This window comes from Callithrix jacchus, chromosome 6 (assembly GCF_049354715.1).
Source record: "Callithrix jacchus isolate 240 chromosome 6, calJac240_pri, whole genome shotgun sequence".
Classification (NCBI taxonomy): Eukaryota; Metazoa; Chordata; class Mammalia; order Primates; family Cebidae; genus Callithrix; species Callithrix jacchus.
Genome location: NC_133507.1, coordinates 155,437,443 through 155,581,621, shown reverse-complemented (window position 1 = coordinate 155,581,621; position 144,179 = coordinate 155,437,443). Strand labels below are relative to the sequence as shown.

The window sequence follows — 144,179 nt, the reverse complement described above, 5'->3', positions numbered from 1 at the left end:
TGGATTTTTAAAAATTATCCAATTAGGTACATCCAAATGCAGCAGTTATGCATATGAAAATTAATTTGCAAAGTGAAATTTTACTGGGACATAACCTAAGAATTTGGGAACAGCCAGTCAGGAGAAATCTGACCAAATTTAGCAATCAACTATTTGTAAGTCCAAAATCAAAACTATCTAAACTCCCAAACCAGAAGGCTGAAAGGATTTATTAAATCCTTGACTGGACAAAGGAGAGTGATCACTAAAACCTGTCTAGTCTTGCCAGCTTTAATCCCGAATCCTGGGCTGTTTCTCCAGCTGTAACTGAATAGCATCTGTTTGACAAACACGTAACCATCTAACTCTGACACCATTATGTGCATAGAAAGGCTGCTTATTTATTTAAGAGAAACTAGTCATTAAATATCCACATCATTGGCAAAGCCCATCTCTACTAAAAGTACAAAAGTTAGCCAGGCATGGTGGTGGATGCCTGTAATCCTAGCTACTCAGGAGGCTGAGGCAGGAGAATCGTTTGAACCTGGGAGGCAGAGGTTGCAGTGAGCTGAGATTGCGCCCCTGCACTCCAGTTTGTCGACAGAGCGAGACTCCATCTCAAAAAAAAAAAAAATCTACACTATTTCCCCAGCTCACCAAGCTCTTACTGCAATCCCAAATGTGCAACCTGTGTCACATAGTGACAGGCTACATTTCATATATATATGTGTATATACAGTATTAGGTACAAACGGCAGTTAACAGTCCCTAACAAAATTCAGTTTCAGTTGAGACTATGGCTCCTATGCTTTAAAATGGTTTCGGACTTGAACACTGAAAAATACTGCTAAAATCTCACTTCCTTAACACAAAATTTGATATATATTCAGTTTAAGCTTCTTAGTCTAAAAATGGCTATAATGTAAGTATTAAAAGGCCAGCCATCCAGCTCCAAAGGCTTAACACCATGAATGAGCACACATCGGTGCCCAGACCATGTTTGCTGAAGGAACAAATGACCCAGAAGAGCTTTTCAGACTCCATCCCTGATTGGGGGAGCTAGGGAGACTTTGAACAGAAAACCAGATTAGGGTGCCTCTTACTTGGTTTGAGCAGGTGTAACCAGTCGGCAATCCTGGAATCAGCCTCCTCAGACCCAGGTCACAACCAGGGAAAATGCAAGATCGGTCATCTAAGCAGATGAGATAAAATCCAAAACAGAAAGATAAATGAAATGTAGGCTTACCAGAATGTGCAAAGCAATGCTTTGTGCCTATGGCTCCTTTTTAAATAATTTTTATTTTTAATTAAACTGTTTTTGAGATCATTGTTGATTCATATGGCGTCCTAAGAAATACAATGAGATCCTATGCACCTCTTACTCAGTTTTCCCCATTGAAACTCTTGCAAAGCTACAGTACAATATCACGGTCAGGATATTGACACTGATACAGTATCTTCAGATCCTGTGTTCTGGCACCTCACCTGCCTGTCTGGTTCTGGCCCTGGAGATCACTCTTCAAATAGACATCTGGAAGGTACCCATTTCTAGACTAGGTTAATTGGGAGCCATGAATTTCAAGCTAGGGAGTTTTAGGATTTTTAATAAGGAGATATTTAGGTGGTTTATTCCCAGGCTATGAGCAGCTGTGCCCATGATGAGGGTGAGGACAGAGCAATGGTGCCTAGTAACAGGATCTACTGGAAGAAGGGCGTGGAGGTACTGGGTGCATTCACCTCCACCAGCCAGCCTGGTGCTTGCATAAAGGAGCCAGGAGGAGGGGCCCAGATCCCAGCACACACTGGCCCTACTCAGTCCTGGGGTGCTTGGATGGAGTAAGATTTGAAATAGTGAGCATAAACTAGACCATCTGTCTTCCTGAATAGAGATTCAGGGGCTGTAAAATGAGAGGTGAAAGGTGCCAGGGAGGCGAGGGAGGTTCGTTTGTGAGTAGCTTTGTAGCAAAGCCAGATGGCAGTGGGAGGGAGGTCAGTCATGTACAGCCTGGATGAGTCCCTGGAAGGAAAGACGTGGTCCCTGTTGTGTGCACCTCTCCCCAGTGCCACCTCCTCATCACATGACAGCTGCCTCTGCAGAATACACAATAATGTACCAGTCCCCAAAAACCACAGGCATTAGAGAAACCAGCCTCCGGGCGGCCTGATTTCTGCAAGGATGAGCTTCGTAGAGACATCCAATGTACTACTCTTGCAGACCTGGGCTGGGCCCACCCAAGGACATGGGTGCTTCACTGACTTCACTCTTGTGTGTGGTTTGTGTTGTTGTTATTGTTTGTTTGCTTTCTGAGACGGAATCTTGCTGTATCACCCAGGCTGGGGTGCAGTGGCACAATCTTGGCTCGCTGCAACCTCTGAGTCCAGGGTTCAAGAGGTTCTCCTGCCTCAGCCTCCTGAGTAGCTGGGATTATAGGAGCCCGCCACCACGCCTGGCTAATTTTTATATTTTTAGTTGAGACGGGGTTTCACCATCTTGTCCAAGCTGGTCTCGAACTCCTGACCTCAAGTGATCTGCTTGCCTCAGCCTCCCAAAGTGCTGAGATTACAGGTGTGAGTGAGCCACCACACCCAGCCCACTCTTGCATTTATAAGAAAAAATTTTGAATAAAACCACCCACAATTGTTTAAAGTTCTCTTTCCAAGTGAAATGAGATTCAGCTGAAGCACTGGGGCTAAATTCTGTCCCCTCTAACACCTTCCAGCAGGAGGGAGGTTAAAAGCCAGGACCCAAAGCAGTGTTGCAGGAGCTGTGGACTGCATCCAAACGCTGGGAAACCCAGGGGGCAGGAGCTGTCACCCCCAACAGAAGGTGGCTGTGCAGGAGATGTGCTGGTTTTGTGCCTGGGGAAGGGATTCTGGCTCCCAGCCTTCAGGGCTTCTGACCCCATGGGGCCTATGCAGCCACAGGGAGTGACCCTTGCCCAGCTTCTAGCACCATAAAGAATCAAATAACTTGGCAGGCAAAGAAAATGTGCTTTTGAGGGAAAAGGAGCATAAGAAAGGAAAACGAAGGTGCATGAGAGGTTTATGATCTAAATCCAAATATGGTGTCAGCCGAGAAGCCCCGGCCGGGCTCTGCTGAGAGCTACGGCTTGTCCTTCCCTGGCCCAGGCCTCTGTTGCTATGGCTGTTAGGCAATTTCGACTTCTTCAGAACCATGATTGCCTGACTTCAGAGGAAAAGAGAGGGAGGGTCAAAGAACCATCGAGAAAGAAAATCCACATGCACGGTTGGCAGGACATCGTGAGCCAGAAATTCTGCCAAGAAGTTGTGTGCATGAGTGTGCATTCGGGTACATGTGTGTATACATCAGCACGATAGTCTGTGTTTGAGAGTGTGCGTTTATGTTTATCTGAGCGTGTATATGTGTATGTGTGTGCATGTGTCTGCACCTGAGCATGTCTGCAGGTGTGTGACTATGTACACACATGTACATGTCTATGGGTTTTCCTGTGTGACTCTCTGACTTTGTGCCTGTGTACATGTAACTGGGTGCATGTGTATGTCTGAGGGGGGTGGGTGTACGGGTGTGCAGAATGGAGCAGAAGCAAAAAGAGAACCAGAGCAGACCGCTAAGCAGAGGGCTGATGCAGAAGTAGATGTTAAGGCACTATGCTCTCAGGAGAAAGGGGCCAAAGTCCAAAATCAAAATGCCCCCATTTTCTTGCTGTGACACTTGCTGGGAAGCAGAGCCCAAGGCCAGCATCCGGTGGACAGCTCGGTCCTTTCTCTCTGGCAGACATGAGGAGGTGCAGTCCTTCAGCCTAAATGCCATGAGCACAGGGTCCTCCGCTTCTGAAAGGGACCCAGCCCCCAGACCTTCCCTTTTTCCACATCGCCACATCTTTGTGATGTAAGAGTTTCCCGTCTCTGGCCGCAGCAAGCGAAAAGCTGCTGCACTTCTGCTTTGCTGGCACGGGGCTCTCAGGTTTTAAAGGAGGCACTGGGAACCTTTCGAAGTTGCCAGCCAAGTTGCCCTCCTTGCCTTTCTGTTAGGGTAATTGTGTGTGTGTGTGTGTGTGTGTGTGTGTGTGTGTGTGTGTGTGTGTGTAGAAGGAGAAGCTGAGAGACAAATGATATAAACCTTCAAGGGACAGGCAGAGGGACAAAGAAACCACCACCATCCCTCACCTTCGTGTTTCTAAAAATCCTCCTGCTGCTGTTCACCAGCTTCACGTCTAGGTCAAGCGATTTAGGGCCAGGCCTCTCTGCCCTTCCCTAAGTCTAGCAGGAGATACTGGAGGCTCTTGGGGATTCGTTTTAGATTTGTCTACCTGCCCCGGTCTTGCTGCTGACTCTCTGCGGATTTGGTTGTTTCTGTCTCAGTGTGGGCACGATTCAACAGGCAATGGGTTAAACACCAAAGCCTCGGTCCTTACTGACCAGGTCTGTGAGGACTCCACCCCCTGAGATTTGCACACCATTCCCTCCCAGGCAGTGTCGGTGTGACTCAGGGGGTTGCCCCCATGTGAACAGCAGCCACAGTGTGGACCGTCTCTTCCCCATGTGTGGCTGTGCCTGGTTGTAGCGAAGGGTGGAGACCTAGCCTCTCCTTAGGATACTAGTTTGAATAATTTGTTCATTAAAATTGGAAGTTTGGGTTTAGTTAAACTGCCCTTTGGGGTGACAGAGTGGGATGGGGTGTGAGTCTAGGTACAGGACTGCCAGCTTAAGCCATGAGCCCCTGTTTGGAAATGAACACGCTTTCCTGCCTTGAATGCCAGTGGCTCGTCTGAGTGCGTAAACCAATGCTCCAAACTCCACATGTTGGAGCAAAGTGGGTGCATCAGTTTGAGTCCTCTGAAAAGCAGAAGCCAACATTGGAATGAGATGCACATGAGATTTATTAGACAAGATGTCAGTGGAGGAGAGGGGCAGATGGGAGGAGGCAGAGAGAGCCTTCAGATCTTGAGACAAGCCTGACTCCTTTGAAAGGTGAGAGAGCAGGAAAGAGTGGGTAGAAAAAGCCTCAGACCACAGTCTTGGCTGGTCGGGGGATCCCAGGCAAGGGCTGCTCATTTGAAGAGTCGTGGTTGCACAGAATGCCCCAGCTCTGGTTCCCACACTGTGTTACATCATTGGCTAGGAGCAACCTGGGGATACTGGGGCAAATACTCTCTGGAGCATCCAAAGGGCAGCAGCCAGAGGAATCAGCCTGTGCAACACGCAAATTCTACCTGTGTGCTTGCCTGTGACACGTTCTCTGGAAGGGAGAACCGAGCAGCTCCACTGGGGACTTACATGTTATCTCAGCAGGCAGATATTCCTGCTGCCACTAGAATAGACACCTTTCCCATCCTGATGGAAGGGGACCTTGTGCCAGAAACACACTGAGCAATTCTGGGAGCAGATGGTCATCTTGTATCTTACCTCTTCAGTGACCCAAGAACTCAGGGCCCTCCCTGGAACTGACCTTCTACCTTATAGATCTGGAAATGTGAGCTGCTGCCCTGTCCTGAGTGCATTACATTCGTGGCTGGATTTTATGTAGGACATGGGCATGATCTGCACCCCCCAGCACACTGGTAGGGCGTTTGAAGCCCAGGGATAGGGAGTAACATTCCCGAAGTGCACAGGTAGGAAGGGGGAGCTGGGGTCAAACCCAAGTTCTCAGTCCTCAGAGCCTCCACCATAAAGGTGCATTCACATTTGTTCAATGAGTGAAAACTGCTTGAAGAATTGCAAACTCCTGAGTGTGAAGCAAAATGCTGAGCTACAAATGCAAAGATGGAGGCTGGGGTGAGAGAGACCACTGCAAGACCCAAAGAGGCAGGTGGAGACTGGAAACCAGGGTCAGATGAGAGTCAACACAATCCAGTTGAATGTGAAATTCACTCACTCACAAAACACACTTTAATCAGCTCCCCTTGTTTCAGGCAGTGTGGTGGCCACTGGGTGCTACAGTCTCTGCCGCCCGAGCTCACAGTCCGACCAGAGCTGAGCATAAGCCTTGTGTCGAGGCATGAAAACAGAAGAGGAAGCTATTCCTGCTGCCTCCAGAGACCAGGGAACACTCCCTGTTTGAGGTGACTCATGGGCAGAATCGACCTGGAGACACAGGTGCTGGCCCATTGGGCCAGGGAGGAAGAGACATTCCACACAGAGTGGGCAGCAGACACCAAGGCTGGGAGACACATTCCGGGGAATGTCCCCTGGAGACAACAGCAGCATTGGTGGTTGAATGCAGGACAGCGGAAGAACATGAGGCTAGAGAAAGGCAAGGGTCAGACCAACCTGGCCTTAGCCTGCAGAAGACTGTAGGGAGAGGATTGGAAGCTGGGATGGTTTATTGCCCCCCCCCGCCCCCCGCTTTATGGAGGCAGGCACTTGGTGATGAGTCTATTCACAGCAATCGTAGTCTGCAGCCAGTGTGTGTGTTATAGAGCAGGGGGTAGGAGAGGTGGAGGGACTGGTGTTCAACAGATAAACTTGTGAGGAAGGGCCATTAAGGTAATGATCAGGTGGCTTGAAGCGATGTGTGGGTAACAGGTGATCCCTCTGGCAGTTACCTGGAGGATGGAAGGGAAGGTTGTGGCTGGAGGCAGGAAGGGGCTGCATCAGTTCAGGAGGGAAAGGGATCAGAATGAAATTGCTTCCAGTGAGCACAGAGAGGAGGAGGCAGGCTGGAGAGCATGAAGGGAGGTGGAGGATGGCTTGACATGGAGCTGAAAGAGGGAACAGAGACAGGAATCAGGAGCAAGGCGTTTTCCCAGTGGCAGCCTCCCAGACAGCTCTCTACCTCGTGATGATGGCCAAGGATGCTGGGGCTCCACTTGGGCAGAGAATGGGGAGGCAAGGGACAGGACTGGCCCATGACTGCATCATGGAGAGTATGGAGGAGCCAAGCAGCAAGAAGAGACCCCCAGAAGAGAGAAGCAGCAGAACCAGATCGGGGGGTGCAGCTGGGATGCCAAGGGATGCTTTTTGCCTCAGAAAGGAGTCCCCAAAAGGCCCGGGGAAGGAGCACTGTTGCAGTGAAAGCCCGGGTGGACAGCCACGCGGCTCCTCAGGCCACAATCCTGTGGATGCACTTTAAAAGGTGTGTGTTTAATGATTTAAATCAACAAATCTATGGCTTTCAAAACATTTCCCAAGTCCCATGCATAAGAGTGTCTGATCCAACACCACTGCCGACACGGTCCTCAATGCGTTTTTTTGGTTTTGGTTTTAAGTAAAAGCTTCTTTGGTTTTTGTTTTTCTGAAGCACGACATTGGGTATGTTTCCTACAGCTGACATAGCAAATCACCACAAACTTGATGGCATGAAGCAACAGATATTAATTCTCTCACAGTTCTGGAGACCAGAAGCCTGAAATCAAGGTGTCTGCCGGGCCAAGCTCCCTCTGAAGGCTCTGGAGAGGATGCTTCCCTGCCTCTTTTAGCTTTAGGTGGAGGATGCTTCCCTGCATCTTTTAGCTTCAGGTGGAGGATGCTTCCCTGCCTCTGTCTAGCCTCAGGTGGAGGATGCTTCCCTGCCTCTGTCTAGCATCAGGTGGAGGATGCTTCCCTGCCTCTGTCTAGCATCGGGTGGAGGATGCTTCCCTGCCTCTGTCTAGCATCAGGTGGAGGATGCTTCCCTGCCTCTGTCTAGCCTCAGGTGGAGGATGCTTCCCTGCCTCTGTCTAGCCTCGGGTGGAGGATGCTTCCCTGCCTCTGTCTAGCATCGGGTGGAGGATGCTTCCCTGCCTCTGTCTAGCCTCGGGTGGAGGATGCTTCCCTGCCTCTGCTAGCCTCGGGTGGAGGATGCTTCCCTGCCTCTGTCTAGCCTCGGGTGGAGGATGCTTCCCTGCCTCTGTCTAGCCTCTGGTGGAGGATGCTTCCATGCCTCTGTCTAACCTCGGGTGGAGGATGCTTCCCTGCCTCTGCTAGCCTCGGGTGGAGGATGCTTCCCTGCCTCTGTCTAGCCTCGGGTGGAGGATGCTTCCCTGCCTCTGTCTAGCCTCGGGTGGAGGATGCTTCCCTGCCTCTGTCTAACCTCGGGTGGAGGATGCTTCCCTGCCTCTGTCTAGCCTCGGGTGGAGGATGCTTCCCTGCCTCTGTCTAGCCTCGGGTGGAGGATGCTTCCCTGCCTCTGTCTAGCCTCGGGTGGAGGATGGAAGTTTTTAGAGTTCCTTGGTGGGCGGATGCATCACTCCCAACTCTGTCTCCATCTTCACATTCCCTTCCCTTCCGTGTGTCTGTTTTTCTTCCTTTTTATAAGGACACGAGCCTTTGGATTAAGGGCCTGCTCTAATCCAGAACGATCTCATATCTAGACTTTTAACTTAGTTATATCTCCAAAGACTCCTCTTCCAAATAAGATTGCATGTACAGGTACCGGAGGTTAGGACTCAGACATACCTCCTTCAGGGCCACTGTTCACCCCGCTACAGACGTACATGTGGAACAGTCCACAGATCCCGAAAGGAGAGTCTGATGAGCTCATAAACACTGAATGCATCCATATAATAATGTAACCGTCACTGAGAGCACAAACAGAACTGCAGGTACATCATAAATGCTTCTTCCCCTCCCCAAAGCCACCTCCTTCTACCCAAAGTCAGCCTTCATCCTGGACGCCGTCATGACCCACTGGGTTAGAACTTCACATAAATGACAGCTGTAGGCCTGGTAACTGGGGTAACAGGCTCTCTGCCCACAGTTTCCTCCAGAAGCGTGTCTAGAAACTCAAGCATTTCCACCTAATAGTGAATTAAGAGAGGCTAACAAAGTAAGCAGATTCACTATGAATACACACGAGTAAATACAATTCTGTTGAGCAGCATTTCATCTGTTAAAAAATATAATGGGCCGGGCACGGTGGCTCACACCTGTAATCCTAGTACTTTGGGAGGCCAAGGTGGATGGATCACAAGGTCAGGAGTTCGAGACAGGCCTGGTCATCATGGTGAACCCCTGTCTCTACTAAAAATACAAAAATGAGCCAGGTGTGGGGCACACACCTATAGTCCCAGCTCCTCAGGAGACTGAGGCAGGAGAATTGCTTGAACCTGGGAGGTAGAGGTTACAGCGAGCCAAGATCAGGCCATGGCACTCCAGCCTGGGTGATAGAGTGAGACTCTCTCAAAAAAAAATATATATATATATATATATTTTCATAATATATATATATATATTTTTTTCATAATATATATATATATTTTTTTCATAATATATATATATAATTTTAAAAGTCCCCATTTATAATAGCACCCACAAAATAGCTGAGAATATCCCTAATAATATATATAAAGGGCCAAATAGAACTAAAATTTAAGCTGAAAAATATTTTTTTCAAATAGCATCTTTATGTTGAAATGTAAAATTATAAATTTTAAAGTGAATAATTTTCCCAAATTACTCTGGAAGAGCAAGTAAGTGGCAAAACCAAAGAAAACTTTCTACAAGAAGAGAAATGAAGGAGAACTTGCTCTACCAGATTCCACAGCGTGGTAAATCTCAAACAAGTGATTCTGAATGCCACTGTACAAGAAGCTAATCAATGAGCAGTGAACTGCTCAGTAAAAACTGCTCAGTATCTAACACGTGTCAGAAGAGGTGTCATTAATGAATGCAGAAAGGAAAGATTTCTCCATCAAGGCTGACGAGCAAGGTTTTGAGGCGATGTATCCACATCCACCTCTACCACACACCAAAACAAACTGTAGACTGAATAGGGCTCAGTTATTTTTTAAAATAGAGAAAATAAGAGAGAATACCTTTTTGGTCTCTGGATGGAGTAAAGATTTTCTGAGCTTAGCAGTAGAAGGCATTAAAAAGAAAAAGATGAATAGGTTTGAGTACACACAAAAATTATACATCAAGCATTACAAAATAAATGAAAGGCAAATTATGAGCTTTAAAAAAACCCACTCTTTCCCCAGTAAATAAGATTGAGAAAGGACTTAAAATGTTAGCAAATAAATCATTCACATGAATCGATGAGAAAAGCAAGAGTATTCCATTAAGTAAACTGGCGAAGGAAAAGTTTAGGAAGCTCGGAAAGATGAAATATAAATACCTTATAAAGAAATGACAATTTAGCCAACCTTCCAAAGACTCAAAGAAATAACAGGGTGAAGAAAATATACCAGATTTTGCCTCTTCAACTGGTAATTAATACTAGTTATTATGGGCCAGGAGTGGTGGCTCACACCTGTAATCCCAGCACTTTGGAAGGATGAGACAGGCAGACCACGATGTCAGGAGATCGAAACCATCCTGGCTAAGATGGTGAAACCCTGTCTCTACTAAAAATACAAAAAATTAGCTGGGCATGATGACACGTGCCAGTAATCCCAGCTGCTTGGGAGGCTGAGGCAAGAGAATCGCTTGAACTTGGGAGGCAGAGGCTGCGGTGAGCTGAGGGCACGCCACTGCACTCCAGCCTAGGTGACAGAGGGAGACTCCATCTCAAAAAAAAAATAAAATAAAATACCAGCTATTATGAAGATGTGGTAGGAAAGTCATATATTTTCATATCTGATGATTTGGGAAAATAATGTTTTACAATCCATTTGAAAATCAATTTGGCAGCTTGTGTCAAAAGCTTAAAACATTTAAGTGGAAAAAAGCCACAAGTGTTTAAATTGTATATGTAATCAATGTAAATAAAAGTACTGAGGAAAATGAAGGAAATATTAATATGCCACAACCTTGCACTATTACACCTAATTTTCAAATTTTTTACAATGATTTATTTTCAGCAAAAGAGATTTATAAAACACAGTGCTAAGTGGGTTCTAGCATCACTCCAAAGAAATCACCGTTGCTACTTTGTAACAGCTGAAACAAACAAACATACCACTTTGCTCATAATAGAATGACTGCACATCAATCCAATCAATAGGTAAGATTATTTGGCAATCTCCACGCAATCTCCCACTAAATGGAATTTTCTGTATTTTATTCAACAGATGAGGTCATGTTTAGACTAAAAGGTTAATGAGCAGGGCTTCTTCAGGCAGAGAAGCAAGAGGAACCCCCCCCCCAACCCAGCCCCCAACCCATCCCCTGGCTAAGGAGAGCCATGCACCTGGACAGGAAGCCTGGGACAGCTGTGTGGGCAGAGAAGGTAGATGAAAGAGGAGGTGCCTAGGAAGGTAGGGACTGGACCACTAAGAGCCACCGAGAAGTTGGGAACTGCCCCCTGCCACAGCTGAGGGTGTGAGTCATAGAAACTCGGGAAGGATTTTGACCCTAAACCTGCCATCATCAGCTGTATCTGTTGAGGAAGGATCAGTGGTGCAGAGAGTAAACAGGAGGAGAAAACATTGTACGGAGGGTGATTCCTCTGGAAGATGATGAAATTCTAAACAAGGGCAATTCTAGTTGAGACAAAATCAATAATGGATTAGAATGTCTGTTCCACAGAGGGCTTTTTTGTGGGGCCATTCCTGTTGTCCCCTAGAAAAATAGTTGACCAATAGTAATTTATTGAATGAATGAATCAGTAAAAGATACATCATATTTCTTTTTTTTTTTTTTTTTTTTTGAGATAGAGTTTTGCTCTTGTTGCTCAGGCTGGAGTGCAGTGGAGCAATCTCAGCTCACTGCAACAACCTCAGCCTCTCTGGTTTAAGCAATTATCCTACCTCAGCCTCCTGAGTAGCTGGGATTACAGGCATGTGCCACCCTGCCTGGCTCTTTTTTTTTTTTTTTTTTGTATTTTTAGAAGAGATGGCGTTTCACCCTGTTGGTCAGGCTGGTCTCAAACTCCTGACCTCAGGTGATCCAACCACCTCGGCCTCCCAATGTGCTAGAATTACAGGAGTGATACATTGTATTTCTTATAATGTAATGCTGGAAGGGCCTGATGAGTTCTTGAATGTAAAGGGTAGTGAGGATTTCAGAAAGACCACGATCAAACAATAATTCCTCAAAACAATGCAATCACTCTCTCAGTAAGTAAATTCATTCAATGTTGCCGCATACATTTCTTTAAATATTACTGCATTGCAGTGATTCTGGTTATAATTCTATAGGCTATGAAAATATTTTCAAAGGCCACTTAATGTTATTCTTTTAAATGTGAACATACTCATGGTACAGAATAAACTCCTTGCAAGGATTAGTACAAAAGCTTTTTTTTTTTTCCTGTTTGGTTTTCTTGTAATTTCATTTTAACTGTGTGGGTTTTTTTTTTTTTTAATACTGAAGTGTTACATTTTTATCCAAACATGACAAGGTATATCTTTGATATCTGATACTTTCTCAAAACTGAACCATTGTTTCAATGTCAACTTCCTCATGCAAAGAGTTACCATTGGGGGAAACTGGGTGAAGGGTACCCAGAATCTAATATTTCTTACAACTGCAGGTAAATCTAAAATATCTCGAAATGAAAAGCTATTTTAAAAGTCTGAGTGATTTATCTTCCTCACTGAGGATCTTTCACATCATTATATCAAAAGCAAATCTTGGATTTACATACAGCCCCTGGGAAACGGTACATTGTCTGGTCATTTCTTTAGAGATGAGCCCAGGGGAGACTGCTGCTATGCTGTTGTCATTGCAGCCTTTCTTTTTTTCAGGTGCATTTCCAACGTAAGCATCTCTCTTATATGTAGCCTCCAAATTGCAAGATTGTCACCGTGGTTTTTCTTGCTGCTCCTCTGGCTTCATCACTTCCTCTCCGGATGTGGTTTGTTCTGCCTGTGGATTTGCCTTCACCTAAAAGGAGCAAAAAGTGAACCATTTCAGAGTGCTCTGTGCAACAACACAGCACGATGTTGTCTACCTTTATTCGATTCAGCCCAAACTACGTGGAAAGATTCCTGGTTTAATTGACATGGCCCCCTGATTGTTGTTGTCAACTACAGATAAGCAGTCCTAGCCAGGTGAATGGCAAACGCAGCCCCAAGTGTACGTGTCATCTGGGGTGGCGTCTGGGTGATGAAAAGGGGGAATTGGTTGTACAGACAAAAGTTTTGCCTAAGTCTCTTCCTCTCCTTTGCTCTCCTCTTACTGATTCTGCAAGGATGTATGTCTCTGGCCTCCAGGCATCCTGTGGCTCATATGGTTATCTGTGGCCCTCCAGATTTCTATCACCCCCAGGCTCACTCCAGAGGCCACAGTGCCAGGGGTTAAAGGGGGCTGCATCTGGCCGGTAGGAGGTAAGATGCTTTTGGCTGGGTGTGTCTGGTTGCTCCAACGCCCTATCATCTGTTGCCCTGTTTGTGTGTTTTCTGTCACCATTGCAGCCACATCCTTCCTGGGAACTGTAGCACAGCCTCCCAGCTGGTGTCCCTGAGTCCCCTCTGGCCCTTCTCCAATCCATTCTCCACAGGCAGCTGGAGCAATCACTTTAAAACACACAGTTGATTACATCACACTCTTGCTTACTGCCTTTAGCCACTCCCAAATACCTCAGAATAAATTGAACAATGGCACGTGCTCCCCTATCCCCTCCACCATACATGCCTGCCAGCTAATGGTCCCGTCTCTGCGGGCAACCCTCCAGCTGGTTGAGGCACAGGCAGGCCAGGGCCCCCTTCAGGACCACCATGCAGTAGCTATAGGTGCACCGTGCAGCCCAGGGATTCAGAAACAGGGAGGAGTCAAGCTTGGTGTCCTTGCCAGTGTCCTGTGAGTTAAGGAGTGTGATATTGTGAAATATATATTTGATCTTAGACTCCATTTCCTGACATACAACTCCTAAAATCCTTAGAATATCCAAAGTGATGAACTTTTGAATGCTGATGAGTTGGCAGACGGCTGGCAGTCCCTAGGTAGCTTCAGAGTGGGGCTGGTCATTGGAAAGACCAAGGCAGGATTACAGGGTTGAGACTTTCCGCCCCATCCCCAACTCCTGGGAGGGGAGAGAAGCTGAAGGTCAAGTTGACCACCAATGGCCAATCCTGCCTATGTCATGAAGCTTCTATGAAAACCCAAAAGGACAAAGTTCTGAGTTTTTAGGTAGCTGAACACATGGAGGTTTCCGGAGAGAGTCACACTCAGGGAAAGCATGGGAGCTCCGCGCCCCTTCTCTTACACCTTACCTATGCATCTCTTCTTCTGTAGCCTTTGTAACATCCTTTGCAGTAAACCTGAGTTCTGCGAGCCACTCCAGCAAATTAATAAATTTATTAATTTATAGCTGGTTTTCCGAAGTTCCAGAGGCCTGTCAGGGGTGGTCTTAGGGACTGAGCCCTCAGCCCCTGGAATCTGATGCTACCTCCACGTAGAGAATGTCGGAACTGAACTGGAAGACACCCAGTTCACCCCGGTGTCCATGTCCAGATAGTTTGCTCAGTGGTGGGGGGAAATCCCCACACATTTGGTCATAGAAGCCTTCTGTGTTGATTGCTTTTGAATGGTGTGAGAACGGAAGAAGAACTGTTAGAGTTTTTCCACCCTCAGAGGGTGTTCTCACTTCTGACTCTACTTCCTCCTATGGTGTCTGGGGCATGAGGTCTGCTGGATGGCAGTGTACCTGGCTTCAGAGTTGATCTATGTGCCCCCGCTGGGGTGAGATGGGGGAGGCAGACTCATGTATGTGATTGTAGGGTCCCAAAAGACCACCCGCCCAACAGATCTTCACCCACTGTGCTACCAAACCTGAAGTCACCTTAGCAAAAGCAAAGGTGGCCACTCTAGGGTCCCGACCTGGATTCCTAGCAGGACCAGCCACTGGTTCTCTCCATTAGTCTCTGATGCAGGTTGGTCTCTCTGCAACCTCCCAACCATGCCCATGCCCTCCTGCTCCTCTCTATCTGGGCATGGGCTGTGCCCACCTCTAGGAGGTCCACTGTGAAGGCATGAGCCCAGTAATATGGAAATGCCTGTTATCAGGGCCTTTAGGGTGTCCTGTGATGGTGGGAAGGGGTTGCTAGCACGAGGCCAAGAACAGCAGCGGGTTTGAGGCTGCCTTGGAGAAGGACAGAGCTGGGCTCTTGAATCTTAAGGTTCTCAGCCCAGGCCTGAATCAGGTGACAGCAGGACATTCTCCAGAGCCCATTGGTACAGGCAGATTAGGTCAGATTTGAAAGATTCTGGAATCAGGTAGATGATACAGTTTGGCATGTCTAGCTAATTGAGCCTAGAAATCAACCAATCCAGCCCCTCACTTTACAGTTGAGGAAACAGAAGTTCAGAGAGATTCTGAGATCTTCCCCATCTTACATCTGGAAGAGACCAGGCCAGGGCTCAGATCCAGGGCCTTTCATGGAGCAGCCAGGGCCACACGTCTGGATCACAGCTGGAAAGCTGTGCCCTAGTAGGGCTGCTGTTTGCAGCTGTTCAGGCCTTGCCTTGCTTTTTATAGACTGAAGCACGAGCAGCACTGCCTGGGGGTGTGCAGTCCACAAACTACACAACTGTGCAGGGAGGCTCTGAGTCAGTCAGGGCAAACGCCTGAGAGGTCCCATCAGACAGAGAGGTCCCATCGCTCATGCTGGGCACGTGGTGAAAATGAAGGCAGGAGATTGACTCAGAACCTGGACAGCAGGTGATGGGCCCTCATCCATGGACGCTGGAATTTAGGGTGGAAGGTTGGTACCTGGAAAGGCAGGTAAGAACAGACCTCTGCCCTGGAGGAAATTTGGGCCTGGGTATAAAAAGCACAGAGTGGTAAGATGAGGACCGCTCCCCAGAGTCGAGGGTTCATTTGATCATGAGGGTTCATGAAGGAGGCCCTCGTTACTGCGCCTGGAGCTCAAAGTGCTGCTCACTGAGCCCATGAGCACCTGGGCCCCGGGACACAAAGTCTTTTCTTCCAGGCCGTGGGCCACATCAGAGCCCAAACGGCTGGTTAAACCGAGTCTGGAGCAGAGTCCAGCAGGATTTTAGAGCAGCCAGACTCTGGGGCTCAAAGGGCAGGAGCAGGGCATGGACAGGGGCCACAGTCCCTGCAGGCAGGCAGACGCCAAGACCTCTCTGGGAGGGGAAACTCAGGTAAAGTGAGCCATCCATCACCTGACAGTTCAACACTGAATAAAGTATTGACAGAAGTATTGACTCCCTCGGAGTCATGGGAGTTCAGCTTGCAAGCCATCTGTGTCACTGCTGTATTTGACTTCACAAGAACCCCGTGATGAGGTGTTGTCACACGCCCGTTAGCCACGTGGACTTCACAGGTTACAGGAATGGACAAAATGGGAATTTGAACCTAAGTCCTGGCAGTCTTGGGACACCCATCCTGCACCACCGCGCCCTCTTCTGGTCGTAGAGGGAACTTTTGATGTTAGGCTCAGCTTGTCAGTGGACCCCAATGTAAGGAATGGAGAAGTGTGGGCACCGGACTCAGGTGATGGTGGAAAGGGGGGTTGTAATTAGGTCACAGGTGAAGCAGGAGCTTCTAGTAGAGATTCTGACCATGGAGAGAGCATCACGTGTCTGAATCTGTAAGCAACATTTTGCCACAACAGGGGTGGGAGGACAATTCTCCCAGGCAGCTGTTGCCCACACCATATCTCTGTGTGTCCCCAACAGGCCACTTCTGCTGGGATACTTTTCCCCTTTCCTCCAGGTGAACCTTTTGGTGTTCAGATGCCCTTCCTCTGGCAGGCCAAGGAATAAGCCAAGGCCTGCAACTCTATCTTCTGTGTGCCTACAGGCCTTAGTTCATGTTAATTGTAGACTGTTTTATGATTTTTCTTTCTTTAAAAGTAACACGGACCGGGTGCGGTGGCTCCCAGCACTTTGGGAGGCCAAGGTGGCTGGATCACCTGAGATCAAGAGTTCGAGACTAGCCTGGCCAACCTTATCTATACTAAAAATACAAAAAATACCTGGGCGTGGTGGTAAGTGCCTATAATCCCAGCTACTCAGGAGGCTGAGGCAGGAGAATCACTAGAACCCAGGAGGCAGAGGTTGCAGTGAGCCAAGATTGCACCATTGCACTCTGGCCTCGGCGACAGAGTAAGACTCCATCCACCCCCTCAAAAACAACAACAACAAACAAACAAAATAGCATGTTCTCCTTGCAGGTAATGTGGAAAATGTGAAAAAAAAATACAGAAGTAAAAGAAAAATCACTCTCAATCCAGCTCTCAAGATATAAATCCTATGAGAGTTTGCATGCGTCTTCTTCCAAACCTTAAGTGATACATACTTTACTAATTGTGCTACATTCTATTTCGTTGATTAGCATTCCTTACGGAAGCACCATGAAACGTTTTATAAGCCGTGCTTCTCACAGCCTCACCATGTTTCGTGCTGTGGCTGGCCCGTCATTTACGTAGCCATCCTCCCTTTGTTCGGTCATTTCTGTTGTCTTTAATGTTACTCTTATGAACCACGCTGTAAGGAAAAGGTGGTTTGTGAATCTTGGTTGCTGGGGTGGAGTCATCATGTGGTCAAAGGATCCAAACAGTTTTCAAGCTCCCTGTGGTCATGGCCCCACTGCCTCCCAGATGAGCAGCAGCGGTTCCCCCACAGTCAGGTGTGAAACGTACCCATTTCTCCTTCTCCACTCTGAACAGCAAGGCAGGCGGGCACAGCCTCTCACTTTATTTTTTATTTTATTTTATTTCGCTTATTTCATTTGAGACAGAGTATTGCTCTTGTTGCCCAGGCTGGAGTGTAGTGGCACAAGCTTAGCTCACTGCAGCCTCCATCTCCCAGGTTCAAGTGACTCTCTTGCCTCAGCTTGCTGAGTAGCTGGGATTACAAGGGCACGCCACCATGCTTGGCTAATTTTTTCTGTAGTTTTAGTAGAAACAGGGTTTCACCCTGTTGGCCAGGCTGGTGTCGAACTCCTGACCTCAGGTGATCCACCCACCTCGGCCTCCCAATGTGCTGGGATTACAGACCTGAGCCTCTGTGCCTGGCCCTTACTTAGGTTTTAATGTGCACTTATTTAAGTGTCAGTCCAGTTATATTATGAATTCAGCAACACCCCGCCTCTCCATCCCAGGCCGACCTGGCTGGACTGACAGCTGGACAGAGAGCTGGTTGGGCCTTCCTGGGCGTGGGAACTGCCTGGGAGTCTCGGCATAAAGGAGCAGAGGAGGGTCACTCGTGCAGGCATGTGGTTCCCCAAAGAGAACAGGGGACAAGTGAGCTGAGAACCCAGACTCTACTTTTCTGAAATGGACTGGCCAGAATTACCTACTTCTCTTAGGGGACAGTTAAGGAACAGGCTGCAAAGACGTGGTAGGTTTGGGGACATTTTCCCAGTAAGGATGTTTGAAGAGTGAGGAGGAAGCATTTCTCTACAGCTTTAATCAACCAACTGTATGCTTCTTCTATTAGGGTTATTTTGCCTACTGTCTACTGGGATGGACATGTGCTTTGTTAAAGGTCTTTAAAAATGTTTCTCATGTCTTTTTCTCATATAAAGTGTTTTTGAATTATGAAAGTTTTCAATTATTATTTATTTGGCCACGTCTGCCATTGCTGGCATGCCATGCAGTCCTGCACATCAGCCACCGCCACCATCGTCTTCATCGTATTTCACTGAGTTCTCTGTGCCGAGCAACCTGCGAAGACTTGCACACGTATCTTGTCAGTACATCCTCACAGCAGTCCCTGTGAAGATGGAATGAGTGCCCAAGACGAGGTTTTATCACCAAATAACACAGCAGAGGTTGTGTCGGCGGGTCTGACTCACCGCTACCCCAGAGGCCACGTCACCCTGGAGTCAAGAACTGTGTCTTGGAGCTCACATGCCAGGCCCAAGCGTTTGGGAAACAAAAACATTCATTTATTTGGGTTTCTAATTATTATGCCAGGAAGCGAGCATGTTATTGCTGATAGTTTTTTGTAAGAATGATAAGGATTCCAATTTAGGAAAGATAAAAAGCTGTGAGAGAGGCTGTGACTCACTTTAATGCTCTGTTTTGAGAAACATCAAAAGCTGCCACAGATTTATCCATCTGCCTAGGAGCTCAGCTTTCCCCAGAAGTTTTCTCATGCTTGATACTGTTGGTGGTCCCTACCCCACATTTTATTCGTTTTTTTTTTTTTTTTTTCAGTTACGAAAGTAAATGGTAATCATTGAAAAAGTTTGAAAACTATAGTAATGTATTTAAGAAATAATTAATAGCCAGCTATCCCCCTCTCATTAACCTATTAAAATACTAATATTTAAATAATAGCAATTCCTGAAATAATAACTTGAATAATATTATTTAATTAATACTTAACTAATAATAAGTACCACCATTCTATACAGCACTTACAAGGTACTGGGAACATAGCTTAGCTCATTTAATCCTCAAAATACTACTCTGAGGTCAGCACTATTCTTATTCTTGTTTCACAGGTGAGGAAACTGAGGCACAGAGAAGTTGATCAGCTGCCTAGATTCTGCAGTCATTGCGTGCCACTGTCAGAATTCCAACACAAAGGCCCAGCTGCAGAGCCCATGATCCTAACTGCTCTGCTAATCCTTGTGGGCAAAATTTTTGCATATGTTCGTGCTCTTTGCTTAAATACAGCTGTGGATGAACATGTAGGTCAGGCTACCACCATTTCCCCCTTTCCTCTTGCTTTTTCTTTCTTTACAGAAAAACGACTTGGTTTATTTCACAATATATTTGGATGCCTTCTGAGCTACAAACGTAGAGAATTAAGTGATCCTTGACAACAGTCTCCTCATAATCTGGTAGAATATGCTATATTTAGCCATTTCACTACTCACAGGCATTTAGGTTCTTTCCATTTGTTTTCTCTCAAAATCAGCACTAGAATAAATATCCCTATGCACAAAACTTTACATTTTTGCTTTTACCATAAATACAACAGGCTGCTAATATTGAGATTTCATATTTAATTTTTTTTTGACAGAGTCTTGCTCTGTTGTCCAGTCTGGAGAGCAGTGGTATGATCTTGGCTCACTGCAACCTCCATCTCCCAGGTTCAAGCTATTCTCGTTCCTCAGCCTCCTGAGTAGCTGGAACTACAGGTGTGTGCCATCATGCCTGGCTAATTTTTGTATTTTTAGTACAGATGGAGTTTCACCATGTTGGCCAGGCTGGTCTTGAATTCCTGACCTCATGTGATCTGCCCACCCCTGCTTCCTAAAGTGTTGGGATTACAGGCTTGAGCCACCGCACCCAGCCTGCATATTTAAAGTTTAATAGATTAGTCCCATGTGGTCATAAACTAATTCTACCAAACTTTTAAGAAACACATTTTAATTCATGCAAACTCAGATAATGGAAAAAGAGGCATTGCTTCCAAATTCCTTCGATAAAGTCATCATAAACTTGATACCAATACAATTCAAAGATAGGAAGGAATATCTGGACCTATTTAATTCATGTATATAGATACAGAATATTGGAAAATGGAAAAAGATAAGAGATGATGCAGCATAATTAATTTGCATGTATCCCTGTTATGTGAGGTGGTTCAATATTATAATAGTAAGTCATAAATATATTTTCTTACATTAATCAGTCAAAAGATTAAAAAATCAAATATGGAAAATCAAAGTGAGCAGTGCTTCAGTTGGACTAGCCATGACCCTAATAAGTGACAACTGCCACCGGGGACCTGGTGGACGTCTGCATGGTAAGAGGCAGGCTGACTTGCTGCTCCGGCTGAGAGTCTAGAAGTCTCTGCAGTGGGACTGATTTTCATGCTTCAGTTTCATAGGAATGGAGACTCTGTCAGTGTTTCTCTGGATCTGGGGTGGACTCAGTTGACCGTGAGTGAGAACCAGCACAACTTCTGTGTAACAGGGTTAACTACAGGGTGAAGGGACCATCGCATCAGGAAACCAGAGGGGATACCCACTTCCCAGAGTTAGGTCACCACCTGTAGGAGAGGAACAGATGCCTCGGGCAAGGGAAATGGAGATGAGCTCAGGAAAGACAAGCCTGCTTTAAATATCTCACAGGCACAGAGAGGACAGAGCCAGCCTACAGCAGTGACAGATCGGGCACAGGTTTTCTTTTTTTTTTTTTAATTTTTTATTGCATTTTAGATTTTGGGGTACATGTGCAGAACATTCAAGACAGTTGCATAGGTACACACATGGCTGTGTGTTTTGCTTCCTTTCTCCCCTTCACCCACATTTGGCATTTTTCCCCAGGCTATCCCTCCCCACCTCCCCCTCCCACTGGCCCTCCCCCTTTCCCCCCAATAGACCCCAGTGTTTAGTACTCCCCTCCCTGTGTCCACGTGTTCTCATTTTTCATCACCCGCCTATGAGTGAGAATATGCGGTGTTTCATTTTCTGTTCTTGTGTCAGTTTGCTGAGAATGATGTTCTCCAGATTCATCCATGTCCCTACAAACGACACGAACTCATCATTTCTGATTGCTGCATAATATTCCATGGTGTATATGTGCCACATTTTCCCAATCCAGTCTATCATCAATGGGCATTTGGGTTGATTCCAGGTCTTTGCTATTGTAAACAGTGCTGCAATGAACACTCGTGTGCATGTGTCCTTATAGTAGAACGATTTATAGTCCTTTGGATATATACCCAGCAATGGGATTGCTGGGTCAAATGGAATTTCTATTTCTAAGGCCTTGAGGAATCGCCACACTGTCTTCCACAATGGTTGAACTAATTTACACTTATCTGACATCTTCTCTCCTCAGCACACTCCAGCTCCTGACAGCTTGAAGCCACACACTGGAGGAGGAGAAACAGGCAGAATAAGAAAAAGTGTCCCCTGCCCCCAGGTAGCAGGAGACCCATGGGAAATGCACCCTGGCTAGGGGAGGGAAGATTAAGTCCAGTCAGTGATATGGCTATTACAGGTGACTCATTATTGTAAATTCTGAATTAAGACAATGCTCTGTGACTGTCGAAGTTTGTTCTGTGCTGCTATATCAGGATCCCACAGACGCAGTAATTTGTAAACAATAAAAGTTTATTTGCTCATAGTTTTAGGGGCTTGGAAATCAAAGACTGATGGGCTGCCTATGGTGAGGACCTTCTTCATGCATCTAATGTGGCTGCAAGCAGCACATAGACAAGACAGCTCAAGAAGGACTGTATTCAATTTGATGACAAACCCACTCAGTGATTGTCAGCCCACTCCCACAATTATTATGTTAATTCATTCATGATGAATTCACCACCTCTTAAAGGTCCCACCTCTCAACACTGTTGCTTTGGGGATTAAGTTCCCAGCACGTGAACTTTGGGGGACACATTTGAACAACTGCAGTGATGGGAGGTGGTCACGGGATTGTCTTCATGGGGGAATGAGTCTGTGATTCACACACTTTCACTCAGAGGCAGCGGCAATGCTTCCCTCGCTAAATGGATATTAGACGGCAGGGAAGACGAGAATGAAGACGTACTGTGATTACAGCACCTACATGTGCTCGTTTAAAATAATGCTCCTAAGCACAAAAGTCAATAGCTCATTACTGAGCTCAAAATCCAGACAGAAAATATTAAGAAGATAATTCTATTCATAGAAGCTACAGAAGCAGAATAGTTAGACATAAGATAAATAAGAAGTGAACATGACTTACATGAAGAAAACTATGTATAAACTTGCTGATGGGTAGTAAAAGAAAAACAACAGAAGTTTATATTGATTTGGAAGGCAACATTATAAAAAAATGTTAGCCTGGACACAGTGGCCCATGCCTGTAATCCTGGCACTTTGGGAGACCAAGGAAGGTAGATCACCTGAGATCAGGAGTTCAAGACCAGCCTGCCAACATGATGTCTCTACTAAAAATACAAAAAATTAGCCAGGTGTGACAGTAGGTGCCTGTAATCCCAGCTACATGGGAAGTGGAGGCAGGAGAATTGCTTGAACCTGGGAGGTGGTGGTTGCAGGGAGGTGGTGGTTGCAGTGAGCTGAGATCGTGCCACTACACTCCAGCCTGGGCAACAAGAGAGAAACTCTATCTCAAAAAAAAAAAAAAAGAGTCAGTAACTCTCGTACTTATCTGTATATTAAATGTAATCCAATCAGCAGCCCAATGGGATTTTTAAAACTTGACCATGTAATTCTAGGTTTTATTTGTAAGAAAAATGCTTATAGAGGCTGGGTGAGGTGGTTAATGCCTGTAATCTCGGCACTTTGGGAGGCCAAGGTGGGCTGATCTCCTGAGGTCAGGAGTTCGAGACCAGCCTGACCAACATGGAGAAACCCTGTCTCTACTAAAAATACAAAATTAGCCAGGCATGGTGGCAGGAGAATCGCTTGAACCTGGGAGGCAGAAGTTGCAGTGAGCTGAGGTCGTACCACTGCACTCCAGCCTGGATAAGAATAGTGAAACTCTCTCTCTCTCTCTCTCATATATATATTTGTAGACTACTCCAGACATTTCTGAAAAAGAAAAATTACACAAAATGTGTATATTAGTCCATTCTCATGCTGCTAACAAAGATACACCCAAGACTGGGTAATTTATAAAGGAAAGAGGTTTAAAGGACTCCCAGTTCCACATGGCTGGGGAGGCCTCACAATTATGGTGGAAGGTGAAGGAGGAGCAAGGCAAGTCTTACATGGCAGCAGGCGAGACAGCTTGTGCAGGGGAACTCCCATTTATAAAACCATCAGCTCTCATGAGACTTACTCATTACAGTGAGAACACTATGGGAGAACCTGCCCCCAGGATTCAATGATCTCCACCTGGCCCTCCCCTTAACATGTAGGGATCATTACAATTCAAGGCAAGATTTGGGTGGGGACCCAGCCAAATCCTATCAGTGTCTCTGTGTTACATACTAAATATTAATGTTACGTATAAAATATTAATGTTAATTATAAAGCTCAAAATCATGCATTCTATCCACGAAGTACACTGAACGTCTTTTGTGAGGGAGATGCTGTTTCAGATCTGAGTAACCTGCAGGCAGAAGCAGGAGACACCCAGGAGTGGGTCTGCATCCTCCCTCCTTCCCTGAAGTGGGCACCAGAGAGGCCCATGCCTGAGGAGGCAGCTTTAGTTCTCAGAAGCACTGAGATTTGTGGTTATCACCACACCGTAATCTAACTTACCCTGACTACTACATATGTCAGTACTAGAAATAGGTGCTACTGTCACCAACAGCCCCGAAGGACCCGGCATTAGTGTTAGGTTGGGAGAAGGACCTGGCATTAGTGTTGGGTTGGCAGCGGGCATCAAGGAGACAGACACCAGAGGCTCCTATCATGGTTCAAGAGGCAGATGGGCACCTAATAATTTTTTAGTTGTTGGTGGGAAAAGCATGGAAAACGGAACACTAGAAATTACCTGTATTTTACCATGTGTTACAAGAAAGAAGAGCTCACGGAAGAACTGGCTAGTTTGTGAACACAAATGCAAGGGAATAGGAAGAACTCAAAAGTTCAAGGTCTTGCTGGGTTGGATTAGCCAAAGGCCTCTTCAGCAGAAGCACAAAAGATAAACAAGAAGACCTTGGAGGAATAGCACGCAGCAAATTTTTTCCAGTTGGGTAAAAATCCAGACGAATCTGAAGAAAGCCTCCGAGAAGGCAGCCTAAGTGTGTGGGTTTCCCAACCACGTGAATGTGGCCCATTCACTTAGGAGAGATAGATACCGATGTGAGAAAGAACCCATCTGAGAGTGTGGGAACAGAACTGCAGATGTGAGGACAGGCTCCCAGAGACCAGTTGGAATTAAATAGATAAGAAGCCTTTAGGCTGGGTGTGGTGGCACACACCTGTAATCCCAGAAGTCAGGAGTTTGAGACCAGCCTGAGAAACATGATGAAACCCCGTCTCTGCTACAAATGCAAAAATCAGCTGGGTGTGGTGGTGCATGCCTCTAGTCCCAGCTGCTCAGGAGGCTGAGGTGGAGGCAGAGGTTGCAGTGAGTGGAGATTGTACCACTGCACTCCAGCCTGGATGACAGAGCAAGACTCTGTCTCAAAAAAAAAAAAAAAAGAAGCCTCAGGCTGTTAAGAAAGTTGTGCATTAAGGCAGCCACGGGCTTATACTAACAAGATGCATCTATTCCCAAACCCTTGAACTCTATACTTGTCTCAGGCAGAAAGGTGCTGAGGACCCTGGAGACTCCAAAGGGAGTCAACTCACTTCAGATGCAATGTGAGGAGGAGAATGGAAAAGGAACGGCCTCTTGGAGGGCAGTGCCAAGGAACTGTGGGCAAGGCAGCTCCCTCAGAGGACGGCACCTGAACCTAATCAAGAAGCATTCCTGACCCCCAAGAGCTCTGAAGAGTAGGGAGCCTCACCTGTTCTGCTTAATCCAGAGCTGGAATTCAGAAATCAGTGATGCCTGTGTCTCCCATTCTTCCCTTTCTAAACGGGAGCATGTTTGGTTCTTATCCTGTCATACTCCTCCACCCACTTTAGATGTCTGTAGTTCCTAGGTCTCCTGGTCAAAAGGAGACGACGGCTGAACTTCAGATGCTGTCAGCAAGCAGCTTCCTCCTCCGCTGGGCTTGCTAAGCTGAGAGAATGCACGATGGATGCTGGCAGACGTCCTTCCAACCAGGTAGGAAGCACCTACCTAGAAAGTGAAGCCAAGTCCATGTCAGAAATCAGAAAGCAAGGGAGTCCTGATGGTTCTGAGCACAGCTCTCCCCCAAGGATCCAGTTGTCACAGTTTTGCTTTCAACTCCATGAAGTGACAGGATTACCCAGCAACTGAAGCTAACGCTTTTCTGCTTGCTTCAACTTTTTTGTCCCATATTTCTACCACTTGCAGCCAAAGTCCCAACTAAAATAAGGAAACCAGAATTGAGCTGATCTGTTGTCCTGATCTTGTAGTTTACGGGAAGATGAGCAGCTTCCACTTGAACCATGTGCTTGGGAGACGGCTGTCTTGCTTAGCTACTGGTTCATAGCCAAACTCCTGGTAAAGCCAGCATCACATCAACACCTCTCACGGTTCCTATTGATTGGGATTCAGGAAGGGCTCCGCTAGGGGGTTCTGGCTTATCATCTCTCATGGGCTGTGGATGGTAGATGGAGCAGGAACAGCGGGGGCTGCCACAGCTGAGGGTGAGCTGGGTAGTTCCCTCTCTCTGGGATCTTCCAACTTCTTCATGTACCTCTCCAAAGGGGACAGTTTGCTCATCCTCATAGTATGGCAGCCTCGGGAAGGTTGGACTATGGACAGGATGCCTGCAGCCACTGGACAAAGTCTGATGGCTAAGGATCCTAGTCCGGCCGGGCACAGTGACTCATGCCTGTAATCCCAACACTTTGGGTGGCCAAGGTGGGCAGATCACGACACCAGCCGGGCCAACATGGTGAAACCCCATCGCTACTAAAAACACAAACATTAGCCAGATGTGGTGGCAGGTGCCTGTAATCCCAGCTACTTGGGAGACGGAGGCAGAAGAATCTCTTGAACCTGGGAGGCAGAGATTGCAGTGAGTGGAGACCATGCTATTGCATTCCATCCTGTGTCTCAAAAAAACAATCCTAGATCCTCAACTAACCCCTCTGAACCCTGAACCCGTTAATATCACTGTCTGGGGAGCATAGGTCTAATTTAGATTATTTTAAAATTTCAGGCTTTAAATTGTTTTCTCTCCCGTACTCCTGGTGCTGGTGGGCCCTGAAGAATCAAGGATTATGATCAAGGTAAAAATCTGCCCCATGTGTGGAACAGTCTCATATTTTGAAGCAATTCCCCATTATTGGATCCTTAAAATGAGCTAATAAAGGAAGCAAGACCGAAATATCCATGGACTCCTGCCAGGTGGTTTTTCCAGGACTTCTCACCCGCTCGGCTCAAAAGGTAGAATGAGAGATCACCTCCTGACTCCAGGCTGGGTGCTCATATGGCTAAGAGGCTAAACAAACATAGAGGAGCCCTGTTTCTCCAGCTGATGTGCTACAGTCCGTTTGATCGCCGATGGCAGTGCTTGGAGCCCATGATTCTAGGAGCTTACACACTCCTTTCATTACCAACATCCCAGACAGAAAAAGTTTGGAAATGAACTAGAACAGTCCAGAAATGAACAAGACCTATTGCTGCCTGGTGTGAGGATTCATGGTCCCATGCAGCCCTGCATCAATATGGCAACTGCTTCAAGTTCCTGACCTCTTCCCTGCAGCCTGGGTTCCCTAAGCAGGGTGGGGCAGAGAGAGCTCACCTTCCAGGCACCGGAATCCTTAGTGATTCTGGACACACACTTCGTACCCAAGGGTTACTCACCAACCACCTCTTGCTTCCTCTACATCGGCTGGCCCTGTCCATTAAAGCCAAGTAAATCAAGATGGGTGTTTTACGCCATTAGGAAAGACATACTCACTTCAGCATTAAGCAATGCCAGCCCCAGGCTCCCAGATCTGAGCAGTAAAAAGAGTCTTTAGGGCAGCATCTGGGCACACGTAGGGTTAAGATTCCATAGAAGCTCCTGTGGCAGAGCTTTGTGGTCTTTCCACAGATCCTTCCTTTGTGTCCCTGTGACATGTGTTTGCTACAGGAAGAAAATCAGCTATGTCCAATTCAGCCTCCTCAGTGCCTGTTGTGCTTACCACTATCATGGCTTCTTCCTCTGTTTTCTTCCTTCAGCCTTCACTATACTTAATGGGAAAACCAAATTGGGGGTTGGGGAGAAGAAAAAGCAGAAAAGAGGGAAAATTACCTTTTTTTTCTTTTTCTTTCTTTCTTTCTTTTTTTTTTTTTTTTTTTTTTTTTTTGACAGGGTCTCACTCTGTTGCCCAGGCTGGAGTGCAGTGGTACAATCTCGGCTCACCACAACCTCTGCCTCCCAGGCTCAAATGATCCTCCTGCCTTAGCTTCCTGGGTGGCTGGGACCACAGGTGTGCACTACCACACCTGGCTAATTTTTATATTTTTAGTAGAGACAGGGTTTCACCATGTTGTTTAGTCTGGTCTTGAACTCCTAGGCTAAAGTGATCTAACTGCCCTGGCCTCTCAAAGTGCTGGGTTTACAGGTGTGCACCACTGCACCCAGTCTGAAAATCACATTTTGGATCAAAATAAGCACAGGAAAGCATAACGTGGGAGAGAAAGCATGGGGAACAAAGGTGGGGTAAGCCTCATGCCCCTGCAACTCTTCCAGCTCCTGCAGAATGGAATAAAAGTACAAGTTTTATCAAGTAAGGCAGTTTTGACAGGGAAATCAATAGAGCCGCACAGGTGACTGCAGGCAGATGATGAGGCAGAACAAGAGCAGAAATGATGGGAAAAGAAATCACCCAGGCCTCCCTCACCTTCAGGCAAAGCAACTTTGACTGAGCTCCAGTCTCTAGTCTTATTTCTTTTTTCTTTCTTTTTCTCTTTCTTTCTTTCTCTCTCTTTCTTTCTTTCTTTCTTTCTTTCTTTTTCTTTCTTTTGCCTGTCTTTATCCACATAAGAATACAGTGAGACTTCTTTTCTTAAGTGTGTCCTCCACAGCAGCCTGGCTCTTTATATCATAGGTATGGAGAATAACTTGGGTCTGAATCTCCAGGGACCCAAAAGAGATGCTTGACTGAGACCTAAACCCCAGCAATTAGGCTTGAGATTCAGGATTTAGGAATATGGGGCATTAGTTCTTCCCTGCAGTCTCCTCTAAAAAGCAACCATTAAGGAGGAGCATGAGAACTCGCTGGCATCCCAAGGACAGGTCACCTGTCCAGAGCTCTGCTCCCAGCTCCCAGCCCCCAGCCACGGCCCCTCAGGCAGACCCTAGGAAGAATGAGTAGGCAGCAGACAGGTTTGGCCTGAATACAGTTTTAAAAAGATTTTTCTGAGTCTTTCTTTCCCTCTTTCTCTTATTTCTCCAGGGTTCCTTTTAAGTAAGGCAACACTTATATGGCAGCTATGACGAGAAACTCAAAGTATTGAACAAAATGGAACGGACTCATGCATCCTCTGCTCTCTCTCCCAGCTGCAGAATCAGTCTCTTTAACTCCTTCCAGCCTTAAAATCATTCTCAGTCCTTTCCTCTTAGCAAATTCAATTCCTCAATCTTCTACTTTTCTTTCATTAAAAAAAGGACGTCTGTAAAGAAAAGTTGGCATTCCTCTTCTTGGTCTCCCATTCTTAACTCCTTGCAATCTGCCTTTGATTTTCAACCCTGTAGAAACTCTCTTTCTTGGCCAGGCGCAGTGGCTCATGCCTATAATCCCAGCACTTTGGGAGGCCGAGGCGGGTGGATCATGAGGTCAAGAGATGGAAACCATCCTGGTCAACAAGGTGAAACCCCGTCTCTACTAAAAATACAAAAATTAGCTGGGCATGGTGGTGCATGCCTGTAGTCCCAGCTACGGGAGGCTGAGGCAGGAGAATTGCTTGAACCCAGAAGGCGGAGGTTGCGGTTAGCCGAGATCGTGCCATTGCACTCCAGTCTGGGTAACAACAGAGAAACTCCATCTCAAAAAAAAAAAAAAAGAAACTCTTTCTTTCGCAGCAAGAACAGCAGTGGTTCAGGTGTGTCACAGTGCTACTTCTCCTTAAATTCTTACATCCTTGGCCTAATGCAGGCATCTCTATTTTGGGGCAAGAGAGAGAAGAAAGGAACCCTTGAGCTCCCTCTCCATTTGTCTCTCAGGCACACTTAAGCATCCCTTTGCCTTGCTGGAATAGTTATCTATGGCAATTGCTCTACCTCCTAAGCTGCAGCAAAGGCAAGCACGAGGCTCCCGGCCCTTTTCTTCCCCAGTCTTTAGGGAGGGGGATAGTAGCCCAGCTCTCATCTTCCTCAGGAGGAAGCATAGGAACAGAAGCCATTCTTCCAGAATCAGCTCCCAGGAGGCCCATCCTCCTCCTCACTTACTGCTCACCTTATTGTAGTTGATTGCATTGGACTTCAGAAGGTTGGTTGTCAGGCTCCAGGGGTTGGCAACTCACTTTAGGATGTAGACTCCTTGGAAACTCCTGTTTCCAGCTGTGCAGTGCCTCTTCCTGGGGAACAGGATACATTTCACTCAAGGTGATACTTACATGGGAATCATTCGTGTAGTTATTCTATGATCTTTTGATAACAACAGCTTCTTGAGAGGATAAACTGCACCTTAGCACACTTAGTACCTTACATGTCCCCTATAATGCTATCCTGCATGAAGAAAATGCATGGTGAGCTCCTAGGAGAGGCAGCATGGATCCCAGCAGATCAGATCCACTCTGGATTATGCTGGCTTCAGTTCATGACTCACATGTAATATAATGATCATGGCAAGAAAAATGATCATGAGCACCAGGAAGCTGAATCTCTGAAGGATATCAGGCAAAGGTTTTATTATCATCATTATTATTGTTATTATTAAGCTTTTAATCTTGGAATAATTGTGGATTTACATGCAGTTGAAAGAAATATCCTACCATGGTAACGTTCTATGAAACTCTACTGTGATTTTGTTTTGTTTTGTTTGAGACAGTGTCTTGCTCTGTTGCCCAGGCTGGTGTGCAATGGCGTCATCTCAGCTCACTGCAACCTTTACCTCCAGGTTCAAGCAATTCTTCTGCCTCAGCCTCCCAAGTAGCTGGGATTACAGGCACGTGCCATTTATGCCGGCTAATTTTTGTACTTTTAGTAGAGTTGGGGTTTTGCCATGTTGGTCAGGCTGGTCTCGATCTCCTGATCTCATGATCCGCCCTCCTCAGCCTCTCAAAGTGCTGGTATTACAGACGTGAGCCACCGCACCTGGCCTTTACTGTGATATTTTGATCAGGACATTAACAACACAATGTAAAGATCCAGAATATTCCATCACCACAAGGATCCCTCCTGTTGTCTTTTTAGAACCTCACCCACTCTTTTCCTCTCCCACCTAATTCCTAACCCCTGGCAAACACCGCTCTGTTCTCGATGTTTATAATTTTATCACTTTAGGAATGTCATATAAATGGAACCATGTAGTATAGCCTTTTACTCGTGGCTTTTCTTACTCAGTGTAATTATCTGGAGATTCATGCAGGCTTTATGGTACCTATGGTTCCTTCTTTTTCATTGCTGAGTAGTATTCCATGATGGAAGCACTGAGTACCTTTAGCCATTCACACATTGAAGGACATCAGTTGTCCCCAATGACGTACTATTATGAATAAAGCGGTTATAAACATTATTGTACAGGTTTGAGTGTGCGTATGAACATAAATCTTCATTTCCCTGAGATAAGGGCAAAAGGGTTTTCACCTTCAGTGTAGCCATTGGGGACAGAGATGTTTTATAGTGCCTGAAACTAAGAAAAATAACTTCTGAGAAAAGGAAGAAAGAACAGGAAACAATGTGTCAACCTCCTCATGTTGTGGTGGTGCAAAAAAAAAACCCACAGAAACCATATTGCTGAGTTCATTTGTATTTCACAGTCTACATCTCAGTATTCTCTTCATCTATGCAGACACAAACAGGAATAAAAATAGCTACGAAGCAGAAATACAATCTGTGAAACTTCTACTTTAAGATTAATTTTAAGACACACAACTGAGAACTCTGCAATTACCGAATCACTTGTGATAACAGTAATGACAATAGGATGGGAATGTCTGGTCATGCCACTACAAGGAGTGCCTCTGGGTATTAATAAGGAGAGTGATGGCCGGGCACGGGGGCTCACGCCTGTAATCCCAGCACTTTGGGAGGCCAAGGCGGGTGGATTACGAGGTCAAGAGATAGACCATCCTGGTTAACATGGTGAAACCCCATCTCTACTAAGAATACAAAAACATTAGCTGGGCGTGGTGGCGCGTGCCTGTAATTCCAGCTACTCAGGAGGCTGAGGCAGGAGAATTGCCTGAACCCACGAGGCGGAGGTTGCGGTGAGCCGAGATCGCGCCGTTGCACTCCAGCCTGGGTAACAAGAGCGAAACTCCGTCTCAAAAGGAAAAAAAAAGGTGGGGGGGGGAGTGATTTACATCAGGGACCTGCTATAAAAGCTGACTCATTTATATGGTTTGGATCTGTGTCCCCACCCAAATCTCATGTTCTGTTGTAATCCCCAAAGATGGAAGTGGGGTCTGGTGGAAGGTAATTGAATCATGGGAGTGGATCCTTCATAAATGGTTTAGCACCATCCCTTTGGTGCTACTCTCCTGAGAGAGTTATCGTAAGATCCGGTTGTTTAAAAGTGTCTGACACCTCCCTGTCCTCTCTCCCTCCTGCTCTGGCCATATAAGATGGGCTAGCTCCTGCTTTGCCTTCCACCATGATTCTAAGTTTCCTGAGGCCTCCCCAGAAGCCAGGCAGTTGCCAGCATCATGCTTCTTGTACAGCCTATGGAACTGTGAGCCAATTAAACCTCTTTTCTTTATAAATTATTCAGTCTCAGGTATTTCTTTATAGCAGTGGAAAAACAGACTAATGTACTCATAGTGATTATGCAGCAGGTATTAAACTCTCAAAGAAAGGACACCTTCTGAATACAAATTCATTTCATTTATTGAAAAATAAAATTTTAAGAAAATTTTACTTTTCTATTAATTATATAGTATGATGCCTCTAAAAAGATAAGCAAAGGGCCCGCATGTCAATCAAAAGCATAAAAGCACAATCAAAACTTACAGTGAAGGCAATGAGCAGAGATTTGTTCCCGACATTAAACCAAATTTGTTCTTGTGGAGAAAAAACTTGAGAAACAGCCTCAAAACACAGAAGAAAGGATAAAGAAGTAAAAAGATAACAGATAATATGTGGAATAATTTTAACAGAAAGCCTAACCATGTTCCCAAAGAGGAAAGAAAACGAACAAAGCAGAAACAGTAACTGAATAAAGAATTTTTAAAAACAGCTTTTCGTATCTAGTAAGACGTGAATGCAAAAAGCAATATTGCCAATCAAACTCAACAAATTTAACTGAAAGGTGGCAACATCCAGACTTACCTGACTACACTTTTAAACAGCAAAATCCTAGAACAGAATTTTACAGATATTTATGGGAAAAAACCCAAATGTGTAATCTGTCAATAAATACAACCACAGAATCCTTTGCAATTTCAAACTGAAGAGAATTAACTTGTCTTGAAAAATAAAAACAATAATATATAGCCTTTAATAATTTCTATCCAGAAAATTCATAATTGCTATTACAAATATAACTTATATTGCGAATCCTGAAAGCAGGAGTCTGAAAAGTAATACAATATCATATTGCACTTTTTAAAATTATAACTTGTGTTTTTAAGATTCCAGACACAGAATCATATTTAAGAAAGAGGAAGCTTTGTTAAAGAATGTTGGATACGTGATGAGGGTTAATATCAGATAACATATAGAAAATAATAATTCCTTCAAATTTTTCACATGAATTTGAAATCATACTTAAATCATAGTGATAAGGTGTGGTTACAATCTCAGATAAAGTTACAGAAGATCAGGTGATGCTGGAGTAGTAAGTCAAAGCTTTAAAATTCTCATTTCCATAAAAAAGAAAAACACGCTTGGTTATTCTTTAAGAATGGTTTTTAATTGTAAACACAGTTTCAACTGTTTTTTTTTGGTAAAAGCTATAAAGTAAATACTGGTAAAACTAAAAAAAAGATTTTTAATTCCAAGTCCCTAAAGAAGATTGTGGAGCAGGAGATGACTGGGATTTAAAAGGACCTTCAGTCACCTCAGAATTTGGTGGCTATTTTTGCAGCAGGTCCAGAGGCTTCCTAAAGCTTCTATGCTAGTGTAATTATCACCAACTTAACTACTTTACATAATCAATCAGTGCCCAATAGGGTCACTGTATGTTTGACATTGGGGTGAAAATGTGTTTTTTTAATTTATATCTAAACAACTCAGTTGGTCTGGGAGAATTGGAGATCCATTTTTGGGGGGCGTGGAGAGTAAAGAAATTGTCTTTTTTTCTTAAAGTACACAACATAATATATGGATGCATTCTTATTGAAAAAGAGTCAAGGATACATAAATACACTGAGCAACAGTCAACTTTCATTTCTCTGCCTAATTCTATTCATTATCTTATACTTACCCACTGGCAATATCATGACTTAACATCTTTCCAAGTTGTTTTCTAGACACATACACACAATTTTATAAAAAGAAAAAAACCGGCTGGGTGCAGTGGCTCACATCTGTAATCCCAGCACTTTGGGAGGCTGAGGTTGGCGGATCACAATGTCAGGAGTTTGAGATCAGCCTGGCCATCATAGTGAAACCCTGTCTCTACTAAAAATACAAAAATTAGCTGGGCATGGTGGTGTGTGCTAGTCCCAGCTACTCAGGAAGCTGGGGCAGAACCACTTGAACCTAGAAGGCAGAGGTGGTGGTGAGCCAAGATCACCCCACTGCACTCCAGCCTAGGCAGCAGAGTGAGACCTTGTCAAAAAAAAAAGTTATTTTTAGGTAACTGTATAATTGTAGGTGTACATGCAGTTGTAATAAACAAAGCACAGAGACGGTGGTTGTTCCCCCGATGGTGACGTCTTTCAATTTTTTGTCTTTTTTTTTTTTTGAGATGGAGTCTCATTCTGTCACTTGGGTGCACAATCTTGGCTCACTGCAACCTCCACCTCCAAGGTTCAAGGGATTCTCCTGCCTCAGCCTCCAGAGTAGGTGGGATTACAGGCCCCCACTACCATGCCTGGCTAATTTTTTTGTGGTTTTAGTAGACAGGTTTTGCCATGTTGGCCAGGCTGGGCCTGAACTCCTGACCTCAGGTGATCCACCCACCTTAGCTAGGACCCACGCACCCATCCAATCCCAAAGTGCTGGGATCACAGGAGTGAGCCGCCTTCCCTGGCCTGGCATCTTGCATAATTTTAATACAGCATAAGAACCATGAAATTGACAATGACAGTGATGGGACTCAGGACATATCACCCCAAGATATGCCTCTTTGGCATAAGGATTATTTTGAGCTGATTATTTTGGGAAAAGGCTGGCAAAGGAAAAGCTTTGAAAACAGAGTTCCTTTTGTAACGGAAATTGATGTCTATAAAGGAAATCTCTATTTGTAAAGGTGTCTCCCTCTGTGCACCAGGAAGAGGAGAATGACTAATTCACTAAAGGCTCTAATCAATGGAGAAGACATAAATTTGATCACAAACCTTACCTTGGCTTTATGGTGCTCTTCCTGGCCGTCTCACCTTAACCAGAACTTTGCCCACATCCTCCTATGTTTCAGTGAGTGACAGTATTTAAGCCTGAAGACAACCCTTTGAGATCTACTCTGATTTATTCACCTCTCTGGGTATCTCTTATGTATACAGGAGGTATCTGTAAACTTGTAACCATCCGGTGGGTCCACCTTGCCTGCTGCCCAGACAGAGCTGATTTATCAAGAGGGGAATTGCAATAAAGAAAGAGTAATTCATGCAGAGGTGGCTGTGTGGGAGACGGGAGTTTTATTATCACTCAGATCCGTCTCCTGGAGCATTCAGGGAGTCAAAGTATTTAAGGACAACTTGGTGGGTGAGGGGAAGCCAGTGAGCCAGGAGTGAAATCATGGGAAGTTGAAGCTGTCCTTTGCACTGAGTCAGTTCCTAGGTGGGGGCCAAGATCAGGTGAGCCAGTTTATCAATCTGGGTGGTGCCAGCTGATTCACCAAGGGAAGGGTCTGCAAAATATCGCAAGCACTTATCTTAGGAGCAGTTTCAGGGCAGTCAGAATCTTGTAGCCTGAAGCTGCATGAATCCTAAACCATAATTTCTAATCTTGTGGCTAATGTGAGTCCTACAAAGTTGGTCTAGTCCCCAGGCAAGAAGGAGGCTTGTTTTAGGAAAGGACTGTTTTTGTCTTTGTTTTGAACTATAAACTATAAACTAAGTTCCTCCCAAAGTTCAGCCTACTCCCAGGAAGGAACAAGGGCAGCTTAAAGGTTAGAAGCAAGAGGGACTCAGGTTAGATCTCTTTCATTGTCTCAGTTATAATTTTGCAAAGATAGTTTCATACTTGTTTTTCTGTTGTTAATCTGTCTTTTGTTACAAGGAGTTCTGGCTAAGAACTCACGAAGAATGGAGGAAAAAGTTATTTTTCTCCCTTACAGTCCAATGTACTCAGATTTCTCCAGTTTTATGTGCTCTCTTTTGTGTGTGTAGGTATTTAGTTCCATGCAACCTTATCACATATGTAGATTTGTTTGACCACCACCAAAGTCAAGGTACACAGCAGTTCCACACACACTGCTTTTTATCAAAGTGTGTCGACCTAAAATAACAACAGACAAAGTGGCTCTTTTTTTTTTTTTTTTTTTTTTGAGATGGAGTTTCGCTCTTGTTACCCAGGCTGGAGTGCAATGGCGCGATCTCGGCTCACCGCAACCTCTGCCTCCTGGGTTCAGGCAATTCTCCTGCCTCAGCCTCCCGAGTAGCTGGGATTACAGGCACATGCCACCGTGCCCAGCTAATTTTTTGTATTTTTAGTAGAGACGGGGTTTCACCATGTTGAACAGGATGGTCTTGATCTCTTGACCTTGTGATCCACCCGCCTCGGCCTCCCAAAGTGCTGGGATTACAGGCTTGACAAAGTGGTTCTTTAAAGAAATGAGTTTACTCAGAAATAGCAGAGGAATTATAATTCGGAATACATGTGCTATGGCAAACTATAAGTGCATCTGGGGAAGTTGAGGCTAGGGAAACTTAAAGGCAAAGAGGAGAAGTATATGCAGGTTGTTTTGAAACACAAGTTCATTGTCTACAGAGGCTTATCACAGGCAGTGATGCGTGTACTGGCCATTTTTAGGAAAGGGTCTTCATAGTAGTGACCCTGGCTTCAAGGTTGTGATTTAATAAGACCACTTAAAGGGTTTCAATTAAGACTGGCCATTAGGGCCGGGCACGGTGGCTCAAGCCTTTAATCCCAGCTACTCAGGAGGCTGAGGCAGGAGAATTGCCTGAACCAAGGAGGTGGAGGTTGCGGTGAGCCGAGATCGCGCCATTGCACTCCAGCCTGGGTAACAAGAGCGAAACTCCGTCTCAAAAAAAAAAAAAAAAAAAAAGACTGGCTGTTACTGGAAAGATGTTCTCATAGGAGTGACCTTAACTGCAAAGTGTGGTTTGGCGGATTCTCTGATCATTCTTGCTATCAGACAAATACGCATGAGGACCCTCCCTTCAAGGCCTCCCAATTCCATTTTATTAGGATTTGATGTGTCTTCCCAAGAGTATTAACGTGATTTTCATCAGTGATTTATTTATGAAGATCCTAGTTCTAAAGTAATATTAGGAGAGCCACCCTATGACTTGAGCTCTACCAGAAGGAAGAATTTATATTGGTAAAATCCTTCTCAAACTCCTTTGACCTAATCTTCTTTTGATTTACAGCACATTTTGGCTAGATCAGATAGAGTTATAACTGGTAGCCTTATATCAGTCCTACTTTTGTGTGCATACAAACACACACAAATTTCACTTAAGTGACTCACGTTAGGCACCATTTTATGATTCTAGCCTAATAACTAAAAATACAGGGAGAAGGGAGGAAAGATAGGAAGGAGAAGCAGAGAGAGAGTGAGCAACAGAGACAGAGAGCGATGGAACCATTTTCTCAACATATTTCTCAAACATTTCTTTAGCTACATCTGTTATTCAGAAACTGCAAGGATGAATTAAAACTTTTACACATAAACTTACAGTTTCGATGAACTATAAACAATTTAAATAAATTATCAGAGAAAAATGTTACCGTTAGCAGATTCTGTTACCAAAATGTTACCATTCTGATTCTGAGAATTTTTGCAAGTATAATATACATTTAGAAAAGCACCCATATCTTAAGTGGACAAATAGATACATTTTCACAAATGGAAATTCACCATGTAACCAACAAAGAGATTAAGAAACAAGTACCTGCAGAAGACGTTTCCATGCTCCCACCAGTCACTGTTAAGGGTAACCGCAATCCTCTATAGAGTGTAACAGCACTGAGTAAAGTTTTGCCATTTCTTAAAGTAAACATGGAATTGTGATATATTCTCTTTTCAATCAGCATTGGCTTCCTTCTGTGAAAGTAAAATAGATCTTGGGACCCCAAACTCGCCAAGCCAAAGGGAAAAGTCAGGCTGGGAACTGGGTCATGCACACCTGCCTCCCATCTTGGTTCTTAAGTAAGATGGTGACAAAGATGAAAAGCTGCATACCTCCCTCACATTTTGCCCACCAGGAAATTCATTTTGGGCCCCGATATTCTTACCCTAAAGAGTTTCTGTTAAAGTTCACCATGGCAATGTAAATTGATAGCTTATCTTCACAGGTATGAGGACATAGGACAGAACTCAAAGTCATCCCTCTGCCCACCTGAGACAACTGCATGTCGGATTGTTTCTTCTGTCTTATTGTCTGTGTTATGTATAAATGCAGATTCACCGAGCCAGACAGAGGCATGAATGCCTATTTTCCCCTAACCCCTCTCACAGGAAAATCCAACCCTTTTCCCTTTAAATATTGAAGCCCTCAAAATCGTCTTCAGAGAAAGGCACAGACCTGTCTCATTGGCATGTCCTTAGCGTTGGCAAATAAACCTCCTAAAATGATTAAGACTTCCCTTGTCATTTGCCTTGATTGACACTTCAAATATGACTTCTTTCATTCAACGTTATGTTTGTGAATTTTAATGATATTCTTGCATGGAGCTGTGGATTATTCATTCAGTAACTGTGTGGTATTCTACTCTGTGAATACACTACAGTTTATTGATCCATTCTACTGTTGCTGAGCCTGTGGACAAGTTCCAATTTGGAGCTACTTTGAATAGGGCTGCTATGAATATTTTAATAAATGTATTTTGGTAAATACGTGTGCACATTTCTGCTGAGTATGTACCGAGGAGTGTGGTTTCTGGGTAATGAGGTGTATGTATTCAGCTTATTAAATACTGCTATCAGTTTTCCATTGCCAGTGTTCACCCTCGCCAGCAGCATATAGGCGTTCCAAGTTGTTTGTTTGCCTGCCACTCAGTATTTCAGTCTTTTTTATTTTCCCCATTCTGTTGTTCACACAGTAGTATCTCTTTGTGATTTCACTTTTTGTTTCCTTGCTAACAGCTGCACAGTTTTTTATATATGTGGGTGCCAATCGAATACTCTCATTTACAAAGTATCTATTCAAGTCTTTCAGCGATTTTTCTATTGAATTGTCCCTTTAACTTATTGATCTGTAGGTGCTATTTATTGCTGATACCAGTCCTTTGTTGAGTATAATGTAATGCCAGCATCTTCTCCAAGTCTCCATACCATCTTTTCACTCTTCTAATGAGGCATTAGTTATGAAAGATTCTTAATTTTAATATAGCTCAATATTGATTACTTTTGGCTGTAGGTTAATGCTGTCCTTATGCTATTTAAGAAATCTTTGCCTATTCTACTCATAAAGATCTAGTCTTTTGTTTTTTTCCGAAAGTGTTATGTATTGCCTTTCTCGTGTAGATTTGAAGCGTGTCTGGAATTGATATTTTTGTGTACGGTGTGAGACAGGTGTCAAGATACATTTCCTTCCATATGGAAAGCCAATCCATCCAGCAACACGGCTTGAAAAGTTTATCCACCTCTTAATTCCCAAACTTGTCATATCACTTTTATCATAAATCAAACGGCTTCATATGTGTGGTTTGTTTCGGGACCTTATCCTGTGCTGGCAGTCCACTGTCCATTGGTTCATATGTCAATATTGCATCCCCTTCAGGATTTCAGCGTAGCAGGTTTTGAGAGATGTAGTTCAAGTCTCCTCGTTTTTCTCTTCATGACTGCCTTACATGTCTGTTCTCACACTACTATAAAAATATCTGTGGCTGAGTTGTTTATGAAAAAAAAGAGGTTTAATTGGCTTACAGTTGTGCCAGGTATACAGGGAGGCCTCAGGAAACTTACAATTGTGTTGGAAGGTGAAGGAGAAGCAGGCACGCCTTCACACGGTACAGTGGGAGAGAGAAGGAAGCGGGAGGTGCTACACACATTTAAACAACCAGCTCCAGTGAGTACTCTATTGTAAGAACAGCAACGGGGCTGCCCACCCCCACGATTCAATCACCTCCCACCAGGCCCCTCCTTCAACACTGGGAATTATAGTTTGACATGAGATTTGGGTGAGGACACAGAGCCAAACCATATCACCTTGGCTCTTGTTGATGAGGACCAGGCCTGGCAGGGCTGGAGCAGGGTGTGAAGGCCTTAGTGGACATTAAGGAAGAGTATCTGAGGGCAGATTAAAATTTTAAAAATTTGGCTTTGGTCACAGTGCAGGGTATGTGGGGTGGTTAGACCAGGTGAGGAGTCTGTGAAGGCTGCAATAGTCATAGAGTCCATGCCTCCTCTCCGGACACTGAGCCCCTGCTCTCTGCTCAGCGTCACTGGCTTTTCTTAGCCCCTCATCTGTCCATATGCTCCTTCCTACCTCTGGGCCTTTGCCCTTGTGGTTACATTTGCCTGAAACTCCACGTATCACTTTTGGCCTCATTCCTGCCCCTCACCCTTTAGATTTCAGCTCAGATGACTTTTCCACAGGAAGCCTTTCCTGGTAAGTGTGATGTAATGACAATGATAACAACCACTGCATTAAAAGTCATGCACATTTTTATCAATGGCTACCAAGTACCAGATCTGCTCTAGATGCTAGGGAAATAGTAATAAATAAAACGGATAAAGTTCTTGCTGATAGGGGTTAGAGAGAGAGAGAGAGAACAAAAGAATGTGCAATATGTTGAATATTGATCAGTCCAAAAAGAAAACTTGGTCATGCTTTCACTGTTTCTGCACCTTTAAGCAAATTACTTAACTTTTCTGAAATAAAGTCACCTTTCCTGCACATTTGACAAACTCATGTTGGGGATAAAAATTAACAGCATATGCTTAGGTGTTTAAAGAGTGACCAAGTGCTGGCTGGGTGGATCACGAGGTCAGGAGTTCAAGACTAGCCTGGCCAACATGGTGAAAAATATAAAAATTACCTGGGCATGGTGGCACATGCCTGTAATCCCAGCTACTTAGGAGGCTGAGGCAGGAGAATTGCTTGAACCCAGAAGGTGGAGGTTGCAGTGAGGCGAGATTGTGTCACTGCACTCCAGCCTGGTTGACAGAGCAAGACCCCATCTCAGAAAACAATATCACAAAACAAAGAGTGACTAAGTGCTGTGTTCAGGGTACCATTAGCTAAGTGTCAGTGCTCCTAAACTCTGGATTCCACTTGCTAAACCCTCTCTAACTGAAGAGCCTTAGGATCACACATCAATCCAGAATTCTGGAGGACAGTGCTATGCTAGACAAACACACCCTACCCTTGCAGCACTCCCTGCTTACAAATCAGCCACTAGCTATGATTCCTACAGAAGTGAGGGGTTCTCGCCTGCAATGACCATGCAGGACACCTCCCATCTGAGCTGAGCTGGGGAAGAAGCAGCTTATATGCTCTCTTATCTTCATTTACTGCCTGTCTCTTACAGGGGATAGAAAAGCTAAATTGCTGAGCATGCAGGTTTATTTTTCTGTTTTTCCCTGCTATGAGATATTTTAAGATATTCGTTGAGAGGAAAAATAATTCCAAGAACAAACCTTCTGGTGTTGCAAACTGGGATTTTCATGAGAAAATGGCATGATATGGCATGAAAGCAAAAAGAAAAAAGTATCTTTTAAAAAATGTTCAATGTTTTTAAGTTTGTCCAAGAGAAGTCCATTAGCATGTATAGTTTTAGGGATGGAGTCGCCGGTGCCCACTGACAATCAGTAGGCTGCCTCTGCTGACGGTCCAAGATTCTTGAAAACTTATTACAAGGAGAAGCTGGAAGGAGCCTTCGAGATAATGGAGGACAGGGGCCTCTGTGTCCAGTGCAGGGAGGGAGCAAGCCCTGTTTCAGGTCCCCCTTCCCTCATGCCACTACCTCAGTGTGGTTTCCTCCCCCTCTCTGGTGACAGGTTTAGGCCCTCCTGAACTTGGCCTTGACTGAGCATCTGTAGTGTGTCAACTTCCTGGTCCACTTCAGAAACCAGACCCGATTCCTGAGAGCCCAGGTTGGGGGTTGTTGGCTGCACCCTGCTGAGGTGGGGCCAGGGCCAAGGTGGTCTTGTGGCTTTCAAGTGGCTTCATAGCGCCTGCCCTGTCCACCCAGCTGGACCTGTCTCCAACTATGCACAAGTAAAACAAGCTGCTTTTCACATGGAGCAATTCTCCAGGGGATGCCCACTGGGTGTGTTATGCTTTCATTCAATTCTGACACTATCTCCTGGAGTTTAGAGTCAGAGCCTACAGGTGAAGAACTCAGTCCATAACACTGTCCCCAACTTCAGACATCAGTTGCAGTGGAAGTTTATCATCTGTACTTCTGACTGGCTAGCTGCAAATCTGGGTTCCCCCCAACTTGAGTCCAGCAGGTTTGCTAGGATGAAGCACAGAACTCAGGGAAGCACTCACTTGTGCTAACCAGTTTCTTATGAATGATACTAAAAGATACAGATGAACAGCCAGATGACGAGATGGATGGGAAGTGGGGCTTCCCGGCCCTCCCTGGGCAAGCCGCCCCCACCCAGTACCTCCAGCAACCCACAAGTTCATCAAGTTTTGTTGTTCAAGAATTTTCACAGCCCTTGAACTCCAGCCCACCTGCAGGTTTCCAGAGGTTGGTGAGTGGGGCTGAAACTTCCAACCTTCGAATATTATTCGAAGGTGGCCAGTTCCATCCTGAGGCTATCTGGGTGCTCCACCCTAAGTCACCTCGAAACAACATTCCTATAGTTTCATGACATGAACTGGGGGCAAAGACCAAATATATTTTACATCATATCACAATCTACTTATGTCTTGTTCTTTTGTTTTGGAGATCACACATCATATCTATTTTGAATTTCAAATTTTTGAATTCTTCAAAAAAAGAAGAATCACTTACCCCTTCTAATCTGTTGCTTCATACGTAGCTGCTCTTCATAGTTAATGGGTAGTCTTCCTGAGTCTGCTCTGAGTCCATTCAGATCCATTTATACTCATAGGCAGACACATTTGTATACAGCAAAATCATTATTTATATTTGTGCATGTGGTGTGTGTGTACATATATAATTTCTTAAAATTTATATGTTAACATATTTCCACATAAGTAGATCGATCTCACTTTTAATGGTTTCATAGTGTCTTCTATTCATCTGTCTAGTAACGTACCCCCGATTGTTTTCTCCTAGTTTTTTCTATTTTATGTTTTAGTAATACCAGCAATACTGAACATCCTAAAATGTATTTGTGCTATTGCTTCTATAGAAGAGATTCTTGGAGAGCCATCATTATTGGGTCAAGGACATAGTATTTTAGGGGTGGAAGGAAAGTTTCCTTTACATTCTCTCTGATGCTTTGCTGGAATAAACTGACAACAGAGAGATTACTAGGAGAAAAGGTGGACAAGTTGTAAAATGTGACTAAGTAAAGGAGCCATATAAAATATGAGACTCAAAGAAAGACTAGATAGTTGAAGCTTATGTATCTTCTTCATTGGGGAGAGGGAAATGGGAGAAATGTAGCCAATTGTGAGGGGCAGTAAATGATTTTTCAGGGAAAATGAATGAGTCCGAGGAACAATGGCCTTTGATGAAGAGTTCCTGTGGGCTCTGGAAGAGGTGGTGTGAGAAGGTGAGAGGTAAAACTTCACGGTGAACAAAGGTCTTATGCAGATAATGTTTCCCAGGTGATATCTTAGAGCTGTCTCCAGAAAAATAGATGAAAAGTCTATCTAGAGGTGATGACAAGTTTTAGTCTCTTCTCTTCTGTGGTTAATCTTGCCTGGTTATTTGTTCAGATTCCTACAAAGTTTTAAGACAATTGCGTTTCTTCTAGAAGAATTTCTCTTAATTAGATAAGGGAACTTCAGAGAAAGCCACTCTAGTGCTTTGGAGAAAAAAGGATCAGAGAAGTGGAAAGGAGGAGAAGGTCAGAGAGAGACCTTGGTTCTGAGGATTATTTCGGAGGCCTTCCTGTTTCCTTTAATTCAAAGCACTCAGCATGCCAAGGCACCATGCTTTGGGATCTTGTTCTCTGTGCCCCAACAGTAATAAGTTATTCTATTCAAAAGAGTGTGGCAATACCTCAAGAACAGGCAGTAAGTGGAAGACAATATGGAAACAAATCTAGAGCACAGTAATTTAACATGGTGAAAGTGTGGTGATATGGTTTGGCTCTGTGTCCCTTTCCAAATCTCAACATTGTAATCCCCACATGTGGACGGAGGGACCTGGTGGGAGGTGATTGGGTCATGGGGGCAGTTTCCCCCATGCTGTTCTTTCTCATGACAGTGAGTTCTCACAAGATCAGACGGTTTAAAAGTGTGGCACTTCCCTTCTTTCTCTCTCTCTCCTACCATAGGGTAAGATGTGTCTTTCCTCCCCTTCACCTTCCACCATTGTTGTAAGTTTCCTGACGCCTCGTCAGCTATCTGGAACTGTGACTCACTTAAACCTTTTTCTGCATTGATTACCCAGTCTCAGGTAGTCCTACATAGCAGTGTGAAAATGGACTAATACATGTGGTGTTTTTAAACATTGAAGGGAAGATAAGTTATCAAATATCTATCATTTTTATAATTACCTATCTACTTGAATAGAAATAGTAAGATACCCTCCTCAGGAGATATCCAAAGCAATTTCCACGAGTATTAGAGATCCAAATTCCATAGCAACTGTAAAGGAAACAGATCAACTTTCCTAACCAAGGAGGGGAACGGGGCAGGGTGGGGATGGGAAGCCAATCTTTACAAAGAGCAAGCTTATAACGAACACTTTCGATTACATGCAAGTTAGGGTTGTGCAAATTGCTATATTTATACACTTTTGACTGAAGTTTAAATTGGTGTACTTTATAAAATAATCGTGAAGGATCTATTTAAATTTCACATGTGCTAACTTCCTCTTGATAAAGTGATTTTCCCTTGGATTCTAGCCACAGTGTAGGTCCAAAAAGCTGGACTACATGTGCTGTATGTAGCTACCTGTACCAATGCAGCTGATGGATACCAATGTCACTGATGCCATGGAGGCAGGCACCTGTCACAGGCCAGCTAACCCTGTGCTCACCCTATTCAAGAAAACTGTCCTCGTCTGAGACAACTCCTGTGGAGTTGGAGGTGCCCATTTGCCTGTAATCCCTTGTTTTTTGAGCTGCAACTATATTCCAGGCACTATTCTCAGCACTTGTATACAATTAAGAAATAAATCAATGAGTTAATAAACTATTTAAAACAGCATTCTGCTCTCGGTTTAGAAGCATCCATTGAAGATCTGATTTGTATTTTCTAGAAGAGTTAAAAGTGACAAGAAAGCGCAGTGATCACCAGGTATTCACTTTACAATTATTCTTGGTTAGAGTCAATAGTGGTTTTTCTATTTTATTAATTTTTTTTAAAACTGCCACTTGGATTTATTCACCAATTAAATTGCTTTTTCATTTTCTCTGTTAATTTCTCTTTTGTTTTTCCTTTTTTCCCTCACTTCTTGAGTTTAACGTTTAGCTTTTAATGCATTTTTAAGTTAATGAACATGTTGAAGGCTATGAATTCATCTCTAGGGGCAACTTTGGCTGAACTGCATCTGTTTAGACATGAGGCATTTTTATTGCTATTTTATAAATACTTTGCACTGAAATTGTGATTTGCCTTTGATACAAGCAGGCTTTTTCTTGCTCCAGTTTGTGCATTTTTATTGTTGGTACTTGTGTTAGTCCATTTGCATTGCTGTCAAGGAATACCTGAGACTGAGTAATTTATAAAGAAAAGAGGTTTCATTGCTTCATGACTCTGCAGGCTGTACAGGAAGCGTGGTGCTGACATTTGTTCAACTTCTATTGAGTCTTCAGGGAGCTTTTACTCATGGAAGAAGGTGAAGCAGAAGCAGGAATCTTCACATGGTGAGAGAGGGAGCAGGAATGGAGAGGAGCCACACTCTTAAACAACCATAACTTGTGTGAACTACCAGAGGGAGAACTCACTCAATACCAAGGATTTGGCACTTAGCCACTTATGAGGGATCCACTCCCATGATCCAACTCCCACTGAGCCCCACCTCCAACACTGCATATTATAGTTCAACATAAGATTTTGAGGGGACAAGCATTCAAACTATATCAGTACTTTTTTGGTACCGTTTATTTTCTTTTTCACTGTAGTTAGGCAATGCAGATTGTTTTTATAATTTGAAATTCATTGAGGTTTTTCATGCATATATAATATTTAAGAAAGTAATGGAACAATCAATAAAATGAAAATGAATTATAGATTCCAATAAATTTGCAAATTGAATATAAGACAAAGGTACTAGTTCAAGCCCATCTGAAAAGCAATCATTGCTCAATATGTGGTGCTTGCTATCTATCTAGAAAACCAAAATTGGATCCCTCCCTTCCTGATAGCATAGTCGTGTGGGCCAAGGGGAACAAGGAAATGGCGGTATAAATGGAGCTCAAGGATAAGGAGGTATTTAACAGTAGAAGGGATGGGAGAGACAGAAAGGCACAGTCACCGAGAGGAGAGGATTGGGCCACATTTCTCTATTTGCTTGAGGAAAAACTGTTCAGGGGCCACATTGTAAGTATCAAAAAGGGAAGAGATCTCTGTAGATAAGGTGGCCACACATCCCAGTCCTGAATTAGTCCTCACATGTACCTGCTGTGCCAGCATCCAGTTGAGTTGGTGCCCTGTTTTATTTTCCAAACTCTTGGTGAAGACAACAAATTGTGTAGTCACCCTTCCTATGGAACATCTCCCTGGAGAGGGTGTGGTCCAAATTACAGGCAAAGGCAATGACCTGAAACAGTAAGGGAGCATCTTGTCTTCCAAGATATGAAGGAAAAAAATGGCAGGCATTGATGCTGGAGTCTTCAGTATAGGATGCCCAAGACTCCACAGTCAGCATTAGCTCCTTGTTCAGTGGGAAGAGAACAGGCTGAGGCAGGCCGTACCTGTAACATTCTTCAGAGCATGTCAAGAGCTCCCACAGTGTAAAACTTCTACCCTTTCCCCTCGGGATTTTGGGGAGGCAACTGAAGGAAGTATGCTATTATTGTGCTCTCTGAGCACCTATCTTGATACAGAACAAGGATCAAAGGTAATTTTCTGAAATAGGAAATGTTAGTCATTGTACCAGGTAGATTAATCCCAAATCAAGAGACATGTGGCTTGATAAGGAGGCAAAAGGAAGAATTAAAGATAACAGGGAAAGGCATGGCTTATAATTCATCCCAGGACTCAGGAAATGGAATACCAAATCTGTTTCTTTTTTTTAAACAGCTCCTTTAGTGAGAATGCCCGAGATCCTGACCCTTCAGCAATATTTTGCTGTTAATATTACAGACTCATTAATTCATACAAACAAAATGTTGCAAAAATCAGTGAGGGGATATAGCTGGTGTTGTAAGGGGTAGAACTGGAAAAAGTGGCTCTGTGGTAATGGAAGTAAAAGTCGCATGTAATGAGGATGGTATGTAAGGAAGCGAAGGTTGCAAGGGTACACAACTCGTTCAAGACCAACAGGAAAGAATGTGATAGAAAGTGGATGGACAGGAGGGTGCAGTCAAGAGAGAAATTTCTTTTAGATTAGAGAGAACTAAGTACATTTAAATGTGAGTTGAAAAGAGCCAGTGAGAGGAAATGGTGATGGCACAGAAGTGGGAGGGGATTCAGCAGAACAAGGTACCCAGGCTGAAAGGTGAAGGGAACCTGAGCACTCATTCAGGCCTCCTTTCAACCCAGCAGTCGCTCTGCCCATGTTCCTCAGGCTGCTTCTGGAGACACTGCAGATCCTCCACCCACCTCTCAGCTCATTGATTCTGTGTCTGCTCATCCCCGCCACCCTGCTGAAGCTTGCCAGGTTTCTGTGTTCTGGATTCACTAGGTGCTACAGCAGGAAACTAGACAATGCTGTATCCCAGCATGCAGTCCTCCCGTGTACCTGGGACTACAGGCACACACCATTATGCATGGCGCATGCCTGTAGTCCCAGGTACATGGGAGGCTGAGGCAGGAGAATCACTTGAACCTGGAAAGCAGAGGTTGCAGTGAGCTGAGATCACACCACTGCACTCCAGCCTGGGAGACAGAGCTAGACTCCATCTAAAAAAAAAAAAAAGGCTGAAAATAAAAAAGAAAGAAAAAGCTATCCTCATTAGATCTGACTTTTTTGAGGGAAGATCAGCTCCAGGGTCTTGGTGCAGACCTACAAGGCCTCTGTCTTGGCACTGGCAGCTCCACTGGGGACATCCGAGCCAGCTGGCAGCAGCAGGAATGATGCTGGAAGAAGGAAGACAGTGACTGTGGATCAGCATGAGCTGAAAGGAGGATCTTCTGGCTCACCCATCTGGGAAGGGCGAAGATGAAGTTGACCTCTGGAAAAGCCGGATCCCAGGATCCAAATGATATCTTCAGGTACAGCTTTCCCTCTTTTCTACTCTTCCTCTGGCTTGAGTTCTTTCCCTGCAACTGCAGTAAGCTTTCCTTCGTGTAGCAGGAGATGTGGCTGTTGGAGGCTCCAGCTATTCTCATCCTAGCTTGGTGATCTAACAGTTTTAGTCTATGTAAGGCTGGGATTGGCTTGGCAAGGGTCTCTCTGTGCCCACCTGGGGACTGGGGACTGATCAAAGAGGCCAAAGGGATGAGGGATGCAAATTGATGGTCACACCAGAATGACCTGGTTATAATGAGTGGGGGGAAACAGTTTCCTATAGAAAATGAGGATGCTGATACAAGACAGTGAGAGTAGGAGGGTGTTTACAGGTCAAAATTACAGATTTTCTCTATCACGATGTCTTCTGTGGGTGAGGGGGACAGAGCTGCCACAGGAACCTTGGCAGAGAGCTCTTCAGAGAGGAGGACTGTGGTGAATCCCAAGGAGGAGACCGGGGAATAGTTTCCTGAGCACCTCAGTAGAACCGTCAGGAGACTCCCAGAGCTCCAGGGAGGCAGCAGCTAAGGCTGAGACTGAGAGCTCACCAAGCAGAGCTCTGGTGATGCTTCTTTCTCTCCTGAAAAGTTTTACCCCCAGTGGCCAAGGCCTGAGTAAAAGCATGATACCTCTTTGCACTATAGATATTTGTATGTGAGTTTACATTCCTTACTAAATTATCACTTCTCTGGCAGCAGGAGCTGTTTCTGATCCAGCTTTGGATTTCTCAGAGAACATAGCACAGCACCTCTTATAAAATAAGTGCAAAAGATGTAAATGTTGGTCAAATGAACGAATTTTTATTCTGGTCAGAAGGTCTAACTTTACCTTCTTATCCAACACGCTGTTATTATTTGGCATGTGTTCATCTTTAACCCCAAGTCAGCAATGGTGCTTGGGTGCTTAGTGCCTGGTACATGGTGCATAGCGCTGGGTGTGTGGTACGTGGATCTTTTTGTGGTCTCATGTGAACTGTGCTGTCAGTGGATACTGTACAAATTTGACTAGAAAGAAATTTTCATCCTCATATTGTGTTCTGTGGCTTGCAAAGAACCTCATTCAACAGATTCTCATGGTATTTCCAGGTGGGGCATGGGTGGCTCAGGAATCTACCAACAAGCAGCAATGGCAGCCCTGGCACCTAGGTGTTCTTACCCACAGCTCGGAGCCTGTTTCCACACATCTCACTGCCTGCAGGAAAGATGATTCAAGGCGAATTACTCCTTTTTGAAGTGATTAAAGTTTTTGCCCGCAGCGCCTTTGCTTTTGCTGTAAACTACAGCTTTTCTAGCGTGCAACCGTGTTTTACCATTAGCTTACTCAAAGGCTCAGACCAGTCACTACAAACCACAAATGGCAAATTGAAACATGGATCATGAGCTAAATTTTCATCTTGTTGTCTTTGGATTTCTACAAAGGACCCAGCGCTTCATGAGCTCTAGGGAAATATACTTGGTAGACAATCCATTTTATTGCAAAATTGCCTCTATAGTTTAAAAATGAGAAGAAAGAAGGCGTCCCCTCCTCTCCTCTGCTGCAGCCTCTGGAGTGCCTCGCCCTCTCCCTACCCTCCACCTCCTCACTGTCTCATGTCCTATGACTCACAGGACATGTGCTCCGAGTCACAAAATCCCACAGTGAATGTGTTTGGCAGTTGCCCGGTCTCCCCATCAAGAGGCTCCACACATGCTCCCTGAAGCATGCTGCAGCAAACTGTGGTGAAAAATACACTTTCTCATCGCTTGACTTGGAGAGAGTCCTGTGTTTGAAGACTTAACAGATGCCATGGAACCCTCAGAAATGCTCTCCCCGGGGCTCAGCTCCCTCTTCCAGCAAGGGTGGCATTTTCGCGTCCACCATCTCAGGAGTTTCCTAAAGATGAACAGCCCTGTTTGGTTACAGGTGGATTGTTGTTAGGACACGGACCACACCCTTCCTGGCCTTCCCATTCTTGGCAGGGTCCTAGAATGCTGCTTCCGCTTTTCCAGATTCAGTGGTGAGAAATTTGGTTGTGATCACTAAGAAAAACAACGCTAGCTATTTCTGACATAACCAAAGTTGCTTGGTTAGGGCTTGTGTCAGGGTTAGGGCTAGGGTTGGGGGTGTGTTAGTCCATTTTCACTCTGCTGATAAAGACGTACCCAAGACTGGGTAATTTATAGAGGAAAGAGGTTTAATTGACTTACCGTTCCACATGGCTAAGGAGGCCTCACAATCATGGAAGAAAACAAAAAAGAAGCAAAGGAATATCTTACATGGGGACCGGCAAAGAGAATGAGAGGCAAGCGAAAGGGATTTCCCCTTAAAAACCATCAGATCTGTGAGACTTGCTCACTACCATCAAACAGTATTGGGGAAACCACAACCATAATTCAGTTAATCTCCCTCCAGCCTCCTCCCACAACATGTGGGAATTATGGGAGTTAAAATACAAGATAAGATTTGGGTGGGAACAGACAAATCATGTCGGGGGGATTTGCAAAAGTCACTCCTATCATCATGCCTAAGTGTTTGTACTGCTACATGAATTAAATTTTCTTTTTTCTTTTCCTCCCTCCCTCCCTTCCTTTCTTTCTTTGTCAAAATGTAAGTTTCATGAGAGTAGGGACACTGACTGTTTTACCCAACTCCTGGAATTTTTGTCTGATACCTAATAAGAACTCGGTATATATTTGTTTTGTTGAATGACATTTCAAAATTGATATTGACATGTACTGAGATCTAAAAGGTAATGGAACTTCTCTGTTGCTTTTCCTCATCCTAAGTCACCCACACACTCTATGCTGATAAAATGATACTTTTTGCTTCTTACCATGTCAGACCCAGTGTTACACATTTACATTGGATTATCTCATTCAGCCCATATAAAATTCTATGACATTGTCATTGTTATTGTCTGCATCTTTATAGACAATGAGACAAAGATTTTTAGACTAAGTAATTTTTCCAGGTCTCTTACCTGTAAATGGATGAGTACGGATTTGAACCCAGGTCCTCCTGACTTCCGAGTCCAGATCTATCCCTACGTATCTGTCAATAGGTGAAATCTACCACCCCACATGATGACCTGAGAGACGTGGCTTTTCATTAGAATTTTAGCAGGGATGAATACAGGGGTATCACACCAAGGTTCTCAGGACTTTGATGGCCAATAGCAAAGAAACTCGTGAGGGTGGCCAACTCAAGGCAGGAAACATCCACCATCTCTTAGAGACACCCATAATGTCTTGAGTGGACAGGACCAGGACCAGGACTTCATGGGGAAATAACCAGTTATTTCAGGAATGCTCATCTGGTAGCATCAACAAAGCTGAATCACATGAGGACAGAATTATCCTCACCTTGTCAAGAATGCAGGCTTGCCCCTTCCCTCTCTGGTTATAACAGCTATCTAAGGACTCATCTAATTCCTCCATCCCCCCCCCCCACAGCTTCACTGGGTGAGGAATAGGTGTGCCCTGTACCCCTGCCCTAAGCAAACACCCCAGTCTCTTAGTATGGGCAGTCTCTTTGTCTGTTAGTTCCACTTAGACAAGAAGGACATTTTAAAAATAAATTTTATTAAAGATGAAACACACACAGAATACTACACACACACACACACACACACACACACACACCTACTGAACTCAGAGTTCTTTGCCCAATACAACTAAAGACCGTTGGCATTCACCCATAGTTTGACCATGCTTAGGAACAAACGCCAGCTGCTTAGACCATAATTATTCTTCTTCAACCCTGACCTGGTTGAAATCCTGACTTGCTTGAAGTAAGGACAGGTCCATGGCTGATGGGCTTGGGGCACTCGTTCCAGGAATATTTGTTTAGCTTTTGGAATGTCTGCACCTCAGTGAAATACTTCATGGATTGCTCCGGTGTTTTCCAAATGATTTGGTTTAGAAAGAAGTTTCTGTTTGGTTTTGTAAGAGCCTCTCCTCGTGTTGACCTGGTTTGCCACTTTGACCTGCTGGGATGACTAGGCTGGGCCATTCTATCCAAGCACCTGGTATTGCTAATGGAAGTCATATTTATGCTTACATTTTGAATGAGTGACTCTGACTTTTTTCATCCATATAAGTCTGTATTTCAAATACCAATAATTATGTAGTTGCAAAATTGATAGGTCTAATACTTTCTTATAAAAAGTGTTAACATGGCCAGGCGCAGTGGCTCACGCCTGTAATCCCAGCACTTTGGAAGGCCAAGGTGGGCAGATCACAAAGTCAAGAGATTGAGAGCATCCTGGCTAACATAGTGAAACCCTGTCTCTACTAAAAATGCAAAAAATTTGCCAAGCGTGGTGGCATGTGCCTGCGGTCCCAGCTAGTTGGGAGGCTGAGGCAGGAAAATCGCTTGAACTTAGGAGGTAGAGGTTGCAGTGAGCCAAGATTGTGCCACTGCACTCCAGCCTGGGTGACAAAATGAGACTCCATCTTGGAAAAAAAAGGGTATTAACATTGAACAAGGAAGACTGTTCTGGTTTATGTATATTTCTCATCCTATCGCACAGATTCTAGAAAATCCAATCACTTTGATTTTTGAAGCTAATATTTCTTTCACTGGGTGTAGCTTTGAAGGTTCAGGAAAAACATTTTTGGTCTCACATATATTTCTACTTAGCCCCAAACAGAAACAAATCCTGATTGTGCTCCAAGCCAAAATTCTGATATAAAGATAAATCACTTCTTTGTTGATACTTACTTTAGTGTCTTAAAAAAAATCTTCTTCCTTCACTAAAATACCAGAAAGCAGCAACTGGCATGCAGCAAGCATGTACTAAGCAGGCTTCTTTTGCGTGGTTGAAGCACGATGCCATCTGTACCCCCTTTTGTTTAGCCAAAGTATCTCAGTTTCCTTCCATCAATAACAATATACAATGAAACCTCTTCTGCTTAGCGGATGGCAAGCATGGACTTCGAATTCAATTACGTGTTACACTTATTAATCATCTGATTCATTGGCTGAGGAATAATGTTGCCTAGAGCAATGTACATTGTTTTAACCAAACAGCATTTGCTTCATCAGGTTTTCCACCTCCGCTAATGGAAAAATACAGAAAGATGTAGAAGGCTTTCCACTGGGCATTTCTAGGGGGGCATAAGATAAGTAAAACATGACCAGCGCTTGAGGATCTTACAGTCTGGTTGAGGGTCTGAGATGTGGGGTTTCTGAGACAGGTAGAGGGATCTCAAGGGAGCGTGGGGTCTCTTCTCCCTCCCCATTGTTCTCATTTAAACAACCACAGCATAAACCACCTCAAATGGTTTTCAACATGACTATCCATCTGTATGTCTGCATTTGCCTCTATGTTCATAGACACATGTAGATCCAAAACATAAAATCGAAAACATGTGCAGCTTGATTGCAAAGTGAAACCAGAAATCAACCGCATCCCAGCATCCATGAGGGATTTTTGCAGATGCAATGTAGACAGGACTACACAGAACACACCACGGATTGCTGGGAAATGCTTCACATTCAGAGAAAAATATGCCCAGAAAGGAAGTTTGGCTGGGTCACACAATAGCCCACTAACATCCTTCCATTCAAAAGCATGGGCTCACCAGGCATGGTGGTGCACACTTGTAATTCTCAGCCACTCAGGAGGCTGAGATGGGAGGATTGCTTAAGCCCAGGAGATCAAGACCAGCCTGGGCAATAAAGCAAGACCCCATCTCAAAAAATTAGCTGAGCATGGGGGCACATGGTTGTAGTCCCACATGGTTGAATCTGAGTGGGAGGTTCTCTTAAGCCTGGAAGTTTGAGGCTTCAGAGAGCTATGATCACACCCATTGCACTCCAGCCTGGGCAACAGAATGAGACCCCATCTTTAACAAAAATAAAATAAAATAAAAGCGTAGGCTCGTAGGAGATGGGGTCTACAGGCTGCCTGGAGTGCCCTAAAGCCCCCTTAGTTGACTTTGCTTCCCATCTGCACAGCAGAGGCACTAAACTTCACCAGGGCATGCAACTTGCTCCTGATGAGTTGGACACATTCTAGGCATGTGTAAATGGGAAGTGTGTGTGTGTGTGTGTGTGTGTGTGTGTGTTCACGTACGTGCACATAGGAATGCATGCTGAGAGCACAAACAAGTCTCCTGGAGTCCCATCAGCCTCTCTTCTAGGAAGCCAGACTGGGGGCAAAATGAGATAAAGCTCCAGGCTGCTTCTACCAACCTGCCTTTCTGGACTGACCTCCATCTCTCATCCCCAGGTTACCCCAACCCCAGATTCCTGGATCCCCAAGCTAGTAATCCACTTCCAAAGCTAGGCTGACAAATCAAATACAAGATGCCCAGTTAAATTTGAATTTCAGATAAACAACACAAATTTTTAAGAAAAATTATATCCCAAATATCCCAAGGGACATGTTTATACTAAAAAATATTGTTATTTATGTAAAATTCAAATTTTACTGGGCATCCTGCTTCGGTTTGTTTGTTGCTTTCTTAAAGCCCCATCCCTCAATGATTGATACGGCATATACACCAATCTCAGCAAGAGAGCAACTAACAACAGCACAGGGCCTTGGAACACCCTGCCTGGTTTCTAGCCCTAACTCCACCACTTGCAGGCCACGGAACCCTGGGCAATTCACTTAACCTTGCTGGGCCTCAGCTTTCTCATCTGTAAAATAGGGATAATACTGAATGCCCCTAATATTTTTATTTTTTTTATTATTATTTTTTGAGACACAGTCTCACTCTGTCGTCTGGAGTACAAGCAGCGAGATCTCTGCTCACTGCAACCTCTGTCACCCAGGTTCAAGTGATTCTCCTGCCTCGGCCTCCCAAATAGCTGGGATTACAGGCACCTGCCACCACACACAGCTAATTTTTGTGTTTTTAGTAGACACGGGGTTTCACCATCTTGGCCAGGCTGGTTTTGAACTCCTGACATCATGATCCACCCACCTTGGCCTCCCAAAGTGCTGGGATTACAGGCGTGAGCCACCATGCCCGACCATATTTTTATGTATTCAAATACTGAGAGCCAGAGAGGAGGACGACTGTCAGGCTGGGCGAGGCTGGTGCTTATTCTGGGGCAGAATGATGCAAGCAGATCTGAACTGGAGAGCAAAATAGTCGTTGACTTTACCATCAGCCCTTCCTAATGCAGATGAACTTTCAAAAGAATGCCAAGGTAATGTAACCAAGAGAGGTCCTTCTGTTTCTTTCTTTTTATGTATTTTTTTTCCTTTTTGAACACACACACACACACAAAACAATTCACACATTATAAACAGATAAAATCTTCCGACAAGTTGGCAGAACTGTAGCCCCCAGACAGCAACATGTTAATGAGAAAACGGCAGGTATGCGTTTCCCATGTCAGTTTCCACACCGGCTCCTGCTGGTGGTGACTTGGCAGTCACCCTGGTCGTGAAAATGACTGACACATCTATTTTCACATGTTTGTATGCCAAGAATAAGACTGGAAGCCTTGACTGAAGCAATCGGCTTTTCTCAGGGCAGGGCGCCGTTGTCCGGCGCACAGAGGGGATGGAAGCTAGGAGGAGGTGGTGGTGCCCTCGTCTTAGTCGCTGCCGCATTGACAGGCCCCTCTCCTTTTCCAGACTGGACCCTCCCTTGGGGATATGAATTGTGTTGTTAGCTCTCTTCCGACCTATAAACACATGTTTGTAAATTCTGCTGCCTCATTCGTTTCTCCTTCACCATTCAGATGGGTATTGAAAAGCCAATTTTAGTGGATGTCAAGGGCAATGTGATTTGGAAAGAGGGTTGTCACACCACTCGAGTGATGCTCACGGACAAGCCATGGGCAGAAGTGACATTCAGTTTGCTCATTCACGATTTCCTAATCGAGCTTCTGCTATGTCCAGATAATACTCCACTGGGGCAACATAGAGTGAACTAGACAGACAAGTCCCTGCCCTCGGGAGCTCACAGTCTAGCTGATTAGAAAGGAAACAGACAAGGGAAGAACCGACTGAAATAATGTAGCTGCATATTTGCATGTTTCTGAGAGAGCCACTTGTTGAGTGGTGGGGCCTAGGAGACAATGTGCTGCATTTCAGAAAAACTCTAGACAAGTTTCCTTGCTCACTGGGGTCAGAGCTCAGAGTTCTCAGTTCTCCACACAGGATCACCTTCTAAAAAGGAAGAGATCTGCAGACTACGTGTTACGGTAACGTAACCAGATCGTAAACCGTCACCTGCAGCTCATGAAAGCAGCCTCGAGATTGTGCATCACGGAGGGAGGAAGTCCAGGTTCACATTCCAGACTGACCACTGATGCTTTGTGTTCAAGACTGGGCTTCCCATCTCACACCAGCTTTCCTTGTTTCACATTTTGGCATTCGAGAGAGGTTTCTTTGAATTAACTGTACGTTTGCTTCAATCTTGTTGAGAACGTGAATCACACAGTTTCTCAAAGGTTATTCTTTTTTAGAAGAAAAGTCATTTCATAGGAAGGCAGGCCCTCTTCTAGATGCCTGGGGTCTCTTTTGCTGGCACAGAGCTGTATTGTCATGGCTTGAGGATTTTCATTTCTTACTCAGTTTATTGGAGCAAGCCCTAAGCTTGACCTGCAATGGCACACAGATAGGCGGGTGTTCAGCTGGGACCCTGCAGAGATGACTGTAGATTCCGCCAATGTCTTTCACAGAAGGAACTCCAGGTCCAGTCCCAGGAAGGCAGGGAGAGGCGGAAAAGAAAAGGCAGGGAAGTTGTCAGTCAGCTCAGGACAAGGAAACTGGAGCCGAGGGGAGGAGCTGGAGTCAGAGCTTAAGGGGGACCTTCATCCTCAGCTCTTGATAGGGTCAGGAGTCTAAGGAAAGCTGTTTTGCCACATGCCCACCTCTCGGCATGGTGTGGATGGTTGTGTCAGGCGTGCACACCAGCTGGAGGATTCTGAAGCTGACTGTCATGGGGAGTGGTGCGTGCAGTAGGGTGTAACCTGGTGGGCTTCCTGCTGAGCTGCTGGGCATCATATACTTAGCCTGCAGCAGGGCAGCTCTCATTGCTCCGGGAGAATTTAGGGCTGTTCGCTGGGCTACTTCCAGGATCTCTGGGAGAATTTAGGGCTGTTCGCTGGGCTACTTCCAGGATCTCTGGTTCTTCCTCTTTTCTGTTCCATTCAATTGCTGATCTTTACTTTGGCTTAAGGCTCTGAAGTGAAATTGGAGTTTAGGTGAATCTTGTCACAAACTGAATTAAGACCACACCTTCATCCTTTTGGACAAATGTTGCAGTTCTACAGCTGTGGGGATTTCGAAGCATTCCAAGACATTCTGCTACTTGCTTGGGAATGGATGATGCATTGGCACAAAAATCGATAGCAGTGACCTGGAATCATTCTTCACCCTTTTGATTTTCTCCTTTTAAGAAAACATTGTATTTTGGGGCCGGGCGCAGTGGCTCACGCCTCTAATCCCAGCACTTTGGGAGGCCGAGGCAGGCAGATCACGAGGTCAGGAGATCGAGAGCATTCTGGCCAACATGGTGAAACCCTGTCTCTACTAAAATACCAAAAATTAGCTGGGCATGGTGGTGCACGCCTGTAGTCCCAGCTACTCATGAGGCTGAGGCAAGGGAATCACTTGAACCCAGGAGGCACAGGGTACAGTGAGCCGAGATTGCACCATTGCACTCCAGCCTGGCAACAGAGTGAGATTCCATCTCAAAAAAAAAAAAAAAAAACAGGAGAGATTATATTTTAATTGTATTGTATATACTCTGTCAAATATAGCTGAATTTTTAAAATCACATATAAATGACCACCTAGAGCTAACCACACAAGATTTTGCTACATAGCATTTTCTAACATCCATCTATCTGTATTTTTTTGTATGCAAACATATTTTATAAATATAATTGTAAAAGATTTTTGTGCAACAATGAATTATACTTTATTTATTGTTTTGTGACTATATACTAAGAGTTGCCAAGGATTGCCTCTAGCAGCGAGTTAATTAGTTCTTCCCCAGTTTTCCTGGCTACGGACATACCACACTCAGTCGTAGATCAGATGATGGATCTTAGGAAGGCTTTGAGGCAAGGAGGTAAAGTGGGTTAGAGGAAAAGGGTCACGGCTCCCCCAAGAGATTGGCCACCCTGCAGTGAGCTATTTGGTTTTGCGAATATCTCTGAGATCCTAGGATCTCATAGAGTCTTCTCATTTCCTACTTATATGTCTTTGTGGAAACCACACCGTGTATAGCATTTCCAGGACGATCAACTCTTCCAGGAGACAGGTATGGAGGTAACTGAATATACTCGTATTTCCCGCCTCTCTTGTTTAATGCTGAGGACATAACAACAAAATCTATTGATTTTGTATATGCTGATATCAGTCGATTGAAGTTAGCCAGTGACCCTAATCCGTACTGTAATGCGATTCTTTGTTAGTCCTTTCCCTGTCTCAAGTGTATTTTACTTGTGAACAAGCCTCAGAAAACATTATGTTTAAGGAGGTCAGCCTTGGCAGGCTTGTAGATCCAAAGTCAGGCCCTTGGTGGGTTCTGGTCAACTTTCTGCATCAGAATAACGCACCTGAAAAGTAAGAGTTAGGGTTGGCATAGAGGGATAAAAAGTGACCTAAGTGAATAACAAGGTCAAAACAGACTTCCAAGGCTTCCAGAACCAATCAGCCTCGGGGTTCCAGTAAAGTGATTCACATTCCCTTCCCTGTTGCTATAAATGTTTCTAATTGTTGAATACCTTTGACTTGTTAGGACTGAGCCTTTTTCTCTAAATAGCTGAGAGATGAGTTGTCAGTTGAAAAGAATCTTTAATGAGTGAAAGTACTGTTGCCTGGCTTCACATTATTAAATTATGATGGTATCTCCTGTCTCTAGTCAGGACAAAAAGAAGGATAATCTTGGAAAATTTCTGGGCAGGGGAATAAAGGACATGGCACACAGGTGCTCTTGTTGTGTTAAGTCGGAGTTCTTCTGCAAATGCTCCGAGACCGAATCCGCTCTGCAATAAACCTTTTTCCCTAGCTGTCACTACTACATGTCACATCCACTCTACGCTGTTGTCTGCTGTGCATTTGTGTTGAATGGCTTTCTAGATGTGGTCCCAGGAAGAACGGTGCAAGCATCCCCATGCCCTCTGCTCTGATGGGTGATAAATGAAATAGCCAGCATATGTCCCAGAGAGGGAGGAAAAAGTCCATTGCAGGAGACTCTTTCTTAGAGTAATTGACCAAGAACTTGGTACCAGGGTGGAGAGCTTTACTGATTCCAGAGTCAGAAGACATGGATGGATGATCTATTTACATATTCTTGAACATTTTAAGTTATTTTCAATAATTTGGTAAGAGTTTTGTAATAAATGTATTTATGCATAAGCTTTATGATAAGGATTATTTCTTTGGAAAAAGTCCCAAGAAGGGTCATATACTAGAAAGTATTTTGAGATGACTTATTTACACTACCAGGAGGATACTGATTAATTCCTAGCCATTACGTCTTACTATAAATAAAACATGACCCAATGGCTCCTCAAAATCTTCAGGGATCCAGGCTACATTTCTTTTTCTGTTTTGCCATCTTTGTCACTGTTAACTTGCACCTTTCCGTCTCATGACCACAAGCTGGCTACTGTGCCTTCCAGGGCATGGTATCTTCATTCCAGATGGGGTGAAAGGTAGGGTTGACAGCAAAGCTCTATTTATTACACCAGGAAAACCCCCTCCAAGGTCTTTTGCTTATATGCTGTATTAGTCCATTCTTGCACTACTATAAAGATGTACTTGACACTATGTAATTTATAAAGAAAAGAGGTTTAGGCCGGGTGCGGTGGCTCACACCTGTCATCCCAGGACTTTCGGAGGCTCAGGAAGGTGGATCACAAGGTCAGGAGATGGAGACCTTCTTGGCTAACATGGTGAAACCACATCTCTACAAAAAAAAAAAAAATACAAAAACTTAGCCATGCATGGTGGCATGTACCTATAGTCCCAGCTACACAGGAGGCTGAGGCAGGAGAATCACTTTAACCTGGGAGGTAGAGTTTGCAGTGAGCCAAGATTGCGTCACTGCACTCCAGCCTGGGTGACAGAGCAAAAAAAGGAGGTTTAATTGACTCATGGCTCTGCAGGATATACAGGCTTCTGTTTCTGGGAGGCATCAGGAAACTTACAATCGAGGCAGAAGGATGAAGGAGAAGCAGGCATGTCTTATGTGGTGGGAGCAGGAGGAGGAGAGTGAAGAGGAAGGTGCCACACACTTTTAAGCAACCAGATCTCATGAGAACTCTATCATGGGACAGCACTAGAGGGACGGTGCTAACCTGTTAGAAAGTACCCCCATGATTCAATCACATCCCATCGGGCCCCACCTCCAGCATTGGAGATTACAGGTCAACATGAGGCTTAGGTTGGGATTCAGAGGCAAACCATATATCATGCCCCATGGCCAGAACTGAGTCACACAGACACTCTTGGTTGCAAAAGAGGGGAAGGAGACAAACAAACACATTGCCTTTCTGAATAAAATCTATTGGAATGGAACAAGAGACAAACCTGTGTTGGGTAGACACCAATACTACCTGCCACATGTATAACTGTGCTGTGTTAAAATTGTTAATATTTGTTCCAAAGCCAGTTTAAAGAAATGCTAAGTTTTTGTAGATGTTTTGAATGATTGATCTAATAACATGTGTAGTCATTGATAGGAAGAAGGCAGCTTTGAGTAAATCAAATAGCAAGAATTTCCGGAGTCAGGGGGAGACTTACTAAAAAAACAGAAAGAGAAAATATTGTGAGAACACAGAGAGAGCAATGCAAATGCCAAACGTAAAAAACATAAACTTGTTGCTTCTGAGACCTCTGTTCTGTTCCATTGGTCTATGTCTCTGTTTTGGTACCAGCACCATGCTGTTTTGATTACTGTGGCCTTGTAATATAGTTTGAAGCCAGGCACTGTGGTGCCTCCCACTTTGTTCTTTTTGCTTAGAATTGACTTGGCTATGCGGGCTCTCTTTTGGTTCCATATGAAGTTTGAAGTGGTTTTTTCCAGTTCTGTGAAGAAGGTCATTGGTAGCTTGATGGGGATAATGTTGAATCTATAAATTACTTTGGGCAGTATGGCCATTTTCACGATGTCCATTCTTCCCGACCATGAGCATGGAATGTTTTTTCATCTGTTTGGGTCCTCTCTTATTTCACTGAGCAGTGGTTTGTAGAAGAAAACCTAGGTAAAACCATTCAGGACACAGGCATAGGCAAGGACTTCATGACTAAAACACCAAAAGCAATGGCAACAAAAGCCCAAATAGACAAATGGAATCAAATTAAACTCCAGAGCTTCTGTACAGCAAAGGAAAAAATCATTGAGTGAACCAGCAACCCAACAAAATGGGGAAAAATTTTTGCAATCTTCCCATCTGACAAAGGGCTAAATTCCAGAATCTAGAAAGAACTAAAACAGATTTACAAGAAACAAACAAACAAGCCTGTTTAAAAGTGGGTGAAGGGGCTGGGCGCGGTGGCTCAAGCCTGTAATCCCAGCACTTTGGGAGGCTGAGGCGGGTGGATCATGAGGTCAAGAGATCGAGACCATCCTGGTCAACATGGTGAAACCCCGTCCCTACTAAAAATACAAAAACTAGCTGGGCATGGTGGCATGTGCCTGTAGTCCCAGCTACTCGGGAGGCTGAGGTAGGAGAATTGCCTGAACCCAGGAGGCGGAGGTTGTGGTGGGCCGAGATCGTGCCATTGCACTCCAGCCTGGGTAACAAAAGTGAAACTCCGTCTCAAAAAAATAAATAAATAAAATAAAATAAAAGTGGGCGAAGGATATGAACACACACTTTTCAAAAGAAGACATATATGAGGCCAACAAACATGAAAAAATGCTCATCGTCACTGGTCATTAGAGAAAGGCAAATCAAAACTACATTGAGATAGCATCTCACACCAGTTAGAATGGCGATCATTAAAAAATCTGGAGACAACAGATGCTAAAGAGGATGTGGAGAAATAGGAACACTTTTACACTGTTGGTGGGAGTGCAAATTAGTGCAACCATTGTGGAAGACAGTGTGGTGATTCCTCAAGGACCTAGAAATAGAAATACCATTTGACCCAGCAATCCCATTACTGGGTATATATCCAAAGGACTATAAATCATTCTACTATAAGGATACATGCACACATATGTCTTCATTATGGCACTGTTTACAATAGCAAAGACCTGGAACCAACCCAAATGTCTGTCAACAATAGACTGGATAAAGAAAATGTGGCACATATACACCATGGAATACTACACAGCCATAAGAAAACAATGAGTTCATGTCCTTCATAGGGACATAGATGAATCTGAAAACCATAATTCCCAGCAAACTGACACAAGAACAGAAAATGAAACACCACATGTTATCACTCACAGGTGGGTGTTGAACAATTAGAACACATGGACACAGGTAGGGGAGCATCACATACTGTGGTCAGTTGTGGGGGGCTAGGGGAGGGGCAGTAGGTGGTGGGGAGGGTGGGGAGGGACAATGGGGGAGAAATACCAAATATAGGTGATGGAGGGAGGAAGGCAGCAAACCACCTTGCCACACATGTTCCTATGCAGCAATCCTGCATGATCTGCACATGCACCCCAGAACCTAAAGTACAATTAAAACAAAAACTAAAACAAAACATAAACCTGGAGACAAAGCCTGTCCCCGTAGGGTTCCCATCACCTCTCTTTGTCACTCACTTTCTGTTTTCTCTGGATAAGTGTTGTTTATAAAATCCCCCTTCTATTTGTTGTTTTTCATTCATTTTCTCCAGAACAAAGTTTCTCAAACAGTTCTGAAATGTCGTATCACCATATTTAGGCATCTAATAGAGTTCTAAACCATGTGTCTCCAAAGGCGCTATGCATCTCATCCTTAAATATGTTGTCACAGAGTTTTTTAAGCTGTATTTTTCTATAAATTGAAGACAGTTGCGTTATGGACATTAAGATTGGAATTTTTTTGCGTATTTATCATGTTCATCAACAATTATTAATTGGGATGAGGGTCCCTCCTATGACGCCACCTAAAGCCAACTTTTTAAATTTATTCCTTCCTTTCTTCTCTCTTTCCTTTTAAACAAAAAAAAATTCCATCTCTATGACTTGGTTAATAACCAGCTGAAGAACTTCAGGCAGGCCTTCAAGGAGCCCTCACTCACCAACACCCTTCCAGGTCTAGATTTTGTTAGGTATGAAAGGGAAAGCTTTGGATCAATCTTTCATGCCCCTTATATTGCAATGATCAATGGAATTTTGTATTTACCATAAAAATCTTGAAATTCTAGTGCTGGGAGAAGTCCTAGAGAGACTCTCTTCATATGTGAATGCACATGGACCCAGAGAAGTGACTTCCCCAAGCTCTGCTAGAAATCTGTGGCAGAGCTGAGGTGACAACACGGGTCTTGACCAGCCAACACAGATAACTTATTTTGCCAATACTATGTCCTGGGCTTTACTCATTAAGAAACTCACACTTGACTTTGGGAGGCTGAGGTGGGTAGATCATGAGGTCCGGAGTTCAAGACCAGCCTGGCCAACATGGTGAAACCCCATCTCTTCTAAAACTACAAAAATTAGCTGGAGATAGTGGCACATGCCTGTAATCTCAGCTACTCTGGAGGCTGAGGCAGGAAAATTGCTTGAACTGGAACCTGGAAGGTGGAGTTTGCAGTGAGCCGAGATTGCACCACTCCAGCCTCAGCTACAGAACGAGACAGACGAAAGAAGGAAGGAAGGAAGAAAAGAAAGAGAGAAAGAAAGAGAGAGAGAGAAGGAAGGAAGGAAGGAAGGAAGGAAGGAAGGAAGGAAGGAAGGAAGGAAGGAAGGAGGGAAGGAAGGAAGGAGGGAAGGAGGGAAGGAGGGAAGGAGGGAAGGAGGGAAGGAGGGAAGGAGGGAAGGAGGGAGGGAGGGAGGGAGGGAGGAAGGAAGGAAGGAAGGAAGGAAGGAAGGAAGGAAGGAAGGAAGGAAGGAAGGAAGGAAAAAGAAAAGAATAGAAAAGAAAAAAGAAAAGAAACACTTGATTTTAACAATAACTAAAAAAATAAGGTTATTAAAATTTTTCTTTTCTACTATTGATAGCATCCATTATTCCAATAGAAGTAAAAGATCCTTTTTCATCCAGCCACTCAGTGTACACAGATTACATGAGGTTATTCCATTTCTTGTCATATTGTTAGATCTAATATTAGTAGTTTAAATATTCATCGGGCGCAGTATTTTCTCCTCGATTAAAATAATTTGTGATAAGTTTTGAGAATCTCTTGAGTGGTTAGATAATGTTAATTTGAACGTTATAAAAAAATCAACCCTTGAAACTCTTGAGACTTTCCACTGGCTATTGGCTTCTTTCAGTTATGCTGCTGGAGAAAAGTAGTTGGTGAGTCATCCCATTCATATGCCATCATGCATAAAGAATGCTGCTGTGTGTATTGTTTCACCATACAGACGTGATTTTTTTTTTCTTTTTGGCCTCATCCTGCAAGTGTGGCTTTCTCAGGAAATCGGTAATGCACGCTTCATGCTGCCTTAGCCAAGACTCAAAGTCATCCTGAGCACCAGGGTCTTGGAAAACCCATGAATAAGCAATGAATACTCTGAGGAAATTTGTTCCAAGACCAGCTGTGTCTTTTTTCCCCATGTTCTCAGCTTCTCTTCAGCGAAACGCATTCTTCAAGGTAGGGGAAAAGAAGCTTGCTGTGAACCTGGAACCTGGGGAGCCAACGGGGCAGGCCTAGATTGGTGAATACCCTGGCTCCCTGCAGAAGCAAATCTTCTGTGGATAAAAGCATCCTCAGCAGACAGCCTTGGGATTGCCTAGTATTACATGATGATTAACAGGAATTCAACATTAATTACAAAACATGCAAAGAAATAGGCTGTTATGAGTGAGAGTCAGCAGCAAACAACAGAATTCCCTTTTCTTAATGACTGGAATTACATATGGACTAAAAAATAACCATTTTTATTTGAAGAAATGAAAGCTAGAATAAAAATAACCAGAAACAGAGGGTGGAGGAGATGAGGCACGAGGTGGATTTTGGTCAAATGGTACAAACTTTCAGTTCTGCGTTGAATAAATTCCAGAGATCTAATGTACAACACGGTAACTGTAGTTAATAATAGTGTATTGTATCCTTGAGGTTTGCTAACAGAGTAGATCTGATGCTGTTCTCACCACACACACACACAAAGGTAAAATAATGGATAGGTTCATTGTGATAATCATTTCACAATGTATATGTATACGAAAACATCACATTTTACACCTTAAATATATAATTTTTATTTTCAAAAATAAAAATAAATAATTTTTTAAATGACCAGAAAATAAGAGACGGCCAGAAATTTCAGGAATATCTTTAAGACAATTGTCAAGTTTTACAAATGAAAATTATCATTAATAAAATTAAAAACTCTGTAGATGAGTCATAAGTAGATGATTAAATACAGTTGAAGGAAGAACCAAAAAAGCAGATGTGAAGAAATAGCACAGAGAAATAGGAAGAGAAAATATGGAAGAGAAGTGGAGAAATACAAAGTAGAGAGTTAAAAAGCATAGTGTGCATCTAATCAATCCGAGAAAATGAAAGAGGAGAAATATTTGAAAAGATCATGGTCCAAAACTTTCAAGAACTGGTAAGAACATGAATCTCCAGTTAAGAAAACACAATGGGCCGGGCACGGTGGCTCAAGCCTGTAATCCCAGCACTTTGGGAGGCCGAGGCGGGTGGATCACGAGGTCAAGAGATCGAGATCATCCTGGTCAACATGGTGAAACCCCATCTCTACTAAAAATACAAAAAATTAGCTGGGCACGGTGGCACGTGCTGTAATCCCAGCTACTCAGGAGGCTGAGGCAGGAGAATTGCCTGAACCCAGGAGGCGGAGGTTGCGGTGAGCCGAGATCGTGCCATTGCACTCCAGTCTGGGTAACAAGAGCGAAACTCCGTCTAAAAAAAAAACCACAATGAATCCCAAACTGCTTAAGTTTCTTTTAATGCACATGTTAGATTATGGTGAAATTACAGGAAATCCAGCAAAAATGAAAAGATCTTAAAAACAGCCAAAGGGAAGAAATAGATCACCTGCAAGTGAAAATAGATTTGAAGTAGGCTTGTTATTAGCTGCAATGAAAGCCAGAGAGAATAAAACAATATCTTAAAGGGCTAATTTAGGATTGTGAACCCAACAACCTAAGGTTTAAAAGCAATGGCAAACTGAAGACAATTTGATAAACAAAAAAAGGGACGTTAGTTAACCGAAAGGACTACTAGGTATGTTTCCCAGAAAGAGGAAACAATCTTAGAAAGAAGGAAGTCTGATTTTGAAGACATAAGGCATCAAGTAACTTTCAAATAAGTGCATACATTTTTAAAAGTCCGTGTAAAATAATAATAACGATTTTGACAAAGAGCAAATGCTGGGACGCATGAGCAGGTAGGTCTGGAGGTTGAACCGTTGTTCAGGGGTGCTCAGGATATTGATTAACTTTGGAGATGAGGTTCAGTAAGCCTGAATTCCAGATGTAACTGTCAAAAATAAATAAATGGGTATCATTTTCAAACTGAGGCAGAAAATAGGGCCTGGAGGCAGGGAACCTAAGAACTTCCTAGAACTAAGTTAAACAGAAAAAGTAAAAACCTTCTCAGCCCAAGTAAATAACTTTTTAACTCTACTCCAGCAACGACAGAAAACATCCTCTTCATTGACATGGGGTGTACACCAAGTCAATTACTTTGTGTCTTCACTTCATCTACTTTATTTGCATAGGGCATACACCAAGTTACCAATGGCAAACCTCTAGAGGGGTATTTAAACCCCAGGAAATTCCATAACCAGTGTCCTTGAGCCACTTGCTTGGGGCCACTTCCATCCTGCAGAGTGTGCTTTCATCTTCGATAAATTTGCTTTCGTTGCTTCATTCTTTCCTTGTTTTGTGCATGCAGTTTGTCTGATTCTTTGTTCAAAACAGCAAGAAACTGGACACCCTCCACCAAGGAGGTAAAGAAAAACCTAACAGAAGAGAAGATTGAATGAAAATAATTACAGTGGTAGAAGAAGAGCAACAACAAATCAACTTATTTAAAAAATAGAATTAGCAGGGTAAATAGAAATCACAATGTAAGATGAGATGAAAAAGGAGACTTAGTATATTATAATTACAATAGATACAAATAAACTAAACTTTCTACTCAAAATACAGAATATCAGTCTTGATTAAGGAAAAAAACCTGCTATGCCCATTTAAATGAGCCACATCTAAAACATAAAGACACTGGAAGTTAAAAGTAAAAGAATCAAAGACACTAGGAAATATTAAAGAAAGCTCACACAGCTATGAAATTATCAGATGAAATAAATTCTTAGGAATAAGAAAGGTTACCACAAATTGATGTAACAATTTCAAATTCGTATGATCTTAAATGGTTTCAAAATATATATAAAGCAAAAATTGATAAAATTACAGGGGGAAATTAACATATTCTTGGCCAGGGTAGAAGATTTTAATGTCCCTTTTTCAATTACTGACAGGCCAAACAGACAAAAACATTAGTATAGGTATAGAAGATCTGTCCAGTACTATTTAACAAATCGAATTTAACAGACACTCAGATATCAGCTTTCAACAATGGGAAAAGACACATTCTTTTTTCACACAAATGGAATATTTACAAAAAATATGTAGTAGACCACAAAGAAAACTCAAAACTTAAAAAGCATGCATGGGAACATCTTATAGATCATGTTATTTGACAATAATATAAATTAGTTAGAAATTATGTATGTATTTATGTTATATGTTATATATGTATTTTTATTTATTTTTTACTGTACTTTAGGTTCTGGGGTACATGTGCAGAACATGCAGGATTATTGTTGCATAGCTACATACATGGCAATGTGGTTTGCTGCCTCCATCCCCTGTCACCTATTTCTGGAATTTCTCCCCACGTTATCCCTCTCCAACCTTCCTACCCCCCGCCCGCTGTCCCTCCCCTAGTCCCCGCCAACAGACCCCAGTGTGTGATGCTCTCCTCCCTGTGTTCTCATTGTTCAACACCCACCTATGAATAAGAACATGCAGTGTTTGATTTTCTGTTCTTGTGTCAGTTTGCTGAGAATGATGGTTTCCAGATTCATCCATGTCCCTACAAAGGACAAGAACTCATTGTTTTTTATGGCTGCCTACTAGTTCATGGTGCATATGTGCCACATTTTCCCTGTCCAGTCTATCATCAATGGGAATTTGAGTTGGTTCTAGGTCTTTGCTATTGTAAACAGTGCTGCAGTGAACATTCGTGTGCATGTGTCTTTATAATAGATCAATTTATAATCCTTTGGATATATACCCAGTAATGGGATTGCTGGGTCAAATGGAATTTCTATTTCTAGGCCCTTGAGGAATCGCCACATTGTCTTCCACAATGGTTGAACTAATTTGCACTCCCACCAACAGTGTAAAAGTGTTCCTGTTTCTCCACATTCTCTCCAGCATCTGTTGTCTCCAGATTTTTTAATGATCGCCATCTAACTGGCATTTTTTTAAAAATTGAAAGTCCCATTTGTTCAATGGACAAGGTGTCTGCAAAACATCGGTTTAAGCCAAGTTAAGCAACAATGAGGAGCGGGGAGAGGAGGTGAGACAATATTTTGCCGCAGGAGTTCCCATATGCCTTAATATACCAATGTAGATGATGAAGGTATAAGTGAAGAAATGCAGTGTTTTATATATCTATTTTGCCATGCAATTTTCTATTCATGGAGTAACTCATGGGGCTAGTATTCTAGGGAATGCACTTTGGGAAACACTGTTCCATGGCATCCCTGGGGCATGCTTCATGTAAACCCTGTTCTTTTTATTAACCCTATTTAACTTCCCATAACAACTGCAAACCTGGATATTACATCTGGCAGTATGCATTCTAATAAAACTGTGAGTATTTATTATCACTCCTGACGAGGGTGATAAGATTAAATCTTTCACAGCACACTGCAATGAACAGGAAAGAATCAATTTGGCAAGAAGTCATTTGAAGATAGACATATTTGCATAGTATCCTAAGTTTGTTTTAAAAACACTTGAGCTACTTTGTAATTTATGTCAAAACTCTGAGATCTGCTATAAAATGCTCTAAACTACTTCTCAAACGTGTCAGGACAGCTGTGACCCTGTGGGGATTGACCCTCATCCAAAATGTCTCACTTTCTAGACAGTTAGGAGACCTGAATTCCTTTCCAGATCAGTGAAGCTGTGACTGGGCGATGAATCACTGTGGATGAAAAGTTAATTCATTATGTTGCCTGGAGCAATGAACCATTTCTGCCCTCTTTCCAGCTTTCTCATCCATGCTTCCCTTTACCTTGAAACAATTCATTAGTTCCGCTTTGTCAGGGGCCCACCTGTACCATGTTAATGAGCAGCCAGAAGGGATCAGAGAAGATGAATAAGTAACCAGACCACTCTGCAGCTGGCACGGCTCTAAGTGGCAGTTTTTACTCTACAAAAATCTTTCATTCTAAAATCTAACGCAAGCTTCTACATTAGGGGTTCACCTGACAGTATTTTCATGCACTCTAAAAGGTCTGTATGTTAACCCAGCATGGTGGTTTTTAAAATGTGTCCAAAAATTCTTCCTGTTCCTTTCTTCAAGAGATGGAGCTCAATTCACCTTTCCTCAAATGTGGGTGGACTTAGTGACTCGCCTCAAATGAATAGGATATGGCAAAAGTCATGGGATGGCCTTTCTTTCTTTTCTTGCTTTCTTTCTTTGTCTCTGTCTTTTCCTCCCTCCCCCTCCCTTCCTCCCTACCTCCCTTCCTCCCTCCCTCCCTTCCTCCCTCCCTCCCTTCCTTCCTTCCTTCAGAATCTTGCTGTTGCCCAGGCTGAAGTGCACTGGTGCGATCTCAGCTCACTACAGCCTCTACCTCCTGGGTTCCAGTGATTCTCCTGCCTCAGCCTCCTGGGGAGCTGGGATTACAGGCGAACACCACCACACTTGGCTAATTTTTGTATTTTTAGTAGAGATGGGGTTTTGCCATGTTGGCCAGGCTGGTCTCGAACTCTTGACCTCAGGTGATCCACCCTTTTTCACCTCCCAAAATGCTGGGATTACAGACATGAGCCACCTCGCCAGGCCATGGCCTGGCGTTTCTGAGACTAGCTTATAAGGATGCTGGGGCTTCCACCTTGGGTATGCACTCTTTCTGTCTCCTGAATCACTTATGCTGGGGAAAGCAGTAGCATGAGAACTGTGGAGAGATCCACCCACACACACAGTAAGAAATGATATCCTCCTGCAACAGCCATGTGAATAAGCTTAGACATGGACCCTCCACTCCCCATCAATCTTCAGAAGCAATGGCTGGACTGCCAAGTCCGTGAACCAGAACAATCTAATCTAGAAGCTGAGCTGCTCCCAGATGTGTGAGCCTTAGAAATTGTGTGAGCTAATAAGTGCCTGTTGTTTTATGGAGTTAAGTTTTGGAGTAATTTTTATGCAGAAATTGGTGACTAACACACCCAGTGATCACAACTGCTCAGGGTATAGGGAAGCCAAGTGAGATCATCCCAGGTGATCTGTATCTACTCCACGTGGAATTGAGCAAATAAAAATATATTCTGTGGATAATGAGAGTCACATTTCTCACCATTGGAGAAGCAAGTGACATATATGTAAAAAGAGAAGGAGAGAATTAACTCTGTGGTTAGAACCGGTGGTATTATCATGAGCTCATAGTTTTAGGTTTAAAAAGTGTGTGTGGGGGTGTGTGTGTGTTGTGTGTGCATGTGTGTTTGTGGAGGCATGTATGCACATATGCAAAAATAGATGCACATAACTACATGCACTTAGTTTTTAGCTGTATCCACTGGGGCCCTAGAAGCGATGGCATCCCAGTAGCAATGGGCACACCTAGAGCCTAGAGCTTGGTTTCTAGATATCATTCTTTACTATAAGGAGCCAGGGCTCTTTGAAGAAATGTTTGATTCTAAGATTGGGGCTTGGAAAATAAATGTGAACCTGAAACATGCAGTTTGCCAGAAAGTAAGGAAGTACTCAAATAATTATTGGTGCATATCAAAGGTCACAGAAGGCTGATTTAAGGGGATCCTACTTGCCAGATGTGAAACAACATGAGCATCAAAAATGATGGGTCATAACCCATGGAATAAAATAAGAATATACGAATCCATGATTAATGAATTAAGTGGGAAGAAAAGGAAAACAAGAGAAAGCTCTTCCCTGGAACAGAATTTCCATTAATGTATGCAGAAGAAAATGATGGAATTAGAAAATCGTCATTAAGCTACAACCAGAATAGCAATTATTTTAGGAAGAAATAATCAGGGAATGTCAAAACTGGTAGGTGACAAAGCATAATGAAAAAAAAAGATACTCACATGGCCTCAAAGTGTCTCTTCACAATGTATTTCTTAATTCCACAACAAAAAATGTAACTTTACATTGGAGCAAGCTGGCAGGAAGTAGCATAAATAAGTGATCGATCAATGATTCAACTTTTGGGGGACAGAGACAGAAAGAGAGAGAGAGAGAAAGAGAATGATAAATAAAATCAAATATATAGAAGGGTATGCAGGAATTCTTTCTACTATTTTTGCAACTTTTCTGTCTGAATTTATTCAAAATGCAAAATAAAAAAACTACCTTTTTATTGAGTGCTGTATCTTGGGGAAATCACCTTATGCCCATTGCTCCAGCTGCTTATCAGGAAGGATGGGCACTTACCTGCAGCTTCCATGGAAATAACTGAACTTTTGTCTTAACCCTTTTCTTGCCCTTGTGAGAGTGCTATTCAAAGCTTCTTATTGGGGATAATAAGTGTCACTAAAACGTATCTGCTGGTGTCTTCCTTGCTTCTTCTGGGAGGAGACAAAAAGCCCACAAGATACAGGAACGATCTCTACAGCTTAGCTCCCTACCAAAAGCACAAGAGGAGAAGAGAAATCTTCACCATATGGGCACTGCAGTAGGGTTGACAATATCTAAGTCATGGAGACAGCATTGTCCAAAGTGTCAAAGATGACTGTCTTCGCTGCTGCAGAAGAGAAAGACCCTGGTGTGACAGAGGCATGGAGAAACCCAAGTGCCAATGTTGGCTGGTGACCGTGGCTATGTCTGGTCTGGGGGAGACTGGAGTAATTCCAACGGGCTTCATCAAAACTTTGCCTTTAGTAAACAATGCCAAGAGGTCCAAGTACTGGGGCATTAGCAGTGTTGTTATAAAGACAAAAACTGGCTGGGTGCAGTAGCTCACACCTATAATCCCAGCACTTTGGGAGGCTGAGGCAGGTGAATCCCCTGAGGTCAGGAGTTTGAGACCAGCCTGGCCAGCATGTTGAAACTCCATCTTTACTAAAAATACATAAAAGTTAGCCAGGTGTGGTGGTGTGATTCCAGCTACTTGGGAGGCTGAGGCAGGAGAATCGCTTGAACCCAGCAGACAGAGGTTGCAGTGAGCTGATATTGTGCAACTGCACTCCAGCCTGGGCAGCAAGAGTGAAACTCCGTCTCAACAAGAACTGTGCTGAGCATGGAAAAGAGTTGGCTTGTCCATGACTGGGACTTAAACTGATGGTTTAAGACGAAGGTGGGTGAGAGATCTTGATTTCTCCTGCCCATGAAGGATAAAATGGTCACATTTGGACATTTAGATTAGAATTTTAAAACTAAAGCCTGAGATGTACCCACCCTTTGAGACCAGAATTACTTAAACTTTAAGATACTAGAGGTTTTTCTTTGTCATTTCTCTAATAATTTATCTTGAGATTTAACAATCGGGAAAAAAGGTATGATAATACATTTTGAAAAGCTTTAAGAAATAAATAACATTTTCATAATTTATTGACCCAAGCCTTTCTCCCCAAATTCCTATTTCATGAAGGATAATTCTAAAGTAGTAACATCACAATGTGTCTTGAAATAAAAACTTCACATGGAATTGGATTTCTTTTCCTGATGTGGTAATTGTTCAAGCTCTGTCAACTTAACATTGTAACCATATTTCACTGGGTAAAGTAATTGATTCATTATTTTTAAATCTGTTCAAAGAATAGCTTTTGCATTAGTTAATTGAGTTTCACTAACAACAAAAACATAATGACTCACAGTATAACAGCAGAACTGCATGGTAGAAAGAAGGAACAAATATATCTATTTCTTCAACAGATGATCACTGGATGCCTGCCACATGTCAGCCAGTGTACAAAACATTTAGAAGATTAGTTAATAACACCAAAACACAGTTGTCCAGAGGAAGGCAAGCACAGTGAAGATGAAGATGTTGTTGCTGCTGATTATAGTATTAATGAAGGCTAATGTTTACTTATTGGGTATTTCATGCCTTGACCCATACTAAGTGTTGTTTGAGTATTAGCTCATGAACTCATTACAACACTATGAAGTTGTTACAATGGAGGTCCTCATTTTGTAGATGAGAAAATGAAGCTTATTAAATTAACTTGCCCAAGTTCATACAGTAAAGGCTGGAGCCTATATATTGACAAACGAAATCTATCTGATTCCAGAGGCTTGTGTGTTTTGTTTTCACACCAGTGGGAGAAAGAGAGGGAGCTGTGGAGGCTGAGAGAACATTATTAGAGATGCTGGATAAAATATCAAAATTAAAATGTGCACATGCAAACAGTAAAGAGAAGAATCAACATCTGTGATGTGGAGAACCATGTTGAGAAGTTCTCTCAGAATGTAAATGAACAGGACCAGAAAGCACACACTGGAGAATGTGAAAAATATAAGGGTAAATGGAATTTCCATGAAAGAGCTCAAAATCAAGAAAAACAAGTAATGATATATAATAGGGTAAAAATTTCTGATTCTGCAACTTATAAAGATTTACTAAGTACAGGATAAAATTACTGAAAAATATAAACAATAAATGTGTTCTGAACATTTTTATTTTCAGTGCAGTTCAATAAGGTACAAATATTAAGTGTTTGGTACTATGAGTTTTGACACATAAACAAGATAGAAAATTGTTCCAAACTCTATTAAGTTCCTATGTGTCCCTTTCTAGTTAATCACTATTCCCAGAGGCAACCACTATTCTGATTTCTTTCACCATTGAGTAATTTTTCCTGTTCTTGAACTTCATATAAATGAAACTATGTAGCATGTAACTGTCTAGCTTGTTTTAGTCACCATATGTCTTCAAAATTCATCAGTAGTGTATTTTTTCATCGTGGAGATGTATTTCATTATAGGAATAAACAACAACCTGTCATTCCTCCTGCTGATGAATATTTGTAATTTTTTTCCAGTTTTTTGACTATAACAAACAAAGTTGCTATGAATATTCTTGTGCAAGCCTTCTTATAGACATATGTTTTCATTCCTCTTTTGTAAATATCTAGGACATGATTTGCTGAGACATAGCATAAGTGAATGTTCAATTTTATAAGAAACTGCTGGTTTTACAAAGTGGCAGTATGATTTTACACACTCACCAGCCGCATGTAGAGTTCCAGTTGCTCCACATCCTGGTCAACATTTGGTGGTGTCAGTATTTTTTATTTTAATTTGGATGTGAAGGGGTATCTCATTGTTGTTTTAATTTTTATTTTCTTAAAGGCTAATGATGTTGGGCACATTTTCATGTGCTTTTTGGTCATTGTCTATCTTCTTTTATGAAGTTTAAGTGTCTGTTCAAATCATTTTTAATGTAATGCTTCTTATCATAAGCCAGGTCAGAACTGATGAAGACCAGAACTGAGATCCTCACAATGATCATAAATACAAGGTATATGTTCAAGAGATAAAGACATAAAGCTAACAGAATGCCATGAGGGTAAGGAAGACATCTTGAAGGGTGATCACCAGGCTTCTGGTGTGAGTGGATAATGATGATAATGGTGAGTTCATTCATAGATGAGGAGTTGTGTAAAAGCAGCTGACAGGATTCAACAAATTCCTGAAGGAGGTGTGCTGGGGGCAGAATCCCTTTACACTTTGTTTTCACCCAATATCCAGTAACCTAGTACCAATATGGGAAAGACTTAGAGCTAAAACAACTGCTGTAAGGTATAAGCTTATATCAATTATATTCTCATTATTTGAAATAACCTAAATACTTCATTGGTGTGGAAGTTTCTAGGAGATCTTCGTGGGAGGTAAAAAAAATAATTTTTAAAGTCAACAAAATGTGAACCTAGAGTGTTGTGTAATATTTATACTCACTGGTGTGTTTAATTTGATTTGGGATTTTGTAAGATAAATACTTCAGCATCCAATCTCAAAACAATTTTGTCCAGAACACTGCTTTCTTGGGGTTGTGAAAATCATGGCTCTTGTACTTTAAGTAAATATGAGTGATGTTTTCTTGGAATTTGCCACATATATATAATTATGTTTGCCACATAATTTTCACAAGGACCAACCTTTGTATAGAGTAAATCCACTTCTCAACTGATGCAGAATTACTAGATCAATATGTGTTTATGCCCGGTTTAGACCAAGCTTAATCACAGAATGGGCTTCATAAAGCCATTACAAATACTCTCTTTAGAAGTCTTTTCTGAGTCACTTCCAGGGACAACTCAGTGCCTTTATTGTTTGGTCTTCAATTTCTCATTATTTTTCTTCATTTGGGTGTGTATTTGAACACATAATTTATCATAAATGCTTTTGAGTAGACATTCCCAATTCAGGAAGCATAAATGAGCTCAGTTAGCTTCATTGTATTTATTTCTGTTTTCACTCAGCTATGAATGTGCAAATCATGAAATTAGCTTACTGGGAGTCACATTAAGATATAAGAACATATTTATACAGAAAGAAATGAATACAAAGTAAATTTTGGGTAGTATATAAGTAACAGAATAGCTGAGTATCTCTTAGATTGTAATATGCATAGTGGTGGACTTATGAGTTGCAATCTCAGTGTGCTTTTCGTTCTTGTGATACCATGTTTCATTTTGCCCTGGGAATTATGGGAAAGGCATGCATTAAAAAAGTATAATAAATACTGTATTTGAGAAGTTCATTGAAAATTCATAAAAGTTAGATAATAAAGATGTCTTAGTCCATTTTCTGTTTCTAGCAGAAACCTGAAACAGTAATTTATTTCTTGCAGGAATTTATTTCTTACCGTTATGGAGGCTGAGAAGTTCAAGGTGAAGGGTAAGAGCCTTGTTGCAGAAAAGAATTCTCTGCAGAGTCCCGAGGTAGCATGGGGCATCATATAGTTAGGAGCCTGAGTGTGCTAGTTCAGGCCTCCCTTCCCCTTCTTATAAAGTCACCAGCCCCACTCCCATGACATCCCATTAAACCATTAACTTGTTAATCCACAAATTCTTGAATGAATTAACCTATTCATCAAGGCAGAGACCCTATTACCAATCATTTCTTAAAGACCCCACTCTCAATAATGCTGCATTAGGGATTAAGTTTTAGCATGAGTTTCTGAAGGGACAAACCTTCAAACCAAAGCAGAGCCCAGAGGCCAATTCTAAATATGAGAAAAATTATCAAAAGCATAAAATGTTGCACAAAGAGTACATGCAATAATCACATGAATGACACAGTGAAATTTCCCTTAGCTTAACACTGAAGTCTTCCTATAGAAAGGACCAAAATGCTTAGAAAAGTTGAGTGAAAAGATTTATAGTCAGCGATAAAGTTTTTCAAGGATAAAGAAAAATTTTTTCTAAGACCTAAAAAACATTTTAAAGGCTGCTTCAAAAGGAGAACACACTATCAGGTTAGTATCAAACTTAACTTCTGCAGCATAAAGTGCCAAAAATCAATCAATCTTCTCTACACTTTTCAGGGAAAATCATTGTAACCCAAGAATTTTATCTTTTTTTTTTTTTTGAGACAGATTCTCACGATGTCCCCAACCTGAAGTGCAGTGGTGCAATCTCAGCTCACAGCAACCTACGCCTCCTGGGTTCAATCAATTCTCCTGCCTCAGACTCCCGAGTAGCTGAGACTACAGGCACACACCACCATGCCTGGCTAATATTTTTATAATTTTAGTAGAGACAGAGTTTCACCATATGGGTCAGGCTGATCTCGAACTTTTGACCTCAGGAGACCTACCCACCTCGGCCTCCCAGAGTACTGGGATTATAGGTATAAGCCACTACGCCCGGCCAAATTCTGTCATTTAACAAGATAATGCTTTTACATGTAGGAATGACCCCAACATAAATTCTCAGATGCAGCAGACTTCAGAGAGTATACTGTTTTAGCTTCCTACTCCTCCTATAAGAAATCATCACAAACTCAGTGGCTTACATAACACAAATTTATTCTACATTTCTGGAGGTCAAAAGTCCTAAAATCAACATATCAAAGTGCTGTATTCCTTCTGGAAGCTCTAGGAGAGAATTTATTTTCTTGCTTTTTTCAGCTCCTAGAGCTCACCTGTGTTCCTTGGCTTATGGCCCCTTCTTCTGTCTCCTAATCCATCTTCTTCAATAGCCACACCTCCCTCTGACTCTCCTCTTCTTCCCTTCTCTTCCACTTAAAAAATTCCTTGTGATTATGCTGGGCCATTTGGATAATCAAGGATAATCTCCCCATTTTATAGTCAGTCAATGAGTAACTTCAATTCGATCTGTGTAGTCCATCAAATATTCCCCATCTTAGTTTCTTGAGGCCACCCACAAACTTTGGCTCACGGCCTTTATGCAAATTCAACCAGCAGCATAGCACCTTAAATCTCTCTCTCTGACTCTAACCCTGCCCCCCTGCCCCCATCTCTCTCTTAAAAGGATTCTTGTGATTGTATTGGCCCCCCTCAAACATTCAGGATAGTCTCCCCATCTCAAGCTACTTCACATAATCACTACAAGTTTCCATTTTTTCATATAAGGTAATGCATTAGCAAGTTCTGGGGATTGGGATGTATTTATTTATTTATGTATTTTATTTTTATTTTTTAAGATGGAGTCTCACTGTGTTGCCCATGCTGGAGTGCAGTGGCACAATCTCGGCTCATGCAAGCTTCACCTCCTGGGTTCAAGTGATTGTCCTGTCTCATCCTTGTGAGTAGCTGGGACTGCAGGTGCCAGCCACCACTCTCACCTAATTTTTTTACTTTAGTAGAGATGAGGTTTCATTATGTTGGCCGGGCTGGTCTCAAACTCCTGACCTCAGGTGATCCACCCACTTCGGCTTCCCAAAGTGCTGGGATTACAGGCATGAGCCATGGTGCTTGGCCTGAAGACATAAACATTTAGATATAGTAGTTCCCTCTTATCTGTGGCTTAAAGAGATTTCAGATACCCATGGTCAACTGCAATCTGAAAATAGATGGGTATAGTACAAAAGATATTTTGAGAGACCACATTTACATAACTTTTATTATATTCTATTATCAAAATTGTTCTATTAATTATTGTAGTTAATCTCTCAGTGTGTCTAATTTATAAATTAAACTTTATCGTAAGTATGTATGCATAAAAAATATTATATTCATATGTAAGGTTTGGCACTATCCCCAGTTTCAGGCATCCAATAAGTATCTTAGAATGTATCCCTGGCAGATAAGGAGGGACTACTGTAATAATAAAAATAACTCCTATATGGCCAAACTATCTCAAATTTAGTAGTTGAAAGATCAATAATTAATTATTTGTAACATAAATGACAAAAAGTTAGTACCCTTCTTATATAAAGAACTTTTACAAATCAGTGATTAAAGGATAGTCATCATAAGGTAAAAACAAACAAGGGACATCAATAGGCACTTTGGAAAAGAAGTGAACAGAACCAGAAAACACAAAAAGAGTTAAGTCAGATTAACCAGTGATTTTTAAAAAATGATCATGTACAGTTTGGTGTGAAGGATCTTAATTAGTTCAAACTTGCTACAGAGTAATCAACAGCACACACCAGACTTGCATATCCTTTGTACCAGCAGGCACAGTTCCCCAGATGGCTGAAGTAATGCCTGGGTTGTCAGGGGGCAGGTTATGCAGTTCCCCAGGGTCCCCCCTTCACAATGGCATGTGACCTTGTATTTACTACAGAACCTTCCCTGCCTTCCTCCCTCTCTTTCCACCCCATCCTAGGTACTGATCCAGCAGAGACCTTCAACTCACCCTAAACTATTGAAAATTCAGTAATGGCCCTTTTCCACAGCAGCATCAACAAGGGCAGGTGAGGCATCTACCCTCCTGTGGCCCTCGCCTGGGTTGGTGGCACATGCCCGCCTGAGACCTTCTATAACTGCATGGGCAGCCTCTGCTCTAGTCGTTGTCCCCCAGCACAGTCCAGCTCCTTCTTTCTCTGAGTTTGAAAGATTGATAGCAAGTAAGTTCCACTCCTCTCTCTCTCTCTCTCTCTCTCTCTCTCTCTGAGGAATATTTTGGAGGTTCCTTGATCCTTGGATATCAATAATCACATCTACATAGTCCCATTTTTCACATAATCACATCTACAAAGTTCCATTTTTCATGTAAGGTAATGCATTAGCAAGTTCTGGGGATTAGGAAGTAGACGTTTTTCTGGTTTGGGAGGTGGTAGGACAATATTAGAAATATCACAGGAAAAATGGAGGTACATATGAATCCTTTAGTTAAACTTGAAATGCAAAACAAATACTTTTAGATACACTCTGAATCATTATAGCATTTCACATTCCAACAGCCTATGCTTTTTATCTCTAGTTACACGTTTACACCTTTGAAGATCAGCCTTGTCGCTTTTCCTGGGGGAATAAAGTCTTGGCATTTAAAAAATGAATTAGCTGCTGCTTAGCCAGAAGGGCCAAAGGCAGAAATACATACAAAATAAATTAACCCCTGACATAATTAAAATATTAATGCTGTCTCTGAGGCATGGAGGCACACCCACACACACTCACACGTTCAAACAGAGACACAGTCTCCTCCAAAAATTAGGCAACATTTTTCACTGACAACATTTTAACTTCAAATGACTACAACATATCCATATTTACAGACTCAAAACTGAAAACGTTATGTGATTCTAACGTCCAGTTAGAATGCCTTGTTCAGTTAGAATGTCCGGTTCTCCTGCCTGCTCTTGTCACCTAGCTGCAGTTGAACCAGCACTGTCACTTGCTCCCAGCCCTGACACTTCAACCATGAGTCTGTATTTTTTTATTAAATTATTTAAGTGTGATTTACTTGGATTACAAATGTAATGACATTGTTGGTAGAAAATTTAGAAAAGCCAACACAAATAATCAAAATTCTTCAGAATCCTCCAAGATCAAGTACTGTTAACATTTTAATGAATGTCCTATTCATCTTTGATGGGAATAATTTATCTTCGAAGGCAGAATTACACTGCTGTTGGAAACCTATGATTTGTTTTACCATTGGGTAGTTCATGAATATTTTTCATGAAATATGTTTTAAATTATTTTTAATGAGGTACTTGCTGTGTTACATGGGCTATGATAATTAATGTAACTTAACTTCTAACCATGAAATGTTTTGTGTTTCTTATTTTTTATGATTTTGTCCAACCCATGTTTGTGTATATTCATGCTTACTTTGTGTATATCCATGCTTACTTATCTAGAATAAATTTCTAGAAGTAAAAATTTCAAGCTTTATATATTTTTTTAAAATTTGGCCAGGCGTGGTGGCTCACGCCTGTAATCTCAGCACTTTGGGAGGCCGATGTGGGTGGATCACAAGGGCAAAAGATCGAGACCATCCTGGTCAACATGGTGAAACCCCATCTCTACTAAAAATACAAAAAAAAAAATTAGCTGGGCATGGTGGCACATGCCTGTAATCCCAGCTACTCAGGAGACTGAGGCAAGAGAATTGCCTGAACCCAGGAGGCGGAGGTTGCGGTGAGCCAAGATCGTGCCATTGCACTCCAGCCTGGGTAACAAGAGCGAAACTCCGTCTCAAAAAGAAAAAAAATTACTGTTATTAGCAAAGTTACCCTCTGAAGTTCTGTAGCAGTGTGCACTCCAGTGTGTAAAACCTGCTTGCTCCCCTGCTTCCTTACCAATCCTGAGTATTGTGTTTTAGATCTAACCTCCTTAGACAGAACAAGTGTTTGCACACATTTTGTTAATGGTTACACTCTTCAGGAATACTGTTTCAAATTAAAGATGTAAATTTTGCGTTTTACATTCCTTATACACTCATCAAAGATAGGTAGAATAAAACAGTGGTACAACTTTATACATAAAAGTAAGAATCAGCCAAGTGCAGTGGCTTATGCCTGTAATTACACACTCTGGGAGGTCGAGGTGGGAGGATCACTTGAGCCTGCAAGTTCTAGACTAGCCTGACGACACCAACACAATGAGATCCTGTCTCTATAAAAAATACAAAAATTAGCCTGACATAGTGGTGCACACCTGTGGTCCCAGTCACCTGGAAGGCTGAAGTGGGAGGATCACTTGAGCCCTGGAGGTTGAGGCTGCAGTGAGCCAAGATCATGCCACTGCACTCTGAGCAAGACCCTGACTAAAAAAAAGAGGGGGGAGCGCATAGAATTAATAGTTCACATTGATTTGCTGCCCTTGATTTCATCTTTGAATGGCAATGACAGTAAAGTCACGATCATATATACCTGGCTCCTTGTGAACATGATGAAGAGAGGGAGACATTTCCTTAGTCTCAATTGTGTATGTGAAACTCACTCTTCAAGCAATGAAGTACTAGGAAGTGGGTAGGGCAGTTCGCCTGAACATAGCTAACACTGATTTACATTTGTTTCTAAAGGTTCAAAAACAGGGATGATGAGTTCCTGATATGCAAAACTTCATTATCTGACTCAGGTACTTCTATGGAAAGAATACACAGGGATAAATAAACCCTGGTAAATAACATAATAACATCTAATGTCAATATTTAAACACTTAACATATTGGTAAAACACAGAAAATGCTGCTATTATCTTTTTAAAGAGAATGTGAAATTTGAAAGGTACAGCATTTTTTTCCCCAGCAAGCTAAGAAAATATTCTTTAAATTAGAAAAAAATCTCCGGATCATTCAGTCATTCAACAACCTTTTATTCAGAGATTCCTATGTGCCAGGCTCTCTAAATAGCTTCTGCCTTTAAAGAGCAGACAGTCCCGTGGCAATAAATAATGTTCCAGGGAAATAAGTGTGTTCCTTGGTGGGACAGGCCAAGTAGAATAAACTGGGAAAAAATCAGGAAGTCCAGTGACCAAACTCAAGTGGTCAGAACCACAAAGCAGAAGTCTGGATACTGAGTGCCTGCACGTACGAGGTGGAGGATGCATCTCAAAGGCACGCGAGCATGCATGTACGCCGTGGTCCTGGATCTTGCGAATGTTTAAGAAACCACTGACCACCAAAGACAATGGCTACGGTCAGCTGAGTTACGCTTCCAGTGGTTGATGGGAAAGCATAGCTCAGCTGACCCTAGCCATTGTCTAGAGTGGCTGTAGGCTACAAGCTGGGCCTGGGCCTGCTCCACATGTTTCTCATCCTCCTTGACCAATAAGCCAGTTAGGGTACATTCTCTTCATGTAACAAGGGGCAAGTAAAATCATGAGAACTCATAAGACCTAAGCATGGACCTAGGATGTAACTGTCACTTACCCACTGGATTTACTGGGAGAAGAAGGTAAAGGATGCAGGTGTTGCTTGCCCCATCCCTGACCATTTAAATTGAGCATCTCCTGCCTATGGTAAGATCCTCAGCAAGTCAAGGCTGCCAGGGGAAAGAATCCCTGCCTCAGATCACTGCAACTCTCCATTCATTCTCACCCTGTCATTGCTTCCCCGTTCATCTCTTTAGTTTATAACTTGCTTCGTAACTGCACCAAGACGTCTGCTGTATGGTTCTGATCACTTCAACTTGATCAGTGCACTTTCTGATCTCTTCCCAGTTTATTACGTTTGGCTTCATGCTCAACTCTGACTTGCACATATCAGATGCTAGAATATTATACAGTTCATCCATAAAATACTTGTTCCCTCCCTGTCCCTGACCTTCAGCCAAAGAAGGGATCTCATTATGAAAAGAGGGGATGCTATGGGTTCAAGCAATTTTCCCTGCCTCAGCTTCCTAACTAGCTGGGACTACAGGCACCCATCACCATGCCTGGCCAATTTATATGTATTTTTTATAGTAGAGATGAGGTTTCACCACGTTGGTCAGGCTGGTCTTGAACTCCTGACTTGAGGTGATCTGCTCACCTTTGCTTTCCAAAGTGCTAGGATTATAGACATGAGCCACCATGCCCAATCAGGATGATACTTAATCCTTGAACAAAATTGAACCGGTTTCTTGGGTTAAAAAGAAAAAGAAAACTCAATTCCAGTGAGCAGCAAATCTAAAGTGTATGCCCAGTCTGGGATGTCTTACATTAGGCAACATTAATAGAAGAAAGTAGTACATCGGTTCCTACAGCTGACTAACAAGATGGGCAGCTGTGTGTTCTGAGATGCATGCTGAAGAGAGGTGGAAATGCAAATCAGCATTACCCTTCACAAAGCTGCATAAGAGTAGCAGAGTTTCCAGAATTCTTTTCCATGATCCTTCAGGTTCTTGGCTAAATTAAGCTTCCTGTTGCTAACCTGAAGAAATGTCTCTGCAGAGGCGGTGTGCTGGGTGGCGCCATCCTCCACGGGCCCTGACGTCAGCCTGCTCTACCTCCGAACATTGCTTCCCCTCATCTCTCTCAGATTTCATGTCTTCGCTGAACCTGAGAATAGATTTCCCTTTTTAAAGTGGAAACTGTTATTGTAAGATATACTCATGATTACATTCAAATATACCAAGAACCATTTATGACCCTCCATGGGCAGCAAGAAGGCTTTAGGATACTTTCATGTAACTATTCATCAAAACAGAAAAAAAAAAGAAAGAAAACTTCAGTAAGTTTGCACACTTATCTATAATTGATCCGGCTCCACATTTTCATTAGAACAAAATTACTCTCCTTTTCATTTGGCTATGCTGTCTTCTTTACATATCCACTGCTTTTCCATTGTGAAGGGGTGGAGAAGACGTGATTACTTGCTTCTACGTAAAGTATGTAATTTTCCTGAAAAGCCTACTTACACAGATGTATTTTCAATCAGGGCTTCAGAGCTCGAGAAAAAAAATGTTTGATTAATAGTCCATCAAGGGTTTCAACATACGCTTCTGTGTTAACAGGATTTTAGATAAATCCATTGAGAAGAATGTAACTCTGGGTACGAAGATAATAGTATCTGACCTCCTCGTGCAAATGCAGCTGCTTTAATATTAAGACAACTGATGCTCTGAGGTCCATAGATATAGAGCCTTGAAGGCAGGAACCTGGTGCCATTCAGTGGGATCTCATTGCCCAGGACACAGTGTCAGCACAATCAGGGTTAAATAAAGTGGTTTTGTGCCTAATGAAATCCATAAATCTGTGGGGAAAAAAAATCAGTCCTTTTTGACAGATTCTCTGAAGGCCATATTTGTGTGGGTACTGCTCATTCTTAGGTATATTGGATTAAAAAGGAAAAGAAAACTCAATTTCAGTGAGCAGCAGATCTAAAGTCTATGCCCAGTCTGTGATGGGCAATTACATACAATTCCTAAAATTTAAAATAGACCCATTCATCCAGCAAAGACATTGAGCACTCACTCCCATTAGTATGTGTTGAGCACTCACTCCTGTTTGTCCATTTGACAAATAGCTGTTATCTGGCAAGTGGCTATTAGCCCAAGCTCATTTCTCTTCTCCCTGAGGACACTGACAGACCTCCTTTCCCAGCTTCCCTTGCAGGGGCCATGGCCAGGTTCCTCAGTTCTAGCCAATGGAATGTGAAGATGAGGGGGTGTCTTCCCCAAGCCTGGCTCCTAACATCTTCCTTAGTGCACTCCTGCATGCTCCTTCTCCATTTCAGTTGGCCGGAATGAAATGAGCCATGGTAGCTCTGGAAACCATGTGTTGAGGATGATAGAACCTTCTTCATCCTGGGCCCCTGAAGGACTGCCCAGCCTGAACCTGTATGTGAACAAGAGCAGAGCTTCTAGTGGGCTATGCCAACCCCAAGGAAAACACTGGAGATGCAAAGTCAGAGGAGAGGCAGCCCCTCCCCTCAGGGGGCATCCAATCCTACCTTTATGCCTCTACAGACGAGAGCCACATATGGAGAGAGACTATCCATAATATGTGCTCAATATGTGATCAGAATGTAGTAGACAATGAGTGATTAACAGTCAGCAGGTCCTTCAGAAGGCTTCAGGAGACAACCAGCAATATACAGCCACGTATCAACTGCCCTCAGGGCTAATGGGATGCTGCCACCACCCAGGCGCAGCACCCGAGCATCAAGGGATGGATTTCCAGGAGACAGCCAACCGCTGCTTCTGACTCTTCAAGCCTAACCAAGGCACGTGGGCCAGTGCTTGCAAGGACAGGACCCTCATTCACAGAAGCGATGTCTGACACATGCTTAGCTCCAAAACATAAAGCATGATGCTTGCTAGAAGGCAACCTATTTCCAGTAGGTTCATTTAGAGGGCTTTGGAATCCTTAGATTTTAAGATACGTTTATTAGTCTATTTTCACACTACTATGAAGAACTGCCTGAGACTGGGTAATTTACAGAGGAAAGAGGTTTAACTGAGTCACAGTTTATCCTGGCTGGGGAGCCCTCAGGAAACTCACAATCATGGCAGAGGCAAAGGGTCCCTTCTTCACAACACAGCAGGAAGGGAAAGTGCTGAGCAAAAAGGAAAGAGCCCCTCATAAAACCATCAGCTTTTGTGAGAACACACTCACTGTCACAATAACAGCGTAGGAGAAACCACGCCCCTGATTCAATTACCTCCACAAGGTCTCTCTTTTGACACGTGGAGATTATGAGGATTACAATTCAAGGGGACGCTTGGGTGGGGATACAAAGCCTAACCATATCAATACTTTTATATGTAGTTCGCATTTAACCCTCAAAATGGCCTTGCTGACCGGTAAGATAACCTGGAGAAGTTAGAACACACATCTCTGACACCTGATCCAGTGTCCTTTCTCACAGGGCTGAGTTCTAGTTTATGTCAGGGATTAAGACACTCTTTCCTTAAAGTGTCCCTAGTATTTCTCTCTTTCTCTCTCTCTCATTTCTTTTTTGAAATGACGTTTTGCTCTTACTGCCCAGGCCGGAGTGCAATGGCACGATCTCGGCTCACTGCAAACTCTGCCTCCCAGGTTAAAGTGATTCCCCAGTCTCAGTCTCCCGAATAGCTGGGATTACAGGCATGCATCACCACACCCAGCTAATTTTGTATTTTTAGTAGAGATGAGGTTTCTCCATGTTGGTCAGGCTGGTCTCAAACTCCCAACCTCAGGTGATCCACCCACCTTGGCTTCCCAAAGTGCTGGGATTACAGGTATGAGTCACTGTGCCCAGCCAGTCCCTAGTATTTCTTAATAGGTCCTATGAACCCACAGCCTAGCCGCAGATTAAAGCTCAATCTAAGACCAGGACCCACGACAGGTGCCCTGCTCTATCTCAACCAGCCTAGTGCCCTTGAGGCCGCACTACAGCCATGCAGTGCAGTGAGAAATCAACAGAGTCAAGAACAGAATTTCACAATGTCAATCTGAGTCTCATGTTCAATTCCCCAGGCAGAATACATATGAAAAGAACCTGAGAATTATGAAGAGGTGTCCTGAGATATTTGCTATGATTGTTAGGGTGCTGCTGGGTCTGAGGTTGAACTTGTCTATTTGAATCTCAATTTCTGTAGAAGTTAGAACTTCAGACACCCCATTTGCCTACTTTGTATACATTACAAACATCCCCTGCACGCCGAGCACGGTGGCTCACGCCTCTAATCCCAGCACTCTGGGAGGCTGAGGTGGGTGGATCACCTGAGGTCAGGAGTTTGAGACCAGCCTGGCAATGTGGCAAAACCCCATCTCTACTAAAAACACAAAAATTAGCTACGCATGGTGGCATGCACCTGTAATCCCAGCTACTTGGGAGGCTGAGGCAGGAGAATCACTCGAACCTGGAAGGTGGAGGGTGCAGGAAGCCATGATTGCGTCACTGTACTTCGCCTGGGTGACAGAGCAAGACTCTGTCTCAAACAACAACAACAAAAACAACCAACCAACCAAAATCATCCCCTGGACATTATTTCGATTCAGCAGGTATTTACTGAGCAGCTTCTAAGGGAAGGACTAGCTGACATCCATAGGTTGTCTGTATCTTTGAAGGTATGAATTTTTGGATTAAAAGCTATAAAAATATCCTACAGGTAGATGATTAAACTCCATCCCTGACCAGGGACTTCTAATCTGAAATAAGGATTTTTATTTCTTCTCACCTTGAACTAGGAATTATTTAAGACATAATCAATTAAATTCAGCTTGCCTGATTGTCAAAGTGAAGTAAAATCATCTCGAATGTGTCAGAAGCTTACATCAGAAGTACACAGATGCTCTTTGGACACACTTTCTATGGCTCATGTATATTTTCATATAGAGCTCTTAAAAGCGGAAGTGTTCATATCCTAAATCTGGGGTTGAGGGAGAAGAAAGAATCTTAAAATAGACTACTTGAAAATGTTGCTGCTTTTGCAAAAAAATATGATAATTTCATGAAGTGAAATTATATGAACCAAAATTGAGTAGTTTTATTATTTAAAAAGTTAAATATCACAAAGCTCTTGAAAGCTCTAAATTATAGAATACTTCCGTAAGAGTGTAGTTTTGTTAGATTTCAACATAAGGTACAATATGTCATTATAAGCTATGGAGTATAGCAGGAAATTACCTGGAAACAAATTGGAGACCCAATTTATGAACTTTGGATTATCTCTGGATTGTTGAGACTTCACATTTCTGTACCTCACATTTTTTAAATCAAGTTCTTTTTATAACAGTTTTAGATTTATGGAAAAGTTGAGAAGACACTACAGTTAGTATCTCACATCTAGTTTCCCCATTACTGATAATTTACATCAGTACACTCCCTCATCAATGAATACAATGAATATTGACGCGTGATTATTAACTAAAATTCACTGAATTCAGATTTCCTAACTTTTCCATAATGGTCCTTTTCTCCCAGGACCCCATCCCAGATACCACATTGCTTTTAGTTATCATGTCTTTTTAGGCTCCTCGTGTCTGTGACAGTTTCTCAGGCCTTTCTTGTCTTTGGTGACCTTGAAAGTTTTGAGGACGACTGGTCAGGCCTGTTATAGAATGTTCCTCAATTGGGGTTTGTCGGATACTTTCCTCACAATCAGTGTTATTTATCACCGCATTTGAGGTGATCACTTATGAGATTGAATGGGGATGCTAAGCAGACAGGATGCCTGGGAAACAGTGGCAACCAGGAGCGGTCCTGAGCCCATGATGACAGGGAGTCTCCCCATCTCTCAAGTCCTTTTTATTGTAAAAATTTCCTTGACCTTCCATTCAAGTACCCATAACTGAAGCAAGCTGAAGGAAATACTCCAGTAGCTTCTTATGAAATTCATTCTGATATAATGAATAAATTAGATGTCTGTTAGCAACTATAAAGGACTTCAAAAGCTACTTGTTTGTGATTGCTTGTTTTTTCAACCATAGGAAGGGTGATCCTTTCTCATAAAGATTCATTAATATATTAATTTGTGCAAGGAATGTCCTACTTGGTGGGACATTCGAGTAGGACAACTCAACCCCTATCAAAGTTATCTAACTACATGGAGGTACCAGGAGTTTAATATTGGAATAATTGATTCTAAATGCCAAAATATCATCCTTTCAGAAAGCACCTAAAGTCAGCTCTATCTATCGCTTCTATGTTGCTAAAAATCTAGAAAGCTGAGATGGAAACACAGACTGACCAGTGTGGTTTGCACATGCATTTGCTCAGTCTCTATTTCCTCCCCAACTCAGTGCCAAGCTCAATGTGGCCACTGAGACTCTGCATGGCTTCAGCTCATTCCTTCAGTGACAACCTCCTGTATTTTATGTGAGAATGCAGATCAGGGTGTGTCAGAGCAACAGCAAGACCTTCCAGAGACCAGGGCCCCCTCCCTTGTAAGATAATTGTGGCTATCACTCTTCAGAGTATAGCAGTCATTTTCAAGTTTTGGTTGGAAATGGGGTTATAAATCTCCCATTGCATCTTTCATTTCTGACTGCTGGTGGGAGAGGGAAGTGGCTCCCTTAATCTCAGCACTAAGAAAAATTTAGACACTTATTCCCACTCACTTCATCCCACATCCAAACTGTTAGCAAGTCCCGTACCATCTACCATCTAAAATGTGCACCAAATCCATCCACTTCTACCTACCCGCTCCATGGCCACCCTAGCAGAAGCTGCCAACACGTTTCCTCTAAAGGACTTGCTCTTCCCACTGTAGCCCCACTCAGTTCACTGCCAGATATCGGCTAGCATGGTGCCTTCAAAATGAAATTCAGAACAGGTTATCCTCCCCTACTGAAAACTATTCAGTGGCTTTCAGTTGAGATGGAAATAAAATCCAATCACCCACCACCACAGCCTGGGAGGCCTCGTGTGGTCTAGGCCCTGATTCCAGTTTCCTGTACCCATCCTTCACATGCCAGGCTGCCCCTAGCCCAGGGTCTTTGCAGCAGCAAAGGTGGCGATCTTGGCATAGCTGGCTTCTATCTGTTACTCAGTTCTTGGCTCAAATACCCCTCCTCCGAAAGGCCTTTCCTGCCAGTCTAATTCAGAGTAGCCCTTCAATTACTCTATCACCCTCTCTTAAAAGAATCCTCTATGTGTTGCAAGCAGCTACATCTCTTCCTTGTTTATCATGTTTCACCGCCTTGAATGAGCTGAGAACAGAGACCTTGCTTGTCTTCTTAACTGCTATGTCTGCAGCACCCACAATAGGCCCAGCATATCGTATAATAGGTGCTCAATTTGTATTTGTGGAATGAACTAACACAGAGCTAGATCTACTCTGGACACTGAAGTAAAAGGCTGTTTTCCTTGGGAAAAGAGAGCACGTGGTTTTTGTTGTTGTTGTTGTTTTGGTAAGTCCTGGGAGAGGCATTCCAAAAGATCCAGAATCTGCAGAAAGAGAGGAGACGGGAAAAAAGATTTTGAGGTAAGATGAACTGCAGCAAAATTTAAAACTCCTGTCAATCCACAGCATTGAGAGAAGAAAAAGGCAAGCCACCGACTGGGAAAAATATTTGCAGTACATATACCTACCGAAAAATATACGCACAGAATTTGCAAATAATTTCTAACGATCAACATAAAAATAACTCCATAAAACACGGGCAAATGGCTTTAATTGAAGCATCACAACAGACGATACAGGAATAGTCAATACGCTGAGGAAAAGGTGGTAAACGTTATTAGACATTAGGAAAACATAAATTCAAACCACAATGAGATATGACTTCATGCACACTAGAATCTCTAACAGTTAAAAGGCTTGCCAGTAATTTCAAGGTGTATATATAAAAAGTTAAAATGATAAAGACTGACAGCCCCAAATGTTGACCAAGACGCAAAGCAACTAGAACTGCCGTCTATGACCAATGCAAGAGTGAAATGCTATAACCAATTTGCAAAACCATTTGGTAGATTCTTATGAACTTAAACATGCATAACAGGAATCCCTTTCTCTGAAGGGTTCCCACTACTCGAGAGTAGTGAAAATGTATTTAAACAAAAGACTTACAAAAGAATGTTTATAGAAGTTATTCATAATGGACGCAAACAAAAACTCAAATAGCCATCAACAACTGTACTTCCTAGCAATAAAGATGGATAAAATACGGATTATATATCAACATAAAACCATCTCAGAAAAAACTGTATTGCACAAAAGAAGCCAACCGAAAAGTAGGCACCAAGATTTTATTTCTACGACGTTCGTGACAGGTTAAATGAATCTCTGGTGGATGACATCAGAAAATGTACGGCCTGTGAGGAGGGTGTCGGGCACTGACTGGAAGGGGGCACAAGGGAACTTACTTGGGTGATGGAAACTTTCTATATTTTGTTTATATGTTGGTAATGTGCGAGAACACTGTCAAAATGCATCAAGTACACTTAAGATCTGTGCCTTTCACTATATGTAAGTTTTACCTGAAAAAGTCTAATATGAAAGATAACTGTAAAAAAATGATGGAAACAAATTGTCCCTGAGTTCTGCAGTCTTTGGAGGCCTTTTCTGTTCATCTCCGAATAGAACTGCTTGAGCTCCTTCCCCATTAACTGTGGGAAGTCCAGCACTCTACCTGGGGTTTGAGGGTTGGTAGATAAACAGCAGAAAGTGTCCTATTGCTACTCTTTATAAATGACAGCTATCAGCCCAGCTCTCAGATCCCAAAGAATTCCCTGTCCCCCTGCAGTTGCTGTGTGCTGTTCACTCTTGTATTTATTCAACAAATATTTATTAAGTTTGCACTGGTTTTTTGGCATCATTCTACACGATGAACATGACAAGGCACCTGGTTTCATGACAGTGCTCCTTACAATCCAGTGAAGGATCCAGCCAATTAGCCAAACAATAGTTATCCAGGATAAAGCCATTCTCACTTCACCTGAAACACAAACACAATCTCTCCTTTATTCTTCAAGTTCCACTAGCACACGTGATATGGTTTGGCTCTGTGTCCCCACCTAGATCCCATCTCTAATCATACTCCCCACATGTTGAGGAAGAGAAATAATTGGATCGTAGGGGTGGTTTCCCCCATATTGCTCTCATGCTAATGGGTTTGTAAGTGTCTGGAAGTTCCTCCTTTGCCCTTCTCTCTTTCCTGCCGCTTTGTGAAGAAGGTACTTGCTGCTTCTTCCTCCATGATTGTAAGTTCCCTGAGGCCTTTCCCACCATGAAGAGCTGGGAGTCAGTTGAACCTCTTTCCTTTAGAAATCACCTCATCCAGGAGGTGGGGAATTGGGTAGAGATAGCATGGGGAGAAATGCCAGATATAGGTGATGGGGAGGAAGGCAGCAGCAAATCACACTGCCATGTGTGTACCTATGCAACAATCTCGCATATTCTTCACATGTACCCCAAAACCTAAAATGCAATAAAAAATACTGTAAAAAATAAATAAATAAATAATATTTTAAAAACACACAGAAAAAAAAAAGAAATTACCTCATCTTGGGTAGTTCTTTATACTAACAGCAGTGTGAAAATGAACTAATACGACGAGGCTGTTACACACAAGACTCATTAAAGCCTTGGAGAAAAAGTAAGTGAACGCAGATTAAAAGTAGAGACTCCTCCAATTTCTTTCTTTTTTTTTTTTTTTTGAGATGGAGTCTGTGTCACCCAGGCTAGAGTGCAGTGGCATTATCTCAGCTCACTGCAACCTCCCCATCCTGGGTTCAAGAAACTCTCCTGCCTCAGCCTCCCAAGTAGCTGAGGTTTAGACATACGCCACCACATCCAGCTAATTTTTGTATTTTTTATAGAGATGGGGTTTCATCGTGTTGGTCAGGCTGGCCTTGAATTCCTGATCTCAAGTGATTCACCTGCCTTAGCCTCCCACAGTGCTGGGATTACAGGCATGAGCCACCTTGCCCAGCCAGGATTCCTCCAAATTTAATAGCAGACTTCCCTATTTCTAAAAATTCTCTGGACATTCTTCACCAAAGGGCTTGCTCTCATGAGATCCCAACCTCTTAATCTCTTGCCTTGTGAGCATTTCCTTCTTCTAATCTTGTGATAGATTAAATTGAGTGACCCCAAAAGATATGTTGAATCCTAATCTTTAGCACCTCAGAATATGACTTTATTAGGAAATAGGGTCTCTATGGAGGTTAAGGCCGTTAGAGTGGGCTCTACTCTAGTAAGACTGGTGTCTTTGTCAGAAGGGGAAATTGGAATACAGGCACAGATCTCTTCAGAGGGAGGATGATATGAAGAGACATGGGAAGAAGGCCATGTGAACACAGAGGACCAAGTGATGGTGTCCACAAGCCAAGGTGTGCCAAAGATTGTTGGCCAATCATCAGGAGCCAGGAAGAGGAGGAAAGGATTCTCCCCTACAGGTGTCAGAGGGAGTATGGCCCTGCCAACACCTTGATTTTGGACTGCCAGCCTCCATAACTGTGAGGCAACACATTTGTTAAAGTCACCCAGTTTTAGTACTTTTTAGTGGCAGCCCTAGAAACCTAATACAACCCCATTGTTGAGATGCAAGCTCTTCACTCTCAGTCCATTGGGCTGCCTGCAGAAAATGCAAACATTCTGCTACTTCGTCATGTAAGGCAAAATAATTCATTTTTATCTCCTGTATCCTGGCCCACCTTGAAGGGTTTTCCAAAACAAAAATGTCATTTGCCCCTATGATGAATTGTGTCACTTCCCTACACATAAGGAGTGACAGCAAATCATTTTAAAGAGATGAGCCTAGAAGGTCTGGTTGAAGTAGGGGCCAATGGCCTGAATCTGCCCACCAGAAGGCCACTCATACCCATGGAACACTGGGGCTCTTCAGACCCAGTTGGGAAACCCTGGACTAGACAGGTGACTGTGTGAGTGAGGACACACTCAGGCTTCCAGATTTCATGTCCAGTTCCTAAAAATCTAAGAGAGAGTACACTGATCCCCCATTTGGGGGTTCTCCCAGGAAGCCAGGGCATCTGCAGCCACTCTTTATGCCCCCCACTCCCCTTCTTTAAAGGGTCTGCACCAGACAAGCAGCAATGGGGTGGGCGAATGGGGGAAGAGAAGAATGACAGCATAGAAGAGCCAAGAGAAGTTTTGCAATAAACGAATATGGTGGGGATTGGGGAGAGAATAAGAAGACAAATGTGGGACTGAGGCTTCATTCTTGGTGATGGGTGAAAACGAAATAAGAACAGACACCCTGAGTCACAGCAGAGGCCCAGATCTCAGGGGAAAGGAGGCGGTCTTCATTTGGGATTCTTGGTGTTACTTTGCCTTCCTTGCCCTGCAAAAAAATAATTTTTGATTGCTGAATTCAACACCTAATAGAGAATTTAAATGTAGAAAAACATCAAGCATCTTAGAAAAGTCACAAGAACTAATGAGCCACCCACAGAATTGATCTCCAGGGCCCGGTCAGTGAGAGTTCAGTTAAAGGTCATGAACAAATATCAATCGTGATCAATTATTTAAATATAATTTAAGACAAACGCAGTACAAAGCCTTCCAAAACCAGACACGATCGATTCGCTGAAAATAATGTTGTATTTCCAAGAGATCAGCCAGGCCCCAAATCAATAAAATTACTCCTAACCATAAACCGTTTATTTCAGGCCAATTTATCATCATCAATACCTTTAAACAAAACCAGCGTGTGATGTGCCACCAAGAATTCTTTGTGGTTATTTTCCTGCAAAAGCTGATAAACAAATAGAGTAATTTGTCCCTCAGTTCACACATACTGGCCCCTCCGGGTGAGGTTTTTGCTAAAAGGGATGAAAGGGAATCCATTGTTCTATCGCTACTCTTCGCTTCTGAATAGAGACTGCAAGTCCAGTGTTCAGTTTAACTCAGTAATCGTATAATGAGCATCTACAATAGTGGATCTTAACGTTTTTCTTCCCACTGCAAGACAAATGATGGCTGGTGCTCAAATATGCAAAAAAAAAAAACCTTCCCCGGATGACCAAGGACAACCCTCAATTCCACCATTTCCTCTCACACTTATGAACATGCAGCAGAAGGCAGAAGAATGCTCGTGACAATACCGTAAGGACAATCTCAAATCCGTTCTAATTCTTGCAAATAAAAACAAAATGCTCACAGTTTCATGCCTAAACTACTATTAGAGCCACTTTAATGGCACATTAGTGGTTGAAGACCACAGATGTAGAAGATGCTCGGTGTTTGGGATCTAACCCCTTTCCCCAACATACTATTTCAATGACTTTTACAAGGAATATGCATTCATGGAGAAGAAAGACATGTGACCTTGAAACCTGTTCATTAGACAAATGAGCATCTGGTTCCTCCATTAATAGCTGAAAACTCATTCTGCCTCTGCAGTGAGGTTCTGTACATCTTCACTCAGATCTGCAGTTAATTTAACTCTTCACGGGAAAAATTGGATTTTCTGGTTATATCCTCGGGAGGACTTCCCCTGTTACCCCAATATTCCAATCAGCCTAGGAGGAGGAGACGGGGATGGGGGCAGAGACCCAGGGGTCAGGTAATAGACAGAGGGGATAAAAGGGTCTGGTCACAAGATTCACTCCTTCTTTGGCCATTTCAGCAAAGTGGGCAATCTGGGGAGACAGTGGAAACGCGGGCTACAGGCAGACTGGGGGGTTGAATCCCTACTGCACCAGGGCTGGGTCTCAGCCAGAATGCACAGGTGTGGGCCTGCCAGTCATTTATAATCTACACCCTCTGATTGTTCAGCATCCTCCCCAAACTGCTCAACACACGCTTTAACTTTTTATTATGGAAATTTCCAAACACAAAAAAGAGAATCAAGAGAATGATATAATGCACCCCATCTGCTAAGACCAGCCTCCAACAATTATCAGCTCACGGTCAATCTTGTCCCTCTATACCTCCAACTTCCCTCCTCTATTAAGAATTCTAATTTACTCCAGATGCATCCATTACTGCTTGATGAACTTTGGCAAATTACTTAAATCTGTGATTCTGTCGCCTCATCTGTGAGAGGAGCCTCTTACCCCTTTGTCACTCCCTAAGAATCCAGCAATACCTCAAACTTCTCTGATGCAGGTTTTTCCCTCTAAGGACTCTATTTTGCAAGACCTGACATCCACCCACTATGGTATCACCCATGTGGACCAAATGGGAATGCTCATGACTTCTTTGCCCCAAGAAACTCTGGGTGCACAGCCCAGTTTCCATGCACTGCCTCCCCCGTCAGCTTACTGATGGCAACTGGTCAGCCTGTCTCTGCCTTTTCTACTTCTCAGGTGGAAGTCAGAGGCCAGTTCAGCCCCAAACTATGGGGAACATGCCTCAAGTTCTCCAAAGGGTGTCAGTGAAAATCCTCAAACTAACCTCGTAGTGGGAGCAGATATCCTCACCTTGCAACCTGCAAAGGGTTGCGACTAACAGCCACAATAGCCTGCTCCTGAAGAGCATAATGCATCTAACACTAGCCTTCAACAATTACCAACTCATGGTCAATCTTGTCCATTAGTTCGTGAGTCCTGGTGTTAAGGACTCCCATGGACTGGAAGGGTCTGTCCTTCCCGCCAATGCCAGGTGGAAGGAAAGCTGGATCATCTGCCCAGACAAGAACACTGCTGCTTTATTGCTGATATGACCACATGTGAAAACCTGTCCAGCACATTTGAAACACATACACCCAACAGCTGCTACAGCCTCCTCAGTCCCAGCAGGGATTGTCTGCTGTCCCACCTTTGGGCTCCCAGCTCTGCTCTTGTGGGTCATGGTCAGATACTTAGTCTCTCTTCACAGAAGAAACCACTTAGCAAGTTGGCTGGGTCTAGAAAGCTTCCAACTTTGGCCATATGCTTTGCCAGATCCAAGATACTCATTGGTTGTAAAATGCTATAGCCACACATTAAGATGGGACTCCACCCATTGGTTCACCTGAGGCTTGAGACGCTGTATTCCAATGAGACCTCGGTACAGAAATTTCACTGCAGATTTCAAGATCTATTTGTGCAGCTTTTAAACACCCTCATGTTGAGGCTGGGACTTAAAGACTGAGAGGGAAAGTTTATGAAAGGGATTTTTGGATTTTGATGGGATTTTTGGCATTAAAAGTAATGGCAAAACTGCAATTACTTTACTCCAACCTAATAAAATATAAGAGAAGAAAGTGTAAGTGAATATTCATAAAATAGGTAAAATAGCATGACATCAAGGGCAGAAATAAAGGAAAGTAATATCATGTATGATCTTATAAATTTCCGTGAAAAACAGGAAAACCGCCACCACGAACTAAGAACAATGACTTCCTGGGGGAAAGATTTTTAATCTATATGAATTTTACTATATAAAAACTCTTAAATATAAGAAAAATATTCTAAGGGGAAAATAAAGACATTTAATTCAAGAAAGAATAAAAATATGTAAAGCTTTCATCTTAGAATTAATCAACAAACTGAAGGTAGCATAACCATATGATGTTTTTCATCTACATGATGGAGGATAAAAAATATTAATAAATGTTAGTGAGACTGGAGAAGGCTCACACATTTCTTCGGGGAATGTAATCTGGTACAACGTTCCCTAAAAGACATTTCTTCCATATGAATTAGAAAGCCTAAAAAAAAGTACATGCCACTCGATGCAGTAGTGGCTGCTCAGATTTAGGGTAAGGGCTGCCTTTCAGACCAGGCTGTGAGCTCTGAGTTCATGGTGAAACCTACACTGGGCAAGAGCTGCCACAGGGAGGATGACACCACGGTGGGAGGTGTGGCCCGGCCAGACTCTCTGGGCAAATCTCAATGGACCACACTAGGGCCGATCCCCATGTAAGGACCACGTCTAGGACCCCAGGGCTCCATCCTCATTTGCCTTTCTGTAGACACCATTGTTTGCTTCCCCTGCAGATACTTTTTTGACCCTCATCTCCAGAGGGCTAGTTTAGAAACTAGAATAAAAGCAAAGAAACATAAAAGCAAGTGTTTATTATAATGAAATGATTTGATTTCCTTCTATTTACTCATATTTCTTTATTATGAATATAGATATTGGGCTGTCGGGCAGGGCACAGTGGCTCACACCTGTAATGCCAGCACTTTGGGAGGCCGAGGCAGGTGGATCACCTGAGGTCAGGAGTTAAGACCAGCCTGGCCAACAGGGTGAAACTCCATCTCTACTAAAAATACAAAAATTAGCCAGGCATGGTGGTGCACACCCGTAATCTCAGCTTCTAGGGAGGCTGAGGCAGGAGAATTGCTAGAACCTGGGAGGCAAAAGTTGCAGTGGGCCAAGACTGCATTACTGCACGCCAGCCTGGGTGACAGAGTGAGATTCTGTCTCAGAAAAAAAAAAAAAGACAAATACAGAAATTCTTGCAATGCACATTCTGAGGATTCCCTACATTTTTCCTGGTAGCAGAAAAGCACCTGCCAATGACGTGGCATTAGCTTAGGGGAGTCTGTCCGTAAACACCATTCTGCTCTTCACTATCTGCATTTTGAACCAATGAGATATAGAGAGGAGCCAGGCAGGAGATGAAGATACCAGCCTTGTCACTGACCAAAGCCCACTGGAGATATGGCTTTAGATCTCAGCCAGATGCACTTGCTAATATTTTGCCACTGAATTAGCAGACATGCCTCTGGCTGGGACACAGCTAGACACCCACAGGGCTTGGTCGTTAGAGGCAGTCCCTGACAGACCAGAGCAGACTCTCCCTGCAGGTGGGCAGGCTCAAGGAGAAAGTAAAGAGCTCGGCTGGAAACACCTAGGTCACCCTCCAGTAGTCACCTGGAGCAACTGACTTCTCTTCCTCCTGGAAAGAGTGAGTGACAGATGAATACAGGAGATCTCCACCCAGCTTAGTGGTTCTCAGGTCTATCCTACCTGCACACCAGAGCTGCCTGAGGCTCCTTAAACAGCATAACACCAAACTACCCCCACAGGTTCTGATCAGATGGCCCAGGTGGAAACCAGGCACCGGCTTAAAAGCATAATGCTCTGCAGGTAATTCTGATGTGCAGTCCCTATTCTAGCCAAAGTCTGCCCGCATGGAAGCCGTGTGTGTCAGTCGGTCCAACAGTGTGAATGAGGAGATGCGAAATACAAGTCCGAGGAGAACTTGTTGAAAACGTACTACTGAGCCATCCTAGAGATGATTCTAGAAGCTCCATTATTAATCCTTCCTGTGATTAGCAGACGATCTACCTGTATCGCTCCAACCCATGGTTCCTGCCAAGCTTCCTAGATGATGGAAGAATGCGTGAAAAGTAGGTGCAAACAGTGGTGCTGCTGCATTTCCCACTCATTCAAGTCCAGCTGGGATCTCCACAGGACATGCTGCATACAGAGAAATACCACTGATCTTTCTTTCTAAGGCAGAACTTTTTTTGAGGGTCTACCCCAAACTTGCATTCAATAGAGCCTAATGGAGACAGCTCACATGAGGTTCCTAATCACACAGTACTTATTTATTATTTATTTTATTTTATTTATTTTTTTTGAAAGGGAGGCTTGCTCTGTTGCCCAGGCTGGAGTATAGTGGTGCCGTCTCGGTTCACTGAAACCTCCACCTCCCAGGTTCAAGGAATTCTCCCACCTCAGCCTCCCAAGTAGCTGGGATTACAGGTATGCACCACTATGCCTGACTAATTTTTGTATTTTTTAGTGGAGACAGGGTTTCACTATGTTGGCCACTCTGGTCTCGAACTCATGACCTCAGGTGATCCACCTGCCTCAGCCTCCCAAAGTGCTGGGATTATAGGTGTGAGCCACTGTGCCTGACTCCTAATCACACAGTATTTAAATTAGAGGGAGGCAGATGCAGAGACATCACTGTTTAACAGTATGTGGGTTGCAAGTAATTAGTGCTGATTTGTGCAGGGAAATGGTGATGATTTGGGGGCATTAACTGTAATAAAGCAGGCCTTTCATAAGAACTTGCTACCACTGAAACAAGTATTTAGAACTGACCATGCTAATGACCTGTTCATGTACTTGGAGGTCAGGGTTAACTGTTATGCACTTCACTCAGATGTGCAAAAATATACACTAGTGTTATTTTCTATCGCTGTTCCTCTTTTAAGTCAGAATCCCTGAACTAGGACTGATGAGCTTGGTGGGACCAGGAAGTGAGGCCCCTTGGCCCCCTCTTCCAGCTTTTTGGTGGTCCTTGGCCCCCTCTTCCAGCTTTTTGGTGGTCCTTGGCCCCCTCTTCCAGCTTGATGACATCTGAGTGGAGAGGAAAGAAACTTAACCTCACTGCACCAGGGGGCCAGGAAGTGATCAGTTTCCTAATGAAAGGTGTCTGGACTCCTTCTCAGTGGTCCTTGGCCCTTTCTAGCTTGATGGCATCTGGGTAGAAAGGAAAGTGACTTAACTTCACCACATTGGAGCAGGGAGGGCCTTGAGCCCACTTGCTGGTCTGTGTGTTTCCTTGGGCAGGGCAAGATCCTTGTCACCCCTCTCCCCACTTCACTCCTAACTTCTTCCGACTTTGAGTTTTGGGAAGCTGACTTGTAAGGGCCACATCCATAGGGGCATTGCAAGAGATGGGAGGGAGGGGGTGATTGAGGCCAGGGTATTTATTGTCCTTGTTTTTTTCTCTGAAGTGTCACTGGGGGCTGCTTGGTCCTTTGCCAAGGCCTCAGCTGGTGGGAGGCACCCTCTCCATGCACCTTCCCTGTCTCTGGCTTCAGTGAACCCTCACCCCAACCTGAGGATGTTGTACAGCCCCCTTTGGGGCCCCTGCCCTCAAACGCACCTTTGGACGTAGTTTCTTTCTCACCCTCTAGTCCAGGTGTCCTAACTTCAGTGTTCCCTGTGTCCCTAGAAGGAATTCTGATGAGAATCTGGGACCCTCTCAGTCCTCTGAGTGATGTCCTTCCACCGGCACCCGTCCAGCCTTACTCCTAATCACACAGTATTTAAATTAGCTAATGCCTGAGCTGTAGAAACTCAGGCAGCTCCCCCAGCATGTCCTGGGCTTGTGGGCCCCACTCTGGTTCTCGCTAGAGCTGCTGGTCCTCAGGGTCTTGGTCACAGCTCACCCAGCAGCTTTGGCCATGATGTTTGCCCACACCTGCCTTGGGCCCTGGGTAAGCCTGATTTCAGAATCTCAGCCTCCTCCCTCTGGACCACGGGGAGCAGGGTGGTCCCTGCTGCTGAGGTGACAGGAGCAAGCTGTTCTGCTGCTGGAGCCCCAGTGGGACAAAAGCACCCTGCTTTCCCCTTTCCTTCATATTTTTCTAGGTTCTCTAGCCTTTTCCTACCTCCAGGAGAGCTCAGTCTGAGGAGGCCTCAGGACTCTGGCTTTCCATGTCTTTGCCCTCCTCTCCTCCCTGCAGCAGCCAAGTCAAGTAGGCTTTCTCCTCCGCTTCATGCCCCATGGGGGTCTCCTCCAGGTCAAACATATCCCTTTCCCCATCCTGTGAACCTCTTTGCTCTAGAGGGCTTACCCTCTTCTTCCTTGGGACACTAGGCCGCATGCTGAGTCTTATATAGGGCTCAAGGAGAGAGGCATCAATTCTGGAATTTGCCCATACCAGTGAAGGCTGAGAAATTCCTCTTTGGCTAACATTTGGGAAGTATTTTCTTGAGAACTTCAGGCAATAATGGTGATGAGAGCCCTCCTAAAAAAATAGCTTGGGAAAACAAAGACAGGCTCCTCCCCAACCCCTGCACCCACTGCAGGACTCCTCAGAGCCTTTACTCCACTCTTGTGCCTTAAGGCTCTCTAAGGGGTTATGTAGCATGTAGTATTTGACCACAGATTATTTTTTTTAACAGAACATCTCATGGGATGAGTCGTTCTGCCAAACACTCTCTGGAAAGCACTGTCTAATAGGATTAAATTTAGAATGTCAAAGTTCAAAACCATTTTAGAAGATAAGAGCAAGCTAAACATATTTCTCTAAGGCAAAGGGCAGACAAGGAAGTGAGCAGTAGGCAGCGTTAAAGCTGAGAGCATAAAACACGGCAGCATAGCAGGACAACAAATGGATTAAACTCACTTATTAAAATTCCAAGAGTCTCCCTGACATGCTACTTATAAAAATATGCCCGGCTGGGCGCAGTGGCTCAAGTCTGTAATCCCAGCACTTTGGGAGGCCGAAGCGGGTGGATCACGAGGTCAAGAAATCGAGACCATCCTGGTCAACATGGTGAAACCCCGTCTCTACTAAAAATACAAAAAATTAGCTGGGCGTGGTGGCGTGTGCCTGTAATCCCAGCTACTCAGGAGGCTGAGGCAGGAGAATTGCCTGAACCCAGGAGACAGAGGTTGCGGTGAGCTGAGATCGTGCCATTGCACTCCAGCCTGGGTAACAAGAGTGAAACTCCGTCTCAAAAAAAAAAAAAAAAAAAAAAAAATATATATATATATATATATATATATATACACATACATATATATGCCCAAAGTGGGGAAAACAGGGAAATGAAAAATGAAAGGATGAACAAATATAAAACATGGAAATGTTAGCAAATATAAAGAAGATAGAAATGTAATTGAAGAGAAGTTAAATTTCTAGCAAATACTGTTTAATGGGACAAATAAGGCCATTTTAATGCCTTATGCAAAACCCAATGCAATGTAAGGAAATAATTGTGTTAGAGCTTTGTATGTTGAATCAAAACTGGTAAAGCAAAAATGATTTTAATTCCAAAGAATGCTGAACAGAAACGCATGGTAAGAATTTAAACTAATAGTGTCAGTCCAAGAAAGATGAAACACCCAGAACATACATATGAGCATAATAGATTTGATTAATGTAATTAATAGAGAAATTTATAAACATGGATGAGCTTTCTTTCTTGTTTAAGTGTCCATGACAATTTAGAAAATTGGTCATAGGCTCATCCCTACAGAACATATATTCCCCAAAATAGAAATTGTACAAAACATATTTTTAAATAAAATACAAACAAACCTACACATTAATAACCTGGGTTTAAGAGAAAGTACCAAAATCACTCATACATTCAAAAATAAATAAAAGTGAAAATCATTTGGCTAAAAACCTGTAGGATTAAGAGGTAAATTAACATGTCCTATAGTGGGTAACTTAGATGAGCATGAAAATGAGAACATACTGTTTTAAAATACATACGTCTTGGTTAATAAGATTATCAGACAGAAAGGCACAACTTTTAAGAAAAAGAATGACAGTTTCTAGAGTACTCACCTCAGGTTGTGTGTGTCTGCATGTGTGTGTATGTGTGTGTGATTTATTTATGTATTTATTTTGAGTTAAAAAAAATTAGTCCTAAGGAAACCAGGAGAAAAGAAATAAAAGAAATATGACAGAAATTAGTTAATCATGAAAAAAAGAAATCTATAAATAGAACCAAGAGCTGCTTCTTTTTACAAAATCAGTAAAATAGGCAAATCAAATTTAATTTTTAACAATCTACCATACAAAAACATAAAATTAGAAAGTCACAATTGTAACAAAAGGCATGATGCTATTTCTTAAAGCTATGCATCTACTTAGCAGAATTGAAACTTGAAAATATCAATAAATGAAAATATTCTGTGGGTTTTTTTTTTAAGACATAGTCTTGCTCTGTCACCCAGGCTGGAGTACAGTGGTGTGATATTGGCTCATTGCAACCTCCACCTGCTGAGTTCAAGTGATTCTCTTACCTCAGCCTCCCAAGTAATTGGGACTACAGGTGCTCACCACCATGCCCAGCTAATTTTTTGTATTTTTAGTAGAGACAGGGTTTCACTGTGTTAGACAGGATGGTCTCAATCTTCTGACCTCATTATTTGCCTGCCCTAGCCTCGCAAAGTGTTGGGATTACAGGCATGAGCCACTGTGCATGGCCAGGATTTTTTTAAATGATAGAAACTTTTCCATGCTCATGGATACAAAGAATCAATATAGTTAAAATGCATACTGCCCAAAGCAATGTATAGATTCAATGCTATTTCTATTTAACTACCACTGACATTCTTTACAGAACTAGAAAATAATATTTTAAAATCTATATGGAATCAAAAAAGCCAAGGCAATCCTAAGCAAAATACAAAGCTAGCGACATCACACTACCCAACTTCAAACTCTACTACAGGGCTACACTAACCAAAACAGCATGGTACTGGTACAAAAACAGACATGCAAAACAATGGAACAGAATAGAGAACCAAGAAGAAAGGTCACACATCTACAACTATCTGATCTTTGACAAACCTGACGAAAAGAAGCAGTGGAGAAACGATTCCCTTATTCAATAAAGGGTGCTGGGAAAACTGGTTGGCCATAAGCAGAAGGTTGAAACTAGACTTCTTCCTTATACCATATACAAAAATCAACTCAAGATGGATTAAAGACTTAGCTGTAAAACCCAAAACTATAAAAACTCTGGAAGACAACCTAGGCAATACCATTCTGGACATAGGAACAGGCAAAGATTTCATGATGAACACACCAGTAGCAATTGCAACAGAAGCAGAAGTTGACAAATGAGATCTAATTAAACTAAACTTCTGCACACCAAAGAAAATTGTTGACAAAGTGAACACACAGCCTCTAGAATGGGAGAAAATTTTTGCAAACTATGCATGTGACAAAGATTTAATATCCAGCATCTATAAGGAATTTAAACAAATTTACAAGAAAAAAACTTTATTAAAAAGTGGGCAAAGGACATGAAAAGACACTTTCAAAAGAAGACATACCTGCCGCCAACAAGCATATGAAAAAAAGGCTCAACATCACTGATCATTAGAGAAATGCACAAAACCATAATGAGATAGTATCTGACATCAGTCAGAATGGCTGTTATTAAAAAGCCAAAAATAACAGATGCTGGCAAGGTTGCAGAGAAAAAAGAACACTAATATACTGTTAGTAGGAGTGTAAATTCATTCAACCATTGTAAAGGACAATGTGGTGATTCCTCAAAGACCTAAAAACAGAAATACCATTTGACGTAGCAATCCTCTTACTGGGTGTATACCCAAAGGATTATACATTGTTCTACCATAAAGACACATGCACGTGTACGTTTATTGCCCCAGCACTATTCACAATAGCAAGACATGAAGTCAACCTAAATGTTTCTCAATGGTAGATTGGATAAATGAAATGTGGTACATATACCCCATGAAATAGTATTCAGCCATGAAAAAAGAATGAGATCACGTTCTTTGCAGGAAAAATGGCTGGAGCTGGAGACCATTATCTTTAGCAAACTAATGCAGTAACAGAAAACCAAATATCATATGTTCTTACTTTAAGTAGGAGCTAAATAATAAGAACATGTGGACACATAGAGGGGAACAGCACACTGTCACGTTTTGGGAATGGAGGGTGGGAGGAGGGAGAGAATCAGGAAAAATAACTACTGGGTGCTAGGCTTAATACCTGGGTGATAAAATAATCTGTATAGCAACCCCCATGACACAAATTGACAGGGTCACGAATGAAAAAGTATCATAGGAATATTCAAATAGTTACTCTTTAAAGGCTCTGGCTTCAGTTATCCTTTCAAGCAAATTATATAATTTAACAGGAAATGTGTTTTTGAAATGCTAACCTAAACCCGATTTCAATATGGATTAGCACAGCACAGATATGACAATTGTAAATCACTCTCATGTATAAAGATCCTAATGAAAATTTTACCACAAACCACTGTACTAAGTCTGAACGTACATATACGCAGATACGTAGGATTTATCTCAGGTAACATTAGAAAGATGTTATAAAATTTAAATAATGCATTAAACTGATATTTGAAAAAAGTAAAAGATACAGAACCGTTTCAAAAGGTGTTGACAATGATTTCAATACATTTCAGTCCTCTTTGCAGCTATAACTTTTTGAAAAGTAGGACTGGAAGGAGATTAAGAAGTATTCTCTCTAAACAATGCTCATTATCATAGTAGGAACTCACTTGAGGTGCAGTCTGTGAAATCAGGAAAAATGAGAATTGTGACTATGTCTACAAATTTTTTCTTTTTCATTCTTTCTTTTTTTATTTTTTGAGAGAGGGTCTCCTTGTTTCATTTGTTTGTTTGTTTGCTTGAGACAGAGTTTTGTTCTTGTCACCCAGCCTGGAGTGCAATGGCACTATCTCAGCTCACTACAACTTCCACCTCTTGGTTTCAAGCCATTTTCCTGCCTTAATCTCCCAAATAGCTAGGATTACAGCCATGTGTCACCATGCCCAGCTAATTTTGTATTTTTAGGAGACACAGGGCTTCACCAGCTTGGTCAGGCTGGTCTCAAACTCCTGACCTCAGGTGATCCACCCGCCTCAGCCTCCCAAGGCATGACAGGGGTAAGCCACCACACTGGCTATGGCTACAAATTTATTAATTCATAACAACAAATACCCATTGCAGGCCTACTAGCTCTGGGTGTTACAGGTGTTGAGAACACCTGTAATTTAGTGTTCTGTTATGTCATGGTCATGGTATTGCTATAATTGTTATCTCATGATTGCTATTATTGTATTAGTCATTGTTATGATGTCCATAGTAGCAAAGTGTCCTGCAAATGTGCCCTGTTAGATGAGATTTCATCAAAGCATATGGACAAACCCAAAAGACCTTTCCTGTATACTTTAAATCCTGAGTTAGAGAAGATATGATGCAAAAAGAATCTTATTCACTGTAATAACATGAATATTCCATAAAATACCTCAAAATAATCTAAAAAACAAATAAACATATATGATAGAATTTAAAAATTGCATTGAAAGCAGTCAAAGAACCATTGAAAGGAAGGAAAGAATAGACATTCTATATTTCTCAGTGGTAAGACAGGTATTGTTAAAAATGTCAATTTTTTCTCAAGTTATTTTTTAGATTTAGACAATACTGTAGTTTGAATGTGTCCCCTTCAAGATGTAGATGTTTACAATATGACAGAATTAAGAGGTGGGGTCTATAAGAGGTGATTAGGCCATGAGGGCGCCTTCCTCAGGAAAGGGATTAAGGCCCTTAGAGAGAAGCTTCATGAAACATTGGTTTGGCTTGCTCTCTTGCCTTTCTACCTCTGCCATGTGAGGACTCAGCAACAAGGTCCTCCCCAGAGATCAATGCCATGATCTTGGACTTCACAGCCACCAGAATCCTCAGAAATAAAATTTGTTTTCTTTCTAACTCACCCAATCTTGAGTATTCTTTTACTTAGTCCACCAAGTGACTTAATCCACAAAGTGGACTAAGACACTTGATTTCAACAAATAGAAATATTTTTGTTTGCTTGTTTGTTTTACAACTTGAAAATTATATTCTATTTTGTTTTCTGGAAAAATAAGCAGACCAAAGAAGCAAATAAAAAGTTCTTAGAAGAATATGGTGGGAAAGGCTAGGTCCATTGGATACTAAGATATGGAAGAGACAAACACTCCATTCATGCACTTGGCCAATATTTATTGCATCCTGGTGTGCAGCAGGCAGGGTCATAGCTACGTGCAAGGGCACAAAAGTAAATGAAAGAAAATCTGCTCCTGCCCTCTTGGAACTTAGAGTCCTCCACTCCATCAGGTGGCAGGAAGTACTGTGAAGAAATTGACACAAGGAAAAGCAGTAGGCAGTAACTAAGGGCATAGAGTGGAGCTAGTTTTGATTGGGTGGTTGGGGAAATATGTCTCAGGAGGTGACTGTCAGAGACCTCAGTGAAGAGTAGGCCCAATGGCTGTATGGCAGAGGAGAGTCCTATTGGAAGAAAGAACACAGGCTTAGGATAAGGGCTGTCTTGACAGGTTTGAGGAACAGCGAAGCCATCAGTGTGACAGGGAGACCTGTAAAAAATGAGGTCTTGAGGTAGTCAGGAGCCAATGCCTACCAGAGGGCTTTAAAGTGTTAACTGGAAATTGTCCAAATTTTCCCAGACAGGTCTAGTCTATACCTGCTGACCCCTCCATAATTAATAGTGCCCCTTTCTTCCTTATAGAGAAGAAGCAGAACGTTATATACAATCCATAAGTAAAATTCAATTCAAGCAGGACTGTAGATCTAAGCATAAAAGTCTGTAGAAAGAAAAATCACAGGAAAATAATTTCCTGAACTTGTGTTAAGTAAGCAAGGATTTTTCAAGTTAAAATACAGAAGGCGGTAGCCATAATAACGTGAACTTTTTTTAAGTAAGGATTTCCTAATCATAGTACAAAGAGTAGTGGCCATGTATTAATAAATTGAACTTGATCAAGATATTATGAACATCAGAAGACTCTATTAATAAGCCTGGGATACCTTGTCCATAAATCAAGGAAGTGTTAAAAGATCACCCCCCGCCAACATGACATGTGCAAACCAACACTAAGGACCTCACACTGGTGAAGTCTGGGACAGTTCTGCTCCTCAAAAGAATAAAAACAAAAATGACTAATAACATATTGAGTATAAAATGAAAACAGGACTCCATACTATACTAAACATACAGATGAATTAATAAATAAAAGTAAAAACATTTTTATAGTAGAATGACAACTAGCAAAATATAAAAATCATAACAAAGTTGAATATTTGCCATTTTATAACCACTATATTAATAATTACTTCAGACAAGAATTTGGGTGAATCTTCACTGGGAAACATGATATCAACATGGTGTCTTCTCCTTGTAGATGATATATTAATTACATGGAAGGAAACTGAATCTTTTTAGTGGGGAAATCTGGTGGAAACCTCTTTGTCCGAGTGATCAGAATGATGTCATGAGCTTTCTGAACTGAGACAGAAATAGCATCAATCATGAACTCTTCTGAGAAAATAAGTAGCTTGAATTTAGTCTTGAAGAAGGAACCAGAAATAGCCGAATTAAAACACTTTCTACAACATGAATATATTCTTTAAAAATGTTAACATCATTTTTAAAAAGGCTAAGGACCTATTTCAGATTAAAGAACACTAAACAGATGTGAAAACTAAATACAACATGTGATATCGCATTAGGAGAAAATGCTATTATTCAGATAATTGCCAAATTTTTATAATAATACATATAATATTAATATGAAAAAGTTAAATTTCTTGGACTTCCTACAGTAATTTTGAAAGAAACTGCCTTTGTATTTGAGATATACTTGAGTTTTTAGCAATAAAAGGTTATGGTGTCTACAGCTTACTTTTAGAGTTGATAGATACATAAGTAGGTAGACAGATAGAAAAATACAACAAATGTGGCAAACATTTTACAGTAGAATGGCAACTCATAAATGTAGAAGGCATAATAGAGTGGATTTTGCAACCACCATAGTAATGATCATTTCAGATAAAAATTTGAGTGAATATTGATTGGGGAACATGGTATCAACATGATTCATTCTCAATAATTCACAAAAATGTTGATATACAGAGAGACGGAGAGAAAAATACAACAAATACGATCAATGGTTAACAATTGGTGAATCTAGATGAAAAGATATATGAGTATTCAGTAGGAAATTCTGGCAACTTCTTTGTAGATTAACATTTTTTCAAAATTAAAAATTTTAATAATTAAACCAAAGGAAAGAATCTAGTAGAAAAATGAACAAAGGTTATTGAATAATTGGCTGATAACTACTTGAAAGTGGGGTTTCACATCATTAATCATGGAGGACAGAATTAACAGTAGGATAAGCAAATAAACTGGATTGTTATGGAATACTATACAGCAATGAAAAGAAACAAGCAACTGCTGAACAATATGGATACAACGCACAAACCTAACAGCAAATGAAAAAAAAGAACACTTAGACAAAAGAATATACAGCATATGATCCATTGATATAAAACTTCAGGGAGGGACAAAGCGTATCTATGAAGTTAGAAATCAGGGACCCACAGGAACTTCTAGGGTGCCGCTAATGTTTTGATTCTCTCTCTGGGTGCCGATTACATTAGTGGGTTCACATTGGGAAAACCCATTCTGCTATACAATTATTATATATGTTTGTTTCCATATGTTACTATAACAAATAAAAATTCTTTGTAAAGAAAAAAAGTCTTTTTTTTTTTTTTTTGAGACAAGGTCTTTATTTGTCACCCAGGCTGGAGGGCAGTGGTACGATCACAGCTCACTGTAATCCACCTCCTAGGCTCAAGAAATCCTCCCATCTCAGCCTCCCAAGTAGCCGGCGTGATGCACCATCACGCCTGGCTAATTTTTTTTTAATTATTTTTTGTAGAGACAGGGGTCTTACTCCGTTGCCCAGGCTGGTTTCAAACTCTTGGGCTCAAGTGATCCACCCATCTTGGCCTCCCAAAGTACTGGGATTATAGGCATGAGCCACTGCACCCAGTGTAAGAATAATCTTACACTGGGGGGAAAAAACCACCTTTCATCTCAAACTCAAAAGAAGAGCAATAGCAGTCGTTTGCCAGCTTACTTAACTTGTGCTCATTTCCTGAAGCATGGACTGGATAACCCTGTTATTTGCTCACAAATTGGAAAAAGGTGAGTCATGCTGATGAACGCAGCACAGTTTTGAGAGGAGCTTTGAGTAATTCCCACATGAAAAAGAACCTGAAATTAATCACTGACTATTAACAAAGGACAAGTGTTTGAATTAGTAGCCAACAAAATAAAACAAAACCTATTAAAACTTGTTTGGAACAGAGGGTTTACACTTGAGACGCAGCAACAAGTGTCTCTTCACATTGCATCCATAGGAGTTCCACCAAGTACGTGCTCAAGGCTGTCAAGTCTGTTTCAAATGCACAGACAGCACCAGGCTGCTGCACACAGGGATCCAGGAGTTTCAGTCTTGAGATTCATAAATGCAATACTACGGATTGCTTTTTTAAAATTCCAGACTGGGTGCAGTGGCTCACACCTGTAATCCTGGCACATTGAGGGGCTGAGGCAAGAGGATCACTTGAGGTCAGGAGTTTGAGACCAGCCAGGCGAACATAAGAAGATCCTGTCTCTACAAAAGATAAAAGAATTAGCCAGGCATTGTGGTGTACACCTGTAGTTCCAGCTACTCCGGAGGCTGAGGCAAGAGGATTGCTTGACCGCAGGAGTTCAAAGCCGCAGGGAGCTATGATTGCATCACTGTATTCCAGTCTGGGAGACAGAGAAACATCCTGCCTCTATAAATAAATAAATAGTCTATCAGCATCCCATAATTTGATTTTTGCCCTTCGCATTGGTAGCTAATGACAGCAGAAAGTATTAATAGATTACAAAATCACAGTACTATTTTTTAAATTGTGTTGTAGGTTGTGGGGTGCAAGTGAAGAACATGCAGGATTGTTGCATAGATACATACATGGCAATGTGGTTTGCTGCCTTCCTCTGCATCACCTATATCTGGCATTTCTCCCCATGTTATCCCTCCCCAACTCCCCATCACCTGCTGTCCCTCCCCTTTAAGTTCTGGGGTACATGTGCAGAACATGCAGGTGTGTTACACAGGTATACATGTGCCAAGGTGGTTTGCTGCACCCATCAACCTGTCATCTACATTAGGCATTTCTCCTAATGCTATCCCACTCCCCCTGACAGGCCCCAGTGTGTAATGTTCCCCTCCCTGTGTCCAACTGTTCTCATTGTTCAACTCCCACCTATGAGTGAGAACACGCATTGTTTGGTTTTTAACCTGAGAAGACAAAGTGAAATTTAAGAACACGCCTTCTAAAAGCAAGACCTCCAGCCCAGTCTTGCCATTACATCCTGCAGCTGGAGGACCTGAAGTCTCGGAAATGTTGTCCAGGAAGGTCACCTCAAAGTCTTGCTGGACAGCAGCACTCGGGTGGTTTCCCATAATCTGGGGTCTCCTGCATGTCCAGAACCTCAACTGATCAGCACAACCAGAGCTGCCCAGTTTCATTCTAGCAAAATTCAGCAAATCCTGGAAACTGCTTGAGAATGCCAACCTGCAAATTTACAATGAGAACCGTGGAATGAATTTCATAAAGTTGAATACATTTATGGTCATCCCATTAACAAGTCTATATGAGAAAACAATGTACAAATGGAAGATTACTTTGTGAGCATAGGATAAAATTAGAAGGAATTCACTGGATGTTCTTAGTGTCTAAAATCAAGGCCCATGAGGGCCAGGAAGTCAGCTTTTAGATAGTTACAATGTATGTCAGGCTTTTCTTTAAAGAGGGTGAAATTCAGGCTCAGGATGGTTTTGGACCTGGGTCCTGCCTGTTTCTGCTTCTATCACCTGGAGTAAATCATTAGATCTACATGATCCTGTGTCCTGATCTATACAGTGTTGATGTTTGTGACTATTGCCAGGATGACTGAAAGGATTGAGAGTTGAAATCTGTTATGCTGCACACACATACTACATGACCAATCTCAGTCTGATCCGGCCCTTGTCAGTTCTCAGATGCTGAGGCTCACATCCTTAGCAGTATGCAGTGTATACCTGCCCCAAAGGGTGGTATGGTCAGAATCAGTGTTGTTCCAATGAATGAGATTCCCTCCAGGGTGTCAGGCATCCCTCAGGGCACACACAGGTGTTGAAGTATTCGTCTTCTTTCATGCCCATTGTGCTATTTCAGGTGATGTCTCATGCTTCCTGCATGTGGATGTCACAGACTCCTGGTTTACTCCCATTTCTTTGTTGAGATGAATTCACTGATTCCCATTCCACATGGATGGATCTTGATGGCCTTTCCATCACTTACCAGTTCCCTCTTCCTTGGGTCCTACTGGGCTTCCTTCCTTTTACCCCAAACCAGTATCTGGGCTTCTGCCAGTGCTGGAAATTTCTAGAAACTGATACAACTCATGCAGTAGGACTTGAAGTGCCCTGGAGGACAACATTGGCCCCACTCCAGCCCAGTTTGCTGTGTATCAGATACCTACAGCCTTCATTCTGAAGACCAACCCACCACGACATGCAGTTACGGGTGTTCAGGTGGTTTCTGAGTCTGTGGGTTGGCTGGGGTCAGCTGTCCTGAGCTCAGCTTGACTGGGGCTGGCTCTGCACTGTGGGTCTCTCCTCCTCCTAAGACTGGCAGGCCAGCTGGTCATACACATCCTTGGGCAGTGGTGGAAGCACACAGGTACAAGCAGAATCATATCTGCACATTTGTGCCTGCTGTTCCCAGTGGGCTAACAACCCTCTTGGCCAAAGCAAATCACAGAGTCCAGCCCATCATAAAGGTGTGGGGAAGTTTCCCCGCCTATCATGGGTGAACGCTGAGAAGCGACATGGTAAAGGGAGTAGGTAATGGGAAGAATACTACATTCCCAGTTATTCTCATCTGTTTCAGAGCTAGTTCAGAGGCTCTCAGACCTTCTGTGCCTGGCGCCAGATTCCCCTGAAGGTGCCTGCCACCCCTCATCATTCCCTTACTCTGCACTGCAATTGGCCACTTCGACTCAGGCTCATGTCTCCCCTTGCTCCCCTTGCTCCTCATGCTCAGCTCCCCTCTCAGAACTGACTTGCATGGCCCCAAAATAAGGGGTCCCCCATTTCCTTCTCTCATACTGCTCTGAAGTTTTCCTTCCTAACACTTATTTCTGGGGCAAAAGGAAGAGGATTCTAAAATCAGAGGACCTTCTCAGGCCTCCAAGGGCCTGGGGATTCTCGAGTCTAAGTTTCTCGATTTAGTGATGCATAGTCTGAGGCTCTGGGGGGATGGAACTCATCATGCTTACCTGGCTGGTGAGTGGTGGTCGAGAAAGAAATTTAACTCTGCTAACAAAGGCCACAGGAGAAAAATGGACAGAGATCCTGACTGGCCAACTCACACAAGAAACATAAGCAGTCAATGAGCACGCAAAGAAAATGATATATATGTATTTTTTTGAGCTGGGGTTTTGCTCTTGTTACCCAGGCTGGAGTGCAATGGCGCAATCTCAGCTCACCTCAACCTCCGCCTCCTGGGTTCAGGCAATTCTCCTGCCTCAGCCTCCTGAGTAGCTGGGATTACAGGCACGTGCCACCATGCCCAGCTAATTTTTTGTATTTTTAGTAGAGACAGGGTTTCACCATGTTGACCAGGATGGTCTCGATCTCTTGACCTTGTGATCCACCCGCCTTGGCCTCCCCAAGTGCTGGGATTACAGGCTTGAGCCACTGAGCCCAGCCTAAAATAATATTTTACTTGCAATCATAATCAATGAAATAAAAGTAAATTATGTATATGTATATCTGTAATTTTACTGGCAATAATTGTTCAGACACTAAAACAACAAGCCCATTTGGAGTGTATATAAAACATTAAATAGTACTGATGGATACTGTGAAGACCCAACTAGAACAGGACAATTAGAATAGCCCTTCAATGTGTTCCTTTGGTTAGTTCTTTTAGTTTGTTTTGGAGCTGGGAGCATGTTAGCTTCAGCTCATCAGCAATATTTATTCCCAATGATCAGTGTGAAAAAAACGGAGCTGAGAGCAGCAGGCAGAGACAATCGATCCACAGATGAGAAAGCAAGCAATTCACTGTTGCTAAGAAATGGCGTCCTTAAAACTTAACTCATGCCCATCTGAAAACTCGCCCGGATATTCCAAAGGGGAGGGGGAGCCTGCTCCAGGGTGAACCTGCTCCAGAGTTAACTTAACTCGTGCCCATCTGAAAACTTGGTCCAGATATTTCGAAGGGGAAGGACAACCTGCTCCAGGAATAAACCTGCTCCACGGTGAACTCAACTCGTGCCCATCTGAAAACTTGGTCCAGATATTCCAAAGGTTAAAGAACTGCTCCAAGGTGAAGAATCCAGTTTGAATTGCAGAAAAGGCTTACATGCAGAATAAAATAACAAGAACTGACTTTGGAAACCTGTTGCATAGAATCAGTACAAGTTCATAGACTATGTAAAGAGAAACCTGCCTGTCATATTGAAGCCGTGGCAACTAGAAGCACTGCATTTTACAAGGTAACTGTGCAAGTTCGACTAAGAGATAATTAAGGAGTAATTATCTGTCAGCCCTGGAAGGCAGGGCTGGCTGGGCAGATAGCTGACTGCATTATGCAGGGAGTACAGTGGCTAGCGTCATTTTCATTAGGCACCTGGCAGGAGGCAATGGAAACCTTCCACAGAAAGGCTCCTCCTTCCCCACAGGGAGACCAGAATGTGAGAGGCTGCAGATACAGGGCTTCCAGCTAAAAGAACAAGACCATTTGCATGTGGTTTGGTCCACTAAGATGAACTAGAATTTGTGTATTTTTCTCATATACGAACTGATGAACAATCAGATCTCAAAGCTTTAGCTCTGGACAAGTGTGTAGAAAGAAACCAAGACTTAGCCGAAAGAAATCCTACCTCCTTGCACTGACAGAGTGGACCAGAGCAGGATGGACCCCAAAGGAGAGAACTGCAGAGCCTGGAGTTGAGGAACACAGGTCAACTTAACTGTGCTCTCAAACACCCCAGCCCAGGAAAACCACCACTTCCTCAGGACGGTGGGGCTGCAGAACGGCACGTACTCGGGCCACAGGTCCTTGATGCATGCTTGGCTATGTGTAGGCATGATAAATTCTGAGTGCCTGTCTCATCTGCGTGGTTTTTATTATTCTTTTATTTAAAAAGCATTGTCTTACTTTCATAAAGGTGTTCAAAATTTTTTAAAATTCCTTAGATGTTATCTATATATAGCTGGATTGGATAGGCCCTGCTTCCTAGTGATTATCACCATTTCCTGAGGCCCGAGTGTGCAAATCTAGAAAATTGCCTATAGGTGCTCTGTAAGCTTTCTGTTGGGAAGAAAGGAAGGAAGAAAAGAAGGAGGGGGGGAGGGAAGGTAGGAAGGCAGGAAGAGAGGGAGGGAAGAAGGAAAGAGAAAGAGAAAGAAGGAAAGAAGGGAGGAAGGAAAGAAAGGAAAGAAGGAAGGAAGGGAGGGAAGGAAGGAAGAAAGGAAGGAAGGAAGAAAGAACTTTTTAAACTACTGATTAACTGATTGTGTGTGTGTCTGTGTGTGTGTGTGTTTGGATGTCATTTTTATAAGTGCCACTGGAGTTCCGTCCCAACCATTGAACAAATTCATTCTAGGAAACACCTTTATGGTAGAGTAGGCTTAGAGAAGTACAGAAAAACTCTAATATCCTCTTTGTCTATGGAATGCATTTGCTGTAATAAATTTCCTTCAGAAAAAAATATTTCCAAAGGCTTTTTGAAGTGCTTTTAGCTGCTCTTGACATTTGAGTGGATGTATCTTTAACAATCATCACCAAAATACTAACTTTGTAAATTTAGAAAGCTAAATTCTCTAGTGTGGAATCATGGTTATAGAAACACTGTGTGTGTGTGTGTGTATGAATCATGGTTATAGAAACACTGTGTGTGTTTGTGTGTGTGTGTGTGTGTGTGCGTGTGCGTGCAGGGCGTGGGGGGAGGGGACTCTGTGGCTTGTGCTTCTGAGCCCAAAATGTTCTGTGTACTCCACCTCCCCATGGTTTTTGGTCCAAGCAGCACCATGCTGCCATGTCCCTGTCTCCTGTCCTCCTACTCCATCCTCATCTCTCTTCCTGGTTTCCCACTAGCTCCTTCTCCTGTGGGCTGCACATGTTCAAATCGCTGAGCTTCCACTGATTGCTTTAGAAAATTCTGTACACCGCAGGCACATCCATGACTATGTCCAAAACACTCATGGCTCTCGAAGCTGCACTTTTAACCTCTTGTTTTCCTTCTGTCTCTCAACTGTTGCAGCGGAACGTCCATTCCAGCATCCCAGCCTCAAGTCCCTTCCTCTTCAATCCAGGTGCATTTTTAAAGACTGATGTTTTGTTTTAACCCGTGGCTTAAAGTCCTCCTCGTCACCTAGAATACGGTTTGGCTCTGTGTTCCCACCCAAATCTCATATTCATTTGCAATCCTCAGTGTTGGAGGTGGGGCCTGGAGGGAAGTGATCAGAACATGGGGGTGAATCCTTCATGAGCGGTTTAGCACCAGCCCCCTGGTGCTCTTCTCGGGATGAAGAGTGCATTCTCGTGAGATCCAGTCGTTACATTACGCAGCACCTCCCCTCTCTCTCTTGCTCTGGCTCCAGCCATGTAGGATGGGTCGGCTTCCCCTTCATCTTCCACCCTGATTGTAAGTTTCCTGAGGCCTCCCAGAAGCCTAGCAGAAACCAGCATTATGCTTCCTGAAGAACTGTGAGACAATTAAACTTCTTTTCTATATAAATGACCCAGTCTCTGGCATTTTTTTTTTTCTTTGGAGATAGAGTCTTGCTCTGTTGCCCAGGCTGGAATGCAGTGGTGCAATCTCGGCTCATTGCAACCTCCACTTCCCAGATTCTAGCAATTCTCCTGCCTCAGCCCCCCAAAAAGCTGGGACTACAGGTGCACACCACCATGCCAGGCTAATTTTTTGTATTTTAGTAGAGATGGGGTTTCACCATGTGTCTAGGCTGGTCTCGAACTCTTGAGCTAAGGCAATCCACCCGCCTCGGCCTCTCAAAGTGCTAGGATTATAGGCATGAGCCACCGTGCCCGGCCTTTGGGTGTTTCTTTATAGCAGTGTGAGAATGAACTAATACGACCTGCGAGCTGAAGTTCCTACTCCCATCTCTCCTCTTGTCCGTGATGATCTTTCCCAGCTCTTCTCTTTGTGCTCCCAGACACTGTCGACTCTCCAATCAACCAGGAATGTGTGTAGCTCCTCCAATTCCAGTGTTTTTCATGAGTCTGTGCCTTTGCATGTGCTGGCCTGACCCTTCTGCCCCAAGTGCCTTCCCTTTCTGATTCCTCTATAAATTCCACCTCCTCCTCAAAGCCTCATTCAGCGCAGTCATTTCTGATTTGGCCAGGCTCTCCTCTGCACCCCTCCTATTAGCACTATTTAAATTTATTTGCTTATGGTATTTGTTCTGCCCCTGGAAGGTGAACCCCTTGATTGATTTTCTCATTAGCATGATCCCTGGCATGTGGCATCTGCCTAATAAATGTTTGCAGAGTGGGTGCACGCATGGACGTCTGTGGATTTGGTTTATTGGCCATGGTTTCATGGGGAAAGCAACTGAGGGATGTAAGAAGTAAGTGCAACCCTAATAATTTAGTTAAGGCCAAAGGTCAATCTAACGTAAAATTAAGCCAACCAAGAGTACCCGTACTAGTTGAATAGTGTCCCCCAAAATTACTGTTCTTCTTGGAACCTTGGAATGTCACCTTATTTGGAAATAGGGTGTGGTAAATGTAATTAGTTAAGATAAGATTCTATTGGAGTAGGGTGGGTCTTTAACTCAGTATGATTCATGTCAATATAAGAAGAGGAAAAGAGATGCAGAGACAGAGACATGCAAGGTGAACACCATGTGCCAACCAACAGAAGCAGAGATTGGAGCAACACCTCCACAAGCCAAGAAATGCCGAGGGTTACCAGCAACAGCAGAAGCTAAGAGAACGGCATGGAACTGATTCTCCTCTGAAACCTTCAGAGAGGGTTTGGCCCTTCTAAGAACTCTGATTTCAGATGTCTAGCCTCCAGAGCTGTGAGAGAAGAAATTCCCATTATTTTAAGCTACCCAGCTTGTGGCACTTTGCTTCAGCATTCCTGGGAAACTAATGCACCACCTTCGCCTGAGTTCGGTAATTCCCTAAGAAGGAGTAAGGTGATAGGATGCTGATGAATTGTTGCATCTCTTTGCAAATGGGAAACAAGGCAAACCAGTTTATCAATGTGAAATGTGATATGCTGACTAACTGAAACTTCCTTCCTCCTTTCTACAAATGCCTCCAACATAGGGATGATGGTTGAGGGCCCATCTGACGGAAAAGGCACTGGTGACTGAGTGAGTGGCGAAGATTGTGGGTCAAGGCCAGAGTTATTTTCTGTCTTCTCTTTCAATTGATCCCACGAGCAATTTGGTCCTTCAAATGACCGTAAGATTCTGAGCGATCTGTGTGGCTACTTTAGCTCTAAATTCAGTGATTCTCAGAAAAGGGATAGGTCAGAGGAACAGAAAATGGCAAGGCTAAAAGAGAGGGGAAGGAGAAGAGCCTCAGGTCAGGGGGCAGCTGGGGGAAAGCAGGGGCTGGGGAGGGAAAGGCGGTGAATCCTGGGGTCTGGGAATGCCAGGCTTCCAGGAATCCAGAGCCCTCTTACCTCACTAGTCAGGAAAGGCCCAGGAGAATGACTCCCTGCCCCTGACCAGGCTTTGCCCACAGCCCCGGCCACCATGCTGCTTTATGTGTTTGTCTTTCTGAGATGCTGAGTTCTACCATTGCATTTTCAGCCTGACCCTTCAGTAGTGTCCCTCCTTCATCTCTCCTTTTTCTAGCTCTTTCTTCTTTCTACCAGCAGCATTTTCCACCCCAAAAACAAACTCTATAAGGCCATTTCCTTGCTTTCAGGTGTTAGGGCTCCCCATCATCCGTACAGGCAGCTCCCACCCCTGCGTGCCTCTCCAGACTCATGTCCTGCCTTTCCCTCCGTCTCTGCCCCGTCACGCTAAACTTCCTCCCATTTCCAGAATGCTTTCATAATGACCCCAGCCTTTCAGCCTGTTGCAGTCATTTGTCCTTTAAAGTCTAGATCAAATATTCGATGATATTTCAATTGGTTGTGTCCCTTTGTCCCCAGAGACCCCCCTGAGCAATATACTCATTCATACGTATGGACTTTTGAACTATTCCACGGCAAAAATTGTAAAATTATTAATAAAAGTTTTTGTTTCAAATAATATTATTTTTTTATCAAGAACTCTTATTATCATGGCCTCTACAATGCCTAGACTCTGTAATAAAATCTTAGCCCCACTGGGCTTGCAGATTCTTGGGAAGCTGTAATATAGGGAGTAAGAAATAAAACATCTCCGACCCAGCTTGAAGAAGTAAATGTTGGCACATTTTAATTGTAGAAAATGTCCCTTTTACAGATGTGGGATCTTTCACAGTCTTCCCTCAGATTAGCTCTCCCTGCTCCTCCCATCACTATGACAATGCACAAACCATAATAAGCAATGGAGACTTTCTCAAGAGAGCTTGCAGGAGTGAGCTTGCCAGTCTAAAAGCTTAGGATGATACGTCTCATTACAGAGCTAATTTTCAGTGATCTGATCATTAATGACTGGGCATTTCTTTGGATGCTTCTAAGTTTCTTAAGGATTTTTCTCTAACATGCTCATTCATAACTGTCCTTTGCCCGTTTTCTTTTCTATTGGGATGCTGTCATTTCCTTCTTGTTTTGCAGGAGTTCTGTGAATTCTAGATAGCAATCCCCTGTTTATCATAGGTACAGTAAGAATCATCTCTTATTCTGTGATTTCTCAATGATTTCATTTACACTGTTCTTTGATGTATGGAAATTATCAATGCTAATGTAATCAAATTAATCACATTTCATCTTCTGACTTTGCTTTTGAAGTTTTACTGATTCAGTTGGTAATGGCAAAATGAGCCACTTTTAGATTTGGGCAGCTGATTACTTACAGAAGGGGGAAGAAAGTGTAAGTCAAAAGGCCGACATCCCTCCATCCTTGTTTCATACACCAAAAAGGGTGACAAGAAAACAGAAAAGGTCAATGACTGCAGTGAAATTGTGGGATGCCTCATTGCTGAGGAGCAAAGCCTAGACCACAGCTGAGTGGTTCATTGTCTGCAGCTCTGTAGGAGGCAGGGGTGAGACCGGAAGCCCTGGACCTCATTAGAACCCAGAGAAACCAGGAAGCCATGAGACACTGTCTCTTGACAGCCTCCCAGGGGAGGCAGGGCAGTGGGAGGGCAGTGGCCTCACAGCAGCTCCTCACCAGCCTCTCATTCTCTTGTGTTCTAGGAGAACCAGAAGGCACTTTGCCGAGACCGAGATTCAGCTGCAGGTCAAGCCTTTTCCTGCGTGGCTATGTGCAAGGTTGCCAGTAAGGACATGCCTTTCTCTTCCAGGATTGCTAGGATTGCATCTTAACAAAGGTTTTTTCAGCACGTTGGAGATAATTGTGTGATTTTCCTCCTTGAGTGTATGAATGTGGTGAGTTATATGGATTCATTTTCTGATTTGAAATGTCCTCAGATCAGAGCAACCCTCTTCATCACAATGAATGAGATATACTGTTGGATTTGGGTAGTTAGGACTTTATTTAGGTGGTTTGCTCCTACATTCAAACATATAACGGGTCTATGGTTTTCATTTTGGGAACTGTCCTTACCTAATTTTAGAATCAAGATTGCAGATGACTTATACAATGAGCAGTAGCCTATTCCTTCTACTTTCTAAAAGAACATGTGTGATATAGAAATTAACTATTCTCTGAAAGTTTGTCAGAACTCATGTATGAAACCATCTAGATTTGAGTTCTGGGGAAGAGGGATGGTCTTCAATGACAATTTCAACTTTTTAAATATTACCAGTCTAAACTTAAAAAACTTTTTCAACTTTCAATATAGATGTTTCAGTTATGAGCTTTATAAAAATCTTTTTTGAAATTCAGATGACTTTTTTCTGCATTCTTTTTTTTCTTCTTTATTTTTACTTTTATTTTTTATTATACTTTAACTTCTAGGGTACATGTGCAGAATTTGCAAGATAGTTGCGTAAGTACACACACGCCATGGTGGTTTGCTGCCTTCAACCCCCCATCACCTACATCAGGCATTTCTCCCAATGTTTTCCCTCTCCGACCTCCCCACCCCCCGCTATCCCTCCCCTAGCCCCCCACTCCCCAATAGGCCCCAGTGTATGATGTTCCCCTCCGTTTCCATGTGTTCTCATTGTTCAACACCCACCTATGAGTGAGAACATGTGGTGTTTGGTTTTCTGTACTTGTGTCAGTTTGCTGAGAATTATGGTTTCCAGATTCATCCATGTCCCTGCAAAGAACATGAACTCATCCTTTTTTATGGCTACATAGTATTCCATGGTGTATGTGCCACGTTTTCCTTATCCAGTCTATCATTGATGGGCATTTGGGTTGCTTCCAGGTTTTTGCTATTGTAAACAGTACCACAATGAACATATGTGTGCATGTGTCTTTATAATAGATTTATTTATAATCCTTTGGGTAAATACCCAGTAATGAGATTGCTGAATCAAATGGTATTTCTATTTCTAGATCCTTGAGGAATCGCCACACTGTCTCCCACAATGGTTGAACCAATTTACACTCCCACCAACAGTGTAAAAGTGATCTTATTTCTCCACATCCTCTCCAGCATCTGATGTCTCCAGATTTTTTAATGATCACCATTCTAACTGGTATAGGGTGGTATCTCGATGTGGTTTTGATTTGCATTTCTCTAAAGACCAGGGATGATGAGCATTTTCTCATATGTTTGCTGGCTGCATAAATATCTTCTTTCAAAAATTGTCTGTTTATATCCTTTGCCCACTTTTTGATGGGGTTGGTTTTTTGTTGTTGTTGTTTTGTTTTGTTTTTTTGTAAATCTGTTTTAATTCTTTATAGATTCTGGATATTAGTCCTTTGTCAGATGGGTAGCTTGCAAAAATTTTTTCCCCTTCTCTTGGTTGCCAGTTCACTCTAATGATTGTTTCTTTTGCTGTGCAGAAACTTTTCCACAGTGAAAAGCCTCTTTTAATTTACAAAGAATGATTTTGAATATCAAAAGTTTATGTGCTAAAGTACTTTGTATGTGAAATGTGTACTGTACATTATGGAATTGGAAAGAATTCAGGTTTTTGTTTTTGTTGTCGTCGTTTTGTTTTTTGCCAAAATAAAATAAAGGCATCCAGCCTTTGGAGAAGATGGCACCATGGTTAGATACTGTGGAAAGCCCATTCTTAGTCATACCCCAAATAAGCCCGGAAGGAAGGAAGGAAGGAAGGAAGGAAGGAAGGAAGGAAGGAAGGAAGGAAGGAAGGAAGGAAGGAATCTGATGGAAGCAGAGAAGGTATGCCCCTCACTTTTCAGAGAATCCTCTTAGAAAAGGCTTGAATACTGGTGGAGTAGAAATGGGTAAGTAAGGCTTCGGGTGATGACTTGATGACACCTCACTGAATCTCTTCCACTCTTCTACAGGATTGAGTGTGCAATTGAATGCCCAGGTCCCCTCAAGAAGTAGTGGAGAGAAGGCCAAAGGACCTAGAGTAGCCTCAAAATGGTCACAAGAAAAATATCAAGTACAGGGACTATACTGATAAGGACTAAGTCAAGATCGGAATAATCTCAATTAATGGCAACAGAGATGGCCACTGGGGCTCATGTATCTCCAGAGAATCCAATCTGAGGAGGTAAAAATGATCCTGGATAAAGTTCTTCTTCCTGAACTTGACCTGAACTTGATTCACCCCAAGGATAATGGGGAACTGGACGAAAGGGAAGAAGAAGAGCCTTTCATTTTATTGTTTTTACTCATAACATGTCTTATTAATCATTAACTGCTTGAGTTTACATGAAAAGGTTTAGATTACTTTTTTTTTCATCAAGCAGATCGGGAGCTCAAAATTACAAAGTAGAATGAATTGCAGAACTTTCTTAAAGTAACCTTTGTAGACACTTGCATAGATAGCCTGTATAATTCACGACTGGTTTACACATTTTATTTGACATTTCTGCATTTTAAAAATATTTGACAATGAGAATCCTGTGTACTCATATATTTCTTGTGTATCTTTTAATAAATATCTTAGTATTGTAAAAAATAAAAATAAAAAATAAATATTACCAGTCTATTCACATTGTATTTTTTTTCCAGTTTGGCATTTTAATTTTTTCTGGAAATGAAGCCACCAATAAAAAGCTTATTTTTAGACTGTGGTTACTTATTTTTATTACTTATTTTGATTATTTGCCTCCTCTCCCTCCCACTATCTTTCTCTTTCACTCTCTCTTTCTCTTTCTGTATCAACCTTACCAGCAATTTACTTATTTTAATAATCATTCCCAAGAACCAGCTTTTGGTTTGTTCATCTTCTTTGTTGCTTTGTTGTTTCTCTGTCTGATTTCTGCCCTGTCCTGTAGTCTACCTTTCTATCTTGTTTATTTGGATTTGCTCTACTGGTCTTTTTTCAATGTGTTGAGATGAAAATTTATTTTTAACATTCTTGTTTCCTGATAAATGTAAATTGATGACTGTCATCTTTGGAGACAACTTTAGGTGTGTTTCAAAATTCTGACATGAAATGCTTTCATTATCATTCACTTTCATATATGTCTTGATTTACTATTTCCTTCTTAACCCATAGGCTCTTTAGTAACATATTATTTAGCTTCCAAAGATATGGGATTTAAAAATTAGCCTTTGATGTTAATTTCTAACTATGTTGTGTTGTGGTTGGAGAACTGAGTATGCAAATGTTAATTCCTTAGAACTTCCTTTATGATGGATGGTGTGCATGTTTCTGATAAGCTCTTTAGATTTGGTTGAAAAGCACTTGTCCTTCTTTTGTTTATTTGATATTGAATTCTATATATATCTAACATCTCAAGTTTATCAATGGCATTGTGGAAGTCTTTGTATTTCTGCTTATCATGGTTATTTCTTGATTAATTTGTTGCTTGATTAATCTGTTTCAGGGAAAGATGAGTTAAACTCTCTCATACAGTTGATTTGCCTATTTCTCTGCCCTTTCATCAATTTTTGCATCTTAGATTTTGAGGTTGCATTGTTTGATGCCTATATGTTTGTGTGAGAGATATATTTTTCATTCTATTGCACCTGCCACAAACATACAAATGTAAAACATCCTTCCATTTCATCAGACATTGAAGTTTCTACCTCACTTTGTTCTGGCTTGTATTTAACCGGTTTTTTTTTTAAATAATTTTTTTCATTTCCAAGCATGACGTATCCTTTTCACTTAAGTGTCTCTTGTAGACAACATATTCTTGCAAATACCAAAGACCGAGCCTTCATGACCTGATCAACTTGTGAAGAGGTGAGGACTGACTTCCAAGTGGACAGTCCTGAGCAGCCCAAGCCGTGGCATCCTGCCTGCTGCCACCACAGCCTTAGCTTGCTCTTCTGGTCAAGGAGAAGCAGCAGAAGGGGCAGTCCCTGGGGTGAATATTGATCAAGTCTGTTGGCTTGGAAGAGGGTGTGAGAACAGGACTGCTCAAGAGGCAGGGCAGCCACCACCTGTTCCCACCAGACTCCTCAGAACCCTCCCAGCAGGGCTTCTGCCTTGCCCCATGGTATCCTATCCTAATACAAAATCAGCCAAAGATGGCCTGCCTCTGTGTGTTGGCCTCAAACTTGCTTATTTCTTCACTGCAGGCTGAGACCCCTTAACTCAAAAGCTTTCTGGTGCCAAACTCAGATTTATACATATCCAATTACTTTAAAAACAGCCCAAACAAGCAAATTTTTAGCCCTGAGCCTACACTGCTTTTCAGACAAGATTGGGTGCATTCAGGGTGGTGTGGCTGTAGACCCATACTGCTTTTCAGAGTTACTGAGCAGCATCACATAGACATGGAGGCCCCCTCTTCCATTCCCCTCTGCCCCAGGAGTTCCCCTGCCTCCCTTCCCTTGCGAGTAGTGACCCCGCAAAATCCAGCTGTGAGGGGCATTCTCCACAAGCAAAGTTGTCAAAGCATCCCCGGACAAAGCTTGTGTGTGCTACTGCCCCACTTGGTAATATATTTTTCCTAGATTAGCCCCTAAATCCCTCGAACCCTTACTCTGGTCAACACTGGAAGCAACAGCCCAGGCGGTGGTTGCAATGTCTGCAGTAAGGTAGCAGGTGGTGACTGTGCTAAGGGTATGCTGGCAGGATTTGAGAAGCTGTTCTCTAAGCCATCCTCTTGCCGCTGCCTCTTCCCATCTCCCATGCCAGGCTAAGACTTCCACCTGCCCCAGACAGTAGTTTAAGGAAGCATCTGCCCTCCTCCCCAGGGGCTTCTCTTGGTTTCACTGGTAGTGTTAAAAACATGATTTATGTCTTTGCTTGCTCTCTGGCTTTTACCAGTTAAAAGAACATTTCTTTTCCTGTTATCAAAGCATTGCTCCATTTTTTTTAAGTAGAGAAACTTTAAAAAGTGGAACAAAAATGCAAATCTTTTTCATCCAAGACATGTACAGTTAACAGTTGGGGGCATTTTCTTCAAATCTTTCTTCTATTCATTTTTTGTTTTAAAGTTATTATGATCATGTGGTACATTCAAAATTGTGCATAATGACATTCAAGCCTATTTTCCCTGCTTATAAAGAAATTGCAGGCTCATCACAGAAAAGCTGCTTCTTGGTGATGTATTGACTGTTCTCATCTGAAAAATATCCAGAGATTCAGGCCCCTCATTATGAGTTGTGAAGAGGCAGAGCGTCACCACCCTAGTTTTTGGCAGTGAAAATGGCCATTATGTTATTCTATGCATTCATGCTTTTTTTGGATGAAAAGAAACAATCTTTTCGTTTAGCTGTTCTCATGGCACAACCACATGTAGCTTGGCCATTGTTGGCAAGTGTTAGAGCAGAATGGGCACATATATATATTATTTAAGTTTAAGTTCTGGGGTACACGTGCAGATTGTGCAGAATTGTTATATAGGTATACACATGCCATCGTGGTTTGCTGCATCCATCCCCCTGTCACCTACATTAGGTATTTCTCTTAATGTTATCCCTCTCCAGTCCCCGCACCCCCTGCTATCCCTGCCCTAGCCCCTCACCCCCCAACAGGCCCCGGTGTGTGATGTTCCCCTCCCTGTGTCCATGTGTTCTCATTGTTCAACACCCACTTATTGGTCATTAGAGAATGGTCAGTTTTTTAAAGTAGTCATCAGGACTGGTAAGAGAGTCCAACTGAGTTGAGAAAACAAATGGCAGATATGGAGTTCTGGTGGGTTTCCTTAGACCAAGGACCAGAGGTACCCCTCCCCTCACTAGGCCTTGCACAATGTAACAGCCTTGACAAGACCCTAAGAAGGGGGATGAAAGACCCAGGTTAATGTTTCTACCAGCCAGGAAGAATGACGGTTCCATCAGAAACTGACAAAACTACAGAACACACCTGTGTGTCTGAAAAGAGAGTCACAACCACTGCAAACACACAAACCACCTGGACTCCTGAGTTTGTGAGACCCCCGAGGGCCTTTTCTTTTTCAGTGACATGCCAGAGGCAACTTGTACTAGTTTATGAGCCCTGATTTTGTGCAAATCTGCCTAGCTCCGTGTGCAGTGAATTGGTACCTTGAAATTGACTATGGCAGTAGTAGTTACACTACAGAAATTGGCAAATATTACAAGTCAAGGTTTTTTTTCCCACTCCCAGAAGCCAATTGTTAATCATTCATGAGCACAACATTGCCTTTGATGTGCTATGTAGGAAAAACAAGTCCCATATAATGCAGGACTGGCAAAGTCCTTTGCTATACTCACGCGAACTACAGCTCCCCGAGTGAAATGCACCACCAAGAAAGAGCCCACCTCCCTTTCTCCTCTGTGGTTTCCTGAGTCTCATACAAGTGGGAAGAGAGAAGGAGATGGAGGTGAGATTTTAGGGGTGGAACATGCTGACTGCCTTAACCAGCAGCTCCCGTGCATTAAAGGAAATACTGCCAAATTATGTTGTTTGTAAAGAAAGTGCCATTTTCTTTTTTCTTTGCTCTCAAATCTATTTTATCAATTCATGTCTTAAATATGTTTTGTACCTGGGATGCAGCAATGTACCAGACAGACAAATCCCTGCCTTTAAACAGTTTATGTCCCAGGGGTAGAAACCATCAATAAACACACAAATTAGAAAAAAAGAAGAAGAAGAAAACAAAAGGCATCATAAGTGCTCTGCTAAAAATAAAACCAAGTCAGGTAACTGAGTGAGTGGAAAGGCAGCTTGGCTCAGTCAGGATGGTAGCCATGGAGATGGAGAGATGGCAGCAAGTTGAGAGTAAGAGCCAAAGACACCTGCCACTCCTGTAATCAGAAAAATGGAAAAGTCGGTGTATTAGTCCGTTTTCATGCTGCTGATAAAGACATATCTGAGCCTGGGAATTTAGAAAGGAAACGGGCTTAATTGGCTTACAGTTCTACATATCTGGGGAGGCCTCACAACCAGGTGGAAGGCCGGGAGGAGCCAGTCACGTCTTACATGGATGGTGGCAGGCAAAGAGAGAGAACTCATGCAGGGGAATTCCTCTTTATACAGCCATCAGATCTGGTGAGACTTATTCAGTATCATGAGAACAGCACGGGAAAGACCCACCCGCATGATTCAATTACCTCCCACTGGGTCCCTCCCATGACATGTGGGAATTGTGAGAGCCACAACCCAGGATGAGATTTGGGTGGGTACACAGCCAAACCATATCAGTCAGCTTAAAAAAATATGCAGAAGAATCATCTACTTAAAATATGGAGCATGAATAAGTAAGAAGCACTTGGATGAGCTATCAAAAAATAACAGACTTTTAAATCTCCCAGAAACATTAGGAAAACACAAAAAGAAGGTGCTTTTAGAAAAGCCACATTTATTAGTAATTTTATGCTGTATTCTTATGTATTTTATTATGTTATAAATGCCAGCTTATATTACGTGTGCAGCTATAATGATTTAACCACAACACCTCAGCTTACTCTAGGATCACCCCTTCTATGTTCCTTTCATGCACTCAGTTCTGGAACTCAGTTTGCTCTCCAAATGGCAGTGGTGGCAAAGGTGATGTAGCCCTTCTGGGAAGCCTTCTAGACCTCTCTGATCAGGTCATAACCCTGCCGTGGACATCTGTGGCATTGCATATAGCTCCTTAGTAGTTAATTTCACATCGTTTGTGTAATGAGATGATTGATGCCTGTCTCCTCCATCAGTCTGCAAATCCCGTGAAGACAGGACATGTGTTTATGTAGGCTGCCCTTACAATACCAACTCCATCAAGATATCTTGATTGAATGGCAGTTGTAGAAATTCTGAAGCCACATTTAAAATTTCAATTTCCTGCCAAGCAGTCTCTTAAATACAATAAATAATGGACTTTTAAAAAGTGATATTGGTTGAGCAACTATATACTGAGCATCCACTGTGTGTCAGGGACAATGCCAGGGGTATACTGCTGTGACCATCATGGTCATTGTCCCTTTCTCATAGAACGAATAGTCATTTTCTCATTGTATGCAATTTTCTTTCCGGCAACATCTCAAGTCATTTAATAATCTGCCCATGCCTTCATAATTAAAGCATATTTAAAAATCTGGTTAGAATTCCTTTGCCCAACTGACTATGAATTTTATATATGTAACAACATATCTCGTTTTCCTTCTTCATTGGAAAGACTAGTCACTCCATGATGTTGCCTCTGCAATGAACATGAATCAGAAACCTTTGTTTAATTAGTGCAATCTTTAATTTGGATCAACTCTTTACTATAACACTTTCCCTCCATGTGACCATCAGGAGGTTCCTGTGGTCCTTGGTTTGCTATATTGGTAAAATCTAATAGAAACCCTATTGTGTCTACAGTCCAGGAAAATCAGTTGAAAAAGACCTATATTCCCCTGTAAAAACTAAACGCCTGAAATTTACACTGCTATTGTGAATTTCTTTGGAAAGTTGATAGTCTTCATATTAGCTTAAAACTAAAATGCCCTATTTGTCAAGAACTTGGAAGGATGATTTTCCCTATGGCTAGCTAAAAAAAAAATGGTGCACATGTTTCTTTATATTATTTCTCTGGACATAAAGTAGGTTTACATGAGGGAAGGATGTCTAAATTTGTATTCCAAACAATATAGCAAAGAATTCCAAAGCTGATGCACAGATTGGAGCAATATCCACAACTATTTTTATTATAAATTCATAAAATCATTCAGATAAAATGTGTCTCTATTTCTTTTTTCTCTCTCTTTCTCACTATGTCTCCTTTGCATTCCTTCCACTGCCACCCTCTCCTCTTCTCATATCTTCACATAACCACACATGCGTGGACACAGGCACAGAAACACATCACAGCTTCAAGGGAAGAGGAAGCCATCCTGTGAGCATTGCGATCAACATTCTCCCTCTTCATTTTCCTTTGCTCTATTTTTCTAGAGCAAAACACTCACAGAAATAAAGGACAATCGGTTCCAGATCTGCTTCCAGCTCTACAGTTCCCGATTCTCAAGACGCCCATCAAAGCACATAAATAGGACAAATCTGCCTGCTCACTGGAAATCAAGAATAAGTTCCTTTTCTTGCTGGAAAACCAGAGGAACCCATGCAGGACTCAGTCTCCTGGTTGCAGCACTGCCACAACTAAGGACCACAAACTGGGTGACTGAAAACATCCAAAATGTGCCCTTTCACAGTCTGGAGGCTCTGAGGGAGAATTCATTTTGTGCTTTTCTCCCGGCTTCTGGTGTTGCCAGCAGTCCTTGCTGCTCCTTGGCTTGAAGACGCGTCACTCAAATCTCTGCCTCCATGGTCACATGGCATTCTCTCGGCATGCCTGCCTCCAATTTCTCTCTCCTGCAAGGATACCAGTCATTAGGTTAGGGCCCATCCTAATCCATTATAACCTCATTTTTACTTGACTATATCTACAAAGACCCTACTTTCAAATAAGGTCATATTCATAGACATGTGATTTTGGGGGAGACACTATACAATGCGGTACCCAACACATGGAATGAGAACTTGAGAGGTGATTATCATGGTTCCCTCCCAAACACCCAGCCCACTACTGGGGAGGAGCCGTCTGGTTTGGATGGTACCATTCTCACACCCATCTGGTTATTTTTGTTAGGACAACTGACACAGTTTCATCTTCAGGAATCAGTGTGTCATGAATCACTAGTTAGTGATTAGTAACACTGATTAGGAGTAGATGAATGACCCAAGTTGGTTTCCTAAAAGGGAAGCCAAGACTCGTATTGACAATCCAGGAGAGAGAATTCTTTTTCTACCTTAACTGCCAAGGTGCCAGGATGCAACGAATAGTGCTGCAGACGCTGTTCAGTCGACACCAGGGACGTCAGCCTGACAGTGAACCTGACGCAAGGAGAAGGAAAAGTGAAGCATCTGGGAAATGCAGCTGGGGCTCTGGTCACACCAGGCTAAATTGCTTCTATTGCTGGGCTTCGTGGTTAAAGGAGGCAAAACTTTCGCCTTTGATTGCTTGTTTGTCAGTTTGAGTGGATTTTCTTTTTCCTTTCTTTTCTTTCTTTTCTTTCTTTTTTGTATGTGCCACCACGCCTGGCTAATTTTTGTATTTTTAGTGAAGACAAGGTGTCACCCTGTTGGCCAGGCTTGAAATTCTGACTTCAAGCGATCCGTCCTCTTTGGCCTCCCAGAGTGTTGCGATTACAGGCATGAGCCACTATGCCCAGCTGATTTTCATTTATTTATAGATGAAAGCATCCTCATTGGTAAATTCCTTCTAAGAAAGATGGAATATTCAAGTAGGAAGGAGAAGTAGCCTCCAACAAACATCCATCAACAACATCCAATTTGGGGATATACAACTGGAGGGAGGCTGGGATGAGGTCATTAGGAGTCTGCCCTGAGCCCCTGCTTTGCTTTTTTGCTTTGTTGTTTTGTTTTGCTTTGTTTTTGAGACAGAATCTCACTCTGTCACCCAGGATGGAGGGCTGAGGTGCCATCTCAGCTCACTGCAACCTCCACCTCCTAGTGAACCCCTGTTTTGCTCCTGCAAGCAGCATAAGAGACCACAACAGTACAGGCAAGGACTGAAAGCTTATTCTCATGCCAGTGGCCACACCAAGCAGAAAGTTAGCCAAAAAATGAGGAGAACATGGCTTCCTTTCATAGGAAATCCTTTCAGGCAGAGACCTGGCCACGACCTTTGGGAGATCTCCAAGATTTGATTCCTCTTATCGAAAAGCAATGAGCAAAACCAGACACATCTGTTGCTGGTAGGGTACAGGGGTTAAGCTCACTCATTGCACATAGTAAGCACTCAATAAATGCTAGCTATTGTTACTACTGCATGAGAATCTCTTCAAGACATATTGTTAAATTAAAACTGCACATTACCGAACAATTAATGCATGATGATTAGTTTTATAAGGAGAAAAAGAAACCCACAGTACATTCTGCATGTACAAGCATGCTGTACATTTATAAATTCTCCTAGACCAAGGACAAGAGGAATACACCAAAGTCATAGCAGCTGTCATCCTTGAGAAGTGAAGACAGGATGGTGACTTGGAAGATGAAGAAAAACTCACATTTTACCATTGTTCTATTTTAATATACACAATTATAATATTTACAATAAAATACATACTCAGTACTTCCTTGGGTAATTAAAAATTATTTTAAAATGTTCAGTCTCACTAAGAATCAAAACATGCACGTTAAAAAGACAGAAAGGTGTTCTTTTTGTTCATCAGAGTCGCTAAAGTTTCAGAGATTTGTAATCTCCAGGGCTGGTAGGCATTTGAAAAATTAGCATTCTAATATTCTCTGAGTAATGTAATTGGTACATAGTTGTAGGAGGAAATTCGACATTATCTTTCCAAATTTAGATGTGTTTACAATGTAACTCAAAAGGTCTGTTCTGGAAATACATTCTACAGAAACCCTCCCCTATGTACACAAGAGATGGGTGTTCAAGGATGTTCATTGTAACAACTACGATAGTGGAAAGTGAGAAAGAGTCTAAATGTTCTTCAACAAAGAATGATTGAGGAAATATTGGCTCAGGTGCAGTGCAGAGCAGTGCGGGTGGCGGAGCTTCGGCAGGTGATGGAAATGCTCCGAGTCTGCTCCATCCCCCACAGTAGCCACTAGTCATGTGTGGCTGCTGAGCACTTGAAATGTGGTCATTGCAATGGAGGAACTGAATGTTAAGCTTTATTTCATTTTAATTATTTTAAATGGACATAGATCCTGGTAGTTAGGAAATACTACACTGGGCAGTGCAGGTCTGCGGACTACAATACAGCCAGTAAAAAGGAGATACATACACAAAAACCCACCTGCAAAAGGATTTTTAAAATTGTCAATTTTTTTTTTTGAGACTGGGGATCTCCGTCTGTCACCTAGCTGGAGTGCAGTGGCGCAATCTCGGTTGGTTCACTGCAGCCTCTGCCTCCGGGGTTCATGCAATTCTCCTGCCTCGGCCTCCCACGTGGCTGTGATTACAGGTGCTCGTCACTACATCAGGCTATTTTTTTCTTTTTCTTTTGTATTATTAGTCGAGACAGGACTTCACCACATTGGCCAGGCTGGTCTCAAACCCCTGACCTCGTGATTCACTGACTTCTGCCTCCCAAAGTGCTGGGGTTACAGTTATGAGCCACTGCACCCAGACAAAAATTGTTATATTTTTAAAAAGCAAGTTCTGAGCCATTTTATACATCGTGTAGTTTTTTATTTTCAAATATTTGCATAAGTACAAATATATGTAAGTAAATGCATAAAGTATGTTCTGAAATAATGCACAGCTGCTAATCTCTGGGAAAAAAGTAGAAATGGAAAGTGTAAGCAAAGGAACTTCTATATTTGACTCTACATTTTTAACAGTGTAATAATGTGCTACTTGATTAATTTCCTAAATAATTCCAGAAAAGCAAGAGGTAAGCAAGATTGAATAAATAACCGTGATGCATATGTAATATTTTAAATGTATTCACACAGTCCATTTCAAATGCCCCGACTTCCTGACATCTTTCTTGACTCTCCAAGCAAATCTACTCTCTCCCTCCTTCAAAACCACAAGCTAGGGCTCTCCCCGAGGCCCTTGTCATATTCTGCTTTAGTTGCTCTTGAGTCTGTTTCTCCCCACAAGACTGTCAGTTCCTTAAGGGAAAGACACTTTCTCCCCTGTCTTATTCATTGCACAGTATCTCCCACACACATGGCCCTGCACACGCACAATGGATACCCTACTTAAGTATGCACGGAATTGGATTTTGAAAGTCTTTTATGGAATCCAGTAATCATTATTCATTCTCTCCTTTTTAGTAAACATCCTTTTCTTTCCATGATTATAATCAATACCACTTTCCAGGGCAAATGTGTATTCGCTGGCTGATGAGCTCAGCTAGTTAGAACTCTGCATTCGCAAGACCATAATCCCGGCTAATATCTGTCCTCCATTCCGTGGCCACAAATGGTGCTCCTAATTCCAGCCAGCTATTGCTAAAAATGCCAGTTGTATACAATAACACATATTAGATGGGAAAGCTGGTGGGATCTGCCTAAAACGGTAATCATTATTCTGGGTAAGGAGATAGACTGACATAAATATACTTTATTTGGGTGATTTCTGCTCTCATCTGCCCTTCTCACTGACTGCAGACCTCATAAGGACCCCATTCATCTTTGTGTCTGCTTCAGTGCCTTGTATTACTTAGTGCATGTGTTTAATAAGGACCTTTTGAATTGCAGTTTACTAAAAATGAATATTTTGCTGGTGGTGTGTTATTGCAATACATGATAGTTAAGTGGAAACACAGGCAGAGAGCTAATGTTATGTGCCTTCTGTGTTATAGGTCCTAGAGTGGGCTCTGAGCCACGCTATTTTTAATCTAATAATAACCTGGTAAATTATTCCATCCTTCCTAGAAATTTTTTAAATGAGGCAAACAAAGGGTAAGTTCAGGGACACCTAGATAATAAAAGACTTAAGTGATATTTAAATTAATTTAGGATCTAAGCCCTTAAAAGTCATTGTTATGACATAAAAACAGTCAATTTTCTAAACCCAGATAATCCTACTCTATAACAATGTATCTCCATGGCCCAATATACCAAGACAGAGTGCATATAGTGTATGTAAGTCTTAGAAGCACATCGACCACACATGAAATTAACTGCATTTGAATTGTGCCATAATTCAGTTTGGGATTGTTTAACTATTGCCTGAAATTATAAGACTATAACACTGAGAGAGTTGGCATCCACAAGATAGAACAGGCAAGTGTAAAGAGAACAGAACTATCATTCAAAAGACTTTTTTTTTTAAGAGAGAGTCTTGCTCCATCACCCAGGCTGGAGTGGGTGGTGCAACCATAGCTCACTGCAGTCCTGAAACCCTGAGCTCACACGATTCCCCCGCCTCAGCCTCCTGAGTACCTGGGACTACTGATGTGTACCACCCCATCTGGCTGTTTTTTCTTTCTTTCTTTTTTCTTCTCTTTCTTTCTTTTCTTCTTTAGAGATAGGGTCTTGCTATGTTGCACGTGAACTTGTGACTTCAAGTGATCCTCCCATCTCAGCCTTCCAAGTAGGTCACAAGACTATTTTAATGAATCAGTATTGGAATATGGATGGCTTTCTTTATAGGGTTTAGCAAAACCAAATACGGAAAGTTGAGTTATGTTTTAATTTTCTACTAGTTCCAATATGAGAATGTTGAATGCTACACGTACAGGGAAGCTCTTAAAAAGCACGTTAACATCCAGACCCAGATAACCAACAGTACAAGCCATGTCTCCTCCAACTCCTGCAGACACACGAATGTGAAAATCAAACTCATTATTTTTCCTGAAGAATGTGGTATGGGAAGCAGAATAATGGTGCCCAAAGGATGTCCACATCCTAATTCCCAGAACCTGGAACCTGTGAATATGTCACCTTCCATGGCAAAAGGAACTGTGCATATGAAACTAAGTTAAAGATCATGAGATGGAGGGATTATCCTGCATTATTGGGAGGGGAGGGCAATATATCACAAGGACCCTCCTTGGAGGAAAGCAAGAGTCAGAGCTGGAGGTGGTGAGGTGGCTGTGGAAGCAGAGACTAGAATTCTGCAAGGCCATGAGTCAGGGAATGTAGGCAGCCCAGAGAAGCTGGAAACAGCAAGGAAATGGATTCTCCCTGAGGGCCTCCAGAAGGAACGCAGCCCTGCCGACCCACTGTTGGCTTCCCACCTCCAGAACTGAAAGAGAATAAATTCATGTTGCTTTAAGCAGCTGAGTTTGTGATAGTTCATCACAGCAGCAGTAGCAAATGAACACATTTGTCATCCTTCTTATAACAGTAGGAAAAGCTGGAGGAAACCAAGAGCTCCTTTAAAAAGAGTAATTGAGGACAATTTCATGAAAGAGCCATTTTCAAGGTATGGGCAGAGTTGAAGAAAACCAGCAAGGGACAGTGATGCATCACTGTGTCAGCCACGTCAGGGAGCCATTCGGGCTGGACAGTTCCTGGCACCCAGAGGGCAGCAGGAGCGCCATTGGCCACTGTCAGCCTGCAACCTGGCATGGAGGCAGCCACGGGTAAGTGCCCTCACCTCCCTGTCCTCCCACACTTTGATCCTATACTGATGCTGCTGCTTGGCCAAACCCAACCTGAAGCCACAGCACTAGGGCCCCATTGAAATAGTACATAAAGATCAGTCCCACCCGGGCACAGGGTGGAAAGGGAAACAATAGAGGACATACCTGGTCTTTCTCTACATTCTGGATAGTGGTGAATGGTTCCACCATCAGCCAGCTGCTCGTCTGGAAGCCTGAAACCACCTTTGCCACCTCCTTTTCCTCCCGGCTTCAACAGGGAGATTCAACTCACACAGTCACATAGGTTCGCACTAATTCTCTTGTCTCTCTGTACCCCTACTCAGTCACAATCCCTGCACTGCCCCTGTCAGAACTAACCACTGGCATGAATGAATAGTTAGCATTCTTCTCATGCAGTTCTTTATATCATTACTAGATTATCCCGAAACGATTCAGAGCTCTACTTCACATGCTTTAAATTTAATACAGAAATGATAGAAGGATACAAATGATAGCTTTCTGGGGAGATATTCAGTAATTTGTGAAATTTTTGTATACACATTTGTTTTATATAATTGCATAATTTTATATAATTGTAATTATATAATTGAACCCATCGTAAATATATGGACATACAGGAACATATTCCTAGGTGGCAGAGCTAATTAGTCTATTGTCACTACTGTACAGAACCCACTGTAAATTTTAAGAAGTGATAGTTATCATGATGCCCTGAGAGGACAGCGGCTCAACTTTTCTTTCTTTTATTACTCTTTAAGTTCTAGGGTGCATGTGCAGAACATGCAGGTTTGTTACATGGGTATACACATGCCATGGTGGTTTGCTGCATCCATCCCCCCGTCATCTACATTAGGTATTTCTCCTAATGTTATCCTTCCCCAATCCCCTCACCCCCTGCTATCACTCCCCTAGCACCCCCACCCCCACAGGCCCTGGTGTGTGATGTTCCCTTCCCTGTATCCATGTGTTCTCATTGTCTGACATCTACTTATGAGTGAGAACATGTGGTGTTTGGTTTTCTGTTCTTGTGTCAGTTTACTGGGAATGATGATTTCCAGCTTTATCCATGCTCCTGCAAAGGACATGAACTCAGTTTTTATGGCTGCATAGTATTCCTGGTGTATATTTGTGACATTTTCTTTATCCAGTCTATCACTGATGGGCATTTGGGTTGATTCCAGGTCTTTGCTATTGTAAACAGTGCCGCAATAAACATATGTGTGCATTCGTCTTTATAACAGAATGATTTATAATTCTTTGGGTATATACCCAGGAATGGGATTGCTGGTTTAAATGGTATTTTTATTTCTAGGTCCTTGAGGAATCGCCACACTGTCTTCCACAATGGTTGAACTAATTTACACTCCCACCAACAGTGTAAAAATGTTCCTGTTTCTCCACATCCTCTCCGGCATCTGTTGTTTCCTGATTTTTTTAATGATCGCCATTCTAACTGGCATGAGATGATATCTCAATGTGGTTTTGATTTGCATTTCTCTAACAACACAGTGATGATGAGCTTTTCAAAACATTTAAAAAAAAAAAAAAAGCCAAGATATTTTCAATGTCTGTTATAACCAGAAGCCAAAGGAAAAGAATCAACAAATAGCAGGAGGGTGAGTTGAATGTCAGGGCCACAAATATCCATTTATCTCACTTTGCACAACTCAGTAGCATTCCTAGGATTTTACTTTTTTCACTGAATATGAGCTATAATTCTCCACTTGAGAAAACTTGAGCTTATCCTAGCTGCTTGGCAAGTTTATGGGGTGATGACTCTGAGATATGGAAGCAATATAAAGCAGAGCATTGGCTAGTACTGTTGTCAGAATTGGGAGAACTTTTGCCAATGGAGCTAAGGCTGGAAAACAATCCTACAAGGAAAATACGTTGACTTGATAGACTCTTCTGCTTACATCACTCAAAAACACAGTGCTTTAAAATGACATACATGATGTGGGTTTCCTGATTATAATGCAATATCATACATTATAGAATTTTAGAAAACATATTAAAGTATTTAAGGAAAAATACTCTTCAAAAAACAGCGTGATAGAATTCTTCCCAGAATATTTATCTAAATACACTTACTTGAGATCGGGGCTCATTCTCTCTGTTACAATTTTGTTTCAATCAGTTCTTTTCATAAGGCATCATGATAAGTATGCCCACGCCATCAAAACCCAAAAATCTTACCGTAATTTCAAATAATAAGGATTTTTTTTTTGAGATGGAGTCTGGCTCTGCTGCCCAGGCTAGTGTACAGCAGCACAACCTCAGCTCACTGCAACCTCTGCCTCCTGGGTTCAAGCAATTATCCTGCCTCAGCATCCCCAGTAGCTGGGACTACAGGTGTGCATCACCATGCCCGGCTAATTTTTTGTATTTTTAGTGGAGACCGGATTTCACTATTTTGGCCAGGCTGGTCTTGAACTCCTGACCTCAGGTGATCTCCCTGCTTCAGCCTCCCAAAGTGCTGGAATTACAGGCATGAGCCACCACACCCAGCCCAAGAGGGGTTTTTAAAAATGGCTCAATAGGTGGTGTCAGCACAATTTATTAACCAGTAAGAAAAAAAGACAAGGCTGGGCATGGTGGCTCACTCCTGAAATCCCAGCACTTTGGGAGGCCAAGGAGGGCTGCTCACAAGGTTGGGAGATAGAGATCATCCTGGTTAATATGATGAAACCCTATCTCTACTAAAACTACAAAAAATTAGCCGAGCATGTGACACATGCCTGTAGCACCAGTTACTTGGGAGGCTGAGGCAGGAGAATCACTTGAACCGGGGAGGCAGAGGTTGCGGTGAGCCAAAATCATGCCACTGCACTCCAGTCTGGGTGACAGAGCAAGACTCTGTCTTACAAAATGGAAGGAAGGAAGGAGGGAAAGAAGGAAGGAGGGAAGGAAGGAAGGAAGGAAGGGAGGGAGGGAGGGAGGGAGGGAAGGAGGGAGGGAGGGGAGGGGAGGGAGGAAAAAATACTACCACTATTTTTCTCCTTACTCCAAAATAAACTCTAGATAATAAAAAATTTAAGTATTAAAAAATGAAAACATAAAGGTACTAGAATCCAGCTTTAGATGAATATGTATGATTTTGAAGTGAGGACGTGTTTTCTAAACATGCGGCAGCAAGACCAAAACTCATAAAGGTTAAAATTGGACCATAAAATATCAACTTCTTCATGAAAAAAAATATGGGCCAAACTGAAAGAAAAATGACAAAAGAGGGTCAAAGACAATGGGTTAATATACAAAGAATGCTTCCGTCAAAATTAGTTAAACGACTTAAGGGGTCCTTTCCCAAAAGGTCAGTACATGTTCAGTGTGACATGGTTCAGCTTTATCAAAATAAATAAATAAATACATAAAGAGAAAGACAACTAGAGAAATCAAAGATAGACAACCAAGGAAATGCCAATAGGTGTTTGCTGTCAGATTGCCAGACTGTCAATGGTTGGTAATACTGATCAGCCCCAGTGTTGATGAGTGTGTCAGAAAATGGGCACAGTCATGGCTGCTCACAAGTCACATGACCACACTGAACTTTAAGTGCGAGGGAAAGTTCCATTTTATTATGTCCAGAAAAAGAGAGGACTGGCGAGTTCATCAACAGCACTAACGACAACTATACTGAGTGTTGTCGTACTTAACGTGATTTTTTTACTTTCACCTTTGTACCTTTCAGTACCATGAAACTCGTTCCACAATTAACATATGCCTTAAAACAACAAAGTGAGATGATCTGGCTATGCGGCCCCGCTTAAATCTCATGTTGAATTGAAATCCCCAGTCTTGAAGGTGGGGCCTGGGGAAGGTGATTAGATCATGGAGGTGGATTTTTATGAACGGTTTAGCAATATCCCCTTGGTGTTATCCTTGCCATAGTGAGTGAGTGACTTCTCAAGGGATCCGATCGTTTGAAAGTATGCGTCACCTCCCACTCTTTCCCTTGCTCCTTCTCTCCTCATGTGACATGCTGGGTCCCCCTTTGCGTTCTGCCATGGCTGGAGGTTTCCTAAGGCCCCACCAGAAGCTCATGCTGCCGTGCTTCCTGTACAGCCTGCAGAACTGTGAGCCAACTGAATCTTTTTCTTTTTATAAATTACCGTCTCAGATAGGTCTTTATAGCAATACAAGAATGGACTAATTAATACTATTTTACATTTTATAATGTAAAATAACATTATAAAAACAATTTAGCAGCTACTCCGGAGGCTGAGATAGGAGAATCATTTGAACTCAGGAGGCAGAGGTTGCAGTGAGCTGAGATCCTGCCATTGCACTTCAGCCTGGGTGACAGACCGAGACTTCATCTCAAAAAAATAATTAAAATATTTCTGTAATAACTCACTGTGTAGCGGAACCATAATTTAGCAACCCAGTGCCCTATTTTGGACATTTGACCTTTTCCAAAGGTTTTGCCATTATAAATAACACTATGACAAATATCTTATTGCAAAATAGCTTTACTTCATTTCATTACTATAGATTGCTATCAGCAGAATTAGCAGATGAAATAGCATCTGTATTTTCTGACTCTCCTTTTCTTATCTTTCATACAACAAAACATAAACTTCATGAAACAAAATGAAAGACAAGGGGGACAAGGAAACTCTGACATCTGGGAAAAATGCCTCATATTCTTCAGCAATCTGCTGACTTTTTTTTTCTTTTGCAGAGCATTGCAGTTTTACAAGCTTTATGAGCAATTTTACAAGCAGTGGGGAAAGAGACAAAGGAGACACAGTTAAGTGGCCTTCATCTTACCCAAAAAATCAGAGCGTGTACCCAGGAGTCAGGCTACCTGAGCCCCTTTTTCCAGCTCCTCCACTTCAGAAGCACATCTGTAACTTTGGGCCACTTGCTTAAACTCCCCAAGCCTCAATTTATTGACTGCAAAAGAGATTAAAATGCTCACCCCTCAGTGATGTAAAATAAACATTTTGGAGAAGTCTATTAAGGGCTAACCATCTTGCAGGAATTGTTCCAGCTGCTTTTGTTGGTAATTTAATACTGTTGGTTTAAGAAACTGTTGCCAAGAATAGAAAGAGCCATGAGTTCCGCTGGACAGAGAAGAAAGAGAATCAATGCATTGATTAGAGCACATTACTGTGTATGTTTCAGAACAATCTCCTTCCTACTTCCCACTCCCCTCCAAAGCCCAGGGAGCCAACCAGTGCTGGAGAAAAGATTCCGAAAGGGACAAAGATGAATTTAAGATTTGCAAGTTTCCAAATTCATCATTAAGCAAGGATAGACCTCCCTCTTTCTAAATCATTGGGTTTTACTCACAGCAATTTGGACTCCTAGGAAACAGTTTTGCTTGTCACAAACTGTTTGTGCTGGGATGTTACGGAGGGCGTGACACTACCATCTCTTGGTGGAGACCAAGGTTGCTGCTGTTCTATGATGCACAGAACTGTCCTCCCCCAACACCACACACAGAATCATCCAGTCCAAATTGTCAATACTGTCATTACTGAGAAACCCTGTTCCACACTGATGTATCCTAAAATTTTATTCCATTTTTCTCTATTTAGCAATCTATTTTATCTCCAAATTTAAACATCCCTACTAATAACTTAATAATTTTGTTTAGATGTCAAGATTGACCATAGCTTTTCTTCTTTTTTAAATTGTTTGTGTGTGTATGTGTGTGTATATTTTGAGACAGAGTCTCGCTCTATTGCCTGGGCTGGAGGGCAGTGGCATGATCTCAGCTCACTGTGATCCCTGCCTCCTGGGTTCAAGAGATTCTCCAGCCTAGGCCCCCTGAGTAGCTGGGATTACAGGTGTGCACTATCATGCTCAGATAGTTTTTGTATTTTTAGTAAACACAGGGTTTCACCATGTTGGCCAGGCTGGTCTTGAACTCCTGACCTCAGGCGATCCACTCCCCCGGGCCTCCTGGGATTACAGGTGTGAACTATTGCATCTGGCCTATAGTTTTTATTCTAATTTCTAATTGCTTCTAGCACTTAAGGCCTTTACCGGCACTAACATTTTAAAAAAAAATTTAGAAGTAAAACAAAAACCAGATGAAAATTTTTAAGTGATGCTTTGATTAATGAAAGGAATTCTTATAGTTACAACCTATTTAAAAAATAATACCCGTGGAAATTTTGCTTATGCAAAACCATGGAATTTGGACAAAGCTATCCCCAGATGAAAATTCTGTTTTAAAAGCTTTTATTATGTGGCAAAAAAAGAAAAATATCAATAAGCCAAGGATTTCTCTTTAGATCTAAAAAAAGGAGGAAAAATAAAGAAAGCAAAATCCCGAAGGAAAAAATGATGATGACAAAATCAGAAATTCATGAATTACAAAAATTAAATAAAATTGTTAAATCCAAATTAATTATTCAAAAAGCCAATGACAATATGCAAGTTTCCCAAACTGAGATGATCATAAGACAACCTCAGGTGCTTGGTAAAATTAAAGTTCCACGTCTTCCTACCTCCCCAAATTAAAATCCAGAACATTTGGGGAGAGGCCCTGAAATCTGTATTCTTAGCCGACACTCCCGGTGATTCTTATAAATGGGTATCCTTAGGAAACCCTGAAAGTAGTCACTCTTTAGCAAGGCTAATTAAGAAAATAGGAGAGAGAGTCCAAATATGGAACTCTACACATGTAAGGTGATTCAGAACTGCATTTATGGAACAGTTTAAAAGTATGAAAGAATGAAATGTCATCTATTACCAGAAAGCCCTTCTACGCCTGCTCTGAGCTTTGCTGCCTTTTACATTCTGATGATGGATATACTGACTCTCCTAAATTTGTCCTCCTTGTCACTTATTTATCTCTTCAGTTTTGTTTTCTTCATTAATCTCTGGAGACTTTTCCTCTGAGAACTTCAGAGCATCTCATCTAACCTCTGCCTCAGCTGACCTTTTTTCTTTTAATTCGATAATTGTACTTTTTATCAGAAAACCCTTTTTTCTGCTCTCGTGTCATTCTCTACGCACAGATAACAGTATCCATTGAGAGCACAGAGTGGGTGTGCTCCAAAGCTGTCTTCCTGTTTATTGGAATAAGCCTATGTCATGCCCAGGAATTAGGGAGTCATGATATGGATGCTATCTGCTCTTAGTTTCTAGACCAGTTTCTTCCAGAGCCATCATCATGGGGCTTTTCAGATGTTCCATTGCTTTTCTTAGCTTGCTTAGCATGCAGAGGGGTTCTGATCTGTATCCAGAGAGCACTGGCAGTGCTTCTGTAAGAGAAGGAGCAAGATTGTACAGGATACTGCTGAAACTGTCTAAACCCAGATTTACCATGCTTTCTACTTTTACTTTGGCAGGTCAGAGGCTGTTTCATAGCTGTACTGAAGCAGGCTGGGTCACTGGCCACTTCTCCAGCAGCCATGGAACCTCTGGTTAGCAGCTGCTGGTGGCAGAGCCTACAGTGTTAGTGTGCCCCTGCCTAAACCTGGAGACGCTGTGATGAGGGCCACTGTGGACCCCCTGCTCTGGCTGCCGGATCCAGGACACTTATTGAAAGGGAGAGTGGGCAGGGCGCGGTGGCTCACGCCTGTAATCCCAGCACTTTGGGAGGCCGAGGCAGGTGGATCATGAGGTCAACAGATCAAGACCATCCTGGTCAACATGGTGAAACCCCATCTCTACTAAAAATACAAAAAATTAGCTGGGCACGGTAGTGTGTGCCTGTAATCCAAGCTACGCAAGAGGCTGAGGCAGGAGAATTGCTTGAACCCAGGAGGCGGAGGTTGCAGTGAGCCGAGATCGCGCCATTGCACTCCAGCCTGGGTAACAAGAGTGAAACTTCGTCTCAAAAAAAAAAAAAAAAAGAAAGGGAGAGTGGTTCCTCCTCCCTGCCATGCCATTGGGGGCCCCCATCACAACATCTCCAGGTAAAGGCCACTGTAATGCTATGAGCGCTGCCACCCCTGGTTGCTAACTAGGGGCCCCACGACCGCTAGAGAAGTGTCCAGTGACCCAGCCTTCCTCCGCACAACCATGAAGCCCTCGGCAGAGAACGTGACCTGCCTCTTATCTCAGTAGCATGGGCCACAAGGTAGAGATGGACGTTGCAATTGCCTCCCCAGGCAGGGGAGGACACATACCCCTCAATACATCCCCATTCCTTTCTCTGCCTCTCATTTCCCTTACATGACATTTTGCAAAAATCCCTTGAAGTTTCTGGTGTGTGTGGAAATGCACCCTCCCTAGTCTCCCGCGCTCACGTACGTTCTTCTCTTTTGGGTTACTTTCTGGATTTGACATTGGGACGAGGGAGGCATGTTAGATGCATATGCTCCCTTCGCTATTTTAACTGAAAAGTTTATAGTGTTCTACTAAAAGGAAGTTTTCCTTTTCTTGCTAAAAGTGGAAGCAAAGAAGATAGACACAGCACAGAGGAGTCTCTAAGGTGATAAACGGCAGATGGCAAGGAAGCCAGCTTCCAAAGGTCTTGTGGCCCCACCACAAGGGACGGCAGAAGGAGCCCAGGACTACTCAGCCCCATCCCCTTTGAGATCGAGACATCCCTTTTCTCCACTCCTCCAGGCAACGGCCCGCCTTTCTGAGAGCAGCACCGGGGAGGACCACCTTACCACAATTCTAGTCTTTAAAGCAGAAGCTCCTCCTACCATTTCACATTACAAGGTTGAGGTCTGATTTTCATAGGAAACTCATTCACAGAGGATTTTCTTTCAACCCCAATCCAATTATTGGAAACAAAGATG

At 42.7% G+C, this 144,179-nt stretch overlaps 1 long non-coding RNA gene across 1 annotated transcript; it reads left to right on the top strand.

Annotated features, from left to right (window-relative positions):
• The first annotated feature begins 47,884 nt into the window (after positions 1–47,884).
• LOC118154700 (uncharacterized) lies at positions 47,885–123,017 on the top strand. The gene is made up of 5 exons (XR_004744915.3): positions 47,885–48,035; positions 120,170–120,361; positions 120,894–120,924; positions 121,443–122,238; positions 122,367–123,017. It is a non-coding gene; the product is annotated as an uncharacterized LOC118154700 (long non-coding RNA).
• The last annotated feature ends 21,162 nt before the right edge of the window (positions 123,018–144,179 follow it).